This window comes from Ranitomeya imitator, chromosome 7, assembly GCF_032444005.1.
Source record: "Ranitomeya imitator isolate aRanImi1 chromosome 7, aRanImi1.pri, whole genome shotgun sequence".
Classification (NCBI taxonomy): domain Eukaryota; kingdom Metazoa; phylum Chordata; class Amphibia; order Anura; family Dendrobatidae; genus Ranitomeya; species Ranitomeya imitator.
The window spans coordinates 88,075,309-88,219,487 of NC_091288.1; the positions used below are offsets into that span (position 1 = coordinate 88,075,309).

Genomic DNA, 144,179 nt, shown 5'->3' on the forward strand with positions numbered 1-144,179 from the left:
GCATGAATGTTCAGGAATTAGCTTCTCATGTAGACCAGCTTGCTGCTAGGATACAGGGTATTTCTGATTATATTGTTCAAACTCCTGCTTTAGAACCGAAGATTCCTACTCCTGATTTGTTTTTTGGTGACAGGTCCAAATTTTTGAGTTTTAAAAACAACTGTAAACTGTTTTTTGCATTGAAACCTCGATCCTCTGGTGATTGCATTCAACAAATTAAAATCATCATCTCCCTGCTGCGTGGTGATCCACAGGATTGGGCATTTTCCCTGGAATCTGGGGATCCTGCTTTGCTTAATGTAAACTCCTTCTTTCAGGCATTAGGATTTCTGTATGATGAACCTAATTCGGTGGATCAAGCTGAGAAGACCTTGTTGGCCCTATCTCAGGGTCAAGAGGCGGCAGAATTGTATTGTCAGAAATTCAGAAAATGGTCTGTGTTGACTACATGGAATGATGATGCTTTGGCGGCAATTTTCAGAAAGGGTCTTTCTGAATCCGTTAAAGATGTTATGGTGGGGTTTCCCACACCCTCCAATCTGAGTGATTCTATGTCTCTGGCCATTTAGATTGACCGGCGCTTGCGGGAACGCAGAACTGTGCGCGCTATGGCGTTATCCTCAGAGCAAATTCCTGAGCATATGCAGTGTGATAGGATTCTGTCTAAAACAGAACGACAAGGTTTCAGACGTCTCAATAGGTTGTGTTATTATTGTGGCGACGCTTCCCATGTCATTTCTGTCTGCCCTAAGCGGACAAAGAGGATTGCCAGTTCATTCACCATCAGTACTGTACAACCTAAATTTCTGTTATCTGTGTCCTTGATCTGTTCATTGTCATCATTTTCTGTCATGGCGTTTGTGGATTCAGGCGCTGACTTGAACTTAATGGACTTTGACTTTGCTAGGCGTTGTGGTTTTCCCTTGCAGCCTTTGCAGAACCCTATTCCTATAAGGGGCATTGATGCTACACCCTTGGCTAAAAATAAGCCCTAGTTTTGGACACAGGTGACCATGCGCATGGCGCCAGCCCATCAGGAAGATTGTCGATTTCTGGTGTTGCATAATTTGCATGATGCTATCGTGCTGGGTTTTCCCTGGTTACAGGTACATAATCCTGTTTTGGATTGGAAGTCCATGTCTGTGACTAGTTAGGGTTGTCAGGGGGTTCATAATGATGTTCCTCTGATGTCTATCGCCCCTTCTTCCTCTTCTGAAATTCCGGAGTTTTTGTCTGATTTTCAGGATGTATTCGATGAGCCCAAGTCCAGTTTCCTTCCACCGCACAGGGACTGCGATTGTGCTATTGACTTGATTCCAGGCTGTAAGTTTCCTAAGGGCCGACTTTTCAACCTGTCTGTACCTGAACATGCCGCCATGCGGAGCTATATTAAGGAGTCTTTGGAGAAAGCGCATATTCGGCCATCTTCTTCACTGATGGGAGCGGGGTTCTTTTTTGTTGCTAAAAAAGATGGTTCCTTAAGACCCTGTATTGATTATCGACCCTTGAATAAGATCACGGTTAAGTTTCAATATCCTTTACCTTTGCTTTCCGATTTGTTTGCTAGGATTAAGGGAGCTAGTTGGTTTACTAAGATTGACCTTCGGGGGGCATATAATCTTGTTCGTATTAAGCAGGGTGATGAATGGAAAACTGCGTTTAACACGCCCGAAGGCCATTTTGAATACCTTGTGATGCCATTCGGACTCTCTAATGCTCCATCTGTTTTTCAGTCCTTCATGCATGATATCTTCCGGGATTATCTTGATAAATTCTTGATTGTATATTTGGACGATATTTTGATTTATTCCGATGATTGGGAGTCTCATGTGAGGCAGGTCAGGATGGTATTTCAGATCCTTCGTGACAATGCCTTGTTTGTGAAGGGGTCTAAGTGTCTTTTTGGGGTGCAGAAGGTTTCCTTTTTGGGCTTTATTTTTTCTCCCTCGTCTATAGAGATGGATCCGGTTAAGGTTCAGGCCATTCATGATTGGATTCAGCCCACATCCGTGAAGAGCCTTCAGAAATTTTTGGGTTTTGCAAATTTTTATCGCCGTTTCATTGCTAATTTTTCCAGCGTGGTTAAACCCTTGACTGATTTGACGAAGAAGGGCGCTGATGTGGCGAATTGGTCCCCTGCGGCTGTCTCTGCCTTTCAGGAACTTAAACGTTGTTTTACTTCTGCTCCAGTGTTGCGTCAACCGGATGTTTCTCTTCTGTTTCAGGTTGAGGTTGACGCTTCTGAGATTGGGGCAGGGGCTGTTTTGTTTCAGAGGGATCCTGTTGGTTCCTTAATGAAACCGTGTGCCTTCTTTTCCCATAAGTTTTCGCCTGCTGAACGCAATTATGATGTCGGCAATCGGGAGTTGTTGGCTATGAAGTGGGCGTTTGAGGAGTGGCGACATTGGCTTGAGGGAGCTAAGCACCGTATTGTGGTCTTGACCGATCATAAGAATCTGATTTACCTCGAGTCTGCCAAACGGTTGAATCCTAGACAGGCTCGATGGTCCTTGTTTTTTTCTCGTTTTGATTTCGTGGTCTGGTACCTTCCGGGTTCTAAGAATATTAAGGCTGATGCCCTCTCTAGGAGTTTTTTGCCTGATTCTCCTGAAGTCTTAGAGCCGGTCGGTATTCTGAAAGAAGGGGTGGTCCTTTCTGCCATTTCCCCTGATTTACGACGGGTTCTTCAGGAATTTCAGGCTGACAAACCTGACCGCTGTCCTGTGGGGAAACTGTTTGTTCCTGACAGATGGACTAGTAGAGTGATTTCTGAGGTTCACTGTTCCGTGTTGGCTGGTCATCCTGGCATTTTTGGTACCAGAGATTTGGTTGGTAGGTCCTTTTGGTGGCCTTCATTGTCGCGTAATGTGCGTTCTTTTGTGCAGTCCTGTGGGACCTGTGCGCGGGCCAAGCCTTGTTGCTCCCGTGCTAGTGGGTTGCTTTTGCCATTGCCGGTCCCTGAGAGGCCCTGGACGCATATTTCTATGGATTTTATTTCCGATCTTCCTGTTTCCCAGAGGATGTCGGTTATCTGGGTTGTTTGTGACCGATTCTCTAAGATGGTTCATTTGGTGCCTTTGCCTAAATTGCCTTCTTCTTCTGATTTGGTTCCATTGTTTTTTCAGCATGTGGTCCGTTTGCATGATATTTCGGAGAATATTGTGTCCGACAGAGTTTCCCAGTTTGTTTCTAGGTTTTGGCGGGCCTTTTGTGCCAAGCTGGGCATTGATTTGTCTTTTTCTCTGCATTTCATCCTCAGACAAATGGCCAGACCGAGCGAACTAATCAGACTTTGGAGACTTATTTGAGATGCTTTGTGTCTGCTGATCAGGATGATTGGGTGGCCTTCTTGCCATTGGCCGAGTTTGCCCTTAATAATCGGGCTAGTTCGGCTACTTTGGTTTCGCCTTTCTTTTGTAATTTTGGTTTACATCCTCGTTTTTCTTCTGGGCAGGTTGAGCCTTCTGACTGTCCTGGTGTGGATTCTGTGGTTGACAGGTTGCAGCAGATTTGGGCTCATGTGGTGGACAATTTGGCGTTGTCTCAGGAGGAGGCTCAGCGTTTTGCTAACCGTCATCGGTGTGTTGGTTCCCGGCTTCGGGTTGGGGATCTGGTCTGGTTGTCTTCCCGTCATGTTCCTATGAAGGTTTCTTCTTCTAAGTTTAAGCCTCAGTTTATTGGTCCTTATAGGATTTCTGAGATTATTAATCCGGTGTCTTTTCAACTGGCGCTTCCTGCCTCTTTTGCTATCCATAATGTCTTCCATAGATCTTTGTTGCGGAAATATGTGGAGCCCGTTGTTCCCTCTGTTGATCCTCCGGCCCCTGTGTTGGTTGATGGGGAGTTGGAATATGTTGTTGAGAAGATTTTGGATTCCCGTTTTTCGAGGCGGAAGCTTCAGTACCATGTCAAATGGAAGGGTTATGGCCAGGAGGATAATTCTTGGGTTTTTGCCTCTGATGTCCATGCTGCTGATTTGGTCCGTTCCTTTCATCTGGCTCATCCTGATCGTCCTGGAGGTCCTTGTGAGGGTTCGGTGACCCCTCCTCAAGGGGGGGTACTGTTGTGAATTCTGCTCTTGGGTTCCCTCCAGTGGTTGTAGTTGGGAATGCAGTTGTCTCTGAGTCACAGTCCTGGCCAGGTGTATCTGCTAATTGCTGTTCTGACTGGGATATTTAAGTGTGCAGGATTCATTAGCCCTTTCCAGTTGTCAATGTTTCTTTGGAAGTATTGGATCTCTGCCTGGCCTCACCTGCTTGGCTGCCAGTTGAGCAAAGATAAGTGTCTGTTTCTTTTTCTGAAGCACACTCGCTGTGTGCTTATTTTCAGTGCTGATCTTTTGTTTCTATTTGTCCAGCTTAGACTGTGTCAGTTGTTTTTCTCACTCTGGAAGGATTCTCTGGAGTTGCAGTTATACTCTCCACATCTTTAGTTAGGTGGTGGAGTTTTGTATTTTCTGCTGTGGATATTTTTGTAGTATTTTTATGCTGACCGCTTAGTATCCTGTCCTATCCTTTTCTATTTAGCTAGAAGTGGCCTCCTTTGCTAAGCCTGTTTTCTGCCTGCGTGTGTCTTTTCCTCTCCAACTCACAGTCAACATTTGTGGGGGGCTGTCTATCCTTTGGGGGTCTACTCTGAGGCAAGATAGTTTTCCTATTTCCATCTTTAGGGGTATTTAGTCCTCTGGCTGTGTCGAGGTGTCTAGGTTTTGTTAGGCACACCCCACGGCTACTTCTAGTTGCAATGATAGGATCAGGGTTTACGGTCAGTATAAGTTACCACCTACTCCAGTGAAGGTTTTCATGCTGCTCCAAGGCCACCTGATCATAACAGAGATGCAGGGACGCAGCCATCTTGGCCCTGCTCTAGACTGAGACAAAGCAGCAGAAATGTGCTGCGAACACGCACATGCGCAGAAAATGCGAGCCACATGGCGCATGCGTGAAGAAAACAGATCGCACACATGCGCACAGGCGCAATGGGGCCAGAGATAGTACAGCACAGCAAGAACACAGCGCGTGCGTACGCATTAAAAAACCCAATTGGTGGAGAGGGGCGTGCTAAAGATGAAAGTAAGTGCGCTGGTAAAAGAAAGGTGCACGTACACACAATCAAAACACAGGTACCGGTACCTCCCATTCACATCATACAACATACACACCAAATCAGAAAATGCAGCTGCATAGATTGAGAAATAGCGATAGTAAGCAAAGAAGAGACAAAGCTATTGTATTACATTCTTATTCAGTGTTTATTATAATATGAAAAAAGTATAATGTACAAAAAATACAAAAGAAAAAAGCAATATAATACTGTGTTTGAAGAGCAAAGTCCCGGCCTGTCCCCCCTACTGATGCTTGCCTAGCCTTTAGCAAATAACAAATGAACGAGAACGAGCACATTAGACTTGAATGGCCTACATTGAATGGCCTACAGATATCAAAGTGTAACTCTATGCCTTTTTGACTGAGTATTACTATGAAAATGTATTGGGCCAAATAACTCACAAATATATTTTATGAAAAAATGATGCACTGGTTAGTTCATTATCCTTGTTGTATGAAATTCCCCAAATATGCAAATATGGGGGGAATGACAAACACATACAATGGCCCAAATGTGAAATGATCCAGAGCAAGGATCAAATAGAAAACTGTAGTTAGGAACGGCCAGTTGATCAATCACTAAACCCGAGGTAAGAAATGGTAAATAAACCCATACTATGATTGTATAATGAAAAATGGGGGCTGGCTTGCTGGAAAACATCACCGAAATGGTGTGCGATTTAACAAGGCGAATTGTTATAAAGCATTCCAGAAACAGAAAATCCATAGATCCTACAGAGTGAATCCGATACATAGTATCATATGGGAGTTGTCCCCCCAATTTTTTTTTTTCTTCACGGTAATAGTGACCCGGCACCATGTGTCTAAAGAACAGCCAGTTGGTCAGTCAGAAACGGGATAAAGAAGACGTTATACGGCAGTGAGGGACCCATACAGTACTGTGATTGTATATCAAATGAGATTGGGGGATGAATTACTGAAAAAAGACACAAAAACTTTATAAGATTTAACACAGCAAGCTATTATAGGAATCATTCAGAGCCAAAGTCCATAGGTCCTGCAGAGAGGGTCAGAATCATGATGTCACATGAAGATTATCCCAGGAGTTTTTTCACGCTAAGGCCGGGATCACACATGCGAGAAACCCGTCCGTGTCTCGCATGTGAAATCCAAGCTCTGGCGCCGGCACTCCAGAGCGGAGCGTGCAGCCGCATAGCAACACACGGCGCCAGAGCTTGGATTTCACATGCGAGACACGGAAGTGTTTCTCGCATGTGTGATCCCGGCCTTAGAGTGGCCAAGAGATATATGTCCAATCTGGTAAGGAGCTACGTTTTCTGATGCACACCACAGCAGAGCTTGTCTTCAACTCAAGCAAAAACCGCAGATGGTACAAAAATCTATAAAAAGAAAAAGACATGAAGTTCAAAAAAGAGACTTTATCTCTGTGCTGAACAATAACAAATTTAACATTTCTTTAACAGCTTCTCTTTCCACAACCACGGTGGACTTTTTAGATTTGAAGATAAAGTTGGTTGTCGAATTGAGACCAAGATTTATCGAAAAGCAACTGCCACCAACAATTTGCTCCATTACTCAAGCTTTCATCCCTCACACTTGCGAAGAAACCTTCCCAAGAGTCAATTTTTACGGGTAAGGCGCAATTGTAGTAAGGACACTGACTTTCGAGAGGGAGCGCGAGAGCTCACTGCCTGTCTATCTGATAGAGGGTACCCACGTAGAATGATATCAAATGCCTTTCAGTATTCCCAGAAGTGTGATAGGCGGAGCCTCTTACAACAAAAAGTGAGGGAGGACATTTCATCAACAAATTTAATCACAGTTTACAATAACCAATGGCAGGATATCTATGGGATTTTAGAGAGACATTGGGGTATCTTGTTAAATGAGCCAAAGCTTAGACCCCATTTCTGACAAGTCCAAGATTATTGCTAGAAGAGCCAAGAATCTTAAGGATCATCTTACCACTAGTCATTTTAGAAGGTCAACCATGAGACTGGGGACAGGGAGCCGCATAAGGGGATCATTCCCCTGTGGCAATTGTAACGTGTGCCCCTTTATGACTGCAACTGATATCCTGACTCTTCCAGTTTTTCCGGGGAAGATTGAAACAAAAATCTATGCTGTCGATCCAGGAATGTCGTCTATTTACTAATTTGCCCATGTATGAAAATATACGTTGGACAGACAGGTCAAGAAGTTAGAAAGAGGGTCCAGCAACACGTATCGAATATTGGCAAAGCAAGAGGTGACAAAGAAAAGGGTAAGCCCATGTCGTCGGTCGTGTTCCATTTTCTTGAACATCACGATAGCAGACACTGCAATTTGCGTGTTATAATTATGGATCAAGTCGTAGGCAGCATCCGTGGGGGTGATCAAACAAAAGAACTTTTCCGGCGGGAGTCACGCTGGATTTTTCATTTGAATAGTTTGTCACCCAATGGACTTAATGAGGAGCTCCTTTTTTCTGGTTTCAATGGGCAGTCCTAATTGGATGCATTGTAGTTAGTATTCATTTTTTTTTTCATTTTTACTTACGTTGTTTTCTTTGACTTTTTCTCTCTTTTTTTGAACTTCATGTCTTTTTTTTTTATAGATTTTTGTACCATCTGCGGTTTTTGCTTGAGTTGAAGACAAGCTCTGCTGTGGTGTGCATCAGAAAACTTAGCTTCTTACCAAATTGGACATATAGCTCTTGGCCACTCTTAGCGTGAAAAAACTCCTGGGATAATCTTCATGTGACATCATGATTCTGACCCTCTCTGCAGGACCTATGGACTTTGGCTCTGAATGATTCCTATAATAGCTTGCTGTGTTAAATCTTATAAAGTTTTTGTGTCTTTTTTCAGTAATTCGTCCCCCAATCTCGTTTGATATACAATCACAGTACTGTATGGGTCCCTCACTGCCTTATTATGTCTTCTTTATCCCGTTTCTGACTGACCAACTGGCTGTTCTTTACAGTCTTGTATTGGACACATGGTGCCGGGTTACTATTACCGTGAAAAAAAAAAATTGGGGGGACAACTCCCATATGATATTATGTATCGGATTCATTCTGTAGGATCTATTAATTTTCTGTTTCTGGAATGCTTTATAACAATTCGCCTTGTTAAATCGCACACCATTTCGGTGATGTTTTCCAGCAAGCCAGCCCCCATTTTTCATTATACAATCATAGTATGGGTTTATTTACCGTTTCTTACCTCGGGTTTAGTGATTGATCAACTGGCCGTTCCTAACTACAGTTTTCTATTTGATCCTTGCTCTGGATCATTTTACATTTGAGCCGTTGTATGTGTTTGTCATTCCCCCCATATTTGGGGAATTTCATACAAGGATAATGAACTAACCAGTGCATCATTTTTTCAAAAAAATATATTTGTGTGTTATTTGGCTCAATACATTTTCATAGTAATACCCAGTCAAAAAGGCATAGAGTTACACTTTGATATCTGTATTCAATGGCCATTCAAGTCTAATGTGCTCGTTCTCGTTCGTTTGTTATTTGCCAAGCAGCTAAAGGCTAGGCAAGCATCAGTATGGGGGACAGGCCGGGACTTTGCTCTTCAAACACAGTATTATATTGTTTTTTTTTTTTTTGTATTTTTTATACATTCTACTTTTTTCATATTATAATAAACACTGAATAAGAATGTAATACAATAGCTTTGTCTCTCCTTTGCTTACTATCGCTATTCCTCAAGGTTTCTAAATCTAACCACCATGCTCTAACTGCACGATCTATGCAGCTGCATTTTCTGGTTTGGTGTGTATGTTGTATGATGTGAATGGGAGGTACCGGTACCTGTGTTTTGATTGTGTGTACGCGTACCTTTCTTTTACCAGCGCGCTTACTTTCATCTTTAGCACGCCCCTCTACACCAATTGGGTTTTTTAATGCGTACGCTGTGTGCTTGCTGTGCTGTACTATCTCTGGCCCCATTGCGCCTGTGCGCATATGTGCGATCTGTTTTCTTCACGCATGCGCCATGTGGCTCGCACTTTCTGCGCATGCGTGTGTTCGCAGCACATTTCTGCTGCTTTGTCTCAGTCTGGAGCATGGACAAGATGGCTGCAAGCCCTGCATCTCTCTGTGCACCTGATTGTTATCAGCCTTTTGAACAGGTGCTTGCCCTCTAAAAATCACTGTGAGTACGTATATATTCTTGCTGGGAATCCAGCACAGTATGCTATTTCTCCCTGAGGAAGCCGCCTTTTTTGCGGCGATACGCATGGGATCCTATCCCGCACCTGTTCTTTTTCCCCCCTTTGCTCATGCTGGCTCCGTCTCCAATATCTTGACTCTGGGTATCTGGGTTTATTTAGTCTTAGATTTTGGCATGCTTTATTTCTGCCGTCTCCACCTGCTTTCCTATCGTTCATTGTGCATTGCATTTTCCTTACAAGGATGTTATTTAACACTAGATGGTGGCCCGATTCTAACGCATCGGGTATTCTAGAATATATATATGTCCACGTAGTATATTGCCCAGCCACGTAGTATATTGCCCAGCCACATAGTATATTGCCCAGCCACGTAGTATATTGCCCAGTCACGTAGAATATTGCCCAGTCACGTAGTATATTGCCCAGTCACATAGTATATTGCCCAGTCACATAGTATATTGCACAGCCCACGTAGTATATTGCCCAAGTCACGTAGTATATTGCACAGCCCACGTAGTATATTGCCCAGCCCACGTAGTATATTGCCCAAGTCACGTAGTATATTGCCCAGCCCACGTAGTATATTGCCCAAGTCACATAGTATATTGCCCAGCCCACGTAGTATATTGCCCAAGTCACGTAGTATATTGCCCAGCCCACGTAGTACATTGCCCAACCTCGTAGTATATTGCCCAGCCACGTAATATATTGCCCAGCCACGTAGTATTTTGCCCAGCCACGTAGTATATTGCCCAGTCACGTAGTATACTGCCCAGTCACGTAGTATATTCCCCAGCCACGTAGTATATTGCCCAGTCATGTAGTATATTCCCCAGCCACGTAGTATATTCCCCAGCCACGTAGTATATTGCCCAGCGACGTAGTATTCAGCACAGAGCCACATAGTATATTGCCCAGTCACGTAGTATATTGCCCAGTCACGTAGTATATTGCCCAGCGACGTAGTATATTGCCCAGTGACGTAGTATATTGCCCAGCCACGTAGTATGTTGGCTAGTCACGTAGCATATTGCCCGCTAAGTTTTCTGGGTAAGTTCGCGGGCATAGGCTGCATAGGCAGCATCAATAGTAAAAACTTGGTGACACAGGGTTAATAGCAGCGGTTACATAGTGCGTTACCCGCGGCATAACACGGTCCGTTACCGCTGGCATTAACCCCGTGTGAGCGGTGACCGGAGGGGCGTATGGAGTGGGCGCTGACTGCGGGGAGTATGTAGCGGGCACCGGGGACACTGACTGCGGGGAGTATGGAGCGGGCGCCAGGACACTGACTACGGGGAGTATGGAGCAGGCACTGTGACTGCAGGGGAGTAGGAGAGGGACTAACTGGACTGTGGCCGTTGCTGATTGGTCGCGGCAGCCATGACAGGTAGCTGGCGAGACCAATCAGCGACTTGGATTCCATGACAGACAGAGGCCGCAACCAATGAATATCCGTGACAGACAGAAGGACAGAAAGACGGAAGTGACCCTTAGACAATTATATAGTAGATCTTTCTGCACCCATACGGTACTGTGACATCGGTTTAGGCATATAGATTTTCCATCCGCACACTGTGTCTGGATATATGCATATTGAAATCTGTATGGTACATCACTTAGGAGCCAGTCTTTGTATTTTCCACATATTTTGCACGTTTGCATTTTTTGCACATCATTTGCATATTGTTTTCTGTGTGAAAAATAGGGGGGAGAGGGACTCTGGGTGCTAGTCATTATTGCCCCTATACTAGGATATGGTTTCTTGTATAGGTATCTGTTTGTATTTTAGTGTTTTTAACTGTAGTTTGTGCTGTGTATTCCCACCAATAAAGCTTTTTTGACTTTTATATTATCTGAGGTGTTCCCAGTATATGGGCATGATCTTTTTTCTATGTGTTTTCCTGTTGTTTCCAAACCCATGGTGAACTCTCTGGCTGGCTAATTAGTGTGTGGTGGCCTCTGCATTTCTTATCTGTTGTCAAATGTGTCACTACTTCCCTTGTGTCTGTCCCTTCCAGTTTGTCTATCCATTCCCATGATTCCACTGTGTTGTCTGCTCCCAATGTGTCCAGTCCCATCCATAATCCAATCCTTCAACTTGTTGCCCCTTCCCCTGTAACCCCTTCATCAACTACCACCCAATCCTCAGAGCTCCACACCCCCAAGGTCCACCACATCTCACCCTCAGATAGACCCCAATCCTAAAACCTGTTATTTTTTTGTTAAATAAATGTTTATTTTGTTTGCACAATATCTGTGTTTTCTTTGTCTCTTTAAGCGCCGCCGCAAACACACACGTGTGTTTTGTATTGTTGAGGGAACTTGTAATGAGTGTTTTACTACAAGTATTTTATTATTTAATTTGGCAAATATTACAGGTACATTTTAACATTACAGGTACATTTTTACATTACAGTTACATACTTAGCGGCTTAAACCATTCCGTCTTGCCATGCCACGCGTCCATAATCAGAAATAAAGTATGCAGCAAACTTATCCCTCATCTGGGCAACTTCCACTGTAGTCCTCAGAGGGTGATCTTGGTAATCATGCAATGTAACGGATTCAGGTTCTAAGTTGGGTTGCTCTTTTGCCAGGATATAATTATGCATAACAACACATGCTTTCACAACCTCAATTGTCTCAATTTTTAGATTGATTGGTGTTCCAAAATGCACCATTTAGATACCAGCAAGTCAAAGGCACACTCCACAGTTCGTCATGCCCTTGTCAGTCAGTAGTTGAAAATCTGTTTGGTGTGATTCAAGTCCCTACTTGACTAAGGTTTTAGGAGGTTGGCACACATTTGAAAGGCCTCATCCCCAACCACAACAAACGGCATTGGCGGGCCATCACTGTTGGGAAGAGGTTATGGCTGTGGAAAATTGAAATTATTATGATACAAACATTGGCCCATGTCAGAGTTTTGAAAGTCTGAGAGTCATTTCCTCTTCCAAATGAGCCAACGTCCACGGCGACAAATCGACATTCAGCATCTGCAATCGCCATGAGAACAATAGAAAAGTATTTATTGTAATTAAAATACTCAGTTCCACTTCCAGCAGGTTTCATAATCCGAATGTGTTTGCCATCCACAGCTCCCACACAGTTAGGGAAAATTACAGAGTTCAGTTGTGGGTTGGGGGAGGATTTCTTGATGCAGAACATCACATAAAGTCCTGCAGGTGTCTCCAACAATCCCAGAAAGGGTGGACACTCCAATCCGGAACTGGAAATGGAGGGATGATAAGGCCTTTCCGGTAGCCAGGAATCTGTCGATCAGATAATGGAAATAAAAAAATTAATACTAATTCTATTAATTAATACTAATTAATACTAATTCTAACGATAAGGGCTCCTTTTCACTTGCGAGAAATACTTCTGAGTCTCGCAGGTTAAAACCCTGCTCTGGCGCCGGCACTCCAGAGCAGAGCGTGTGGCCGCACAGCAATACATGGAGCCGCACGCTCCGCTCTGGAGTGCCGGCACCAGAGCAGGGTTTTAACCTGCGGGACTCGGATGTATTTCTCGCAAGTGAGAATGAGCCATAATACTATGAACATGTGTTTGTTTTTCACAATTATGTACCTCAGGGTCACCAACAGACGTTCCTCAGCAGGAATTGCTCTATGGAGTGGTGTGTCATGCCTGGTAATGGATCCTTGGACACGTTGCACCAAGTCATCGAAAATCTGTTCAGACATCCTCGTGTAGTCAAAAAAACTTCTGAGGGTTTGCATGAAGCTCGGTGTATAATGAGGGGTAGGCTCCACGGATCTCTCAGAGTTCAAGGATGGGGTGTTGCCAGTAGCGATGCCTATATATATGTGTATATATATATATATATATATATATATATACAGTACAGACCAAAAGTTTGGACACACCTTCTCATTTAAAGATTTTGGTATATCTTCATGACTATGAAAGTTGTAAATTCACACTGAAGGCATCAAAACTATGAATTAACACATGTGGAATTATATACTTAACAAAAAAGTGTGGAACAACTGAAAATATGTCTTATATTCTAGGTTCTTCAAAGTAGCCACCTTTTGCTTTGATGACTGCTCTGCACACTCTTGGCATTCTCTTGATGAGCTTCAAGAAGTAGTCACCGGGAATGGTATTTACTTCACAGGTGTGCCCTGTCAGGTTTAATAAGTGGGATTTTGTGGAATTTCTTGCCTTATAAATGGGGTTGGGACCATCAGTTGTGTTGTGCAGAAGTCTGGTGGATACACAGCTGATAGTCCTGCTGAATAGACTGTTAGAATTTGTATTATGGCAAGAAAAAAGCAGCTAAGCAAAAAAAAACGAGTGGCCATCATTACTTTAAGAAATGAAGGTCAGTCAGTCTGAAAAATTGGGAAAACTTTGAAACTGTCCCCAAGTGCAGTTGCATAAACCATCACGCGCTACAAAGAAAGTGGTTCACATGAGGACTGCCCCAGGAATGGAAGACCAAGAGTCACCTCTGCTTCTGAGGATAAGTTTATCTGAGTCACCAGCCTCAGAAATCGCAGGTTAACAGCAGCTCAGATTAGAGACCAGGTCAATGCCACACAGAGTTCAAGCAGCAGAAACATCTCTGCAACAACTGTTAAGAGGAGACTTTGTGCAGCAGGCCTTCATGGTAAAATAGCTGCTAGGAAACCACTGCTAAGGTCAGGCCACAAGCAGAAGATACTTTTTGGGGCTAAAGAACACAAGGAATGGACATTAGACCAGTGGAAATCTGTGCTTTGGACTGATGGCTCCAAATTTAAGATCTTTGTTTCCAACCACCGTGTCTTTGTGTGACGCTGAAAAGATGAAAGGATGGACTCTACATTCCTGGTTCCCACCGGGATGCATGGAGGAAGAGGTGTCATGGTATGGGGGTGCTTTGCTGGTGACACTGTTGGGGATTTATTCAAAATAGAAGACATACTGAACCAGCATGGCTACCACAGCATCTTGCATCGGCATGCTATTCCATCCGGTTTGCGTTTAGTTGGACCATCATTTATTTTTCAACAGGACAGTTACCCCAAACACACCTCCAGGCTGTGTAAGGGCTATTTGACCAGTAAGGAGAGTGATGAGGTGCTACGCCAGACCTGAACCCAATTGAGATGGTTTGGGTGAGCTTGACCGCAACGTGAAGGCAAAAGGGCCAACAAGTGCTAAGCATCTCTGGGAACTCCTTCAGGATTGTTGGAAGACCATTTCCGGTGACTACCTCTTGAAGCTCATCAAGAGAATGCCAAGAGTGTGCAAAGCAGTCATCAAAGCAAAAGGTGGCTACTTTGGAGAACCTAGAATATAAGACATACTTTCAGTTGTTTCACACTTTTTTGTTAAGTATATAATTCCACGTGTGTTAATTCATAGTTTTGATGCCTTCAGTGTGAATTTACAATTTTCATAGTCATGAAAATAAAGAAAAGTCTTTAAATGAGAAGGTGTGTCCAAACTTTTGGTCTGTACTGTATATATCCCATGAGACACGCCCATTGGGTGTCTGGTGTGAAGGAAAAGCTACTTGAAAACATTACAAATATTGAACGCATGCGTAAAAACAATACAAACGCATGGACGAAAGCATGCGCAAATATGCATTTTTCCATGCGTTTGCGCATGCGTATGATACACTGCGGACTCAAACACAATGTGAGCCTAGCCTAAAAGACGCTTTTTATTGCAAAAAATAGTTTTTGCATCAACACATTTTGAGAGTTAGAATTTTTCCATATTTTGGCCCACAGAGTCATGTGAGGGCTTGTTTTTTGTGGGACGAGCTGACGTTTTTATTGGTATTATTTTCGGGCACATGACATATTTTGATCACTTTCTATTCCGATTTTTGGGAGACTGAATGAGCAAAAACCAGGAATTCATGAATTTCTTTTGGGGAGGCGTTTATACCGTTCTGTGTGTGATAAAATTGATAAGACAGTTTTTTATTCTTCGGGTCAGTACGATTACAGCGATACCTCATTTATATTTTTTTTTAATGTTTTGGCGCTTTTATATAATAAAAACTATATTATAGAAAAAATAATTGTTTTTGCATCGCTTTATTCCGACAGCTATAACTTTATTTTTTCACTGATGACACTGTATGGCGGCTCTTTTTTGCGGGACAAGATGACGTTTTCAGCGGTACCATGTTTATGTATATTTGTCTTATTGATCGTGTGTTATTCCACTTTTTGTTCGGCGGTATGATGATAAAGTATTGTTTTTTGCCTTGGTTTTTTTTTATGGTGTTCACTAAGGGTTTAACTAGTGGGACAGTTTTATAGGTCGGGTCATTACAGACGCAGCAATACCAAATATGTGTGCTTTGATTGTTTAGATTTGTTTTCATTCTAATATTTATTTTGTGATAGAATATTGATTTTATTATTATTATTTAAAAAAATATATTTTTACAATTATTTAAAACATTTTTTTTTACTTTATTCTAACTTTTGCACTTTGTCCCACTATGCGACAATCATTTTTTGCAGGCTGATCGCTTCTATGCCATGCAGATGAAGCAGCATCTGCATGCTATGGAAGCTATCAGCACTGACACTGAGGGTATGTGCACACATCAGGATTTCTTGCAGAAATTTTCCTGACAAAAACCGGACATTTCTGCCAGAAAAACGCATGCGTTTTTTTTCGCGTTTTTTCATGCGTTTTTGATGCTTTTTTTTGTGCGTTTTTTTCCCAAATGCATAGAATAGCGGGAAAAACGCAGAAAATCCGCAAAATTAATGAACATGCTTTTTTTTATCGCAATGTATTTTTTTCGCAGAAAAAAACACGTCATGTGCACAAAACATGCAGAATGCATTCTAAATGATAGGATGCATAATGTATGTGTTTTTAATGAGTTTTTATAGCATGACCAGGAAGTTTCTTAGCTATGGCAACCAGCAATCTTTTGCATGTTGTACTCATGCTATAGCAAACTAATGGCCAGTATCATCCCTACCTCTGTGTCACTGCTGAAGAACCAAAATCAGGAAGGAAACTTACGGTCCCACTGGTAAACACAGTATATATTTTTCGTGCTCCATTTAGTGCTTTTTTTGGGTTCTTTAGAATTACTTCTGCCATCTCAGCAGAATATGGAAAAAGCAGCATCAGACAGATGTGTTTAATGGTACGGCCCAATACAATGAGATTGCTGGTATCTTGGGTTGAACTATGATTAACAGCCTCTGAAGATTTGAGTCCACTCATGGAGTGCCAGATGTCTCTCATCATTATTGTTTGACAAGCTTATGTGCACCTGTATGAGGACTGTACTCCAAGACATGCAAGTTACAATCCCCGTTGCCTTTTATCTTGAGAGGTCCCATCTTAATCCACTTTAAATGGAGAAGCACCCATGCATGTGTTGCTCTCCATTTATATGGGTGTTCCAAAAATAGATGAGCTCACATCTTTGCCTTTTTTTTTGCAGGGACACCTCTCCATTCACAAAGGCACAAGATTGGACCTCGTTTTTGAGAATCTATAATTTATATCTGAAAAGACAATAGGCCTTTGAGGATTCTTAGAATAGACCAATGCACAACTAAATGGGGCTGACCCTAGTACCCCCACAATTAGCACAATAAATGAGGGCTGTGGTTCAGTAGAGCACCATGGCCCCTCACTGCAGCACCCAACACTGCATACTTCAAGTCAGTGAGACTAGATTTGGTTAATACTTTACAGAGCTGCATGAACATGAAAGATGTTGCATTGTTCAGCTAGTATGGTCCCCAGTAATCAACCATTGAGGTCTTATCAATGTTTGAAAGGATATTTGCATGTCTCACTACTTGTCAGAATTAGTAAGCCATATGTTAGGGCTAGCGGAACGCACCGAGTAAATATAGATGTTTTATTGTAATTGATGCAAATATAACAGATTTTTGTGGTCCGTGAAGATTTGAAAGGGGAAATGAGCCCCCTCCAAGAGATGTCTCCACTCCGAGAAAGCCAACTTCATCGCTAGCAAGTCCCTGTCCCCGATGGAATAATTCCTCTCCGCTAGTGTGAAGGTCTTGGAGAAGAAGCACGGATGCTTCCGACCTTGAGCATCCTTTTGGAAGAGGACTGCTCCTGCACCAACGGAAGAGGCATCCACCTCCATTATGAACGGCTTATCAATATCGGGAGGATGTAGGATGGGAGCGCTAGCAAAATGAGACTTAATAGAAGAAAAGGCCCTGGAGACCTCTTCAGACCACAATTTGGGATTTGCTCCCTTCTTGGTGAGGGCTACCAAGGGAGCTACCAAAGTTGAGAAGTGGGGAATGAACTGGTGGTAATAATTAATGAACCCCATAAAGCGCTGCACCGCTTTAAGAGAATGTGGTTCTTGCCAGTCCATCGCAGCCTGTAGTTTGGCAGGATCCATAGCCAATCCCTGGGCTGAGATGATATAGCCCAGGAAAGGTAATGACTCCTGCTCAAACATACGCTTCTCCAACTTTGCATAAAGAGAATTTGCCCATAAGAGGTCAAAGACTCTGCCAACATCTCTCTGGTGGGAGTCAATATCTGGAGAGAAGATGAGAATATCATCCAGATAGACTACGACCGAGGTGGAGAGCATATTCCGGAAGATGTCGTTGACAAAGTCTTGGAAAACGGCTGGGGCATTACAGAGCCCGAAGGGCATCACCAGATACTCATAGTGCCCATTTCTAGTGTTAAAGGCCGTCTTCCATTCGTCCCCCTCACGGATGCAAATCAGGTTATAAGCTGTTGTGAATTCTGTGGCTGAGTTCACTTCTGTGGTCACAAGTGGTATTGCAGTCTCTGGGCTTCCTCCCTCAGGTGTTTTGGTGAGCTCGTTGGCTGCCTTGCTATTTAGCTCCACCTGAGTCTGTCTTCCTTGCTCCTTGTCAATGTTCCAGTGTTGGATCTGAGCTACTGCATCTTTCCTTGGGCCTGCTGCTCTGCTAGATAAGTGCTTCTAGTTTGTTTTCTGTTTTTTTTCTGTCCAGCTTGCTATTGTCTTTTGCTGGAAGCTCTGAGAAGCAGAGGGGTGCACCGCCGTGCTGTTAGTTCGGCACGGTGGGTCTTTTTGCCCCTTTGCGTGGTTTTCGTTTTAGGGTTTTTTGTAGACTGCATAGTTCTCTTTGCTATCCTCGCTCTGTCTAGAATATCGGGCCTCACTTTGCTGAATCTATTTCATTCCTACGTTTGTCTTTTCATCTTGCTAACAGTCATTATATGTGGGGGGCTGCCTATTCCTTTGGGGTATTTCTCTGAGGTAAGTCAGGCTTGTATTTCTATCTTCAGGCTAGTCAGCTCCTCAGGCAGTGCCGAGTTGCATAGGTAGTTGTTAGGCGCAATCCACTGCTGCTTATAGTTGTGTGAGGATAGATCAGGTACTGCAGTCTACAGAGATTCCACGTCTCAGAGCTCGTCCTATTGTTTTTGGTTATTGCCAGATCTCTGTATGTGCGCTGATTACTGCACGCTGTGTTGCCTGATTGCCAGCCATAACAGTACAAGGAGCCACACCAATGATTCCCAATAGAGGGAAAAAAGAAATCCTGACATCATTTTTTTTTCTTAGCTCTGTCTTCAGTCTTTTTTTTCCCCTAGACATTAGAGTGCTTCAGGACACAGCTGTGGACATGGATATTCAGGCTCTGTGCTCCTCAATGGATAATCTCGTTGTAAATGTACAAAAGATTCAAGATACTATTGATCAGAAATCGATGCTAGAACCAAGAATTCCGATTCCTGATTTGTTTTTTGGTGACAGAACTAAGTTCCTGAGCTTCAGAAATAATTGTAAGCTATTTTTGGCCTTGAAACCTCATTCTTCTGGTAATCCTATTCAACAGGTTTTGATTATTATTTCTTTTTTGCGCGGCGACCCACAGGACTGGGCGTTTTCTCTTGCACCAGGAGATTCTGCATTGAGTAATGTTGATGCATTTTTCCTGGCGCTCGGATTGCTTTACGATGAGCCTAATTCAGTGGATCAGGCTGAGCAAAATCTGCTGGCTTTATGCCAGGGTCAGGATGATATAGAAGTATATTGTCAGAAATTTAGGAAATGGTCAGTACTCACTCTGTGGAATGAATCTGCACTAGCGGCTTTGTTCAGAAAGGGTCTCTCTGAAGCTCTTAAGGATGTAATGGTGGGATTTCCTATGCCTGCTGGTTTGAATGAGTCTATGTCCTTGGCCATTCAGATCGGTCGTCGCTTGCGCGAGCGTAAATCTGTGCACCATCTGGCGGTACTGCCTGAGAGTAAACCTGAGCCTATGCAGTGCGACAGGACTATGACTAAAGTAGAACGGCAAGAACACAGACGTCTGAACAGACTGTGTTTCTATTGTGGTGATTCTACTCATGCTATTTCTAATTGTCCTAAACGCACTAGGCGGTTCGATAGCTCTGCCGTTATTGGTACTGTACAGTCCAAATTCCTTTTGTCCATTACCTTAATGTGCTCTTTGTCATCGTATTCTGTCATGGCGTTTGTGGATTCAGGCGCTGCCCTGAATCTGATGGATTTGGATTATGCTAAACGTTGTGGATTTTTCTTGGAGCCTTTGCGGTGTCCTATTCCGTTGAGAGGAATTGATGCTACACCTTTGGCCAAGAATAAGCCTCAGTACTGGGCCCAGCTGACCATGTGCATGGCTCCTGCACATCAGGAAGTTATTCGCTTTCTGGTACTGCATAATTTGCATGATGTGGTCGTGTTGGGGTTGCCATGGCTACAAACCCATAATCCAGTATTGGATTGGAACTCTATGTCGGTAACCAGCTGGGGTTGTCAGGGAGTACATGGTGATGTTCCATTTTTGTCTATTTCGTCATCCATTCCTTCTGACATCCCAGAGTTCTTGTCGGACTTTCAGGATGTATTTGAAGAGTCCAAGTCTGATGCCCTACCTCCGCATAGGAATTGTGATTGTGCTATCGATTTGATTCCTGGTAGTAAATTCCCTAAGGGTCGTTTATTTAATTTGTCCGTACCTGAACACACCGCTATGCGCAGTTATGTGAAGGAGTCCCTGGAGAAGGGACATATTCGCCCATCGTCGTCACCATTGGGAGCAGGGTTCTTTTTTGTAGCCAAGAAGGATGGTTCGCTAAGACCGTGTATTGATTACCGCCTTCTTAATAAGATCACTGTTAAGTTTCAGTATCCCTTGCCATTGATTTCTGACTTGTTTGCTCGGATTAAGGGGGCTAGTTGGTTTACTAAGATTGATCTTCGTGGTGCGTATAATCTGGTGAGAATCAGGCAGGGAGATGAATGGAAAACGGCATTTAATACGCCCGAGGGTCATTTTGAGTATCTGGTGATGCCGTTCGGACTTGCCAATGCTCCATCTGTTTTTCAGTCTTTTATGCATGACATTTTCCGTGAGTATCTGGATAAATTCTTGATTGTTTACTTGGATGACATTTTGATCTTCTCAGATGATTGGGAGTCTCATGTGAAGCAAGTCAGAATGGTTTTCCAGGTACTGCGTGCTAATTCCTTGTTCGTGAAGGGATCAAAGTGTCTCTTCGGTGTGCAGAAAGTTTCATTTTTGGGGTTCATCTTTTCCCCTTCTACTATCGAGATGGATCCGGTTAAGGTTCAGGCCATCCAGGATTGGACTCAGCCGACATCTCTAAAAAGTCTGCAGAAATTCCTGGGCTTTGCTAATTTTTATCGTCGCTTCATCTGTAATTTTTCTAGCATTGCCAGACCATTGACCGATTTGACCAAGAAGGGTGCTGATTTGGTTAATTGGTCTTCTGCTGCCGTGGAAGCTTTTCAGGAGTTGAAGCGTCGTTTTTGCTGTGCCCCTGTGTTGTGTCAACCTGATGTTTCTCTTCCGTTCCAGGTCGAGGTTGATGCTTCTGAGATTGGTGCAGGGGCGGTTTTGTCACAGAGAGGTTCTGGTTGCTCAGTGTTCAAACCATGTGCTTTCTTCTCCAGGAAATTTTCTGCTGCTGAGCGTAATTATGATGTGGGCAACCGAGAGTTGCTGGCCATGAAGTGGGCATTCGAGGAGTGGCGTCATTGGCTTGAGGGTGCTAAGCATCGCGTGGTGGTATTGACTGATCATAAGAACTTGACTTATCTCGAGTCTGCCAAGCGCTTGAATCCTAGACAGGCCCGTTGGTCGTTATTTTTTGCTCGTTTTGATTTTGTGATTTCATACCTTCCGGGCTCTAAAAATGTGAAGGCGGATGCTCTGTCTAGGAGTTTTGTGCCCGACTCTCCGGGGTTATCTGAGCCGGCGAGTATCCTCAAGGAAGGAGTCATTGTGTCTGCCATCTCCCCTGATTTGCGGAGAGTGTTGCAGAAATTTCAGGCTAATAAACCTGATCGTTGTCCGGCCGAGAAACTGTTCGTCCCTGATAGGTGGACTAGTAAAGTTATCTCTGAACTTCATTGTTCGGTGCTGGCCGGTCATCCAGGAATCTTTGGTACCAGGGAGTTGGTTGCTAGATCCTTCTGGTGGCCATCTCTGTCACGGGATGTGCGTGCTTTTGTGCAGTCCTGTGGAATTTGTGCTAGGGCTAAGCCCTGCTGTTCACGTGCCAGTGGGTTGCTTTTGCCCTTGCCGGTCCCGAAGAGGCCTTGGACACATATTTCGATGGATTTCATTTCTGACCTTCCCGTTTCTCAAAAAATGTCGGTCATTTGGGTGGTCTGTGATCGCTTTTCTAAAATGGTCCATCTGGTGCCCTTGGTTAAATTGCCTTCCTCCTCTGATTTGGTGCCTTTGTTCTTCCAGCATGTGGTTCGTTTACATGGCATTCCTGAGAATATTGTTTCTGACAGAGGTTCCCAGTTTGTCTCGAGGTTCTGGCGAGCCTTTTGTGGTAGGATGGGCATTGACCTATCTTTCTCCTCGGCCTTCAATCCTCAGACTAATGGCCAGACCGAACGAACCAATCAGACCTTGGAAACATATCTGAGATGTTTTGTTTCCGCTGACCAGGATGATTGGGTGTCATTTTTGCCGTTGGCTGAGTTCGCCCTTAATAATCGGGCCAGCTCGGCTACCTTGGTCTCTCCATTTTTCTGCAATTCTGGGTTCCATCCTCGTTTCTCTTCAGGACAGGTTGAGTCTTCGGACTGTCCTGGTGTGGATTCTGTGGTGGACAGGTTGCAGCAGATCTGGACTCAGGTAGTGGACAATTTGACCTTGTCCCAGGAGAAGGCTCAGCTTTTCGCTAATCGCAGACGCCGTGTGGGACCCCGACTTCGTGTTGGGGATTTGGTTTGGTTATCTTCTCGTCATATTCCTATGAAGGTTTCCTCTCCTAAATTTAAACCTCGTTTTATTGGTCCGTATAGGATTTCTGAGATTCTCAATCCGGTGTCTTTTCGTCTGACCCTCCCAGACTCCTTTTCCATACATAATGTATTCCATAGGTCGTTGTTGAGGAGATACGTGGCACCTATGGTTCCATCTGTGGAGCCTCCTGCCCCTGTTTTGGTGGAGGGGGAATTGGAGTATATTGTGGAGAAGATTTTGGATTCTCGTGTCTCTAGACGGAAACTCCAGTATCTGGTCAAATGGAAGGGTTATGCTCAGGAAGATAATTCCTGGGTTTTTGCCTCTGATGTCCATGCCCCAGATCTTGTTCGTGCCTTTCATGTGGCTCATCCTGGTCGGCCTGGGGGTTCTGGTGAGGGTTCGGTGACCCCTCCTCAAGGGGGGGTACTGTTGTGAATTCTGTGGCTGAGTTCACTTCTGTGGTCACAAGTGGTATTGCAGTCTCTGGGCTTCCTCCCTCAGGTGTTTTGGTGAGCTCGTTGGCTGCCTTGCTATTTAGCTCCACCTGAGTCTGTCTTCCTTGCTCCTTGTCAATGTTCCAGTGTTGGATCTGAGCTACTGCATCTTTCCTTGGGCCTGCTGCTCTGCTAGATAAGTGCTTCTAGTTTGTTTTCTGTTTTTTTTTCTGTCCAGCTTGCTATTGTCTTTTGCTGGAAGCTCTGAGAAGCAGAGGGGTGCACCGCCGTGCTGTTAGTTCGGCACGGTGGGTCTTTTTGCCCCTTTGCGTGGTTTTCGTTTTAGGGTTTTTTGTAGACTGCATAGTTCTCTTTGCTATCCTCGCTCTGTCTAGAATATCGGGCCTCACTTTGCTGAATCTATTTCATTCCTACGTTTGTCTTTTCATCTTGCTAACAGTCATTATATGTGGGGGGCTGCCTATTCCTTTGGGGTATTTCTCTGAGGTAAGTCAGGCTTGTATTTCTATCTTCAGGCTAGTCAGCTCCTCAGGCAGTGCCGAGTTGCATAGGTAGTTGTTAGGCGCAATCCACTGCTGCTTATAGTTGTGTGAGGATAGATCAGGTACTGCAGTCTACAGAGATTCCACGTCTCAGAGCTCGTCCTATTGTTTTTGGTTATTGCCAGATCTCTGTATGTGCGCTGATTACTGCACGCTGTGTTGCCTGATTGCCAGCCATAACAATAAGCACCCCGCAGATCTAATTTGGTAAATACTCTTGCTCCCCGAAGCCTATCAAAAAGCTCAGAAATCAGGGGCAGCGGGTACTTATTCTTAACAGTGATGGCGTTAAGACCCCTGTAATCTATGCAAGGACGCAATTCTCCGTTCTTCTGCACGAAGAAGAACCCCGCCCCTGCTGGTGACACTGACTTCCTAATGAACCCTCTTGCCAAAGTCTCCTAGATGTATTGGGACATAGCCTCCGTTTCCGGGAGAGAGAGGGGATAAACACGTCCCCGAGGACGTTCTGTACCAGGCAAGAGATCTATAGGACAGTCATAGGGACAGTGAGGCGGAAGGCTCTCCGCAGCCTTTTTGGAGAAGACGTCTGCATAGGACCAATAGCATTTGGGAAGAGAAGAGAGATCTGTGGGTATCTCAGTGGTGGAAACCTGAACGTACTCTTTCACACATCTGCCCTTACAAGAATCACTCCAACCCAATATCCTCCCAGGGGTCCACTCAATATGTGGAGAGTGAAAACGGAGCCAGGGTATTCCCAACAGAATCTCATCCATTCCCTCGGGAAGGATTAGAAGGGAAATAATCTCCTGATTATGAGTGGAAGAGCCTAACAGGATTGTCCCTTTAAAGGACAACTTGGAGGAAAATGCCGCTGTGTCTAGTGAACCCCCTCCTATGGTCACTAGACGCGATCGTTTCCCGACTGCTGTGGACATCGATTAGCGTAATGTCCCAGTTGTTGGCAATTTTTACACACCACAGTGTTGTGAATTCTGTGGCAGAGCTCCCTCCTGTGGTCACAAGTGGTACTTCGGCTGATTCTCTCTATGATCTTCCGTTGGTGGAGGAGAGTGGTACTGTGGCTTCTGAGTTTCCTTCCTCAGGTGATGTGGTGAAGTCGTTAGGTGCTGCTCTATTTAACTCCACCTAGTGCTTTGATCCTGGCCTCCAGTCAATGTTCTAGTATTGGACTTGCTTCCTCCTGGATCGTTCCTGTGGCCTGCTGCTCTGCATTGCTAAGTTGCTCTTGTGTTATTTTTGTTTGCTGTTTTTTCTGTTCAGCTTGTTTATTTGGTTTTTCTTGCTTGTTGGAAGCTCTGGGACGCAGAGGGTGTACCTCCGTGCCGTTAGTCGGTACGGAGGGTCTTTTTGCCCCCTTTGCGTGGTTTTTGTAGGGTTTTGTGTTGACCGCAAAGTTACCTTTCCTATCCTCGCTCTGTTCAGAAAGTCGGGCCTCACTTTGCTAAATCTATTTCATCTCTACGTTTTTCTTTTCATCTTAACTCACAGTCATTATATGTGGGGGGCTGCCTTTTCCTTTGGGGTATTTCTGAGGCAAGGTAGGCTTATTTTCTATCTTCAGGCTAGCTAGTTTCTCAGGCTGTGCCGAGTTGCATAGGGAGCGTTAGGAGCAATCCACAGCTGCCTCTAGTGTGGTTGGAGAGGATTAGGGATTGCGGTCAGCAGAGTTCCCACGTCTCAGAGCTCGTTCTATGTTTTTGGGTTATTGTCAGATCACTGTATGTGCTCTGACTTCTATGTCCATTGTGGTACTGAATTACCAGCCATAACAGTACTGGAGGCCAAAAGTACTAATGATTCCCAATAGAGGGAAAAAAGAAGTTCTGAGACCATTTTTTTTCTCTGCACTGTGTTTTGCCTTATTTTTCCCCTAGACATTTGGGTGGTTCAGGACACAGGTGTAGCGATGGACATTAAAGGTCTGTCTTCATGTGTGGATCAGCTCACGGCAAGAGTACAAAATATTCAAGACTTTGTGGTTCAGAATTCTATGTTAGAACCAAGAATTCCTATTCCTGATTTGTTTTTTGGAGATAGAACTAAATTTCTGAGTTTCAAAAATAATTGTAAACTATTTCTAGCTTTTAAACCTCGCTCCTCTGGTGACCCAGTTCAACAAGTTAGGATCATTATTTCTTTTTTACGTGGCGACCCTCAGGACTGGGCATTTTCTCTTGCGCCAGGAGATCCTGCATTAAGTAATATTGATGCGTTTTTCCTGGTGCTCGGATTGCTGTACGATGAACCTAATTCAGTGGATCAGGCAGAGAAAAATTTGCTGGCTCTGTGTCAGGGTCAGGATGAGATAGAGGTATATTGTCAGAAATTTAGAAAGTGGTCCGTACTCACTCAATGGAATGAAGGTGCGCTCGCAGCTATTTTCAGAAAGGGTCTCTCTGAAGCCCTTAAGGATGTCATGGTGGGATTTTCTATGCCTGCTGGTCTGAATGAGTCTATGTCTTTGGCCATTCAGATCGGTCGACGCTTGCGTGAGCGTAAATCTGTGCACCATTTGGCGGTATTATCTGAGCATAAACCTGAGCCTATGCAGTGCGACAGGACTTTGACCAGAGTTAAACGGCAAGAACACAGACGTCAGAATAGGCTGTGTTTCCACTGTGGTGATTCCACTCATGCTATCTCTGATTGTCCTAGGTGCACTAGGCGGTTCGCTAGGTCTGCCACCATTGGTACGGTACAGTCAAAATTTCTTTTGTCCGTTACCTTGATCTGCTCTTTGTCATCTTATTCTGTCATGGCATTTGTGGATTTAGGCGCTGCCCTGAATTTGATGGACTTGGAGTATGCTAGGCGTTGTGGGTTTTTCTTGGAGCCCTTGCAGTGTCCTATTCCATTGAGAGGAATTGATGCTACGCCTTTGGCCAAGAATAAGCCTCAATACTGGACCCAGCTGACCATGTGCATGGCTCCTGCACATCAGGAGGTTATTCGCTTTCTGGTGTTGCATAATCTGCATGATGTGGTCGTGTTGGGGTTGCCATGGCTACAAGTCCATAATCCAGTATTAGATTGGAAATCCATGTCTGTGTCCAGCTGGGGTTGTCAGGGGGTACATGGTGATGTCCCATTTCTGTCTATTTCGTCATCCACCCCTTCTGAGGTTCCAGAGTTCTTGTCTGATTACCGGGATGTATTTGATGAGCCCAAGTCCGATACCCTACCTCCGCATAGGGATTGTGATTGTGCTATCGATTTGATTCCTGGTAGTAAATTCCCAAAAGGTCGACTGTTTAATTTATCTGTGCCTGAGCCTGCCGCTATGCGGAGTTACGTGAAGGAGTCCTTGGAGAAGGGGCATATTCGCCCGTCATCGTCGCCATTAGGAGCAGGGTTCTTTTTTGTGGCCAAGAAGGATGGTTCACTGAGACCTTGTATAGATTACCGCCTTCTAAATAAGATCACGGTTAAATTTCAGTACCCCTTGCCGCTGTTATCTGATTTGTTTGCTCGGATTAAGGGGGCTAGTTGGTTCACCAAGATAGATCTTCGTGGTGCGTATAATCTTGTGCGTATTAAGCGAGGCGATGAATGGAAAACTGCATTTAATACGCCCGAGGGCCATTTTGAGTATCTAGTAATGCCATTCGGACTTGCCAATGCTCCATCAGTGTTTCAGTCCTTTATGCATGACATCTTCCGAGAGTACCTGGATAAATTCCTGATTGTATACTTGGATGATATTTTGATCTTCTCGGATGACTGGGAGTCTCATGTGAAGCAGGTCAGAACGGTGTTTCAGGTCCTGCGTGCTAATTCTTTGTTTGTGAAGGGATCTAAGTGTCTCTTTGGTGTTCAGAAGGTTTCATTTTTGGGGTTCATTTTTTCCCCTTCAACTATCGAGATGGACCCTGTTAAGGTCCAAGCCATCCATGATTGGACTCAGCCGACATCTCTGAAAAGTCTGCAAAAGTTCATGGGCTTTGCTAATTTTTATCGTCGCTTCATCTGCAATTTTTCTAGTATTGCCAAACCATTGACCGATTTGACCAAGAAGGGTGCTGATGTGGTCAATTGGTCTTCTGCTGCTGTGGAAGCTTTTCAAGAGTTGAAGCGTCGGTTTTCTTCTGCCCCTGTGTTGTCAACCAGATGTTTCGCTTCCATTCCAGGTCGAGGTTGATGCTTCTGAGATTGGAGCAGGGGCTGTTTTGTCGCAGAGAAGTTCTGATTGCTCGGTGATGAAACCATGCGCCTTCTTTTCCAGGAAGTTTTCGCCTGCTGAGCGAAATTATGATGTTGGCAATCGAGAGTTGCTGGCCATGAAGTGGGCATTCGAGGAGTGGCGTCATTGGCTTGAAGGAGCTAAGCATCGTGTGGTGGTCTTGACTGATCATAAGAACTTGACTTATCTCGAGTCTGCCAAGCGGTTGAATCCTAGACAGGCTCGTTGGTCGCTGTTTTTTGCCCGTTTTGACTTTGTGGTTTCGTACCTTCCGGGCTCTAAAAATGTGAAGGCGGATGCCCTGTCTAGGAGTTTTGTGCCCGACTCTCCGGGTTTGTCTGAGCCAGCGGGTATTCTCAAAGAGGGAGTAATTGTGTCTGCCATCTCCCCTGATTTGTGGCGGGTGCTGCAAAAATTTCAGGCTAATAAACCTGATCGTTGCCCAGCGGAGAAACTGTTTGTCCCTGATAGGTGGACGAATAAAGTTATCTCTGAGGTTCATTGTTCGGTGTTGGCTGGTCATCCTGGAATCTTTGGTACCAGAGAGTTGGTGGCTAGATCCTTTTGGTGGCCATCTCTGTCGCGGGATGTGCGTTCTTTTGTGCAGTCCTGTGGGATTTGTGCTCGGGCTAAGCCCTGCTGTTCTCGTGCCAGTGGGTTGCTTTTGCCCTTGCCGGTCCCGAAGAGGCCTTGGACACATATCTCTATGGATTTTATTTCAGATCTTCCCGTCTCTCAAAAAATGTCAGTCATTTGGGTAGTTTGTGATCGCTTCTCTAAGATGGTCCATTTGGTACCCTTGTCCAAATTACCTTCCTCCTCTGATTTGGTGCCATTGTTCTTCCAGCATGTGGTTCGTTTACATGGCATTCCAGAGAATATCGTTTCTGACAGAGGTTCCCAGTTTGTTTCGAGGTTTTGGCGAGCCTTTTGTGCAAGGATGGGCATTGACTTGTCTTTTTCCTCGGCTTTCCATCCTCAGAATAATGGCCAGACCGAACGAACCAATCAGACCTTGGAAACATATCTGAGATGCTTTGTTTCTGCTGATCAGGATGACTGGGTGTCCTTTTTGCCTTTGGCTGAGTTCGCCCTTAATAATCGGGCCAGCTCGGCTACCTTGGTTTCGACGTTTTTCTGCAACTCTGGGTTCCATCCTCGTTTCTCTTCAGGGCAGGTTGAGTCTTCGGACTGTCCTGGTGTGGATACGGTGGTGGACAGGTTTCAGCAGATTTGGACTCATGTAGTGAACAATTTGACCTTGTCCCAGGAGAAGGCTCAGCGTTTCGCTAATCGCAGACGCTGTGTGGGTCCCCGACTTCGTGTTGGGGATTTGGTTTGGTTATCTTCTCGTCATATTCCTATGAAGGTTTCCTCTCCTAAGTTTAAACCTCGTTTCATTGGTCCTTATAGGATTTCTGAGGTTCTTAATCCTGTGTCTTTTCGTTTGACCCTTCCAGATTCTTTTTCCATCCATAACGTATTCCATACGTCATTGTTGCGGAGATACGTGGCACCTATGGTTCCATCTGTTGATCCTCCTGCCCCGGTTTTGGTGGAGGGGGAGTTGGAGTATATTGTGGAGAAGATTTTGGATTCTCGTGTTTCAAGACGGAAACTCCAGTATCTGGTTAAGTGGAAGGGTTATGCTCAGGAAGATAATTCCTGGGTCTTTGCCTCTGATGTCCATGCTCCCGATCTTGTTTGTGCCTTTCATATGGCTCATCCTGGTCATCCTGGGGGCTCTGGTGAGGGTTCGGTGACCCCTCCTCAAGGGGGGGGTACTGTTGTGAATTCTGTGACAGAGCTCCCTCCTGTGGTCACAAGTGGTACTTCGGCTGATTCTCTCTATGATCTTCCGTTGGTGGAGGAGAGTGGTACTGCGGCTTCTGAGTTTCCTTCCTCAGGTGATGTGGTGAAGTCGTTAGGTGCTGCTCTATTTAACTCCACCTAGTGCTTTGATCCTGGCCTCCAGTCAATGTTCTAGTATTGGACTTGCTTCCTCCTGGATCGTTCCTGTGGCCTGCTGCTCTGCATTGCTAAGTTGCTCGTGTTATTTTTGTTTGCTGTTTTTTCTGTCCAGCTTGTTTATTTGGTTTTTCTTGCTTGCTGGAAGCTCTGGGACGCAGAGGGTGTACCTCCGTGCCGTTAGTCGGTACGGAGGGTCTTTTTGCCCCCTTTGCGTGGTTCTTTGTAGGGTTTTGTGTTGACCGCAAAGTTACCTTTCCTATCCTCGCTCTGTTCAGAAAGTCGGGCCTCACTTTGCTAAATCTATTTCATCTCTACGTTTTTCTTTTCATCTTAACTCACAGTCATTATATGTGGGGGGCTGCCTTTTCCTTTGGGGTATTTCTCTGAGGCAAGGTAGGCTTATTTTCTATCTTCAGGCTAGCTAGTTTCTCAGGCTGTGCCGAGTTGCATAGGGAGCGTTAGGCGCAATCCACGGCTGCCTCTAGTGTGGTTGGAGAGGATTAGGGATTGCGGTCAGCAGAGTTCCCACTTCTAGGAGCTCGTTCTATGTTTTTGGGTTATTGTCAGATCACTGTATGTGCTCTGACTTCTATGTCCATTGTGGTACTGAATTACCAGCCATAACACCACAGGTACTCGAGCAGTCTGAGACCTAGGTCCCGCTCGAGAAACCTCCATGGCCTCATGGGAGTCGGACGCCAGAACAGGAGATTCTAGAGGTTTGGCAAAGGTAGGAGCCAGTCGAAACCTCTGCCTACACTGGGTCCGCTCCAACCTCCGCTCGTTAAAACGGAGATTGATGCGGGTAGATATGGAAATGAGCTCCTCCAGTGTGGCGGGAATCTCCCTGGTGGCCAAGGCGTCCTTTACATGATCTGCCAGTCCTTTCCAGAACACCGGAATAAAGACTTTATCTGGCCATTCTCAGCTGACTGGCTGACCATGGACGAACCCTGAGTAATTGCCAACAATTGGAGCGCGGTATCGTGGGTGACACGAGGTCCCAAAAAGACCTGTGTTATGATACGGTGGTCCAAGAGCAACATGGAACGAGCTCTGAAGGAAGTGGTAACTGTACTGACCGCAGTCCCTAAGCTCAACACAACACTAAAAGTAGCCGTGGAATGCTCCTAACTCTCCCTAGGCATCTCGTCACAGCCTAAGAGCTAACTACCCCTAAAGATAGAAGCAGGAAAGCTATCTTGCCTCAGAGAAAATCCCCAAAGGATAGATTAGCCCCCCACAAATAATGACTGTGAGTGGAGAGGGAAAAGACATACACAGAATGAAACCAGGATGAGCACAGGAGGCCAGTCTAACTAAATAGATAGGACAGGATGGAATACTGTGCGGTCAGTATAAAACACTACAAAAATCCACGCAGAGTTTACAAAAAATCTCCACACCTGACTAAAGGTGTGGAGGGTAAATCTGCCTCCCAGAGCTTCCAGCAAGACAGAATTAATTCACACTGATAAGCTGGACAAACATAGAAAGCACAGAATGGATAAGTCCACAATCTATGGACAGAAAAGGGCAAGCAAAAACTTAGCTTACCTGAACTGGTCAGGATAACAGGGAACTCCAAAGAGATATGAATCCAACCAGGAACCATTTACCAGGGGCACTGGCTGAAGCTAGAGCCAGACTTAAATAGCCGAGCAGAAGAGACGATAAGTGGAGGCAGCTGATGACAGCTAACTCCAAGGAGCAGCCATACCACTAGAAACCACAAGAGGGAGCCCAAAAGCAGAACTCACAAAAGTGCCACTTACAATCACCGGAGGAGCCCAAGAGCGGAATTCACAACAGACCTGCCTCAGAGCATCCAGGAAGAGAGGAGCACTCTGTACCACACGATCATCACGCTCCCAAAGCGGCATTGCCCACTCCAACGCCCTGCCCGACCAAAGAGATATAATGAATCTCACTTTCGCCCATTCCGTAGGAAAACGTGCAGCCAGGAGCTCGAGGTGTATGGAACACTGGCTCACGAATCCCCGACATAGCTTACTGTCACCAGCAAACTTGTCTGCAAGAGGGAGACGGGATATAGTCGGAGCAGCGGTGGCAGCGGACAAACTGGCTGCAGCTACACTTGCAGCCTGAACAGCGACAGCAGTGACGTCCACAGCTGAGGTTGTATGCTCTAGAGCCGCCAACCTACCCTCCAGCTGCTGGATGTACCACTGTAGACGCTGATCGTCCGCCATTTACTAACAAACCCTGGCGCTAGTATTCTGTTAGGGCTAGCGGAACGCACCGAGTAAATATAGATGTTTTATTGTAATTGATGCATTCGCAGCCCGGGGTCCACCGTGCAGGAGAACCTGCTGCTAGCAAACGGCGGCACTATATGGCTGTATGAACTAGCTCTGTTATTTCACAGAGTAGCCGTGAAAGCAAAGCACTGCATCCTGTTAGACTTCACGGAAGCACAGGCTAACTACCCAAATGAGAGCAGTCAGTGGTTATGCATGCACACAAAACTCCTCGCCGGAGGTGCCAGCATTCTAGGGGCTTATTTCAGCCAGGTCCCTGAATACATACAAACACAATCTCCTCACCGGTGGTGCCAGCATTCTAGGGGCTTATTTCAGCCGGGTCCCTGAACACAATCTTACATGACCACACAGGCGCAAAGCACATAACTTAGAAAGATACTAGCGCATGGCTTTGCGGCCATGCGAGCTTTAAATAGTTGCAGTACGTACAGGACCTTCCTAGAAGGACCAATGAGAAGCTGCTACAGAGCCAGAACACCTACAGGACCTTCCTGGAGGACCAATGGATTTAGCTGCAGTATCTGAAAATGTGACCCTCGATCTCCACTGAGAGATCTTACTCTGGGCATGCTCAGAATGAGAAAAGCAGGACTTAGTCCTAAAAGCGTCTGCTCGCCGCTGCCCAGCACTAACTTCAATGGCAGAAGCAGGAAAAGCAGCAGTAACTCTTTGTACAGAGTCAGACCTGGCGAGACGCTGGGACCGACATCTCTGCTGAGCAGGCTCCACTGCGGCAGGAGAAGAATGGGAGACCGCAGCGGAGATGGCCCGAGATTCCCCCTGTGCAGAGGCGGGAACTCAACCCCTAACACCATATCCTAGAATTAATGCACTAGTAGTGCTTCAAAATTGCTAATTCAGAAAATCATGTTTGGGCACAGTAATACAGAATACACGCACCTTTATCGTAGAGAAATAATAAAAAGTAAAGTAAAAAAATGATAAAATGGTATTTATATAAAGACTAGATGGTGGCCCAATTCTACGCATCGGGTATTCTAGAATATGTATGAATATAGCTGCCACATAGTATATAGCACAGGCCACATAGTATATAGGAGTACTATGTGGCCTGTGGTATATACCATGTGGCTGCTATATACATACATACATATTGCAGAATACCCGATGCGTTAATATAGGCCACGCAGTAAATAACACAGCCCACGTATGTAACACTGGCCATGTAATATATAGCACAGCCCACATAGTATCTAACAGTGGCCACGTAGTATATAGCACGCAGTATAGAACACAGCCACATAGTATAAAACACTGCTCACGTAGTATATAGCAGCCATGTAGTATTTAACGACGCAGTATAGAACACAGCCCACATAGTATATAACACTGGCCAGTTAGTATATAGCAGCCACGCGGTATCTAACACAGCCCACGTAGTATTTAGCAGTGTGGGCACCATCCCTGTTAAAAAAAAAAAATTAAAATAAAAAATAGTTATATACTCACCCGCCGGCAGGATCCAGCAAACCTCTGGTGATGCGCGCGCGGCTGCCGCCATCTTGCGTTCCCAGGATGCATTGCGAAATTACCCAGATCACTTAGCGGTCTCGTGAGACCGCTAAGTCTTCTGGGTAATTTTGCAATGCATCTCTGGGACCGGATGCTGGTGGCAGGCGCGAGCGCATCGTCGGACTACTGAAGGTGGGAATAGCAGGTTTTTTTAAATTAATTTTAACATTAGATCTTTTTACTATTGATGCTGCATAGGCAGCATCATAAGTAAAAACTTGGTCACACAGGGTTAATAGCGGCGGTAACGGAGTGAGTTACCCGCGGCATAACGCGGTCCATTAACCGCTGGCATTAACCCTGTGTGAGCGGTGACTGGAGGGGAGTATGGAGCGGGTGCTGACTGCGGGGAGTATGGAGTGGACGCCGGGCACTGACTGCAGGGGAGTAGGGAGGGACTAATCAGACTGTGGCCGTCGCTGATTGGTCGCGGCAGCCATGACAGGCAGCTGGCAAGACCAATCAGCGACTTGCATTTCCATGAGGCCGCAACCAATGAATATCCGAGCCAGACTGAAAGACAAACGGAAGTGACCCTTAGACAATTATATAGATTATTATTAAAGAAGCACTCCCGTCAACATTTTTATCCTCTTAATATATTGCAGTCATATTATATCGATATGTACTTACAATTGCTCATTTTGCCTTTCTACCCAGCAAATTATTTTATTTTCCATTAGATTTATGACATCACATGATTAAAAACGGACTAGCTTAATCTTTCTAAGCCCTATGTAGAAACAGGAAGTCAATTTTCTGTATGAGTCATCACTGCAATAGTCCCTGGCAGGGAGGAGGGAGCAGCTGGGTCAGCAGTTGAAGGGATAATAAATGCAGGAACAAGAAACTTCCTGTTTCTACATAGAGCAGAGAAAAGAGAAGAATTACCTGGGTAAAAAGGCAAAATGAGCAAGACCCGAAGAATAAAGCTGCCTTCCATTTTTCCCACATGTGGAAAGACATCTTTCTAAGCTCTATGTAGAAACAGGAAGTCAATTTTCTGTATGAGTCATCACTGCAATAGTCCCTGGCAGGGACCAGGGAGCAGCTAGGTCAGCAGTTGAAGGGATAATAAATGCAGGAACAAGAAACTTCCTGTTTCTACATAGAGCAGAGAAAAGAGAAGAATTACCTGGGTAAAAAGGCAAAATGAGCAAGTCCCGAAGAATAAAGCTGCCTTCCATTTTTCCCACATGTGGAAAGACATAAAAAAAACTATTCCTGAATTGCTGGTGTTTGTTTATTTTGCCTCCCAAAAATTGCAATTGAAAGCGATTAAAAAAATGACTCTTCCAGCAAAAATATAGGAAAATTATAGCTCTGAAAATATGGCAATGCAAAAACTAATTTTTGCAAAAAAGTGTGTGACAGCAGCCAAACATTAAAAAAAAATATAAATCTGGTGTCGCTGTAATTGCACCGACCCGAAGAGTAAAGTTCGCTAATCACTTATACCGCATGAGGAATGGCGTAAAAAATAAATAAAATCAATTCTTCACCTGCTGTTGATTTCTTCTGTCTCCCAAAGATCACAGTATGGCTTGGCTCACATTTATGCTATGCTCTACACTGAGCGCTTACACCTGAGTTTCCATGTAAATCTCTGAAATACGTGATTCAGACGGAACCCCCCATAGAAGATTTCCTATAATGAGGCAGCTGGAGGCACTGTGGACACACAGTGGGACAATTTTGTACACTTCTGAAAAGGACACCACTGAACCAAGGCAAGACTGAGTCCAGAGTAACTCTGCTGCCTCATTAAAGTGAATGGATCCTTCGAGGGTTTCATCTAAACCAAGTCACTTGGAGATTTAGCTGGAAACCCCTATGCAAGTGCTCAGTGTAGGGCGCCGAATAAATGTAATTCCAAACGTTATGTAAAATGTTCCCAATAAAAGCTTCAAATCAATCCACAAAAAAAAGAAAGTCCCCACTCAGGTTCGTCATCTATTAATGGAAATTGTTATGGACCTGGTGGTTAGGAGCACCAGGAACGACCTGATGGTTAAACTCACACAGGACAAGCTCTGGGAAGTGGGAGCTCTGCCGACCGCAACCCCTAATCCTATCACACAACTAGAAATAGCCGTGGAGCGTACCTAACACGACCTAGACGCCTCTTCACAGCCTAAGAGCTAACTAGCCCTAAAGATAGAAAATAAAGCCTACCTTGCCTCAGAGAAATTCCCCAAAGGAAAAGGCAGCCCCCCACATATATTGACTGTGAGTTAAGATGAAAGTCACAAACACAGAAATGAAACAGGTTTCAGCAAAGGGAAGCCAGACTTACTAAACAGACTGAGGATAGGAAAGGAATCTTTGCGGTCAGCACAAAAAACTACAAAAGACCACGCAGAGTGTGCAAAAAGACCTCCGCACCGACTCACGGTGCGGAGGTGCCACTCTGCATCCCAGAGCTTCCAGCTAGCTAGGCAAAATCATGATAGCCAACTGGACAAGGAAACAATGAACAAATAATAACTAGCAGGGACTTAGCTTCTGCTGGAGTAGACAGGTCACCAGAAAGATCCAAGAGCGAACTGAACCAGTACAAGAACATTGACAGCTGGCATGGAGTAACGATCTGAGTGGAGTTAAATAGAACAGCCAGCCAAAGAATAAACTACGTCATCTGTGGAAGGAACCTCAGAAGCAGCAGCTCCACTCACAGCCACCAGAGGGAGTCCATGGACAGAACTCGCCAAAGTACCATTCATGACCACAGGAGGGAGTTCGAAAACAGAATTCACAACAGGAAATATAGGGGGCTTCCACGTTACTGGTAGTACAAAGATTCTGGAAAAGCAAAATGGTTCCTCGCACTCCAAAAGAAATCCAGTCAATTCAGCATTCCTCAATCCAAATACCCATTTCTCTTCTGAAACCCACACCGTACTTAAACCACATTTAGCGTCCACGTTCGGCTTTTCTGTAACGAAGAGAGCTCGCCTAATTTACTGGTGAATGTCTCCAGAAGCATTAGCTGGGCACAATGTACTGGTCACTACAATGTACTGGTCACTACAATGGAAATTTGCCATTTTCACTCAGCACTTCCACTACTGCTTGTTTCTGGAAAACATCCATGGTGTCAAAATAGTTACTACACCTGTAGATACATTTCCAAAGGGGTATAATTTTCAAAATTGGATCCAAGGGGATTCTGTTCTTCTAGCACTTACAGGTTCTGTATATGGAGCTCGCAAACTATTCCACGAAAATATGTGTCCAGGAGGAAGATAGCACTCAGTCCCTCCAGAGTCTCGCCGTGTGACTAAGCAGTACTATACAATTACATATGGGGTATTTCCACATTCAACAGAAGTTATGGGACAAATTTTGGTGCAATTTTTATCCATTTGCTAGTGTGAAAATGTAAAATCTGGGGCTAAAACAAAATTTTGGTGGAAAAAAATGTAATAATTTTTTTCTTCACAGCACAATGGTATAAAATGCTGTGACCCACATGTGGTGTCAATATGATCACTGCACCCTTAGATGAATTGAGAGGTGTAGTTTGTAAAATGGGGTCACTTATGGGGGAGTTCTGCTGTTCTGGCACCTTAGGGGCTCTGCCAATGTGACATGGCACCCTCGAACCAGTCAAGCAAAATCTGAATGCTAATATGGCGCTTCTTCCCCTCTGAGTGGTGTACTGTGCCTCAAAAGTAGTTTTCGACCACATATAGGGTATCAGCATATTCAGGAGCAATTGCACAAGTTTTCGGGTCCATTTGCTATCCTTGTGAAAATGAAAAATATGGGGCTAAAACAACATTTTTTGGGGAAAAAGTTTTCTTCATTTCCACAGATCAACATTGTAAAATGTGAAGCCCCTGTGGGTTCAAGCTGCTAACGACACATCTAGATAGATTCCTTGAGGAACTTTCCAAAATGGGGTCACTTGTGGGTGGTTTCCACTGTTTGGGCACATCAGGTGCTCTCTAAACACGATATGACACTGGCAGATCATTCCATCAAAGTGTGCATTCCAAAATGTCACTCATTTTCTGAGCCCTGTTGTGTGCCTACACAGTAGTTTACCCCCACATATGGGGTACATGCATATTCAGGAGAAACTGCACATCAAATTTTGTGTTCCATTTTCTCCTACTACCTTGTGAAAATATAAAATTTTTGGGACTAAATGAAAATTTTTGTGCGAAAATGTTTGATTTTTTCTTTATTTTCACAGCTCTACATTATAAACGTCTGTAAAGCACCTGGGATTTCAAGGTGCTCAGCACACATTTAGATAAGTTCCCTGAGGGTGTAGTTTCCAAAATGGTGTCACTTTAGGGGGTTTCACTGTTTGGAAAGCCCCTGATGTGCCTAAACTTGACATGGTGTCCGCTAATTCCAGCAAATTTTGCATTCAAAAAGTCAAATGGCGCTCCTTCCCTTCAAAGCCCTGCTGTGCGCCCAAACATTAGTTTTCCTTCACATATTGGGTATCTGCGCATTCAGGAGAAGTTACACAACAAATTGTATAGTGTGGCTAAAAAAACCAAATTGTGGGACAAATTAGATTTTTTATTTTCTCAATGATATAAACTTTTGTGAAGCACATGGGGGGTTCAAGGTGCTCACGACACATCTAGATAAGTTCCCAAAGGGGTTTAGTTTCCAAAATCGAGTAACTTAGGCACATCATGAGCACTCCAAACACGACATGGCGTCCGCTAATTATTCCAGGAAATTTAGCATTCAAAAAGTTAAATGGCGCTCCTTCCCTTCTGAGCTGGGCCATGCGCCCAAACAGTGGTTTCCCCCACATATGGGGTATCGGCATGCTCAGGAAAAATTGTACAAAAGATTGTAGGGTTCATTTTCTCCTGTTACACTTCTGAAAATAAATTTGGGTCTAAAGTAAAATGTTTGTTAAAAAAAAGCTAAATGTTCATTTTTTACTTCTCCATTCCAAAAATTCCTGTAAAGCATCTGAAGTGTTAATAAATTTCGTGAATGTGGTTTTGAGCACCTTGAGGTGTGCAGTTTTTAGAATGGTAATATTTTGGGGTATTTTCTGTTATATAGATCCCTCAAAGTCACTTCAAATGTAATGTGGTCCCTAAAAAAACTATTTGGAATTTTTGTTGAAAAAAAAAAAAGAGAAATCACTGGTCAACTTTAGCCCTTAAACTTCCTAACAAAAAAATTAGGTTTCAAAAATTATGCTGATATAAAGTAGACATGTGGGGAATGTTATTTACGAATTAATTTGTGTGACATAATTCAGAGAGTTAAGGGCATAAAAATTAAAAGTTTGAAAAGTTCTACATTTTCGCCAATTTTTTAAAAAATTTTTATAAATTAAATGCAAGTTATATTGAAGAAATGTTAACACTAACATGAAGTACAATATGTCACCGAAATACAGTCTCAGAATCAGTGTGATCTGTTGAAGCATTCCGGGAGTTATTACCACATAAAGTGACACTGGTCGGAATTGTAAAATTTGGCCTGGTCATGAAGGTGACAACAGGCTTGGGGGCTGACAGGATAAACACTTTGATTAAATAATTGCTTTTTTAATACCGTAATGAGAAACCAAAAAAGTAATATTAATAAATTACAAAATGTATTTAGAAAATAAAAAGCAATTCATTAATTTAATATGATTGATAAATGTATGTTAGACACTTTAATAACTATAAATCTTAATTTCAGGAAATGAACAATAAACAGATATAATTTAATAAAGCTTTTACAAGTAAATTGGAAAACTATTGTTAATCATTTATACATAAAAAGCTTCATCTCATATGTCATGGTGATAAATACAGCTTATTATTACATTTTGACTAGCAATGGTATAAAGATCCCATTATTAATTGTAAAGCATTATACATATCAAACTTGCTCGGCAGTAAGTACAAAGTGAGGCTGGTTGTAATATCAGTAAGCGGTTTCCATTATTATTAACGGTAAGAACTTCCCATATAAAAATACCAAAACTCTGAAGAACCCTGCTACAGATAGTACATGTTGTTAGGGTTCACAGCTGTCAGTCTGAACAAGGATCACAGTCATGTTCCATTGCAAAATGTAATGTAGTTACTAATCTAAACATTTTTGGAACTATATCAAAATCAACAAATAATAAGATAAAACATTCTTTTTAGAAATATAATGAAACATTATAGGCACGATCTAATATACGTGAATAACAATAGAAAAGCTGGAATAAATATACGCCCTTAGGGTAAGTTCACACAGGGCATTTTTGCTGCATTTTTTTATGCTAATTTTAAGCACTTTTTACAATACCAGCAAAGCCTATGAGATTTCAGAAATCTCCTGCACACACATTGGTTTTTTGTGTGATCAGTATTTTGTGCTTTGCTGCGTTTTTTGGACATAGAGCATGTCACTTTCAGTGTTTTTGCTGCGTTTTTTTCACCCATTGACTTGAATGGGTGTTGAAAAAAACACTGCAAAAACGCAGGTATCATTATTAGCTGCGTTTTTGCTGCTGAAAATCCAAGGACATTAGCATGGACAAAGAGAAAAAAAACGCACCAAAAACACACCTAAACCTGCGTTTTAGACGCAGTTTCTTTCCTGACAAGATCAGGTTTTGCTGTAGAAAAAAAAAAGCAGCAAAAACGCCCTGTGTGAACTTACCCTAAGTATAGTGTATGGTGGATGCCATATGATTGATTATTATTTATTTATGTAGCACCATTAATTCCATAACGCGTTATATATATCATTTACAGTAAACGAATTTACAATAACAGACTGGTACAGAGGGGAGAGGACCCTGTCCTTGCAGACTTACATTCTACGGGTTATAGTAAAATTAGTTACAAAATGCAAAATTGGTGGAGAACTTGATGGACCGGGGTCTTTTTTCAACCTCTGTAAATATATATGCACAAAAGTTTTTGTACAATATTCTAAATGCTCTAATGTGCTTTCGTTTGTATACAAACACCAGGGATTACAATGAATAAAATACAAGGATTACAACTCTATATGTCATTCTGCTCAGTTTATTTACACAATCTCACCACAAATTGGACTGTGTGTGTACAGACTTTTCATGTTGTATACCCATACATGTTTCCTGAAAACACTTATTAACCCCTTAGCGATCACATGTATATTTTTCAGTGGCATTATTTTAGAGCAACATGTTTGTATGGCACTCTAGAATAATGGTGTCAAGAGAGAATGTGCAGCAATTGCTCAAGTGCCTGGCCATATGAGTGGCTGTATCAGACTGCCCTGGCATTTACAAGAAAAGCCAGAAACAATATTTTATCATTTATGTCAACCTGATTGAACTACATTAAGTGCTCCTCTGAGCCCTGCTTATACAATACCAATAGCAATCGCTGGACGACTGGTCACATGACCATGATGCTGGGCCAACTAGACCCAAAACAGCCTGGCAGTAACTGCAATCATTTGTCAGGCCTGATTTATGTCTTGAACTGGGGTGCTATACCACATTTGCAAAAGGTATTTTTGATGTTTTAGGGAACAGATAGTTTCATAGATTTTAAGGTTGAAGGTAGACAGGAGGCCATCAAGTACAACACATAACCTAACATGGTGATACAGAGGAAGGCAAAAAACAAAACTATTAATAAAAAACAAAACCTAGTCCAGACTAAGTGACACTCTCCTGCTGATAAAACACTGAAGCTGCTGAGCAAACGACTTCCCGGGAATTATGCTCTCCCCCTGCCTTATGCTGCTCTCAGATTAAATAGCAAAAACCTGCTGACAGATTCCCTTTAGAAAACAAAAAAAACAGTAAACAAAAAAAATGATACTGTTATTAAAACAAGGAATGCATAGAGGAGAAAATGCGACAACCATTGCCAATACACATACTTTTCTCTATAAGGACTGGCTTATAGCATTAGAGGTCTATCCCTGCCAGCTTTTTCCCCCATCACTCAGGTAGATACAGTTTTTTTCCCCAGAGTGTGTGAGGGAGAGACTTGTCAGTCAAGCTGAATTTTGGGGGAGATGCCTGCAGAGACAGACCTCTGTGACTAGTCATCCTCCAGCCATATTTTCAACTATTTTTCTGTAGCAAACAACATAGATGTTTTTACATAACCTCAGTAACGCACTCGTGGTTCAGAGCTGCATGAATCACGTGGCAGGTTCCCTTTAACCTACTTTATACACTCACAACATCACATGCTTTTTCCATCCAGAAGTCAGCACATGCTCATTGTCTTCTGCTTTTCTATTTACACCTTTCTCGTTATGCCTTACGCATCATTTTGAGATCATTATTCTTTTTCTTTGAACTTAAAATGAACCTCTGTATTTAGTTAATTTTAATATATGTCATAGTAAACTAATATGTTAGAATGTGTGTAGCTAGGTTAGGTGATCATGTGCTGCCAAAAATAAAAGTTTCCCCATGATATCAATCTGCTCATCATACTGAACCAAGGCCAGGTCTAGCAGCTGGCCACACTCATACACTGCCTGATGGACGAGCACTCATATGTCTGCCAGCTAGCTCTCCCGACTCTCCCACACACATGAATGTTTGGCTCACTGAGTGTTCAGGTGTTTTCAAAGTGAACAGAAAAAGTCACTGCCAAAAATTTCTGGAAGAGGCTTATCTCCTGAGAACTAAAGGGAAGGTGCTGAACTGCTTCAACCCTCATCCCCCTAAAGATGGGAGGCCCCCATACACACTAGACTGTTGGTCATTCCCACAGATATCCGCGGATTCAACTGACTTTTGTCTAAGGTGTATGAGGGCCCTAAGTCAAACGTGTTCGAACAGCTAGAAGGATTACTACTAACCATCTAACCAGATGAAACCTGGCCTGGGCCCAATAAAGAACAGAGGGAACCTTTTTTAAATTCTGTACTACATGCCTGTCCTTCACAAATCCATACTTATATATCTTCCAGAATTTCGATACTTGCCACACTTGTAGACAAACATCTGGGGTAAGTCTTTAAGGGAATGTCAAGAACTTGGAGAATCTCTTCTTAACACTAGGACTACTGGACTCGTGAACCCTAACTAGAACTACTGCAAGTAAGTAGTCAAAATTACTATACCAGTAGTCCTAGTGTTAATGGATTCCTCAGTTTAAACTGGCGCAGTTCTAGTGAAGGCAGCACAGGATTTCCTATCTCATATTGCCGCTAATCAGCGACTGCTAAAAATGGGTCACCAAAAAACTACAGTCATAAAATAACAAAGCCAGATAGTACTCACACTCCCTATGCCCAGTTCGAACTCTCTGGCGCTGCTCCAATCTTTGTGCTTTGGCTGTAATGGTGCAGTCTACATCGGCAGAGCTGCTGCGCTCAGTGATTGGCTGCAGTTGTAATGCGTGCTGTAGTTGGGACCATCGCAGCTAAAACACAGAGACTGGAGCAGCGGCACACAGTACTATCTGGCTTTATTATTTTGCATGACTGCAATCGTTTGGGAACTACTTTGGTGAAAGTGGAAAACCCCTTTAATGTGAATTTTGATCAATAATAATTGCCTTTTTAAGAAAGATTGTAAGGGGTTTTTTTTGTCTCATTCTTTTATATATACACAGCAGTTGTATTTTTACAAGATCAACCCACACTCATTGACAAAACAAAAAAAACAATAAAACAATATAAGTAGTAATATAAAAACTACAAAATATAATTATGCATTGATGCATCTATATGATGATGCGAAGACAAATAAATATGATCATAGCTGCCTTAAATGTGTAACATGAACATCAGCATTTATAAAACTTTTTCATTGAAGTGAAAAATAAATCTAGTGTTGTATCATGATAAGGAAATCCTGTGATAAAACATTGCACCACAGTCTACCTGCATCCAGCTGAAAAAGAGCATTGGGAGGGGAGGCCCGTCAATCAGTTGCCCTTTGCTGTGGCCTTTTTTTTTATTATTTTTATGCTTTTATTTTTTCCTTCCCTTCATCCAAGAGTCATAACTTTTTTTATTTTGCCATCAAGATGGTCATATGAGGGCTCATACTGGTACACAGGAAAAAAAATACAAGTGCAATGAAATAGTGTAAAAAAAAATATGTACATGTTCAAAAATAAAAACAAAATTAAAAAAGTGCTTTGTGTCACCATTTTCAGAGACAAATAACTTATTTTTCGGTCAATGCAGCTGCATGTTTTCTTGCGCAGCGCACTAATTATTTTGTACCATTTTGGGTGCATGTAATATTTTAATCACTTTTATATTTGTGGTGGAGGTGCAGCAACTGGAATACAGCAATTTTTTGGCATTCTGATTATTTTGATTATTTTTACTTTACCTTACAGGCTAAATCATTTTATATTTTCTGTTCTGACTTTTATGAACATGGCAGTGCCAAATGTTTTATTTTATTTTATATTTTTAATTCAGGAAAAGGGGGTAGGGATTTTTTTTTTCTTTTACTTTTTTTTGTACTCATTACTGGGCACTTGAAGCTTTTTTATATACTTCAATACTTGTATATAGCAGTACAGTAGCGAAATTAAAGATGGCAGCAGCGTGGAACTCCAGTTTGACCCCGGATACCATAATAACCCATTGGCATCCTAAGATCATATTGAATAGGGCTCATGAGAGACGATGCACTTGCAATCAAGCCATTGAAATGATGTTGTCAGTGATTGACATAAGTATTTACAATAATTAAACAGCAGTGATTGGAGCTAGCTCTGGTAGCTTCAGCTACAAGCAGATCCCCGTCCTTTAAATCATCAAGCTGCTGTACAGGAAGCTCCAAACCCCGAGACCCGACATGCACGATGCATGGTTACAGGATGTAAGGAAGAGTTTAATGAGAAAATATCCATCAAAATTAAATATAGTTTGCATATGAAGCCCTGCAGCTAATCTTGGGACATTGCATAAATGCCTGTCTTTTTTTTTAGTACTATCTACTATCTAAAGTAAAAGTATGCAGCAGTGGTGGTGGTAAAATTGAAAGATTGATTAACAGAGAAACACAAATATAAAACAGTGGTTTTATATCAAAACCAATATATGTCGCCATGAATATCATTATTACTATGCATACACTTGTAGTTTTATCGGGGCATAGTTTCTAGAAAAAAAAACTCCAAACTCTGGGATACTTGTGTGATCTCCATTTGACGGACGCAGAGGGATGCATGAGAAATCTCTAGCGCGTGAAACAATAGTGATACTGAGCACAGGAAGTGGCAACTTGTAATAGGTTTCTGGTTTTCGACGGCACCCTCAGTATTTACAATTGCACGTTTAGATGCTTAATATTTTTGCAAACTTTGCTTTTCCTCAGGCTATGTTGCGGTTTTTACAGCGGAACCGCAGCGATTTTGATGCTGCGGGTCCGCAGCAGTTTCCATTGCGTGTACAGTACAGTAAACATGTAAACCTATGGAAACCGCAATATGCTGCGGGAAAAACCGCGCAGAAACGCAGCGGTTTACAACCCGCAGCATGTCACTTCTTTTGTGCAGAATCGCAGCGATTCTGCACACATAGAAATGCATTGATCCGCTTACTTCCCGCATGGGGCTATGCCCACTATGCGGGAAATAAGCGGATAATGTGCGGCTGCTACCCGGGGTGGAGGAGAGGCACTGGGAACCATATTTGTGTAAAAAAAAAAGAATTAAAATAAAAAATAATGATATACTCACCTCTCAGTGCTACACGCGGCCGTCCGGTCTCAGGTTGCTATGCGAGCAGGACCTGCGATGACGTCACGGTCACATGACCGTGACGTCACGAAGGTCATTCTCGCACAGCATCTTTGGAACCGGACCGCCGCCTGCAGCCCCCAGGAGATCGGGACGTCAGAAGGTGAGTATAACCATTATTTTAATTATTTTTAACATTACTATTGATGCTGCATTTGCAGCATCAATAGTAAAACAAGTGCAGGAGTAACCCGCAGCGGAAACCGCAAGACAAACCGTGATAAATCTGCAGGGATAACCACAGCGGTTTTGCCCTGCAGATTTATCAAATCCACTGCGGGAGAACCCGCGGGAGAACCCGCAGAGGACCCTGCCTACATGTGCACATAGCCTTACTGTGACAATTTTGTTGTCACATCACATCTCAAAATACCACTGTGCTGCAAATAGTTTATGCATCTGACTTTCTTATTACTAATTCGTTACTAAACTATACATACCGGTGAGTATACAGACAATTATATCACGATACTTCATTACATAAATAGACAAATAAATAAGATTAAAAAATATAACTTTTCTGATGGTAAAAGATGGATAAATTGCATGCTTATTTTCAGTCTTCATGTAGATACAGTTTTTTTGTGAGCGTATGCCTCAGCTGCAGAAAGTATCCGGATTTCTTTGCGTAGATGATGCGATTGAGCTCTGTGTGAATGTCCAGTATATCTTTGCTGTAAGAAGACACAATATTTATTAGCAATAATAGTAGTGATTATGACACAACAACCCCAATTACACTATCTGATAACTGTAAGTTTTACAGTTTTATGTAAATAAAGTCGGTAGGCGTATTTTAAGAATAACACAATCTCTGAATCAGGTCCTCATACCTATTAAAAAACCCTTTGCTCTAAATGTTATTGTGGCACCCCTAGGGGTATTTGCCACAAAAATAGTTACTGACAGTAAATGCAAATACTAAAATAGCCAGACTGCACTACCACCTCCGGCCAGAAGGGGGAGCTCCAGAGACTCCCCTTGATCCATTCTGGTCTGAGAGAAGAACTGGCAGTTGGGCTAAGGAGCTGAAAGTGAGAGGTCATACAGTTGAATCTCTAACAGCCCTGTAACTGTTACCAGGCCTAAATCACCGGCCTGAGGAGAAGAGGGATAGAGAAAAAGGACATTGTGAGAACCGGGTAGCATTAATCACTACCCAGAACAGGCGCAAAGACGGATACCGGATCCGTGGCTGTATTCATTACATATAATACAGCAACCGGAAAAACGTGAGGTGATATCAGCTTCACTAGGGTCGGACGCAGCAACAGACACAGAGTTCAGCGGTACTCCTGGAGGGGGTAAGCCGATAAAAGGACTCGGGTTGCCCGTCGAACCAGGACCCGGAGGGGACAGATTGGGCAGGCAGCCAGTTCACATACAGCAGCAAGGCCACACGGATATTGCGTACAATAAGAGGCGAAGACCCCGGCAGGGTCAAAGTAACTCAGAGTTCCCATACAGACTCCGGTGACAGGACTGGTTGTAAATCCTTTTTTGTTAAAGTAAACTGGTTAAACGTTTCAGTGCCTCAGTCTTTCATTTGGACAATAGCCATCTATCCAGGATTGGGATCATCGCCGCTGGGAGAACCTGCTGCTGATCAAGTAAGTGCCTGTTCCCTCACGATACCCTTTACACTGTGCATTGCCTGAGGCCACAGCACCGGGTCAAGCCACCCGTGACACCCCCCTCAAGAGACAGACCCCATTGGTCCGGTGCTGGGTACCCCGGTCTCTTGGGCGTCACATTATGAATACAATGAAACCTAATGAAAAGGAAGCCTTATACACATAAATACCAGTTTACGTGTAAACTCCTACCTTAGGTCCTCCTTAGTATCCTATGGGGGATCTTTCACCAGCTCAAAGGTGGCCAGTTTTTGCTCTTAAATTATGACAGCTGCCACCCTGTGTATCTTTTTTTTAATTGTTATAAAGTTGCAGAGATCTGGGCCTTTTTAATTAGTGCTGATTTTTATGCTCTAAGCGGTGTGGCTAACAGGGTAATAATTCAAAGGACACGCCCCCAAGAAACGCAAGACACGCCATATCAGTAAGGATACAAATTTGCACCAATTAAAAAGACCCATATCTCTGGATCTATATGTCAAATTAAAAAAACAAAACAAAAACGAATACTTGGGAGCAGTGGGACAAAAAAATAAGACCCAAAACTAGCCTCTTCATTATTATAGAGGAAGGGGACAGGACGGCAGACATTACTACAAGTAGGTGCAATGATGGGGGACATTATCACAGAAAGAGACAGGGGAACATTATTACAGGAAGGTGTAATCATGACGACACTATTACACACATGTCTTTATAGGATCTAGAATGCTACAAAGGCCCTTACATCTGACCAGCATGGAGGTGGGGGGGCACAGTTCCAAATTTTGCATCGGCGCTCATGAGATTCTAGTTTAGCCAGTGGCTGTAAGGTACCATCCAGTAAACCATGTTGGCTGCAGTTCAGGTGCAGAAAGAATCAGTGTGGAGACTGCAGTGCTGGATCAGTGCTACATCATCTTTATTCTAAGAATACTAGAAATATACCATCGCTTTATGAGACGGAAATACCTTTTTAACCGGATACAACTATTATAGTAGCTACATCAAAGTATCTGTGTAAGGCCGGATACACACTATAGCGAGATACGGCCGAGTCTCGCAGGTTAAAAACAACATCTGGCACCGCCACTCCGGAGCGGAGCGTGCAGCCGCATAGCAATACATGGAGCTGCACGCTCCGCTCCGGAGTGCTTGTGCCAGAGCTTGTTTTTAACCTACGAGACTCGGCCGTATCTCGCTGTAGTGTGACTCCGGCCTAACTGGAACAGTTTTACTGAATCTCATGCTAGAAATAAAACAGTCAGTGCACTGCATCTCTAGTAAATTACTTCCAAAACTTATCACCCAGCTACCGACCTTTGAAGGGGTCGTCTGATTTTGTTAAATGGGTAAAATTGCAAAAATTGAATGTGTAAAATCTGATGAAAGTACATCTTAAAAATCTTCTCTGTTGCCAGGAACAGAGGAATTATTAATTCTATAGTTCACAGCTCATTGCAGAGGTGGCAGGTAGAGTTTACAAAAATGTTTTGCAGGACACAAGTCCAGCAACCACATCGGCAGTCCATGGCTGTTGGCCTGTGAACATCCTCCTGCTGACATCTCCAGCTCCACATTTGATTAATTGGCTCACTATGAGATGATTCGTGGCACTCAAAACAAGGCCGACACAGCACCTAACCTACTAATCAGATGATGAGTCGAGGATGCCAGCAGGTAGGAGCAGGTCTGCCGGGCTCTGGTCGAGTGGGCAAAGACAACTAACGAAGCAGCTGCTCACTCTAGTGACTGATTTCCTAGGAAAGGAGCATGGGCTTACAAGCTCTTTTAGAGGTTGCAATCGCTGCTTGAAAGCTGACTGTGTCGCGTCAGTGTGCCTATGCTTCTCCGATGCTCACAGGCAGAGTTGCTTCTGTTTGCAGTGTGAGAGTGCACAGTGCAGGAAAGCGAACACCCATGCCGCTGGTCTGAAATGTCAATCATCTGGATCACACAGCTTCTTTGTTAATAAACAAGGTATGTCTGTAATGTTTTGAGTATTACCTGGATTTCTTTTCAGCTAACAAATCCCTCAGTGACCTCAGGTATACAGAAGGAAAGCCTGAAGATCTCTGCAGTTCCAACTCTTTCACTCTACAATGACTCCAAAAGATATCGGCTTCATTGGGTATTCTCGAATGGTTCTGAATCTGTGGGCGACGTGCAGCACATTCTTGAGGACCATCCACTTCTACACAACCTTCCTCCTCAGTATCACTGACCAAATAGTTTTGAATAAAGAAGAGTTTGGGCTTTCCTCTGAGGTTTGGACATGATTGTCCTGTGAAAAAACTCTTAATTCTATCTAAAGAGAGACCGGGCAAGTCTCCATCTAAACAGAAAAGAGAGTCTGCGTTTCCCCGACTAATAATAATGCAGACAAAAACGTCATGCTGTCTGTGCTGCTCCATGTGTGCTACATCTTGAAGAATTGCTTCTACTTCATCAACCTTTTTATACATATGACACTCAACAGTAAAGTATTGAGAACGAAAGGCGGCATCAAGCATCTCTGTAAAAGTAAAGAAACCAAAGTGATCAGCATTAGCATTGACAGTGCACATAGAATATAATTATCTCCTTCAGCCCAAACCACAACAATTAACTAATGGTAAGGTTCCTTTACAAGAAGCCTGGCAATTTACATGCTATTACAAGGATCACACAGTCCTGTACTGTGACAAAGAAATGGAATCATCAGTTTCTGATAAGAAATAAAACCCATAGACACAAAGATACTTCATCATTTCGGGTAGGTAGTTGGAAACCTTGTGAGGTCAGTAATGATTTCACACGTATTTTCTGTGCAGGGAGGGTTCAAAAGCAAGTACCAAAGTGCGGACCTGCTTCTTCTTTGAATGTCTGTATATATAGATCACTGGTAAATGTGATTATTAGGTCACCATGTGTATGGGGACAACGGGGAACCTATAGACAATATGTTCCCGGCTTACCAGTGTCCTTACATTACAAACAAATAATAAATCAGTACATAGTGTGCAAAAGAAAAATATTTAACAAATTATAAAATTTATATATATATATATATATATATATATATATATATATATATATATACATATACATATATACATACATACATATGATGACTGCTTTGCACACTCTTAGCATTCGCTTGATGAGCTTCAAGAGGTAGTCACCGGGAATGGTTTTCACTTCACTGGTGTGCCCTGTCAGGCTAAATAAGTGGGATTTCTTGCCTTATAAATGGGGTTGGGACCATCAGTTGTGTTGTGCAGAAGTCTGGTGGATACACAACTAATAGTCCTATTGAATAGCCTGTTAGAATTTGTATTATGGCAAGAAAAAAGCAGCTAAGTAAAGAAAAACGAGTGGCCATCATTACTTTAAGAAATGAAGGTCAGTCAGTCCGAAAAATTGGGAAAACTTTGAAAGTGTCCCCAAGTGCAGTGGCAAAAACCATCAAGCGCTACAAAGAAACTGGCTCACATGAGGACCGCCCCAGGAAAGAAAGACCAAGAGTCACCTCTGCTTCTGAGGATAAGTTTATCTGAGTCACCAGCCTCAGAAATCGCAGGTTAACAGCAGCTCAGATTAGAGACCAGGTCAATGCCACACAGAGTTCTAGCAGCAGACACATCTCTACAACAACTGTTAAGAGGAGACTTTGTGCAGCAGGCCTTCATGGTAAAATAGCTGCTAGGAAACCACTGCTAAGGACAGGCAACAAGCTGAAGAGACTTGTTTGGGCTAAAAAAACACAAGGAATGGACATTAGACCAGTGGAAATCTGTACTTTGGTCTGATGAGTCCAAATTTGAGATCTTTGGTTCCAACCACCGTGTCTTTGTGCGGCACAGAAAAGGTGGAACGGTTGGACTCTACATGCCTGGTTCCCACCATGAAGCATGGAGGAGGAGGTGTGATGGTGTGGGGGTGCTTTGCTGGTGACACTGTTGGGGATTTATTCAAAATTGAAGGCATACTGAACCAGCATGGCTACCACAGCATCTTGCAGCGGCATGCTATTCCATCCGGTTTGCGTTTAGTTGGACCATCATTTATTTTTCAACGGGACAATGACCCCAAACACACCTCCAGGCTGTGTAAGGGCTATTTGACCAAGAAGGAGAGTGATGGGGTGCTACCCCAGATGACCTGGACTCCACAGCCACCAGACCTGAACCCAATCGAGATGGTTTGGGGTGAGCTGGACCGCAGAGTGAAGGCAAAAGGGCAACAAGTGCTAAGCATCTCTGGGAACTCCTTCAAGATTGTTGGAAGACCATTCCCGGTGACTACATCTTGAAGCTCATCAAGAAAATGCCAAGAGTGTGCAAAGCAGTCATCAAAGCAAAAGGTGGCTACTTTGAAGAACCCAGAATATAAGACATAATTTAGTTGTTTCACACTTTTTTGTTAAGTATATAATTTAAATGAGGTGCGTCCAAACCTTTGGTCTGCACTGTATATAATGTATATATATACATATATATATATATATATATATATATATATATATATATATATATATATATATATATATAATAATGTAAACAAGTGAAAAAAATAAAGCCCTTTTCCAAAAAAGTGTACAGCTCTAGAATCTCAAAACGCACCAATTTACCATGGTTGCCGCTAAAGCTACTAAAGAAAGGAGACACACAGCAAATATCAGAATGGGTGCTTAATCACCATACACAACAGGAGTATAATAAGAAAAAAAGGACCATTGCACAGCAATAAGCACTCCTGTATATACATTTTATTGGGACTAAAAACATGCACAAGTAGAAACAATTAAAACCAAGATACCCCAGAACACTGACATTCACAATAAGTTTGGGAATCACTAAAATGTAAAGCAGGGGATCGTAAAGTATATACAGTGGTTTACAAAAGTATTCAAACCCCCCCACCATTTTTTTTTACCTATTTTGTTACATTTCAACCTGTGTTTAAATATTAATCCGATTTGTATGTGATGCACCAGCACTAAATAGTCTAAGTTGGTGAAGTGAAAAAAATATAGGCATAAATTAAATTCATGGGATCAAATAACTAAAAATTGGCATGCGCATATGTATTCACCCCTTTTGCCATGAAGCCCCTAAAGATTTCTGGTGCAAGCAATTACCTTCAGAAGTCACATGCGTAGTGAAAGGATGTCTACCTGTGCAATCTAAGGGTCTCTGGGTACCTGGTCTGTCAGTATATACACTTCACCTTTTCTGAAAGGTCACAGAGGCTGCAACACCACTAGTCTAACACCATGAAGACCAAAGAGATCTCCAAACAAGTCAGGGACAAAGTTGTTGAAAAGTACAAGTCAGGGTTGGGTTCTAAAAAATATCCCAATCTCTGATGATCTCCCGGAGCACCATCAAATCCAATATCATCAAATGGAAAGTACATGGTACCACAACAAACCTGACAGGAGAGGGCTGCCCACCATAACTCTCACCCCGGGCAAGGAGGGCATAAATCAGAGAGGCAGCACAGAGACCAAAGATAACCCTGAAGGAGCTGCAGGGTTCCCAAGCAGAGACGGGAGAATCTGTCCATAAGAGCACAATAAGCAGTACACTCCAGAAAGGTGGCCTCTATGGAAGAGTGGGCAGAAAAAAAATCTTTAATTACACACAAAAATTGTAAGGCTCATTTTGAGTTTACTAAAAGACATATGGGAGACTTCCCAAATGTATGGAGAAAGGTGCTGTGGGTTAGATGAAACAAAAATTTAACGTTTTGGCCACCAAGGTAAACACTATGTCATGAGCCAAATCAACACAGCTCATCATCCCAAGAAGACCATACCCACACTGAAACATGGTGGTGGCAGTATCATGCTGTGGGGATGTTTTTAGCAGCACGAACAGGAAGTCGAGGAGAAGATGGATCGTGCAAAATACAGAGATATTCTTCCGCAAAACCTGTTTCAGACTGTCAGTGATTTGAGACTGGGATGGAGTTGACCTTTCAACAATGTAACACTCAAGTAGTTTAAGGGGAAACATGTAAATGTTTTGCAAGCCACTGTATATATCTTCTAGTAGATATATATTATTGGTTCATACTGCTTTCATAGTTACTACATTATTATTATTTAATTATTGTGCTACCTTTTATATTTGTGTCATTGTCTGTATCTGTCTTTTTTCCAGATTTTATTGTGGATATCTTCACATTTACCTGGCTTGACTGTGGGTCTTTTATATATACGGACCCCTGCTTTACATTTTTGTGGTTCCTACGTTATTTATTGTGCGTGCACGTCAGTATTGTGAGGGTATCTTGGTCTCAATTGTTTTAACTTGTGCAGGTTTTTTTGTCCCAATAAAATTGATATACCTTTATACAGATGTGCTTAACGTTGTGTATGCTAAAGCTACAGCAGCCTCATGCTTCACTGATCAAACGCGGCAACAGTAGTGTTTCATTAGCTATCATGCAAAAAAAATTGGAGCAAAGTACATGAACCATGAAAAACCATCTGCAAAATCTGAAGAATGATTTTCAACACATAAAGAACAAGATGCCGGAGTTCATGGGAACCATTCTATATGTGTCAGATTTGTTTCTTGATGTTTTGATCCGATTTTCTGCCATTACTTTACTATGATGTCTTTAGAAATATTCCAGCAGCTCAGTCCGACTGATTAACACCAGGTTCAGTCTTGGCAGAAATGTTTCAGGTTTTTCTTAATGAACAACCATAATTTCCGATAAAGTACAGTATAATACATATGAATAGGGTTTTGTAAAAGCCTATTCCCGATTAGTGGCTATGTGTATACAAAGTTTTTCTTAAGAGATTTTGGAGGAAAAACTGAACGGAAACTCTTCAAATCTTCCTCAAAAATGCAAAACTCTGCAAAAAGTGATGGTTTTGTTCAGTTTTCTTTAAAAACAAACTCGGCAAAAAGACTCCGTGTGCACATAGCCGATTAATAAAAATCTGGCATGCTGTTAATTTTTGATTCCACACCAACATTTCAAAAATGCTAAACTTTCTGTAGATTCAGAAAAATGAGATAATGAAGAAGAAACTTACCAGCATCATTCCCAACACAGTCGATTATAACACAGAAGCCTCGGTGGTGTTTTCTTACTGGATAGCTCTCTTCATGGTCTGCGCTCTAGAAACAATAGGTATATGGAATTACAACTTTTGTTTGATTTATTGGGTCACTTAATTTGTTTTTATTTTAAATGTTGTCAAAAGGTCTCTTTACAAAATATGGCTGCTTTTCGTTAAACGGTTCCTGCAACTGAATCGAAAGATGCCCATTTCTCTGTAAGTAAAAAAAAAATGTAATTGGCAGCTCCTGTTCCAGGTTCTAAAACTAAATATTTTACTCTGACATAATATCTAAGTCAACTTTAAATTCTGTTAGCCCCTTTACATATGTCAAGGCTGAAGAGTTACATTTAATCATGCCTTCATGTTTTAACCCCTTCACCACCTTGGGATTTTCTGTTTTTGCGTTTCCATTGGCCATGTGAGGGCTTGTTTTTTTGCGGGACGAGTTGTACTTTTGAACGACACCATTGGTTTTACCACATAGCGTCCTGGAAAGCAGGAAAAAAATTCCAAGTGCGGTGAAATTGCAAAAAAAGTGCAATCCCACAATTGTATTTTGTGGTTTTTTGTTTACTATGTTCACTAAATGCTAAAACTAACCTGCCATTATGGTTCGTTCTCCAGGTCATTACAAGTTTGCAGATATCAAACATGTATAGGTTCTTTATTATTTAAGTGGTGAAAAAAATCTAAAGCTTGTAAAAAGCTGTCGTTTTTAGCAATACATTTTTGGGGTAGATATGATGTTTTAATTGCCTGTTATTGGATTTTATTGCAACTTAGCTGCAACCAAAAAAACCTTAATACTAGCGTTTTAATTTGTTATCTTGTTACACCATTTACCAGTCATCCGAACGCTTCTGCTTGACACAGCAGGGCTTCAGGCCTGGTATGTGTAGCAGAAATGATCATCTGCGATAAACGCTGGCCACGAGGCGGCGATCATAGCAGATTGGTATTGACAAGCACTGGGGTTTTCTGCAGACCACCGGATGTCATGCCAACCCATCAGCGCCCTGCAATCATGTGATGGGGCGCCAATGGGCGGAGTTAGTGACGAGCTTCTGACACATGCCTGTTAAATGCTGCTGTCAGACATTGATAGCGGCATTTAATATGTTAGCAACCGTGGGTGGATCGCAAATCCACCTGCGGTGGTTTGGTGGACATAACGGGTGATCAAATTAGCTGTCATATACCTGAAAAGATGCAGGCTTAGCCCCAGAGCCTGCATCAAAGGGGGGGAGGGGACCTATGTCGTATAGATACGTAATAGGTTGTAAAGGGGTTAAGCTTTATTTATTATAAATTTTCTGGAAATCAAAAGAAATTTATCATCAGGTTTTTGCTATCCTATCAGAGAGCAGCATGTAGCGATTTGTTACTTACTGGGCTGCTTGCTGCAATTTTGATAAAATCACTTTTATCTGCTGCAGATCTAGCAGTTCTCTGAATGCTAAGCTCTGTATAACCAAGCCCACGCCGCTGACTGGCATCTATCTGCATACATTGTGCATAGGCAGAAGGCTGTCAATTAGAGGTGATACCAGGGTTGTACAGAGATTATCAGCATGGAGACTTACCTGGCAGCAGGTTTTTCAGTCCTCTAGTGATAATCTCCTGCTTATAAAACAGTGATTTTATCTAAACTACAGCAATCAGCCCAGTAAGTGACACGTCACTGGAATCAGGGTCTCTCTCACTACATTATGCTGCTCTCAGATTAGGTGGCAAAAACATAGTGACAGACTTCCTTTAAGACCAATTTTATATATGTGCATTACTGGTAAAGGTGCTGACTAAACTATGTGTTCAATGACTTAAACAGAATATTGGGGATCTGTGATGCTTTCAGTTCAGCTTGTTAGGATCTTGCACCTACAATACAGACGCAGTAATCCCTTATTACACTTGATTGATACTGGCCTAACTTCTATTCATTAAACCTTGCTGTGCTGTCCATATAGTTAAAGAGGTGATCTAAAAGTAACAGACTTGTAAGATTAAAATCAATCTATTAAATGTAATAATATAACAGCTTTTCTAGATAAAATTAATAAGTCCTTGCCGTTTCCTCTCTAATCTATCTGCTTTATTTTATTTTTTTACCTACTTCTGGATTGATGACATCTCATGTGAGAATTCCCAGTGCATGCTGGGATACCCAATAGGACGACATCAGGAGCTTGGGGTTACCTCGGCAGCGTCTGGACCCACCTTCAAACAAAGTGTAATCAGTGCTGTCCATTTCAGGGGTCGGGCTAGTCCCTGCTGTATTGCGCATGCATTGGTTGTCAAGTCTGACATATGCTCAGTACAAACTCCCTAAATTGTGCATTATTCCTTTTCAATGCGCAATGACAATGAGCTCCCTCGCCGGCTGTAATGAGAAGTGATGAGCGCACTGTCAGTACGCATTGTAAAGACAGAATGTGGGGAGCAGGGAAAGCAGAGACCAACCAAGCTCCCAAATTAATTTCAGACAACCCCTTTTAGAAGTGTGTGTTTCCAATAAGGCTGCCACAGAAAAGTATTATAAATAAAAAAGCTTCATATTGTATCATCTGATATAAGATTCATGTTGCCTGGACCATGGGCAGCATGAATCAGACACTGGCTGCCTTATTGCAGCAGATTATCTCTTATACTGAAATGCTGCAGTGTTTCAGAGAAGGCATACCTTGAAAAGCTGTTCAGGAACTATGCACCTGGGATGACTAGTCCATGGCAGGTCCCCGGAGGCTTCTCCCCGCCCTGCTCCCCTAGACTGACAGGTCTCTGCCTAAAAATACACAGATAGAGAGCATGAATCGCACTTCAGCTTTCCTAAACCTGTCAAAAACTGAACTCCTCGTGTTCTCTCCCTCTACTAACCTACCTTTGCCTGACATTGCCATCTCCGTGTGCGGTTCCACCATTACTCCAAAGCAACATGCCCGCTGCCTTGGGGTCATCCTTGATTCTGACCTTTCATTCACCCCCTACATCCGATCACTGGCTCGCTCTTCTTACCTGCATCTCAAAAACATTTCTAGAATTCGCCCTTTTCTTAATTTCGACTCTGCAAAAACTCTGACTGTTTCACTTATTCATTCTCGTCTGGACTATTGTAACTCTCTACTAATCGGTCTCCCTCTTGCAAAACTCTCCCCGCTCCAATCTGTCCTGAATGCTGCAGCCAGGATCATATTCCTCACCAACCGTTACACCGATGCCTCTACCCTGTGCTAGTCATTACACTGGCTACCCATCCACTCCAGAATCCAGTACAAAACTACTACCCTCATCCACAAAGCACTCCATGGCTCAGCACCACCCTACATCTCCTCCCTGGTATCAGTCTACCACCCTACCCGTGCCCTCCGCTCCGCTAATGACCTCAGGTTAGCATCCTCAATAATCAGAACCTCCCACTCCCGTCTCCAAGACTTTACACGTGCTGCGCCGATTCTTTGGAATGCACTACCTAGGTTAATACGATTAATCCCCAATCCCCACAGTTTTAAGCGTGCCCTAAAAACTCATTTGTTCAGACTGGCCTACCGCCTCAATGCATTAACCTAACGATCCCTGTGTGGCCTATTTATAATAAAAAAAAAAAAAAAAAAAAAAGGTTCCTCGCATCATGTTCTCATACACTTTATGCAGTATTAGCCCTCTGTGTCTGTACTGCTACATACTTAGGCAGATAACTGGTTCATGCAGCTTTACATGAACACCTGAGCCTTACACTATAGCTGGTCCGAATAACTATAGCAATTGTTACCATCCACCTCTCGTGTCTCCCCTTTTCCCCATAGTTTGTAAGCTTGCGAGCAGGGCCCTCACTCCTCCTGGTATCTGTTTTGAACTGTATTTCTGTTATGCTGTAATGTCTATTGTCTGTACAAGTCCCCTCTATAATTTGTAAAGCGCTGCGGAATATGTTGGCGCTATATAAATAAAATTATTATTATTATTATTATTTCCTTTAATTAGACTGCATACGTCTCTAAGTGTCTGACTGTAGGGATTTCTTTTTATTCTATGCCATAAACCTCTGGCTCTAGTTCCCACCTTTATCCTTTGCCTTTAATAAAACCATGCATACAGCTTAATCACATGCACTTTTCTCTCATTTATTTTTTAAATACAAAGTTACATGTTGTAAACTTATTACAATTTTAGTTTTTAACCTGAGAGTCGAGTGTAATGTGAATAATCAGTGTGGGGGCATTACGGTATTTTTCGGATAATAAGATGCACTTTTGTTCCCCCAAATTTTGGGGGACAGTGGGGGGTGCGTCTTATAATCCGAATCTATGTGCTGTGCTGTACAGGAGGGGGGCGGCTCTGGAGTGGTGTCAGTGGGATGGAGTGGGCTGGCTGCAGGCTGCAGAGACAGCAGGAGGTCCTGTGCTCCCGCTCATTAGCCTCATGTAAGATTCACTGCACCCACTGTCCATCACCTTGGTGCTGAAGCTGCGCCCAGTTGATTCACAGGGGAGCAGCGAATATTACATGTGCCTGCATTTCCCCCCCCTCCCATCATGGATATGGCCCCCCGGTCACTCTTATATGCCCCCACCTATACTGCGGGCAGGCACATGCCCCCCCTGTGCTACTAGCAGGCAGATGATAGAATAACAAATACTTAACTCACCTTCTGATGATGGCTCCCTGCTCCCAGCTCCTTTGTTGTGCTTCCTGTGTCTGTGCTGACATCTGATCATGTGATCGGCACAGCACAGTGATGACATCACTGTGTGCACAGGTCACATGATCCGATGCCTGGGAAACAGGAAGCACAACCGAGGAGCTGTGAGCATGGAGCCATCATCACAAGGTGAGTTAAGTGTTTGTTATTTTATCATGTGTCTGCCAGCAGCACAGGGGGGAAGCATGTGTCTGCCAGCAGCAAAGGAGGGGGCATGTGTCTGCCAGCAGCACAGGGGGGGGGAAGCATGTGTCTGCCAGCAGCACAAGGGGGAAAGCATGTGTCTGCCAGCAGCACAGGGGGGTGGCATCTGTGTGCCAGCAGCACAGGGGGGGAAGCATGTGTCTGCCAGCAGCACAGGGGGGTGGCATGTGTCTGCCAGCAGCACGGGGGGGAAGCATGTGTCTGCCAGCAGCACGGGGGGGAAAGCATGTGTCTGCCAGAGCAACACAGGAGGGGAAGAATGTGTCTGCCAGCAGCACAAGGAGGGGGCATGTGTCTGCCAGCAGCAGGGGGGGAAGCATGTGTCTGCCAGCAGCACAGGGGGGGGAAGCATGTGCCTGCCAGCAGCACAGGGGGGCATGTGTCTGCCAGCAGTACAGGGGGGGCATGTGTCTGCCAGCAGCACAGGGGGGGGGGGGGCATGTGCCTGCCAGCAGCAGAGGGAAGGTGGCATGTGTCTGCCAGCAGCATGGGGGGGGGCTTGTGTCTCCCAGCAGCACAGAGGGGGGGCATGTGTCTGCCAGCAGCACAGGGGGGGGGGAATGTGCCTGCCAGCAGCAGAGGGAAGGTGGCATGTGTCTGCCAGCAGCACTGGGGAGCAGATAGTGACCCAGGGGCATGTGTCTGCCAGCAGCACAGGGGGAATATAGTGACCCAGGGGTGGCATTTGCCTGCCAACAGCACAGGGGGGCATGTCCCTGCCAGCAGCACAAGAGGACATATTGTAACCAGGGGGGCATGTGCCTGCCAGCACAGGGGGGCATATAGTGACCCAGGGGGGCATGTGCCTGCCAGCAGCCTAGGGGGGCATATAGTGACCCGGGGGGGGGGATTTGTCTGCCAGCAGCACAGGTGGGCATATAGTGACCAGGGGGGCATGTGTCTGCCAGCAGGACAGAGGGGCATATAGTGACCAGGGGGGTATGTGCCAGCAGAATCACCGTGCGTACAAAAGCTGGCAGCGCTTAGGACGGAGCTGCATCCAAAGCACTGCCAATACTGACCGTGGAAACATACCATTATAGTCTTCAGTGAAACTCTAGACTTGCCTGACTGCGAGCTTAAGAGGACCTGTCACCAAGCAGAACATTGCCAGATTTTGTTCTTATTTTATTTCTGCTGCTCCCCTGAGTATTCTTTTTGTTTATCCGTCATATGTTGGCCTTTACAAGGGGCCCTCGCTTACATGATTCTCTGGCTGCGTTTGGGCTCCTCTGTGATAACCAACCCTTGGTAACGACCATAAGATTCAGCACTAAATTAAAAGGCCCATATCTCTAGAACCATATGGCATATTAAAAAAAAAATACCCTGAATAATCAGGAGGTCAGAGAGGAAAATATTAGAGCAAAAACTGGCCACTTTTGATCTGGTGACAGGTCCTCTGTAATCACTAAGCTGAGCACTCATCAAGTGCTTTGCTGGAGTAAGAAAAAGGTCCGTCACAGGTCAACCTGGAAATCCGTCCTTAGGGCTCTTTCCGACGTCCGTGCATTCGGGTGCGATGTCTGATCGCAATGCACGGACTGACAGTGGCTCTCCCAACCCGAGCGTCACAGCTTGATATATTTCAGTGAAGCTGTCACACTCGGTTCAGGAGCCGCACGGTCAGTCCATGCATTGCGATCCAAGATCGAAACCATGATTACGGACATCTGAAAGAGCCCTTATGGGTTAAGACCGCTATATCAGGAACTAGGGCTGGAAAAATTCTTGGTGTACATGCTAGTGTGAATATATTCTGTAATAATGGCCCCACATGTGCAAATTGATTTTCATTTAGTTGGAGGCTTGGCTATAGTCAATGGAAGATGGTCTACATAATCACATGCGGCTCTGTCTGCTCAGGATAGATGCTACACAGGGAGAATATTACTTCAAGTCAGGAACACATGGTAATTATTCTCTATACTAGTCAGTTCCTCCCAAAAGTCAGAAACGAAACTTGGAATTCCCCTTTGCACACAGCATAGTTTTCTTATCTCATCCACCCACACAGGCACACATCCATTTTCTTCCGCCTTGGAACTTTAACTATTTCATAGCTTCCAAGTACGGTAGTTAAGGACAGATGAAACTATCCAAAAAGCGGGACATTGCAGTGGTAAGGCAACTTATCAACTGTAACAACCCCACAGTTTTCTGCCTCTATGTAGGACTGTTCGCAGTCTGACACACATCCCTAAGGCTATGTTCACACGTTGCGTCTTTGCAGTGTCTTTTTATGCACATTTTATGCTGCGTTTTACAGTACCAGCAAAAGCTAGGAGATTTCAGAAATCTCATGCACACACACATTAGTTTTTTTCCCTGACTGAATTAGGGTAAGTTCACACTAGGCGTTTTTTCAGTGGTTTTTGTTTTCTGCAGCAAAACCTGATCTCTTGGCAGGAAAGAATCTGCAGAAGAAAGCAGGTTTTCCATGTTTTTTGTGCGTTTTTTGCGGCGGTTTTGGCATGCAAGATTTGTCTCTTGTGCATGCTGATAAAGTTTAGTGCTGAAAAAAGTCTTATTCCATAGAATCAGGTTTTGGCACAAAAAAAGCAGCAAAATATGATACCTGTGCTTTTGGTGCGTTTTTTCACCATCTATTCAAGTCAATGGGTGAAAAACGCTGAATGAAGTGACATGCTCTAGGAATTCCAAAAAACCATGTAACGCACACAATACTGATGAGAAAAAAAAACAAGCTGTGTGCATGATTTTCTGATATATCATAGACATAGCTAGGACTGTAAAATGCAGCTAAAAAAAGCAGCAAACACACCTAGTGTGAACTTAGCCTTAGAAAACTGCTGTGTTTTTGCAAACTGCAGCATGTCACTTCTTTCAGCGTTTTTTCACCTATAGAAAGCAAACGGTAAGTACAAAATCACAGCAAAAATGCAGGTATCAGTTTTTGGTGCAAAAACCTTAAGGAAGTTGCATCATGATTTTTTGGGGGCACTAAACTTTATCAACATGCTCTAGAGACAATAAAAACGGAGCAAAAAAAAAAACCAGTAAAAATGCAGCAAAACCTACTTTTTGTAAGCAGCTTCTTTACTGGCAAGAGAAAAGGTTTTGCCTGTGGTAAAAAGCAGCAAAAACACAACGTGTGAACACAGCCTAATTCTATGTTCCCACAATGAACTTTTTGATGTTGCAGAATTTCTGCACCTATTATGTAAATTAGGTTACTTGCGTATTTTTCATTGCGTTTTTTAGTCTGTTTTTTTACCGTTAGACGTTTCCTGGTATTTGGCTTTGACAAAACTTTGTTGAAGTGAATGTTTGGCACCTACTGCAATTCTATGGGCAAATAAGGGCACATAAAGAGTACCCGCAAGAGAAACTGACATGTTGCGGATCTGAAACACGCACCGCAGGTCAGTTTACACAAAATTAAACTTTGCTGGGACTGGAAGACGCTGCGGTTTTGAAGCAGTGAAAATACACAACATCAAAAACTCACCGTGGCCACAGCCTAAAGGCTCCAAAAGTGATATCTGTAATTTGTATGTAAACCCTTCTCATGCACAGCACCATGGAATCAATGATGCAACATAAATAAATAAATAAATAATAATAATAATAATAAATAATAATAAAAAAAGTCCAATTTTGAAATTAGGGGAACAGCTACAAACTTTTACAATTATTAGAGATTGTTCCCACACACAATCTACACTCCTCAGCACTGAAATTGCAACACCAACGAAAGGTCAGGGAATGATTGAAATCACAGGATGGATTAGACATGTTAATGATAATGATATGCAAATAATGAAAAATGAAGACAAAATAAAAATAAACAAATCTTGATTAATTCAGTTTCGAGTATGAGTGATTGCCAAGCACAGAAATCCTCGCACTTATACACCTTGGCAGTTATTAATGAGGTTATTCATAGTTGTCTCAGGAATGTTCTGCAACGCTGAATCCGTTTGGGCACACAAATCATTGCTCTCGTTACAATTGCTGACTGTTAAATATTAATTATTAATTGAATTATTCTCAATTCTGTACTGAGCACATTGCTTCTTGCTGACATTACAAAAGCTATTTCTATATATATATAGCTCAGAGTATAAGTCAACACCATATATAAAGGGAACACGTGGTCTGTGGGACACATAAATAACGTCTCTTAGGAGGGTGGGGGTTTTTTTTCACGTGGGATCTGTCACCTCCTGCCTTCACCATCATTCTCCATGGACATCAGACAAGTCACACAAGGAAGGAACAGCCATGATGACTTCAGACTTCACACAGACAGACGGGTTTTACCATTCAGAACTTTGGGAAAGATGAGTAACAAGCGCTGATATATACAAATAGACAATCTGTTCGTAACTATTTCATCTACTTTTATGTTTTGCTGCAATGTGGTTTTTCTGTGGACAATTCAAAAAACCACCACTTTTTTATGAGAATATCATGACATTTTTCTTTAAGAGTAAGCACCTGGTGAATAGTCCTGATTAAATAAATGTGCAAAATAAGCATATTTAACAATGACTAATGATTTACCAAATGTGTGCGATGAGAGACAAGTCCAGAGATGCTGCAGGTCAGGATAGCACGATTAGGCCACGCAGGATGCTCACAGTATCACGAACAGCATATGGCCTGGCTTTGTAGTGCTGGAAAACGGCTCCTGGGAGAGTTTGGAGAGATGGCCGTACCACTGGTTCCATGACCAAATCAATGTAACTTTGAGATGTTCGTGTACCTGGAATGAAGACAAGCGCAGTCCAGCCAACATACATTATGCCATCCCACACCATACTTCTGGGAGTAGGGCCAGGGTGAGATTCCTTCGTAAAACCTTCTAGACTGACCTCACACCACTGCTCTCAAAGGCTTTCATGGTACAAAGCCAGATAAGAATGGAAGCTGGAATGACGGTCTATTCTCTTCAGCAACAAGTCCTATTTTTTTCTTGGAAGCAATATTATAGCTGGAGATTTGCCCCTTTGTTGTGAAACAAAGGGGCAATACCAAATAGAGGCATTCATGAGAGAGTCACACTAGTCCTACTCCTGGAATTATGGTGTGGCCTAATGTAGCTGGATCCCTCTAGTCTTCATTCCAGGGACACTAAAAGCTCAGGATTACATTGATTTGATTGTGGAACGATTGGAAAGGCCATTTGTCCAAAATGTCTTAGGAAGTGTTTTTCAACTTGGCAACACCAGGTCAAATGTTGCTTCAGCTACTGTGGGCAGACTGCATGACCTAAACGTGATATCATGGCCTGCAGCATCACCGGGCTTGTCTCCCATCGAGCACATCTTGGATGTCATTGGTTGGCAATTGCAAAGGGTGCTGCCAGCAGGGGCTCTTGATGATTTGCCTAAGTGCATTCTGCATAGAAAAACTATCCTCAGACAACCATTAATAACCTCATAGATAGCAGCCAAGGCATATGCTAAATATAGCTTATAAGTGGCTACCCTCGTTAATAATACAGTAATCCTAGGACAATTACCACACTTATGACTATGACAGTTCTCCCACCCCTCCACAATTTCAAACTCTATAAAAATGGATGTTGACTAAACAATTACCTGTAACATGGTTTCTTGTACAGGAGTTGCATCTACATTGAGTATGAATAAGAAAGACAATCAGCATTTTAATCATGCAAGTACAATTCTGCGTTATAGTTAACAATTAGGATGTCTGCACATGTAGCGCTTTATGTCACACAGCCAAGAGTTACAAGTTTACTGCAAATTACTGCAGTTTGTGGGCGTATAACTTGGACAGCTGAAGTGCATAGCTGTAATGTGCTTCAGTAGTCCAAGCCACATATCCGAAAATCAAACTACAAAAGCCATAGCAATTAGAGGCAAAACAAGTGGGATTTTTGTTGAATAATTCTCCGGTGTACAGCAGAAACTGCTATGTTTACCGGTATCAGTGAACATTCTCACTACTCACGGCTGTATGCCTCACTTGGTAAAAAAGGTTGTGCCATAATTAGTACCTTTCTGTATTAGATGAGGCAAAACAGTAATAAAAAATGTGTAGTATTCCCAAATGATAACTCTGGGTTACAATATGATAGTACTACACATTTAAGCCTGTTGTACACATTTGTATGTTCATACATTAAGCATGCCAAAATACTTGTAGACTTCTAAAATAACAAACATGAGTGGCTAAACTCCGTGATTGGCTGCAGCAGTGATGTGTGCTGAAGTTGGAACATCACCTCTGCAGGCAGAAAACAAACACCAGGTCAGTGATAGAGAGACCCTGGGAGTGTGAGCACTATTTGTTTGTTATTTTAGATTGATACAAGAATTTGGGCACATACGTTTTATAGTGGAAAACCCATTTAATAGTGGTGGTTCCACTAGTCAAACCCCAATCATACTAAATTAACATTTAGTAAAAAAAAAAAACTCAAACAAAAATGGTTTATGTTTATCAAAAGCTTATGACTTCAGGTGCCTTATGACTGCCCCCCTCTCCTTTACAAATACAGGTTCAGATCAGGCAAGTGTGTAACTGATTTCAATAAGAGTGGAGTAAGATGCTGTCAATCCACTAAATTAGCTGGTCGCTAAATTCTCTTGAGAACAAGGAATCAAGAAAACTCAACATGCCCATTACAGGCCCCCAGACACATAAGATTGACAGCCAATTCTGCAGCAATCAGTGGGTTTGACAGATTCGTTCTAATGTAAATGTGTGTCTTAACGTCTCAAGGGGAATCTCCAAGCATTTAAAAAATGGCACCAGTCATGTTATTCAAACGAAGCCCATCATAGTCACGTGTCAGGATGGGCTGCAATCTGAAAAAACAGATTCTGAGACCTATGCCTCAACTAACAGAGGAGTTGTATCATAAGCACACACACCTCTGTGGGCCAAACAGAAGGGCTCTAACAATCCAAGAAATAAATCTTCTCCTTGGCTGACTGAGCACAAAGGATTATTTCTCCAGCCTCAGCTCTCCATGTGCAGTCATTCAGTCAAGAAGAAGACATATTTCTCTTGTCACATGCATTTCCTCGGTTCAGAGGTAAGTTTTGCCTACCATACAGGTCCTCTGTCAGTTGAGACTCATGTCTCAGCAGCTGTGTTTCTTCAGACTGCAGCCTGTCCTAAAGTGTAACTATGTTGGGTTGCCGTTATAGCTCTGGTTGCCACTGTTAAAGGAAGATTCTGTTAGAGGCAGATGTGTACTACAGCCATCATTTGCATGGTATTTCGACAATGAAGAGTCATTTCCTTTGCACCTTGTCAATAATTCCCAGGTAAATTCAATATTGTTAATTAAACATTAGAGATTCCACATTTTAATACCAATATATGAAGGAAATCTCACCTTTTATGCTGCTGGCTGCTAATTGTGGATTCTAAAGTGAAAAAAGAATGGGAATGAAACATGTTTGATAATGACATAAAATAAAAAGATATATCAAAGGAATATGTGCTGCATTCATTATGAATAAGGATGAGTGGACCAGTGGAAGTTTGGGTTCTTGCTCCTTACCCAAACTTTTTAGAAAGTTCAGTTTGGGTACCAGAACAGTATCCGAACATCCCCCAGAACCAGAACCACATTGAAAATAATGGATACCTGAACTGCTAAGAAAAGAAAAAAAATCAAATTCTCTCTCTCTCTCTGGAGAGAGCGAGTAAAGGACAGTATGTTTGCTTGTTTAACCCCTTACCGACCTCCGCCGTACTATTACAGTGGAGGTCGGATCCCCTGCTTTGATGTCCCCTGTTTTGAACAGCTGACATGTGCCCGCAATAGCGGCGGGTGAAATCGCGATTCACCTGCCGCTATTAACTAGTTAAATGCCGCTGACAACGGCATTTAACAGGCGCTTCCGGCCGCGCGGCCGGAAATGAGCGCATCGCCGACCCCCGTCACATGATGGGGGTCAGCGATGTGTCAGGATAGTAACCATAGAGGTCCTTGAGACCACTATGGTTACCGATGCCGGCCTGCTGTGAGCGCCACCCTGTGGTCGGCGCTCATAGCAAACCTGCAATTCAGCTACATAGCAGGGATCTGATTATCGCTGCTATGTAGCAGAGCCGATCAGGCTATGCCAGCTTCTAGCCTCCCATGCCTCCTTTTGAAGCATGGCAAAAGTAAAAAAAAAATGTTTTAAAAAATATGAAAAATAAAATAAAAAAATAAAAGTTTAAATCACCCCCTTTCGCCCCATTCAAAATAAAACAATAAAAAAAAAAAATCAAACCTACACATATTTGGTATCGCCGCGTTCAGAATCGCCCGATCTGTCAATAAAAAAAAGGATTAACCTGATCGCTAAACAGCCTAGCGAGAAAAACATTAGAAACGCCAGAATTACGTTTATTTGGTCGATGCGACATTGCATTAAAATGTTATAACGGGCGATCAAAATGGTATCATTAAAAACATCAGCTCGGCACGCAAAAAATAAGCCCTCACCTGACCCCAGAACACGAAAAATGAAGACGCTACGGGTATTGGAAAATTGCACAATTTTTTTAAAAAATTTTTTAGCAAAGTATATAATTTTTTTTTTACCACTTAGATAAAAACGTAACCTAAACATGTTTGGTGTCTGTGAGCTCATAATGACCTGGAGAATCAAAATGGCAGGTCAGTTTTAGCATTTAGTGAACCTAGCAAAAAAGCCAAACAAAAAACAAGTGTGGGATTGCACTTTTCTTTGCAATTTCAAAGCGCTTGGAATTTTTTTTCCCGTTTTCTAGTACACGACATGCTAAAACCAATTATGTTGTTGAAAAGTGCAACTTGTCCTGCAAAAAATAAGCCCTCACATGGCCATATTGACGAAAAAATAAAAAAGTTATGGCTCTGGGATGGAGGGGAGGAAAAAACGAGAACGCAAAAACGGAAAAGGTCAAGGTCGTGAAGGGGTTAAACAAATTGCAGCCAAGAAACAGTGGGTTTTATGAAACCAGGGTCATAGCAGGCAAGGTCTAAACATGCTGGTAACTTGCACTGTCCAATATCACTTAGTAGCTTACTGACTACTGTCTTAAAGGGAACCTGTCACCCCGTTTTTTGAGATTGAGCTATAAATACTGTTAAATAGGGCCTGCGCTGTGTGTTCCTATAGTGTATGTAGTGTACCCCGATTCCCCATGTATGCTGAGAAATAACTTACCAAAGTCGCCGTTTTCGCCTGTCAATCAGGCTGGTCAGGTCGGGAGGGCGTGGTGACATCGCTGGTTCTTCCTCAGCTTTACGTTGGTGGCGTAGTGGCGTAGTGGTGAAGACACAGCGCGCGATCTGCGCTGTCATCCCTTTCGTCGGTGGGGGCGGCCATCTTCCTGGGGCCGCGCGTGCGCAGATCGAGTGCTCTGCTGCACAGGGCTTCAGGAAAATGGCCGCGGCATGCCGCGCGTGCGCATTAGAGATCGCGGCGTCCATTTTCCCAAAGCCGAGATGCAAACTCGGCTTTGGGAAAATGGCCGCCGCGATCTCTAATGCGCACGCGCGGCATGCCGCGGCCATTTTCCTGAAGCCCCGTGCAGCAGAGCACTCGATCTGCGCACGCGCGGCCCCAGGAAGATGGCCGCCCCCACCGACGAAAGGGATGACAGCGCAGATCGCGCGCTGCTTGTTCACCACTACGCCACTACGCCACCAACGTAAAGCTGAGGAAGAACCAGCGATGTCACCACGCCCTCCCGACCTGACCAGCCTGATTGACAGGCGAAAACGGCGACTTTGGTAAGTTATTTCTCAGCATACATGGGGAATCGGGGTACACTACATACACTATAGGAACACACAGCGCAGGCCCTATTTAACAGTATTTATAGCTCAATCTCAAAAAACGGGGTGACAGGTTCCCTTTAATAAAACATACCAATCTTCATAAATTCTTATTTTCAGATTGCTTTACTAGCACTAACACTTTTGCAGTATGCTACTTGAGATATTAACATTTTTCTTTTGTTTTGTGTTTCAGCTTGCTGTTTTGTAGAACGGCACATTTTTTGCTATTTCAGCTTCTAAGCACTATTTGGAAATCCTACAAGCAAAAACTGTTCTTTTATTTGCAAAAATCAATGCGCTGAAACTTTTTCAATGCAGATAATCATCAGAAGTTTTTTTTACCATGTGAATAGTAATCAAAATGTTAGATAAATTAAAGGAAACAGGGAAAAGAATTTATAATAAAAATAATAAGTTATTCAATTTCTTCCAAAAGCACTGGAAAGACTTATAAACAAGGGAAGATTCCCAAACGAATAAATAGAAAATATTAATATTAATTAGCAATATAGCGCAAATATGTAAGCAATCAAAAACTGTTGGAAGAACAGGGTAAAAAAAATGAAGAAAAATAAAAAATATCGTGGCCTTGACTAACCAAGAAATGTTTCTTGAGCAATGCTGGAAGACTTACCGCAGGACTGTTTTTTCTAAGAAAAGAGGCAGATACTGGAAGGGCATTGACATAAGGACCACCAACACAGACAGCATTATCTAGAACATAGCAATGAATCAATAAATAAAACTGCAATTAATAAAGATTTTAACTTCATTTACATCATCACTAGCAAGTCAAAGATTTAAAGGAAATTTGTTAATGGGATCAACCCTCCTAATCAGTCTATATGGGCATGCAGGTCACATGAGCGCGGAATAAAATAATACTTTGATATCTGCAATCTGATGTCTTATTCCAAAGAAATCTACATTTTTCTTAATATGTAAATGAGCCACTAAGACATATGGGCCGGACACTTATCTCATTGAGAATCTGCCTCCAGAGCTTATTGTAAATGAACTGGGGTGTTCCAAGTGTGAGCAGACTGTCAGTCATTATACATGTCTCACACTGGTAACGTTTTCTTTCATTTACAATAATCTCTGGAGGAAGATTCTCATGCAGATCAGTGTCCAGTCCATAGACCTTAACAGCTCATTTACATATTAAGAAAAATGTGGATTTTTGTGGAATAAGACCTCGGATTGCAGATATCAGGGAATAATTTCTGTGACCTACATGTCCGTATACACTGCTTAGGAGAGTGGATCCTAGTGACAGATTCCCTTTAATACATATTTGAAAATCTCCACTGATGTCCTCCACCCTTCAAACCTACATCCAAAAGTTACGTAAAATTGAAATCCCTTGACACATACTGAACATGTCAGAGAGACAATACCTTCACATTCCTTCCATCCCTGCCTACAGGCCCTCGCATTACAAGGTTACTTAAAAATTTAGAAAATACAGTCAAACTGATTCATGTTACTATAGCTCCATGGGCAACACACTAGAACACACTCCTGGTCATTTTTCTTTCCATGGATAAGCCTTCTCCTTGCCCTACTAAAGTTGCTATATTACAACATTGAGCCTACAGTTACCGAACAAGGAAAAAAATTGAAACATGTTCAATCACGACCATCCGTTTACCTTTCTGTTGGAATTTACGAATTCTATTTTTCAAGTCAACTCTGTGAATGGTCTGGAACATAGTTTCTAACCTATCCAAGTAACTTGGCATTACTAGTTGATTCTTTTCAAGCTCCACAATGAGAGACAAGAACGTCTGTGGAAAAATGGAAATAATTTACATACATTGCGATAAGCTCAAAACGCACTAGATCCAGCTGTAAAATGAAGAGCAAGGAGGCACAATGTATCACACGTACAGTGCATTATATACACACATAAAATTGAAATCATAAGTTTACAAATATTTAGTTTATTTAGTTACTTCATTTTTTCGCCTGCATAGCAAGAACTGCAGGACAAGGTGACATTCTGCAGGACAACATTCAATTTACCATATAACATACTGAGAAATTAGAAAAAAATCCAACTGGTGTAAAAATAAAAAAATACAAAGTTTCTTTAGGTTCACTTTGTTTTTATTTAAAGTTCCCAACATCCATTACATTTTTTTAAACTTCACTCTTATTATGCTTCATTGAATCTGATAAATGAAACACACTATGTAAAGTGATTAAAAGATAATTCCCTCAATAAATAATTGTAGACATTGTTGAATATCAGATTGATGATAACCCACACTCCAATCATTATCGAGAAGCAGGTGTCATTGAGAAGTCATGAATTATTTTTTTTCTTTAAATAATTATATCCTTTACATCAATTGTATATATAAATATTTATTTGGTTTCATTAGTATCATTTTGGGATTCACACAAGTTTCTGAATGCTTTTTATTTTTGTGGTCACTTTTTACTTTATTTTTTAGAAAGTAAGTTGACCAACAAATACCAATTCTACCATTTTGATTTTTTTACATTTTGGTGTCTATGGTTCCTACTTCCAGTTTTGTGGCAAAATGGCATAAGAAAAAAAATGAAGTAAAGGTAGTAGAAGTTTATGGAAGGCCATTTGAAATGTCTGTCTCAATTTAGGCAATTTTAAGGCATTATTGCAAAATAATAACTGGTTGTACGTAAACGTAACCACTGGGAATGTGATGAAAGAAATACAAGTGAAATAATGATCATTATCTCTAGTGTGATTCTGACTTTTCACATTCTTGAACTAGAGTAGTGATCGTAAGTAATCTGAGAGTAAATGTGTACCAGTGTCAGGAAAGGTGAAAAATGAGTGTTGCTATGGTGTATGTAAACTTATGACTTTATCTGTATATTCAGTAGTTATAAGTCTACACATCCCTGTTAAAATGCCAGGTCTTTGCCATGTAAACTAACCATACCAAGAAGAATTATTTCAGAATTTTTTCCACCTTTAAAATCACCCATAAACTTTACAATTCAATTGAAACCGACATAACAAAAACCTGTCATTTTAACAGGGGTGTATACTTTTTGTATTCACTGTATACGCTTTTCAAGACAGAAGGGAAAATACATACCTTGTTTTTTAGTTTTCCTCCATTTCTTAAATAATGTTTTTGCAAAAATATTAGGGCGTCCAACTCATGTTCTTCAACCTCCTCGTTGAGTTCTATCATTAAATACCTATAAAAACAGAATGCTTTGGTTAGATAGACTTTAAAAAATACAATATTTTGATTCTGATTTCACAAAATAATGCAATAAAAAGCATTCAAAACATTGCATCCACCCTCACACCGCTCCAGTGATGGGAAAATGAAAACATTAGAGGTCTCAAAGTATTGTGACACAAGAGAAAGTTTTAATTTTTGCTATCAACTTCCGATTTTTTTTTTCATTGCTTAAAAAAAAGAAAAGAAACTAAAAAAGTTTGGTATCACTAAAATTGTATTGACTTGGAGAATCTTACTGCTGGTCATTTTTACATAATGCTGTAAAAAAACAAACCTAAAATAACTATAGCAGAACTGCATTTTTTGTGTTTGCAATTTTACTGCACTTGGGATCTTTTCCCTCATTTGCCACTACATTGAAGATTAACATGAATAGTGTAATTGAAAACTACAACTCATCCTGCCAGAAACAGTCTTTATATCGTGAAAACAATAAAAAAAAATGGCTTAGGCTCTTGGAAGAAGGGGAGGAAAAAAGATCAAACGGAAAAAAATGGAATACTGTCCAGTACGGAAGGATTCAATTACCGTATATACTCGAGTATAAGCCGACCCGAGTATAAGCCGACCCCCCTAATTTTGCCACAAAAAACTGGGAAAACTTATTGACTCGAGTATAAGCCTAGGGTGGAAATGCAGCATTTACCGGTGAATTTCAAAAATAAAAATAGATCATTATTTCCCCATAGCTGTGCCATATAGTGCTCTACACCATTCATATTTCCCCATAGCTGTGCCCCATATAGTGCCCTGCACCGTTCACTGTGCCCCATAGCTGTGCCATATACAGTGCTCTGCACCGTTCACTGTGCCCCATAGCTGTGCCATATACGGTGCTCTGCACCGTTCATTGTGCCCCATAGATGTGCCATATACGGTGCTCTGCACCGTTCATTGTGCCCCCTAGCTGTGCCATATACGGTGCTCTGCACCGTTCACTGTGCCCCCTAGCTGTGCCTTATACGGTGCTCTGCACCGTTCATTGTGCCCCCTAGCTGTGCCATATACGGTGCTCTGCACCGTTCACTGTGCCCCATAGATGTGCCATATACGGTGCTCTGCACCGTTCATTGTGCCCCCTAGCTGTGCCTTATACGGTGCTCTGCACCGTTCATTGTGCCCCCTAGCTGTGCCTTATACGGTGCTCTGCACCGTTCATTGTGCCCCCTAGCTGTGCCATATATGGTGCTCTGCACCGTTCACTGTGCCCCATAGATGTGCTCTGCACCGTTCATTGTGCCCCCTAGCTGTGCCATATACGGTGCTCTGCACCGTTCATTGTGCCCCCTAGCTGTGCCATATACGGTGCTCTGCACCGTTCATTGTGCCCCATAGATGTGCCATATACGGTGCTCTGCACCGTTCATTGTGCCCCCTAGCTGTGCCATATACGGTGCTCTGCACCGTTCATTGTGCCCCCTAGCTGTGCCTTATACGGTGCTCTGCACCGTTCATTGTGCCCCCTAGCTGTGCCTTATACGGTGCTCTGCACCGTTCATTGTGCCCCCTAGCTGTGCCTTATACGGTGCTCTGCACCGTTCATTGTGCCCCCTAGCTGTGCCTTATACGGTGCTCTGCACCGTTCATTGTGCCCCCTAGCTGTGCCTTATACGGTGCTCTGCACCGTTCATTGTGCCCCATAGATGTGCCATATACGGTGCTCTGCACCGTTCATTGTGCCCCCTAGCTGTGCCATATACGGTGCTCTGCACCGTTCATTGTGCCCCCTAGCTGTGCCTTATACGGTGCTCTGCACCGTTCACTGTGCCCCATAGATGTGCCATATACGGTGCTCTGCACCGTTCATTGTGCCCCCTAGCTGTGCCATATACGGTGCTCTGCACCGTTCACTGTGCCCCCTAGCTGTGCCTTATACGGTGCTCTGCACCGTTCATTGTGCCCCCTAGCTGTGCCATATACGGTGCTCTGCACCGTTCATTGTGCCCCCTAGCTGTGCCATATACGGTGCTCTGCACCGTTCATTGTGCCCCCTAGCTGTGCCATATACGGTGCTCTGCACCGTTCATTGTGCCCCCTAGCTGTGCCATATACGGTGCTCTGCACCGTTCATTGTGCCCCCTAGCTGTGCCATATACGGTGCTCTGCACCGTTCACTGTGCCCCCTAGCTGTGCCTTATACGGTGCTCTGCACCGTTCATTGTGCCCCCTAGCTGTGCCATATACGGTGCTCTGCACCGTTCATTGTGCCCCCTAGCTGTGCCTTATACGGTGCTCTGCACCGTTCATTGTGCCCCCTAGCTGTGCCATATACGGTGCTCTGCACCGTTCATTGTGCCCCCTAGCTGTGCCATATACGGTGCTCTGCACCGTTCATTGTGCCCCCTAGCTGTGCCTTATACGGTGCTCTGCACCGTTCATTGTGCCCCCTAGCTGTGCCATATACGGTGCTCTGCACCGTTCATTGTGCCCCCTAGCTGTGCCATATACGGTGCTCTGCACCGTTCACTGTGCCCCCTAGCTGTGCCTTATACGGTGCTCTGCACCGTTCATTGTGCCCCCTAGCTGTGCCTTATACGGTGCTCTGCACCGTTCATTGTGCCCCCTAGCTGTGCCTTATACGGTGCTCTGCACCGTTCATTGTGCCCCCTAGCTGTGCCTTATACGGTGCTCTGCACCGTTCATTGTGCCCCATAGCTGTGCCATATACGGTGCTCTGCACCGTTCACTGTACCCCATAGCTGTGCTGTGCCATATACGGTGCTCTGCACCGTTCACTGTGCCCCCTAGCTGTGCCTTATACGGTGCTCTGCACCGTTCATTGTGCCCCCTAGCTGTGCCTTATACGGTGCTCTGCACCGTTCATTGTGCCCCCTAGCTGTGCCATATACGGTGCTCTGCACCGTTCATTGTGCCCCCTAGCTGTGCCTTATACGGTGCTCTGCACCGTTCATTGTGCCCCCTAGCTGTGCCATATACGGTGCTCTGCACCGTTCACTGTGCCCCATAGATGTGCCATATACGGTGCTCTGCACCGTTCATTGTGCCCCCTAGCTGTGCCTTATACGGTGCTCTGCACCGTTCATTGTGCCCCCTAGCTGTGCCTTATACGGTGCTCTGCACCGTTCATTGTGCCCCCTAGCTGTGCCATATATGGTGCTCTGCACCGTTCACTGTGCCCCATAGATGTGCCATATACGGTGCTCTGCACCGTTCATTGTGCCCCCTAGCTGTGCCATATACGGTGCTCTGCACCGTTCATTGTGCCCCCTAGCTGTGCCTTATACGGTGCTCTGCACCGTTCATTGTGCCCCCTAGCTGTGCCTTATACGGTGCTCTGCACCGTTCATTGTGCCCCCTAGCTGTGCCTTATACGGTGCTCTGCACCGTTCATTGTGCCCCCTAGCTGTGCCTTATACGGTGCTCTGCACCGTTCATTGTGCCCCATAGATGTGCCATATACGGTGCTCTGCACCGTTCATTGTGCCCCCTAGCTGTGCCATATACGGTGCTCTGCACCGTTCATTGTGCCCCCTAGCTGTGCCTTATACGGTGCTCTGCACCGTTCACTGTGCCCCATAGATGTGCCATATACGGTGCTCTGCACCGTTCATTGTGCCCCCTAGCTGTGCCATATACGGTGCTCTGCACCGTTCACTGTGCCCCCTAGCTGTGCCTTATACGGTGCTCTGCACCGTTCATTGTGCCCCCTAGCTGTGCCTTATACGGTGCTCTGCACCGTTCATTGTGCCCCCTAGCTGTGCCATATACGGTGCTCTGCACCGTTCATTGTGCCCCCTAGCTGTGCCATATACGGTGCTCTGCACCGTTCATTGTGCCCCCTAGCTGTGCCATATACGGTGCTCTGCACCGTTCATTGTGCCCCCTAGCTGTGCCATATACGGTGCTCTGCACCGTTCACTGTGCCCCCTAGCTGTGCCTTATACGGTGCTCTGCACCGTTCATTGTGCCCCCTAGCTGTGCCATATACGGTGCTCTGCACCGTTCATTGTGCCCCCTAGCTGTGCCATATACGGTGCTCTGCACCGTTCACTGTGCCCCCTAGCTGTGCCTTATACGGTGCTCTGCACCGTTCATTGTGCCCCCTAGCTGTGCCATATACGGTGCTCTGCACCGTTCATTGTGCCCCCTAGCTGTGCCTTATACGGTGCTCTGCACCGTTCATTGTGCCCCCTAGCTGTGCCATATACGGTGCTCTGCACCGTTCATTGTGCCCCCTAGCTGTGCCATATACGGTGCTCTGCACCGTTCATTGTGCCCCCTAGCTGTGCCTTATACGGTGCTCTGCACCATTCATTGTGCCCCCTAGCTGTGCCATATACGGTGCTCTGCACCGTTCATTGTGCCCCCTAGCTGTGCCATATACGGTGCTCTGCACCGTTCACTGTGCCCCCTAGCTGTGCCTTATACGGTGCTCTGCACCGTTCATTGTGCCCCCTAGCTGTGCCTTATACGGTGCTCTGCACCGTTCATTGTGCCCCCTAGCTGTGCCTTATACGGTGCTCTGCACCGTTCACTGTGCCCCCTAGCTGTGCCTTATACGGTGCTCTGCACCGTTCATTGTGCCCCCTAGCTGTGCCTTATACGGTGCTCTGCACCGTTCATTGTGCCCCCTAGCTGTGCCATATACGGTGCTCTGCACCGTTCATTGTGCCCCCTAGCTGTGCCATATACGGTGCTCTGCACCGTTCACTGTGCCCCCTAGCTGTGCCTTATACGGTGCTCTGCACCGTTCATTGTGCCCCCTAGCTGTGCCTTATACGGTGCTCTGCACCGTTCATTGTGCCCCCTAGCTGTGCCTTATACGGTGCTCTGCACCGTTCACTGTGCCCCCTAGCTGTGCCTTATACGGTGCTCTGCACCGTTCATTGTGCCCCCTAGCTGTGCCTTATACGGTGCTCTGCACCGTTCATTGTGCCCCCTAGCTGTGCCTTATACGGTGCTCTGCACCGTTCATTGTGCCCCCTAGCTGTGCCTTATACGGTGCTCTGCACCGTTCATTGTGCCCCATAGCTGTGCCATATACGGTGCTCTGCACCGTTCACTGTACCCCATAGCTGTGCTGTGCCATATACAGTGCTCTGCACCGTTCACTGTACCCCATAGCTGTGCTGTGCCATATACAGTGCTCTGCACCGTTCACTGTGCCCCATAGATGTTCCACATAAATTTGTGCCGCCGCTGCCGCAATAAAGAAAAAAAAACACATACTCACCTCCCTTGATTGCAGCTCCCGGCGTCTCGTTCCGGCGCCTCCATCTTCCCGGCGTCTCTGCTCTGACTGATCAGGCAGAGGGCGCCGCGCACACTATATGCGTCATCGCGCCCTCTGCCTGATCAGTCAGAGAGCGCAGACGCCGGGAAGATGGAGGCGCCGGCCGGGAAGATGGAACGACGCCCGGCGGCTGGAACGAGGACAGGTGAATATAACATACTCACCTAGTCCTGGCGATCCTCGCGCTGTCCCTCTGCCTGGTCTTCGGCGCTGCAGCTTCTTTCTCTATCAGCGGTCACCGGCACCGCTGATTAGAGAAATGAATAAGCGGCTCCACCCCTATGGGAGGTGGAGCCGCTTATTCATTTCTGTAATGAGCGGTCCCACGTGACCGCTGAAGAGAGGAAGAAGCTGCAGCGCCGAAGCCCGTGGGACGGCAGGGACAGCGCGAGGATCGCTGGGACTAGGTAAGTATACCCCAGCGCCCTCACCCCCTCACCTGCCGACCCCACCGCTACCGTGACTCGAGTATAAGCCGAGGGGGGCACTTTCAGCCCTAAAATTTGGGCTGAAAATCTCGGCTTATACTCGAGTATATACGGTATAATGCAGGGGTCACAGGGATTTTTTTGTAATATACTTAATTTTCCTATTTTGCTTCCTTTTCTCCTAAACAATATGCTGCAGAGTTGTTTCAAAGTCCAATTTGTAGTCCTTTAGAAGCTCCTTTCAGCTGCTGCTCTGCAAGATGTGTACATTACATTTAAACAAAACATGGGTGGGGGACAGAGAGACTCAGCCAGGCAAAGTGAAGTATACAGGTAAGCGAAACGTCTCAAAGGAGCATGAACCACTGAAACCATGAAATTTGTGGTTTGAAGAGAGGTAATATTTAACAACATGTTTCGGAGTTGATTTAACTCCTTCATCAGGTACCATCATCAGTACCTAATGAACGAGTTAGATCAGCTCCGAAACATGTTGTTAAAAAAGTCCCTCTTCAAACCCGTTTCTGGACACCTCATATCCACTGGCAGCGCCCACACTATTCCGCAAGCTTTTATGCTCACTTCGTGGTCTCCCTTCAGTTTAGGCCCTTACGAGTTTAATTACTCAATAGCAGATATGAATATTAAAACAATTATAGTCATTGCAAAACATTTACCTGTAATCTGAAATAATCCTGGATTGTCTGATCAGCAGCATGTTCACTTCGACTTTGGTCATGTTGTAATATTTTTTTATAAGGTCGAACCTTTTCAGCACATACAACAGTTCCAATATTACTGGATGTGAATTTCCATCATTTAGTTCACTTAGCAGTTCCCGTATATTAGTGTTAGATGTGAGGTCTTGACAAGCAAACTTGATCACTTCTTCTTCCTCAGATTCTAATTCTTCTACAATCTGTACAAGTGTCCTACTTGTTACACTGTTTCTGCTCATTACAATTTTCCTTTCTGCTGTTGCAGCACAGTTTAATAAACAATTTGTTTGAGAAAATACTTCATTTCTGGTCACCTACAGTTGAAGAAAACAATATTAACCCTTATCAAATACATATTGCCCTTAATAACCTCAAAATAAAAAAACAAGCATTCAAAAAAATAACACATGGTTTTGGAAATGCAAAATTAAGCTGGAAAAAAAATCAAAATCACTGTATCCTTAAAGTGGCTGTCCTACAAACAAAATACATTTTAATCAATAGATCTTGGAATAATAATCTGTTCCACAATTGAATACATTTCTAAAAAAAATGTTCCTGTGACGAGATAATCTAATGGAGCAGGAATATGATCTGATCATACCACAGATCCTGGGCAGGGGAGGAAGCAAAAGAGAGGATACAGACCGGACAGCAGGGGATCACAGCCAGTAGCTGCGGTGTGATCAGACCATGTCCCCGCACACAGTCACACACAGCCAGTACACTGTAAATGGCAGGGGCACATTTATATGATTATCTCAGCACAGGAACATTTTTTTTAACACATCCAATTGTGCAACTTATTATTTTTCCAAGATCTAATGGATTAAAATGTACTGTGTGACAACTTCTTTAAAAGGAATCTGTCAGCAGGTTATTGCTATGTAATTAGAGGGCAGTATGAGGTAGGGGCAGAGACACACATTTTCAGGGACGTGTTTTATGACTAGGAGATTATAACTGCCTGAACTACAGTGCACATGAGCCCTGGTCTGACCACGCCCCCTGCTCTGATAAGCAGCTCACTGTCAATATACAATGTACACAGAAAGCGGTGTTGGGGGGAGGCGGGATTAGCTTTCTGAGCTCTGCTACATGCTGCATCTAAAAACTCTGTGTGACAGCTGCTGCACTCAGTAACCTAAGTGACACATCACTGGAATGAGGGACTCTTTTCCTACTTTATGCTGTTTTCAAATGAGGTAGCAAAGACCTGGTAACATATTCCTTTTAAGCCCTAAATAGCTGCTTATTGAAGGCATTAAAAAGTATAAGCAATAGCAAATGTATGGGTCAATTTATCTACAAGTTTCTATATTCAGTAGCTCATACTAAAAAAAGCCTAGACATTCCAACTGTTCGCACCAGCAGTTACACCAGTCTCTTACTAACATCTGGGTCAACATGAATAGCAGATTTCTTCTATCCCAGAATACGTTAAGAGGCTGATTAATCTTTTCGGACTGTGACTCATTAAAAAAATGATCCATGTACACGGTCTAAAGTTTGATACTTACGGTGATACAGGATGCGTTTATGAAGCTGTTGAGTTTGTGAAGTCTTTTCTTCAAAGTAAAAGTGAAAGGAACTACCGTACTTAATAAGATGATGATCGAAGTTTGAAAACTACCGTACATTTCATTTCAGAATTTCCACTCGTGTTGGAAAGTTAGAATTCTAACCACTAAAAGTTTTATTCATGTTCGTATACAGTAAATATTTTGCATTAATATCTGCAAGCAAGCCAAAACTCAGAATGGAAACCACAGAAATCTACAATTGAAAAATCCATATCCACTCCAGGTTACAAATGCTGATATTAGAGTGAACGTACACACAGAAAAATGTTAGCGACTGAATTTATACATAATATCAAGACAAACAGTCAAAACTGAAGTGCTATGAACTTCTTACTATCTGACTGCTAATTATTGGCATATAGATATATTCATATTAAATATCAAATTATTGCAAGCAACTTTGGGAATGGTCTGGTAGTTAACTAATAGTGCGCTTTCTTCTTTTATTATTCACTGACCTATCTTTAGTAGATTTAGCGCGGTGACCTCTTATCAATTTTGCTATTTATTTTTATGACAGTCTGAGCGCAGCAGCTGTCTGGTCACCAGCAGCTTTAATCTACACTTATTTAAAACCTTTTTTTTTTTTGGGGGGGGGGGGAGAGGGGGGGAAGAGAGCCAGTGTATTTAATATTTTTAAAATGTTAAATAACCACAACTTTATATATACTAAAATTGGTTAAGTATATTTACAAAAAAAAAAAACCACTCCCGGACAGACCACCATCAATTTGCAACAGTTATATCCCCCACTTGTTTACTAGGTTGCCTGGTTGCTAGGAAATCACATGTACTTATGCTGGCCAACAGATGTAAATCATTCAGCTGCGGCAAGAAAAACTAACTCTCCGAGCATTAAAGAATACTCGGAGGACACCCGAGCGTGCTCGGGAAATCTCGAGTAACGAGTATATTCGCTCGTCACTAGCTCATACCCATCACCGTGATAAAAAAAGGTCCGATTTCGGTCCAGAAAAGCGGTACGCGTGTCATGCAAGTACAATCCGATTTTTAACACCGATCATCCAATTTACATGCGATCCGATTGCAATGCGATTTTAACATGAGCTTTTACATAGAGCAATTCTCTATCGAATTTACATAAAGCTTTCCAAGTACGGTAAATATTCTTCAAGAGATATTTTATATATATCTAAAGATCCCGACATTTTTTTAACCAGCAAAGGGAAAGGGGACAGCTAGGGGCAAATGTTTAGAGCCTGGGAGGGTGGGGTAATATCCATTGAGCTTCCCAAGCTATTAATATCAGCTCACAGCTGTATACTTAGCCTTTAATGACTATTAAAATGGGGATCCCCCCCCAAAACATGACATAGGGTCCTCCTATAATTAATAACCAGCAAAGGCTAGGCAGACAGCTGTGGGCTGATATTAATAGGCTAAGAATGGGGCATGGATATTGCCCCCCCCACCCCCCTACTAAAAACATCAGCTCTTAGCTGCTCCAAAAATGGCGCATCCATAAGATGCACCAATTCAGGCACTTAGGATCACTTTTCCCACTTGCCCTGGTGCGGTGGCAAGTGGCGTGATAGTATTGTGGTGATGTCACCTTTGTATTGTCAGATGACATCAAGCCCAGGGGTTAGTAATGGCGAGGCGTCTAGAAGATGCACCCATTACTAACCCCGTAGTGATATTATAAAAATGACACACACCCTTAACAAAGTCCTTTGACATAATGATACAGACTCCTTTAATGAACATGTTTACCAAAAACACTGATACTCACCGCAACGTCCAATCCACTGAAGCCAGTGTCTCCTGTAGCAGAATTAAAATAATAAACAACCATATTCCTCACCTGTCTACCGAGAAGATAATAATCCATTTATCCCATGACGTGTCTAGCTCTGCTGCATCTAGATGGCAGGCTGCATTGTTGCATAACGCGACTATACAGCCTGCCATCCAGCAGACACTGAGCTGCATATGCTTGCTCAGCTCAGTGCCTCGCAGTGATCTCCTTTCACCTCACTGATGTCAGAAAGGCCCTTGGGAGTTTACAGGCAATGAACTCCACTCAACTTACTGACATCAGCTCTTGCGCCATTAGAACTCTTGCCACAGCCCTCACGCTGACGTCAGTGAGTAGAACCAAGTTCATTGGCTGTGAACCCCCAGGACCTTTCTGATGGCACAGCGAGCGTGAGAACTTTCTCACGCTCGCGGTGACGTCAGTGAGGTGAAAGGAGTTCATTTGATATGAACTCTGCTCAACTTTACCATGTCTGCAATTTTCAAGTCGTATCAAAGATTTTCAGTGGGATTTAGGTTTGGACTGTGACTGGGCCTTTCACACACACATGGATATGCTTTGATCTAAACCATTCCATTTAACTATGTTTTAAGATATCAAGCTATTGATAACTTATCTTTAGGCTAGGGCCACTCTCCAGTATATATAAAATAATTGGTCTAGTATTAATTCTGAAGAGAGGAACGACTTTTTTCTCAATTGTCATCCATGTGCAATCCATATTTTACAGCAGCTATTAATCCTTTACAAGGCCATTTACAGTTGCCAATGTTACAGAATTGCAATATGTCCATAAAACTTGGATGCTATATTACGTCTCTGTGAGGCATCCGACTTTTTTTTCTCACATCCACAGACTTGAATGGGTGAGTCTTAACCGATTTTCAGAGGAAAATCGTGCATGCTGTGATTTTTCACATGCAGATTCAGTAAGAGAAAAAAATCATACATCTGCACTGCCTCATTGAATAACATTTGTCCGTGTACAATCTGTTTTTTTAACAGATATTACTCAGACCGAAAATACGATCGTATGCACTGCACGCTGTGAGAACTGTCCGGTCTCAGCGCCTCGAACGGCAGTTACGTGACCGCAAGTATGCGATATCTATAATCCGGTCAGAATCAGACTCAAATGTTTTCCAGACTCATACAATAGATTTGCATTTAGCGCATGGCAAACAGTCTAGTCAGAATGTGGCCAGGAGTAGGCATATTGAATACTTTCGGTCATTTGACCGCCATTCCCAATGCTGACCCCGAAGAATCCACATAGCGCACAGTAAGGATTCACAAGTCTGCACTCACAGAGAGTGACTGCAGACTTGTCGTTTTAGACCGGACAACCCCTTTAACTTCAATTCAAGTTGTGCGGGATTTTCTCAGACTTGTTTGCCCCTCTAATCCCTCCCTGTTGTCTCCCTCTATTCTTTAGGGTGTGTGGCTTGGTACTGACTTAACCCTTTTAGTGATGAGTGAATATACTCATTATTCGAGATTTCCCGAGCACGCTCGGGTGTCCTCTGAGATTTTGTTTTCATCACCTCAGCTGAATGATTTACATCTGTAAGGCAGCCATCCCTTTTCTATAGCTAGTCTATACTAAAAATAAATACTGACCATATGTACGGTACATAATCTACGTTATATTATATGATCAAGCAGTCATTAAAGAATTACTTCTGCCTTACATGGGTGTGTTTTGGTTTTGGGTAAGATGTTAGACCCATGGTATGCTAAGGACTAGGCTATCTTTGCCAGATAGCATTAATGAGCAATAAGAAATACTGTTTGTTCTTTTGTTCTATGATGTAACCTTGTTATGTTGTATAGTCTTCAATAAAACAAGATTTAAAAAAAAGGAATATGTCTAGGCATTAATCTTTCCATTTGTATGGAGACCGATGGGGTCTGCACGGCAGGCTCTGACGAGTCCCAACGACCTCCAATACAAGCATTTTGAAGCATGTACAATAAAAGTTTAGAAAGACCAAATTTTCAGTGGTCAGAAACAAAAATGTTACAGTAGTAATGTGAACATACCTTTGGAGGTCTTGTTACTGGCTATAAAAAAATTACATAAATGGCTATATACATTACAATAGTTGTATCATATATAGATATGAGAGATAAATGTTTAGATTATACACCAGGATATCGACGCTAACCATGAAACAAACCCTCCTCACCTGCAATATTACATAAGCGATGGAGGCAGCAAACAAGACATTTCTTCAAAACTCTAAAACTATTGTAAATTTTCCAGTAGGAGAATACGGATCCTGTTGTATCGTGTATCAAGCAACCATCCTTTATGAAGGTTGTCGGCAACACCGCCCAGTTGAAAGTTCTTGAATCAAATCTGAATTCATCAATTCCTGCCGATGACCTTAAAAGCTTCACAATGGTTTGTCTTAAACTTCGGCAAGTGAAAAGAAGGAGAAATGGATCATGCCTAGAACAGTCACCCACATTATCTTGAAATTGGAAAGTCCGCTTGTAAAAATAAATACGTGAAAAATGGTCAGGGTTACAGGCCACCCACTACCAACAGCCAGAAACATACGAACTGTGAATTGATCGTCACGGTCACTAGAAATTAAGATACTTCTTCAGAGGACTTTAAGGGATTTTCCAACAGTACACAGAGAGGTAGATCACGGTCACAGGTTTCCCGCGACAGAGAGGAGCCAGAAGACCGCCACTTCTGATTTCTCCTACTCCTGCGCTGTTCAGAAGCACTTCACCTTTGTATTAAACAGTGTAAATTTATTTTAGCAGTGCAGGGGTGATCTGCTCAGTTGAGAGCTCTTTGGAGTATTTAGGTTCTCAACTGTGCACTGTCAGCCATTCCCATCTCCTATATAATCTGGATACTGGGTAGCACTCATTGTCAGGACTAGCTTATGCTGTATGGCTGGAGGTTGTTGGTGGATATTAGAGAAGGCGGTTGGTGGATTTATCTGTGACTGTTGCTAGGTTTTGAGTGTGTCATAATTCCCTTTCTTTTCCTACTTTGGTTTTACCACCATCCTTCACTCCCTGGTATATTCCTCTGCTGTTTATGTGTGTATATTTGTATGTTTGGTATTTCCTTGTTAGTCTGGTAAATTACAGTACACTACTACGCCCCTCTTCCCTTGGTGGGGGAAGGGTGCAGTCTGAGGGCAGGTTCGGGAGCTAAAGCAAGGTACGAGCCCCCAGCATCTTCACACTCCGCGGAACATGGAGAGCTAGGGCGCCAATAGCGTTAGGGACAGGGGAGAAGCCTCTGGTCCCGAAACACCTGATGACAGAGTCATCACAGTCACATTTTAGAATCTTTATCAGATATGATAAATGTTAGAACCAACTGAAATACTTTCTATTAAGCTTGAACACAACTGTGTGCTCAGTCATGCATCCTCACTCATACACATTAATGCCCCGTGCACGGGCAGCACGGTGGCGCAGTGGTTAGCATTACTGGGCTAGGATTCTGGGTGCAAATCCATCAAAAGGACAACTGTTATGGACCTGGTGGTTAGGAGCACCCGGAACGACCTGATGGTTAAACTAACACAGGACAAGCTCTGGGAAGTGGGAGCTCTGCTGACCGCAACCCCTAATCCTATCACACACACTAGAAATAGCCGTGGAGCGTACCTAACTCTGCCTAGACGCCGCTTCACAGCCTAAGAGCTAACTAGCCCTAGAGATAGAAAATAAAGCCTACCTTGCCTCAGAGAAATTCCCCAAAGAAAAAGGCAGCCCCCCACATATATTGACTGTGAGTTAAGATGAAAGTCACAAACACAGAAATGAAACAGGTTTCATCAAAGGAGGCCAGACTTACTAAACAGACTGAGGATAGGAAAGGTATCTTTGCGGTCAGCACAAAAGCTACAAAAAGACCACGCAGAGTGTGCAAAAAGACCTCCGCACCGACTCACGGTGCGGAGGTGCCACTCTGCATCCCAGAGCTTCCAGCTAGCAAGGCAAAATCATGATAGCAAGCTGGACAAGAAAACAATGAACAAATAATTAACTAGCAGGGACTTAGCCTCTGCTGGAGTAGACAGGTCACCAGAAAGATCCAAGAGCGAACTGAACCAGTACAAGAACATTGACAGCTGGCATGGAGTAACAATCTGAGTGGAGTTAAATAGAGCAGCCAGCCAAAGAATAAACTAAGTCACCTGTGGAAGGAACCTCAGAAGCATCAGCAGCACTCACAGCCACCAGAGGGAGTCCATGGACAGAACTCGCCGAAGTACCATTCATGACCACAGGAGGGAGTTCGATAACAGAATTCACAACAGACAACATCTACAAGGCCTTTGTACATTGTTGCACAAACATGTTGCAACTATTGAGGGTTTTATACCAGTTCTGCCACTTTTCAAAAGTGGGTGGAATTTAGTGAAGGGGTGTGGCCTGCCACTGCCCAAATTTATGGCAGAAAGTGGGGTAAATTGTATCAGTAATACAATGTATAATACGTGTAGTGGTGGGATATGGGGTAATGAAGGGTTAATGTCACCTTGCTATTGTAAGGTGACATTAAGCCAGATTAATAATGGAGAGGCGTCAATTATGACACCTATCCATTATTAATCCAATAGTATGAAATGGCTAAAAAACACACACACACATTATTACAAAGTCTTTTAATTAAATAAAAACACAGGTTGTTGGAATAGTTTATTGGACTGGTAATCCACCTGAAGACCCTCGCTCTGTAAAAAAGGTAAAATAAAAAAACAACAATATCCCATACCTTCCGATGATCAGTCTCGTCCCACGCTGTAAATCCATCTAAAGGGGTTAACTAATTTTACAAGCAGGAGCTCTGCTAATGCAGCTGTGCTCATGCCAGTAAAACCCCAGCGAATGAAGGGAAAGTAGGTGAATGACCTGTAGTTACCTTCAGTTGCGGTGAGGCGCCCTCTAATGGATGTCCTCATATGAACTCGAGCGTGGGAAAATATTCTGAAAAGTTGTCGGGTTTGGGAAGGAGATAGCAAAAGCCGGCAATTGAATTACCGGCTTTTAAGCTATCTAGCGCTGTATGATATATTAATATATATAGATCTATATATATATATATGTGTCTCACTGACATATATATATATATATATATATATATATATATATATATATACCCCTATACTATGTGTAGACATTTATTTTAGCTATTCTTTTCTAACCTGTCAGTGTGATATTACTGTACACCGCACTGAATTGCCGGCTTTTCTACAGAACTCCGCTGCGTATTTCTCGCAAGTCACACTGCTGGTCCGTGTGTAATCCGTATTTTTCTGGCCCCCATAGACTTTCATTGGCGTATTTTTTGCGCAATACGGTGACAAACGCAACATGCTGCGATTTTCTACGGCCGTAGAACACCGTATAATACGGATCAGTAAAATATGGCTGATAGGAGCTGGGGCATAGAGAAGCATTGTACCGTATGCAATCCATATTTTCAGCACCTCTCTTACGTCCGTAAAACACAGTAGTGTGACGCCGGCCTAAGGCTAAGTGCACACGTCGCAGAATTGCCGCAGAAATTTCCGCGGCAATTCTGCAACTCCTGCCGCGGGTATATCGCATGCAGAATTGGCATGAAAATTCCTGCTAAAAACTAGCGTTTTGCAAGCATAATTATCTTGCAGAATGCTAGCGTTTTCCAAGTGATCTGTAGCATCGCTTGGAAAACTGATTGACAGGTTGGTCACACTTGTCAAACATAGTGTTTGACAAGTGTGACCAACTTTTTACTATTGATGCTGCCTATGCGGCATCAATAGTAAATAGATATGTTAAAAATAATTTTAAAAAAATGTAAAAAAAAATGGTTATTCTCACTTTCCGAAGGCAGCCGATCTCCTCAGCGGTGCACGCGGCGGCTTCCGTTCCTATAGATGGTGTGTGTGCAGGACCTGCGATGACGTCACGGTCACGTGACCGCGACTTCATCGCAGGTCCTTCACGCAAAGCATCCATGGGAACGGAAGCGGCCGCGTGCACCGCTGAGAGGCAGGAGGACTCCGGGGGCCATCAGAGGGTGAGTATATCACTAATTTTTATTTTAATTCTTTTTTTTTTAACAGTTATATGGTGCCCAGTCCGTGGAGGAGAGTCTTCTCTCCTCCATCCTGGGTACCAACCGCACATGATCTGCTTACTTCCCGCATGGTGGGCATAGCCCCATGCGGGAAGGAAGCAGATCAATGCATTCCTATGTGTGCGGAATCCCCGCGATTCCGCAAATTTAATGAACATGCTGTGTTTTTTTCTGGAATGCGATTCCGCTCAGGAAAACAATGCAGCATGTGCACAAAAAATGCGGATTGCATTCTATTAAATGGGATGTTTAATGTGAGCGTTATTTTCGCGGTTTTATAGCGAAAAAAATGAGAAAAATCTGCTACGTGCGCACACAGCCTAAATCTATGAGATGACCAGGATTAAGGGCGCAGTGAGACAGCTGTATAAATCAGAGTATGATCGGAGCGCAGTGCACAGACTGGAGGCCGGCTCTCCTGACCTGAGCTCCCAGCTTCATGCATTTTTATGCAGCTGATCCGCTCGGTTGGTACCGGCCAGTCCGTGCACTGTGTTCTGTGGATCCCACTCCGATTTACATGGCTGTCTGACTGCGCTCTATGATCACATAAGTGGTGTCCTTTTATGTATGAGAACTGATTTTAAGGGTATGTGTCCACGTGCAGTAAACGCTGCGTGTTTGACGCTGCATAGGGACGCAGCGTCAGACACGCAGCGTCCAGATGTTACAGCATAGTGGAGGGGATTTAATGAAATCCCGTCTCCACTATGCATGGTAACATGCACGCGGCGGCCCTGCGACTCCGGACATGCTGCGCGTCTTTTCAGATTGCAGCATGTCCGTATATCTTGCGGCGACGCTGCGTCGCCGCAAGATATAGCACAGGGCCCTATGGTGGGGAGCGATGATGCCGGATGTGTGCTGTGAACACATCCGGCATCATCGCGTCCCAGAAGGGGGCGGGGCTTACCGCAGAGCGGATAAGCGGCTCCGGCGATACCGCCGGCCATCCTGAAAGTGGACACATACCCTAACATGGGTCAACACAGCTGGAAATCACTTTTATTCCAAATTCCAGCCAATCATTTTGTCTCGATATGTAATGAACTCTATCACATGCGGATCAAGAGCACAAGGGTAAAGTGCAGCAGGCGTGGCGGGCCGGATTGTCTCCTCGCTTACACAGGACATACAGCTAGTGGATTTATTTCAGGAAGTTAATAACCAGTAACAATGTGCTCAGACTGGTAAGACAGGATGGAACATGGCATCACCATCATACCGGGAATGAAGGACATCACATAATTGCCGCCTCATTCCAAACTCTGTGCCAATTGTCACTACACCTGTCAGTGAGAGGGCGGACGCCAGTCAGGGAAGAGGGGGGACGCCTGTCAGGGAAGAGGGGGGCAGCCTGTCAGGGAAGAGGGGGGACGCCTGTCAGGGAAGAGGGGGGCAGCCTGTCAGGGAAGAGGGGGGACGCCTGTCAGGGAAGAGGGGGGACGCCTGTCAGGGAAGAGGGGGGCAGCCTGTCAGGGAAGAGGGGGGACGCCTGTCAGGGAAGAGGGGGGACGCCTGTCAGGGAAGAGGGGGGACGCCTGTCAGGGAAGAGGGGGGACGCCTGTCAGGGAAGAGGGGGGACGCCTGTCAGGGAAGAGGGGGGCAGCCTGTCAGGGAAGAGGGGGGACGCCTGTCAGGGAAGAGGGGGGACGCCTGTCAGGGAAGAGGGGGGACGCCTGTCAGGGAAGAGGGGGGACGCCTGTCAGGGAAGAGGGGGGACGCCTGTCAGGGAAGAGGGGGGACGCCTGTCAGGGAAGAGGGGGGACGCCTGTCAGGGAAGAGGGGGGACGCCTGTCAGGGGAGAGGGAGCAGCCTGTCAGGGGAGAGGGGGGCAGCCTGTCAGGGAAGAGGGGGCAGCCTTCAGTGAGAGTGGGCAGCCTGTCAGGCGAGAGGGGGGACGCCTGTCAGGTAGAGGGGGCCAGCCTTCAGTGAGAGGGGACAGCCTGTCAGGGGAGAGGGGGCAGCCTGTCAGGGGAGAGGGAGGGGGGCCGCCTGTCAGTGAGAGGGAGCAGCCTGTCCGGTGAGGGGGGCAGCCTGTCAGGAAGAGGGGGGCAGCCTGTCTTGGCTCAGGCAGCACAGCTGCCATCACCCAGCTGGCCTGTGTCAGATCAGCTGCTACTTTTAGTTTAATCTCCACCGCCATGACGAGCCCCGCAGCACTTCTGTTTCTGTTCCTCACAGGGGAAGTGCCGGTGCAGCAATGGCCCCTGCTCGGAATTAACTCTAAAACTCCCAGAGACACGTAAATGTCGTGTCTGTTCCTGTAAACTCCCAGAGCAGCACAGAACATGCCCGCGGTGCACGGAAACCCCGACACTTCCCTCCCCGCGCGAAAACACATGCGGATTATTCCGACAGCCCGGAAAGACATGCAAAGGGAAAATGAAACTTAGGTGCAAGCTGTGCGCCTTTATTTGCGCCAATCCTGCCGCCCAGACTATGATTATGTTATCTATTGATAGCGCAATAAAGGGCGGGCCGTGCAATTAAGGGGACGCCTATAGCTGCAAACACCGTATAAAGGGGCATTATGCAACATGTCGGGGGCGTGGAGCTCACCATTATACGGGTTTACCGGACTTCAGTGTCTCCACACAGCAGCGCACTGATATCTGGGGACTTCTCTTCCTGAAGCGGAGGGAGCGGGGCCGGACTACCTCCTCGTATAAAATGCAACTGCGACATCATTCAGTGTGGGAGAAGGGGCGGCGCGGCGAGCGGGACGGACGGCGACAGGAGCCGCTCACACGGGCTCAGAGGGGCTAGAAGCCCACCGCTCCGCACAAATACAGCCTATAATATGTGTGGAATATGTAGTACGTGTGTGCGTTTAAAATATATATATATTATGTATATAAATAACAAGAATCAGTACACTATGTTATGAATATATCTTGTAAGAAAATATAAAAAAAACACATGCTTCATATATTACACATAGACGTAATATGAGTGTGACTTGTATACAAAACATTTTTATAATATATCATTTTTTTTATTTTATACGTAACAATGTTATTTTCTGCAATTCCCATTTCTTCTATGTTACACACAGAGTCTATGGCTTCCATGCACCTCTGCTATGTGTGGGGAAGGGGCGAAGGTGCCAAGAAGAAAGTTTCACCAAAGAAATGAACTTCTTCTGTACTGGATTCAAGAAGTTGTTCATTAGTGGAGGTTAGGACCCCATGAAGCAGCCCACAGCCCCCAAACGCCATGACAGGGAGCGCGTTTCATACAGTTTGTTGGAAATTGATTATGTTTTTCTTTCTGATGATTGGTGATGGCTGTGTGGATGTACAGAACCATGTACTTTGTTTTGTTTTCTGGTTCAGCTATTTTTAAGCTAAAAAGTGGCTTCTACGTGAGATCCTGTAGAATGTAAGCCCGCAAGGGCAGGGTCCTCGACTCCTCGCCCCTCTGTACCAGTCTGTCATTGTTAGTTTGTTTACTGTAAGTGATATCTGTAACTTGGATGTAACCCCTTCTCATGTACAGCACCATGGAATCAATGGTGATATGTAAATAAATAAAAATAATAATCATGCCCCTAAAACAATAGGATTAATTAAGATCTGGAAAAGGGTCTCTTACTTATAAACAGGCACCAAACTGAGTATCTGTAAGAGTCTCCCAGTGAGAGGGTTAATTAAAATGACTCATGATGAATGAGCAGAACGTTCCTCCTCATACCGGCATGTCCGCTCTGTCACAATGCAGATATGTGACATTTGCCTGATATTTAAAGGGCAACTTTTTCTTTAGAACTCGTAATTTTAAGTTTACATCTTCACAAACGGTGGAATTCGATCAGTAAACAGAGTTGGGATACGGTACTAGGCCCCAAATAACCCAAAGTAAGTGGTGACGAAATCTGGTTTATGGGGTATGACGGAAATCTATTCCATCTTTGCTAAGCTCCTCTGTAGGGCAGAGAAGAATGTCACCGAAACGGCTTTAATCTTTCCATTAATATATACACATAATTTTTATCTGTCAGTCTGTATAATGTATGAGCTCCCAACACTGAGATACAGCATAATCCCAGATAGTGGCCCCCACAGTTATGGCCTTTGTTCTGTTCACTGTTAGGGTAAGTTCACACAGGGCGTTTTTGCTGCTTTTTTTTCTGCAGCAAAACCTGATCTTGGCAGGAAAGAAACTGCGTCAAAAACGCAGGTTTAGGTGCGTTTTTTGATGCTTATTTGGTGCGTTTTTTTTCTCTTTGTCCATGCTTGGATCTTCAGCAGCAAATAATGACACCTGCGGTTTTGCTGTGTTTTTTTTCAACACCCATTCAAGTCAATGGGTGACAAATGCTGAAAAAATGCAGCAAAAACACTGAAAGAAGTGACATGCTCTATGTCCAAAAAACGCAGCAAAGCGTAAAAAATACAATGAAGTTGATAGAATGATAAACAACAAGCCTCATATTAGCTGCCTCCTAATATATATATATCTATATATATATATATACACACAAACACATACATATATATATACAAATACATACATATATATATACTGTAATTATATTTAGCAAGGCGTGAGAGACACAAGGGAGGCTGGAATAACCAAAGTAAGCTGAGTGATGGAGCCATTCAGCCAGTACCCTGATAATGAAACAGTTAAATAGGAGAGTCTGTGGCTGTGATAACAAGTATGATTCCGCTCAAACATTTTGCATGTGGCTAATATTGGATATTGTTTCATACAGAACATTTCTATGATTTTTAATAAAGGACATACCTTTGCTGGGCACAGCAGGCAAGACATGTTGCTGATTTCTGAAGAGTGAGAACAAGCAGGAAGTGACTCTAGATATTGAGAATCATATGACCTGGTGATGAAACAGCATTGTTTTACAATCGAAATCTAACAATTTTTTTCAGATATACACTGTCGAGATTCATTGACAGACCCATTTGAATTATCACTATTTAAAACTCCCTTCCCATTCAACTTTTTCTATTTTTGTTGTGTTTGTTTTTTTCCCTTATTCCAAGAGCAATAACTTTTTTTTTATGCATATACTTTTAGATCTCCATTATCATATTATAGCTTTTATTTTTTTGGTGGGCCAAGCTGTACCTTTGAATCGAATGACCCCATTTATTTTACTACTCAATGTACTGGAAAAAAAAGTGGAAAAATATCATAGTGCGGTAAAATGCCCCCACCCTACAAAAAAAAATCAATTTTGCAGTTGTAGTTTGGAATTTGTTTTAAGGCTATGTGCCCACATTGCAGAATTGAAGCCAAATTTCCTGTTTCAAATCTACACATCCTTGGCAGGAAAAACGCATGTGGAATTAGACGAGTTTTTGACCCGTAATTGACACATTTTTTGTGCGATTTTCAAGTGTTTTTCTAATGCATGTCTATGGGTGCGGAATTGCCGCGATTCCACAAAAATAATGAACATGCTGCGTTTTTTACCGTGATGCGTTTCCGCCACTGAAAAAAAAAAAAAACGCAGCATTGGCACATCAATTGCGGAATGCATTAGAAATTAATGGGATGCTGTTTGTAAGCGTTTTTTAAGCGTTTCCGCAGCGGAAAATCACAGCAAAAATGCTTAAAAAACACAACGTGGGCACATAGCCTTACAGCGTTCATTGTGAAGTAAAAATGATCTGGCTATATGATTTTTGCAGGTTCAAACACTTTGAATTTAAATGGTGAAAAAAAATTCTGAATTTTGTAAACGTACCGATGCCCATGATCTATGATGTCTATATGCACTATTTGCTGTGATAATGACCTCCTTTACCAAAAATCAATGTTATAGTTTTTTTTAATGAACATATCAAGGAAATTTAACCCCTTTCTGACCTTGGACGGGATAGTACGTCCGAGCTCAGATCCCCTGCTTTGATGTGGGCTCCGGCGATGAGCCCACATCAAAGCCGCAACATGTCAGCTGTTTTGAACAGCTGACATGTGCGCGCAATAGCTGCGAGTGGAATCGTGATCCACCCGCCGCTATTAACTAGTTAAATGCCGCTGTCAAACGCTGACAGCGGCATTTAACTACCACTTCTGGCAATGTGGCCGGAAATGCTCTCATCGCCGACCCCCGTCACATGATCGGGGTCAGTGATGCGTCGGCATAGTAACCAGAGGTCTCCTTGAGACCTCTATGTTTGTTGATGCCAGCTTGCTGTGAGCGCCACCCTGTGGTCGGCGCTCATAGCAAGCCTGTAATTCAGCTACATAGGAGCGATCTGATGATCGCTGCTATGTAGCAGAGCAGATCAGGCTATGCCAGCTTCTAGCCTCCCATGGAGGCTACTGAAGCATGACAAAAGTAAAAAAATGAAATAAATAAAAAAAATATATAAGCTTAAATCGCCCCCGTTTCGCCCCATTCAAAATAAAACAATAAAAATAAAATCAAATATACACATATTTGGTATTGCCGGGTTCAGAATCGCCAGATCTATCAATAAAAAAGGATTAACCTGATGGCTAAACGGCGTAGCAAGAAAAAAATTAGAAACTCCAAACATACGGGTTTTTTTGGTCACCGCGACATTTCACTAAAATGCAATAAGGGGCGATCAAAATAACGTATCTGCACCAAAATGGTATCACTAAAAACATCAGCTCGGCATGCAAAAAATAAGCCCTCACCCAACCCCAGATGGCGAAAAATGAAGACGCTACAGGTATCGCAATTTTTTTTTTTTAGCAAAGTTGGAATTTTTTTCACCACTTAGATAAAAAATAACCTAGACATGTTAGGTGTCTATGAACTTCTAATGACCTGGAGAATCATAATGACAGATCAGTTTTAGCATTTAGTGAACCTAGCAAAAAAGCCAAACAAAAAACACGAATGGGATTGCACTTTTTTTTGCAATTTCACCCGACACTTGGAATTTTATTCCCATTTTCTAGTACACGTAATGGTAAAACCAATGATGTCGTTCAAAAGTACAACTCTTCCCGCAAAAAATAAGCCCTCACATGGCCAAATTGACGGAAAAATAAAAAAGTTATGGCTCTGGGAAGGAGGGGAGTGAAAAACAAACATGGAAAAACGGAAAATCCCAAGGTCATTAAAGGGTTAAAATTAATTATATACATTCTAAGTAAAAAAGGTTATATTCTCGGCCATCTCATTGAGGGATACAAATGCCCATGGGTATAAGCAATGGTGCAACTAGTGTCCAATGGGCCCGATGCAAAATTTGGACCTGGGCCCTCACCTGCATGTTCATCCGATGTATGGGCCCTTTTAGCATTACAGATCCTGTGAAGACACAAGTGTTCATTCAACCTGCCATATAACAGTGTCCCCCATCCTATAATAATGTCCCTAATCCTGGGCTTCATAGAATAATGTCCTCCATCCTTGCTCTTTTTCTGGTATAATGTCTCCCATCCTGGGATTCTTCCAGTACTAATATTCCCCATCCTGGTATAATTTCATCCATCCTGTCCCTTCCTGGTATAATGTCCTCCATCCTGCGCCCCTTCCAGTAATATATGTCCCCAGTCCTGGTATAATGTGCCCCGTCCTGGGCTTCTCCCTGTAATGACTTGTTCTGTGGCTCTTCATCAACAAATGTAAAAAAATAAAAATAATGATTCTACTCAGCTTAACCCACTCCCATGACATGCGGCATCCTTTTCTAAAGCCGGCAGTTATCTTGACGTCGCTGCCTTGCACCGCCAGTGATTTGCAAGCTGACTTCCAGCTGTCAGCCTCTGATTGGCCAGCAGCGTGTTTTGCAGTGCAGGGACCTGGCGGATCTCTGTGCCACAATACATTTCAGTTGAATGTTTGTCCTCGGACACACATCCAGCTGAAATAGCTGCTGGAGCTGGCAGGCCCATCTGGCGCAATTTGCCCAGTCATGGCCGCACTCTCTGTGACTGCGATCATTACACCCCTGGGTATAAGCTTCTGACACAAGCAGGCAGATACTTGGGCCCCAATTCATCAAAGTTTTTACGGAACATAGGGATGAGTGCTATCCGTCAAAATGCCTGATAGCACTTGTCCAATTTTTACGGTTGTGGGTACAAGCCCTAACTACGTGGATGTTGTACTTTTTCTGAGTAGCTTCATCATTGCTATATCTTCATAAGGCCTCATTTAAGCGTCTGTGATTGTCCTCGTATGTAAAAAAAACACACATCTTTGTTCATCAATGTTTCTGATCCAGTTTTCATCAGTGTTTGGTCAGCGTCAGTTTTTACCATCAGTATTTCATCAGTGATTTTCTCATTTGAAAAAAAAAAAAAACTGCAAGCTCCTATACATTCCAACAAGGCTGGGACAATGTAGTTTGCTGCCCTAGGCAGATGAAGCCAATGGCGCCCCCCACTCCAAAGCAAAAGCATGGGTCAGAGATTAAGGGTACCGTCACACTATAACATTTTGATCGCTACGACGGTACGATTCGTGACGTTCCAGCGATATCGTTACGATATCGCTGTGTCTGACACGCAGCAGTGATCAGGGATCCTGCTGAGAATCGTACGTCGTAGCAGATCGTATGGAACTTTCTTTCATCGCTGGATCTCCCGCTGTCATCGCTAGATCGGTGTGTGTGACACCGATCTAGCGATGCGATCCAGCGATGCGTTCGCTTGTAACCAGGGTAAACATCGGGTAACTAAGCGCAGGACCGCGCTTAGTTACCCGATGTTTACCCTGGTTACAAGCGTTAAACTAAAAAAAAAAAACAGCACATACTTACATTCTGGTGTCCGTCAGGTCCCTTGCCGTCTCTGCTTCCCGCACTGTGACTGCCGGCCGTAAAGTGAAAGTGAAAGCACAGCGGCTGTGCTTTCACTTTCACTTTACGGCCGGCAGTCACTGAGTGCGGGAAGCAGACTGCAAGGGACCTGACGGACACCAGATGTAAGTATGTGCTGTTTTTTTTTTTTTAGTTTAACGCTTGTAACCAGGGTAAACATCGGGTAACTAAGCGCGGTCCTGCGCTTAGTTACCCGATGTTTACCCTGGTTACCCAGGGACCTCGGCATAGTTGGTCGCTGGAGAGCTGTCTGTGTGACAGCTCCCCAGCGACCACACTACGATTTACCTACGATCACGGCCAGGTCATATCGCTGGTCGTGATCGTAGGTAAATCGTATAGTGTGACGGTACCCTAAGGTAACAGGAACCCTAAAGCACCTCCCCCTCCGCCACAAATGGGTTAGGTAATGAGCTATGACAACCACTTCCAGTAGAATTGTTACCTTTTTCACCCAAAAATGCCAGCAAAAGTTTTTAAAAAAATGGTGTATTTTAGGGATATGACTTAACAGGGAGAGCAATTTAAAAACTAGATGTAAAATTAATAATTTTTTGCAGACCATTTTCACAATACAGGAGGGGGGAATAGTGATATTCATCCCTGATGTCTTACTGTGGTGTGAAAAAGTGTTTGCCCCCTTCCTGATCTTCTATAGCATATTTGTCACATTCAAATGTTTCAACAAACAAATTTAAATATAGACAAAGATGACACAATAAAACACAAAATGCAGTTTATAAATGAAGGTCTTTATTATTAATGGAAAACAAATCCAAACTTACAGGGTCCTGTGTGAAAAAGTGATTGCCCCCCTAAACCTAATAACTAGTTGGGCCACCCTTAGCAACAACAACTGCAATCAAACGATTGTGATAACTGGGAATAATTCTTTTACAATGCTCTGGAGGAATTTTGGTCCACTCAACTTTGAGTTTCTGAGCATGAACCGACTTTTTAAGGTCATGCCACAGCATCTCAATTGGATTAAGGACAGGACTTTGACTCCAAAGTCTTAATTTTGTTTTTCTTAAGCCATTCAGAAGTGGACTTGCTGGTGTGTTTTGGATCATTGTGTAACCCAAGTGCGCTTCAGCTTGAGGTCACGAGCTGATGGCCGGACATTCTCCTTCAGGATTTTTTGGTAGACAGCAGAATTCATGGTTCCATTTACCACAGCAAATTTTCCAGGTCCAGAAGCATCATAACAACTCCTGGCGATGAATATGCAGGGAGCAAGTAGCGAGAGCCCCTTAACGATACACACACAGGAGGTCACTGGAGCAGAAATTGCAGTGACTCACCGACACCTGCGCCGAAGATCCTTGAAAATACACTGCCCATAGAAGAGAGGAAAAGGTATGTATTGAGGAGTGCAGGGCGCAGGCTCGGTATTTCAGCTTGGTATATCGGATCTTGCACGCCCTGGTCTCCCTTCACATACAAAGACCTTCCTTTAGTTAGTTGTGTACTTACCTCTCTGTTCTCTGCACCTTCAGAATCTCCTCTGAGGTGCTGTAGGCCTTCTCCATACATTTGCGCACAAACAGAGACAGAGTCCAGTTGTAACTTAAACGTAGAACTTTACTTTTTCCTCTTCGCAGCATATACTTATTAGATACAACATCAGCATAGGGTTCCAAACAGTCCTTAGTCTCCACTTTCCCTGCACTTCTTCCTATGGTCTTCAGTACATGCCCGGGTCCTACCATCTCTTGCGGTTCCTCAGCGCTCTCCCTGTTCAGACTTACTACGCTCAGGAATTCCTTCGTCTGTGTCGCACCGGATCTGAGGGCATCTGCCCATGCAGTAAGCTGACGCATTATAGAGCCACCTGCGTCCCCGTACTTTTGTGACCTCCGCTTCACCACTGCTGTCACACTGCTGCTAAGGCTGTACTTCTGGCCCACTGGGAACTGGATGGCTGGGTTCCTAGCTTAGAACATTATGGAGCTACTGGGTAGCTCAGGCTCTAAAGCCCACCCGAGCTGTCCGGGCTCTCTAGCCCCTCTGGCCCTAACCAGGAAACTGTTCCTGCCTTACCCCGGTTAACTCCTCCTATAATTAACTATTTATTATACTAAGGTGTCATGTACTCATCTAGTGGCCCAACTAAGGTACTACATTGTCCCTAGACAACTATGGAAAAAACTATACACAGTAGTATAAAACATTCTTATAGCAACAAATGGTTGGAAAACACTACAGTATATACATAGCAGATTGAAATCACATTTACATAGTGCGTTCACTCTCTCACTACATCAAGAACCGGGACGTTCTTAAAGGGGTAGGGGCGTGTACCAGTTGTTTAACACCACAACTGCATGTCACAGGGACTGTGATGTGCATGGGAGGGGGGTAACATTATGATGAAGTCAGGAGGCAGGGATTTCTTGCAGGCACCAAATACGTTTTCTCAACCACAAGACCACATATATGAGGCATACGTAAGACTAGTTTAACATTTCCATCACTTGTGTGCCCATATTAACCCCTTAACACCCAATGACGCGCAGTGTTAGTCATTGCGTGCCTACCCCTGTTCAGTGCAGGCTCCGGTGATGAGCCCGCACCTTTTTGTCACGTGACAGCTGATCTAATCAGCTGTCATGTGCCCCTAACAACGGTGGGAGAGTCGCAATCCACCCGCAGCTGTTAACACGTTAAATGCCGCTGTCAATCTCTGACACTGATATTAAACATGCACGCATCGGAAGCGCCTCGCAAACCACGCCCTTTAGATCTCACGTCACATGACCGTGGGTCACTGATGGGTTGGCATGACAACTCGGGGTCTGCAGCAGTACCCTGTGGTTGTCATAGCCCAGCAGTCGGCGCTCATCGCAAGTGAACATTTCTGCTATACAGAGCAGGACTGCGGCCTCACTGTGCGTAGCACAAACAAGTCAATAAAAATGTCAGCTCTGCACGCAAAAAATAAACCCTCCACCGGTTCCAGATCCTGAAAAGTGGAGATGCTATAAGTCTCGTAAATTGGCAACTTTTTTTTTACCACTTAAATGAAAAAAAAAGAACCTAACATGTTTGGTATCTACGAGCTCGTAATGACCCGGAGAATCATAATGGCAGGTTCGTTTTAACATTTAGTGAACATGGTAAAAAAAACAACAAAAAAAACAAAACAATTGTAGAATTGCACTTTGTTTTCAATTTCATCGCACTTTGAAGTTTTTTCCTGTTTTCTTGTACACTATTTGCTAAAACCAATCATGTCATTCAAAAGTACAACTCATCCCGCAAAAAAAACAAGCAGTCATATGGCCATGTTGACAGAAAAATAAAAAGTTATGGCTTTGGGAAGAAGGGGAGCAAAAAACGGTGACGCAAAAACAGAAATACCCCTGGTCCTTAAGAGGTTAATAGGTTATATACGTCCCATTGGGGTGACAGATTCCCTTTTATGGGGAAATTTTATTTGAAGTAAGAGGAAATTGAGTTAAGAGCTCAGTCACAGAATGAATTAAACTCGTAAGTCAAGATATCACAATGATCAATTGTAATATCATATCAGCCTATAAACAATTGTATTGTCTGATCCTACAATCCGAAAACTCCCAGTATGTCCTTATCAATGGTAAGGAGATACTGGGATTTGTTATTAACAGCCATCATCAGACTTATAGATGACATCTTCACTGGATTTGTCTCTATCTTTTCATCTACCAGGTACACATAAAATTGGCCATTTTTATGCGCTAAACGCTCTCATTTTTCATATATCTAGTGCAGTGATGCAGTTCAAATTTCGTATTTCAAGTTTGCATGTTCTAGCGCTGCAGTGTGCTGCCTTATTTACTTGACTGTATACGAGTTGGCGACTCTAGGTTCAGCACCTGTTCACACTGTGTCTATGTTTGGATGTGCAGTTCAGGTTTTTGAAATGTATTCTCTAGCCTTCTGATCGTGCACTCCGCTTCCTAGCCACTGGTGTTTTAATTACAGCAGGTCCAATACCCCTCCATAGAGAGAGAGAATTTTAGTCTAGGAAGAGGTTTCACATGTACCCATTCAGATGGAGACGTTTATTCTCAGCGAGGTAAGGCAAGTTTAGGACCTGGTATAAGAGAGATGCCGTAAAGGGGCTACCAGGTACACATAAAATTGGCCATTTTTATGCGCTAAAAGCTCTCATTTTTCATATTTCTAGTGCAGTAATGCAGTTCAAATTTCGTATTTCAAGTTTGCATGTTCTAGCGCTGCAGTGTGCTGCCTTATTTACTTAACTATATACGAGTTGGCGACTCTAGGTTCAGCACCTGTTCACAATTAGTCTATGTTTGGATGTGCCGGTCAGGTTTTTGAAATGTATTCTTTAGCCTTCTGATCGTGCACTCCGCCTCCTAGCCACAGGTGTTTTAATTACAGCAGGTCCAATACCCCTCCATAGAGAGAGAGAGAATTTTAGTCTAGGAAGAGGTTTCACATGTACCCATTCAGATGGAGACGTTTATTCTCAGCGAGGTAAGGCAAGTTTAGGACCTGGTATAAGAGAGATGCCGTAACGGGGCTACCAGGTACACATAAAATTGGCCATTTTTATGCGCTAAAAGCTCTCATTTTTCATATTTCTAGTGCAGTAATGCAGTTCAAATTTCGTATTTCAAGTTTGCATGTTCTAGCGCTGCAGTGTGCTGCCTTATTTACTTAACTATATACGAGTTGGCGACTCTAGGTTCAGCACCTGTTCACACTTAGTCTATGTTTGGATGTGCCGGTCAGGTTTTCGAAATGTATTCTTTAGCCTTCTGATCGTGCACTCCGCCTCCTAGCCTCAGGTGTTTTAATTACAGCAGGTCCAATACCCCCTCCATAGAGAGAGAATTTTAGTCTAGGAAGAGGTTTCACATGTACCCATTCAGATGGAGACGTTTATTCTCAGCGAGGTAAGGCAAGTTTAGGACCTGATATAAGAGAGATTCCGTAAAGGGGCTACCAGGTGCACAAAAAATTGGCCATTTTTATGCGCTAAAAGCTCTCATTTTTCATATTTCTAGTGCAGTAATGCAGTTCAAATTTCATATTTCAAGTTTGCATGTTCTAGCGCTGCAGTGTGCTGCCTTATTTACTTAACTATATACGAGTTGGCGACTCTAGGTTCAGCACCTGTTCACACTTAGTCTATGTTTGGATGTGCCGGTCAGGTTTTTGAAATGTATTCTTTAGCCTTCTGATCGTGCACTCCGCCTCCTAGCCACTGGTGTTTTAATTACAGCAGGTCCAATACCCCTCCATAGAGAGAGAGAATTTTAGTCTAGGAAGAGGTTTCACATGTACCCATTCAGATGGAGACGTTTATTCTCAGCGAGGTAAGGCAAGTTTAGGACCTGGTATAAGAGAGATGCCGTAAAGGGGCTACCAGGTACACATAAAATTGGCCATTTTTATGCGCTAAAAGCTCTAATTTTTCATATTTCTAGTGCAGTAATGCAGTTCAAATTTCGTATTTCAAGTTTGCATGTTCTAGCGCTGCAGTGTGCTGCCTTATTTACTTAACTATATACGAGTTGGCGACTCTAGGTTCAGCACCTGTTCACACTTTGTCTATGTTTGGATGTGCCGGTCAGGTTTTCGAAATGTATTCTTTAGCCTTCTGATCGTGCACTCCGCCTCCTAGCCTCAGATGTTTTAATTACAGCAGGTCCAATACCCCCTCCATAGAGAGAGAATTTTAGTCTAGGAAGAGGTTTCACATGTACCCATTCAGATGGAGACGTTTATTCTCAGCGAGGTAAGGCAAGTTTAGGACCTGATATAAGAGAGATGCCGTAAAGGGGCTACCAGGTACACAAAAAATTGGCCATTTTTATGCGCTAAAAGCTCTCATTGTTCATATTTCTAGTGCAGTAATGCAGTTCAAATTTCGTATTTCAAGTTTGCATGTTCTAGCGCTGCAGTGTGCTGCCTTATTTACTTAACTATATACGAGTTGGCGACTCTAGGTTCAGCACCTGTTCACACTTAGTCTATGCTTGGATGTGCCGGTCAGGTTTTTGAAATATATCTTTTCATCTCCATCCTGTCAAGACGCCATGATGACTTTTCACATCCACAGTTGATCTCTGCAGACCAACCCGACACAGTGCCCTTAAAAAAGCAAGTGTTATTAAAATTCCCCTGCATAAAAATATCTTTCCATACTGTACCATAAATAAGCCTCCTATAGTGTATGGTCTTCACACAGTCCACCTTAATGAGCTATAACCATCACACTGTCTGCCATTATCAGCTATAACTATCCCATTGTCAGCCCTTATGAACCACAGCCTATACCATGGCTGTTCCCTGTCTAATTTTCCATTACACTTTCTATATCTCTATACTGTCTCCCCACCATGCTATCCTCTCTCCATACGATGCCCCCATTTCATGCTGTCCCCTCTCCATATCCATTCTGTGCCCCCTCTTCACACTATGCCCTCATACTGCCCATCACTTTACCCTCTTGAAACTGTAACCACTCCTCACACTGTCCCCCAAAACAGCATGGTGATCACCAAAGCAACCCAAACAGTATGATATCCACAACAACCCCCCTAGTATATGGTATGGTCACCACAGCCCAAACCCCCCCCCCCCCCACATAGAGTATAATGTCCAAAAAAGCCCTATGTATAGTATGACGGCTTCCACGGCACCCCATACAGTATTATGGCCCCACCGCCCCCACACAGTATGATATTCAGGACATCCCCCTTTCTAGTATGGTCACTACAGCCCCCAGTATAATGTCCTCCACTGCCCCATATATAGTATGGTCACTGCAGCTCCTCATATATTTTGCTGTCCCCGCACACAGACTCTCATCTCATAGCCCCCCTGCATAGCACCTCATCTCATAGCCCCTTTGCACAGCCCACATCTTATTGCACCCCCGCACAGCCCCACATCTTATGACCCCCCCCAGCACAGCCCCTCATCAGATAGCCCAACCACACAGACCCTTATCACATGGCCCCACCTGCACAGCCCCTCATCTCATGCCCCCCGTACTGCCTCTCATCTCATGCCCTCTCCTGCACTGCCACTCATCTCATGGCCCCCCACATCCCCTGCAGAGCATGTACAAATATAAGAAATGGGAGTAAAGAAATTTATACTCACCTAATCCAGGTTCCCTGTCCACTGTCTTCTTTGTGCAGCAGTGGGCGGTGGATAGATTGATGATGTCATTGCATTGTGCCATCTGACATGCTTGCATGCGCTTTCTCCAACAAGGTGCAGGCCGAGAAGCCGGAGGCATTCAGCAAGTAAACAAAGTGGGCCCCCCTCGGGAATGCAGGAGGTAGTGCCCTATGCGGGTACTTACCCTGCTGCGCCTCATCCCAGCCTTGCATTCCAATTTTAAAGCGAAACTGTCAGCAGGCTTGTACACAGTATCCTACAGTGTCAGGTCAGCGCCAGTATACTGATTACAATTAGATCAATACAACAAAACCCAGACTCATATTTAGATAGTGCGCCAAAAGTGACATAATTTATTACATATTACTCCAATAAGTACTCCCTCTAGAGGAGTCCACAGACAGCGAAACGTGCGTCGGGGTTTGGCTGCTGGCATTTCAGTACCGGGTATGATGATTTTCTGACTGTGCATCATACAAATGAACTTGGGGAAACTTTGATGATTGTAATTTCAGATTGGTTTTGGACCTTGGGCTCTTGGCCACAAACCATGCAGCCCTGGGCATTAGTATAGACATAGAAATAGTATAATGACTGATGCACTTTTTTCTCAACTCTAACTACAATGATATCTTGGTTGATGAAATCTGTCTTGTGTGTTGTTTAATCTTTATTTTCAGTTTTGTGTTGATGGTATGCTTGTGCTCCAGGGTGGGACTGTTGGGTGGTCTTCATCTGGTGCTCTAATTAGGTATTCATCTGTATGGCATCTGACAAGGTCACTGATCCCTCAGTGATCTGCCTCCTAGTTTACATAATGAATATTATATTTATCTTGGGAAAAAAAACCTTTTCTGCAGGCAGGTGCCAGCAGTGGTGCCTGCGCTGCAGACTGATCGCATATGTACTATGTGTATAATTAATTTGTTTGCTGTTCTCCAGATAGTCATAAAAAGAAAATCTGTTTGAAAATGGCGCTGCCGCGCCTGCGCAGTAGCAGCTATCAGTGATCTTATAGCTGCTACTGCGCAGGCGCCGACAGCACCATCTTGCTAGGAAAAAAATTCCTCCTCCAAGATGGCATCGAAGGTACATGCGCAGTAGCAGCTATCGGCGATTGCTTTTTTGGAGGAGGAATTTTTTTCTCTAGCAAGATGGATCTGCTGACGCCTGTGCAGTAGCAGCTATAATATCATCGATAGCTGCTACTGCACATGAGAACAGCAAACAAATTAATTATCCACACATTACACATGCCATCAGGCTGCAGCGCAGGCGCCACCGCCTGTGCCTGCCTACAGAAGGGTTTTTTTCCCCAGATAAATATATGTAAACTAGGGGACCGGTCAGAGAGGGATCAGTGACCTGTCAGAAGCCATACTGGTGAATACCTAATCAGAGCACCACATGAACCCCCCAACCCCCACCCCCCCAATGACCGCCAGGCCATATCATTAACTCAAGACTCAAAATAAAGATTATACAACCACCACAAGACGGATTTCATCACCAGGTATCATTGTAATCAGTATAACGGCACCGACCTGACACTGTCTGTAGGGTACTGTGCACAATCCTGCTGACAGGTTCCCTTTAATCATGAACAGCACACAGATTGTTCACTGATACCATCCATGTGCTGTCTGATTTTCACAGACCCCTAAACTTGTTTGGGTAATTCTGCTCTATGACGCCGATGAATAAAGGACATGTATAATCGATTGATTTTTTTTTTGCAGATTCACAGAAAACATCGACATGTAAACTGAACCATACATTATAATGGGTACATGTTCTATGTATGAAAATTATGAATAGAAGATGCATGTGAAAAATGGACGTATGAATGAGGCCTTCAAATGCTACCGCAAGGCAAGACTCTTAACCCCTACGATGGTAATCAAAGGGCATGTTCGCCATTTTAAAAATATTCTATAGTTTGCAATTATATTCTCTTTGATATGGGTTGTCCCATAAATAAATACTTCAGTTGGAATAACTAACAAAAAATTCTTCTGTGTCTAAATGCATTTGATGTTATGGCATTACTGTTGGTAAATTAACATATTCCGCACTGGTGGTCACATAAGGTGAGTAGCTTAGTCGGATGCATTCATGCTCAAGAACACATTGCTTCTGCTAGTTTACAGGCCAATCAATAAGATCTGGCACACAAGATGTGGCTTCTCACCAATACTAAGCACATTAGGTATATGTTCCCAAGGAAAATAAAACAAAACGCCAGAGTACACCATAAGAAGTATGTGGTTACAATATCTAGACAAATGAAAAAATGTCATTCATTGGAATGCTTTGCGTGACTTAACAGAGAAATATAATAATTGTTGGGCAACCCCTCTAGGGGAACATGACACTTGACAAATTAATTTGCCTGGAGTATGGATCTGCATCATAATTGTTGCTCTGAAGTGACCCTTCAGACTGCCGCTCCTAAGACTCATTATCCTCAGCATACTCTGTGTGCACAGTTATTAGGTAAGCGAGTATTTTTACTATATTATCATTTTTATGCGTACTTTCCATCTCCAAGCTGTATTAACATGAATTCTTATTGGATGAAGCACATCAGGTGAAGTGTATTTGTGTAATGAGGGACGATGTGGCCCAAAGATATCAACATCCTTTATCAAGGTGTGCAGAATTATTAGGCAGCTTATTTTCCTCAGGCAAAATGGGCCAAAAAGAGAAATTGTTGAAGGTCTTGCAGCACTCTTGAAACTGCTAGGATATTTGGACATGAGATTTGTGAAGAATCAAACGTTCAGCGACCAGGAAGCCATCGTCCTACAGTGCTATCATATTTCAGAACTGCAACTTCCCTGGAGTTCCCAGAAGTACAAGATGTTCAGTGCTCAGTGACATGGCAGAGTTAAGGAAGGCTGAAATCCGACCACCACTGACCCAGACATAGAAGTTTAAATGTCAAGACTTGGCCAAGAAGTATCTGAAGATAGATTTTTCAAAGGTTTTATGAACTAGTGAAATGAGAGTGACTCTTCGCGGACCAAATGGATGGGCCTCTGGCTGGAGCATCAACTGGCACAGACCTCCACTTTGACTCAAATGCCAGCATGGTGTAGGTGGGCTTCTGCTATTATTAAAGATTAGATAGTTGGATTTTTGTTGGTTGAAGATTAAATCAATATCAACTCGAAAACCTACTGCTAATTTTTAGAAGACACTTTCTTCAGCAGTGATACAGGAAAAAGTCTGCATCTTTCCAGAAAACCCTCATTTTTATGTAGGACAATGTTCCATCACAGCATCAAAGTCTCCACTGCTCAGCTGCCAGTGAAGGTCTTAAAGCTGAAAGAATAATGACATGGCCTCTTCCTCACCTGACCTAAACCCTTTTGAGAACTTCTTACATAGGAGATTTACAGTGAAGGAAAAATAATATACCTCTCTGAATAGTGTCTGGGAGGCTGTGATTAGTGCTGCCCAAAAAGTTGATCGTCAATAGATTATGAAACTGACAGCCTCCATGGGTGGATGGCTTATACCTGTTATTGAAAAGAAGGGTGGCTGTAGTGGTCACTGATATTCTTTTTTTTTTTTTCATTTATTTTTGCGCATTTTGAGTTGTTTGGTTATTCTTACTTTATTTTTTTTATTTCTTAGTATGTAAAAACTCTCAGTTTCCATTATCTCATGACAAAATCGCGTGGGTTATAGTTTCATTTCTCTGTCGATACTACTGAAATCTTATGACTCTGTATTAACGAGAAGTGAAAATGAGTATATAAAGATACACTATTGCAGATGATTTCATATTGGCCTGATTTTTTTCAGGGAGTAGAGTTTCCCAGGTCTCTATAACTAGAAGTTGTAAAGTCCAGGACTTCCCATCCTAGTCTGGACTTTTATTTTCTGTACATAATGGCTTCAATTTCCGTAAACTATATGCGATTTGAATGTACACTATTAGCACAAAAATTTCCACATTAGCATGAATAAAATTTGAGTCCTTAGGCCATTGGGTACATTGTGCAAAGATATTATTCTTTTTGCCAGTGACACATTTGTATAATCATCTTGTTACCTTAACCCTGTACTGGAACAAAAGGTCAGGGGTGCAATAGAGGTTGGAGATGTATGTTCTAGAAACTAGAGGGGACATCAATAAACCAGGGTGATGAACATATAATGTTTGTCCCCATAATTACTAATTTTACAGAAATTCCTGGACAGTCTGTAAAAATAGGGTACTTTTTTCTTGTGTTGAAAAAAAAAAGGTGATGCATCCTTGATTTGTTTTGAAGCTGGGGAAATTTGAACAGATTTGACCACAAATATCGACATTTTACAGTGCACAATGAATGTAGCTAATTTCTTCATATCATAATTATGGACTGTAGATATTTATCATTTAGAATCGTAATGATTGTTAAGGTTTTCCAATTTGACCGCAAAAAATATTGTCTGTAAATGTTTGATAATCTGTTGAGAAAAAAAAATCAAGTTATGAACCTAGCTTTGTCCTGAGTGAAAGAATAGCTAATGTTTCTAATGTTATTTCTTCACTACAGTTTTTTTTTCCAGTTTTGAAACAAACATTTTTTCAAACTATCCATTAGTCCCCAATCCATCTGAAAAAAAATTATTATTTTCTATCAGTAAAATTGTAGGGACTGCTTTTTTTTTTTGTTTTACATGCTTCATATGACAAGTCCATGCATGGAGTAACCCATCATCCACTTGCATGCTATATGTAACAATGGTAATGTTACCTGTACTTACATTAGACATAATACATAAATGAAACAACACCACCTAGGTATGTTGTTCCCTGTAAGTACATCTTAAAGGGAATCTGTCATCCTTTTGAGGTTCTGGCGTTAATAATAATATATATACAGGTGAAATTAGTCATACCTGTATGCCTTCTGGATATGGTCTTGTTAAGAAAAAATAATCTTTTATACCTTTTGCTCTTCCAGGCTATGGGGCGTGCTGTGCCTGGAAGATAAGACTGCCTGCAGTCTTCATTATACAGGTTTTCTCCTCTCCTTCTCTTCAGACGTCCATTTCATTTCATGTGCGTTGAAAGAAAAATTCCGCACCTGCACATTCTGCCTGCCGACACTCCTCTGCACTGTGGATAATTCACCTTCGCTTTGCGCCGGAGATCACTGGGACCGGTGGTCACTGGGACTCTCTGGCACCTGCGCAGATCAAAATTGAAGACTGTGCCAACAGATGGGCGGAATGGAGCAGAGGAGCAATGGCAGGCAGAATGCGCAGGCGTGGGATTTACAGCCGTGCAGATGACAAGAAACAGACGAGTGATGGGGAGGAGAAAACCTGTATAATGACGACCAGAGGCAATCTTATCCTTCGGGCACAGCATGACCCATAGCCTGGAACAGCAAAGGTATGAAAAACGATTTTTACTGTTATGGTAAATAGTTATACTTTGCTTTGATTATTATTTTGGACAATTAAATCTACCTATATATCTTTGATAGTTTTGTATTTTAGTATTAGTTTTATAAGTGTTAGTCATAAAAGCAATAACACAGAGAATTGTCTCTGATATAGAGATGTGTGTGCGTGTTAAGCAATCCTTTCTTTCTCTGAAAGTATAGTAATCTGGCTAGAACTGGTTTGAAAATAATTTGACAGAATCCATAATTTGATTTTGTTTTTCCTGACTTAAATATCTTCTCTCTTAGGTAGTGTAAGAAGTTATTCCCACTTTCTTTACCTCTGTGATTGTAATAAAGACTTGTGACTGGGCATCTGAGAACCAAACAAGAATTGTACACGGACAGACAATGGCTGTGTGTATTTTCTTGGCTCCGATTCATCGTATTTATTTTATTTCATTTTAATTTGAACCAATGGCAGAGTGGAAATAGTTTATATGTCAGCTGAAATTAGCTCTCCTTGGAAGCGGCTACCTCAACATTACTTAACAAAGCCACATCAAGGAGGCATACAGGTACGACTAACTTCATCTGTATACAACCTGTCACGATCCATGTTGGGATCTGTGGCAGATCTGGTTTCCCTCTGATTTAGACCTATTTTCCTTTCTGGTCATTGGGGGTTAATGCAGATATTGTTACGATGCTGGAGCGTCACGGATCGTGCCGTCGTAGCGATCAAAATGCCACTGTGTGACGGTACCCTAACTCCAAAACTTCAATAGGGTGACAGATTCCCTTGAAATTTAGATTGCATTTATTCAAATATGCTATAAAGTCTGGTGTGACAGCCCCATAACATGATCAGGTCAATGATATTGTGATTAGTGATGAGCGAGTATACTCGTTGCTCGGGTTTTTCCGAGCACGCTCGGGTGACCTCCGAGTATTTGTAAGTGCTTGGAGATTTAGTTTTCATTGTCTCAGCTGCATGATTTACAGCTGATAGACAGCTTAAATACATGTGAGGATTCCCTAGCAACCAGGCAACCCCCACATGTACTCAGGCTGGCTAGCAGCTGTAAATCATGCAGCTGCCTCAACAAAAACGAAATCTCCGAGCAGTTACAAATACTTGAAGACCACCCGAGCGTGCTCGGGAAAACCCGAGTAACGAGTACACTCGCTTATCACTAGTTGTGACCATACCAGACTAGTAGGGCCAGAAGGGCCTGTCGGGTCGTGGGCTGCCTTGTCTGCTACATTGTTATCAGAATCTGCATTCTCAAGATGCCCATTCTGTGAACACTTGTGACAGAGCACAAAGTCACTGGCTCCGTCACTTACCCCAGCAGGCCGCTGGTGTCTCTTCTGTCTATGACCTGCTGAAGGCCAACACCAAGCATGGGACGTCAGCAGTGCAATAACATAATTGAACCACGCCACCAGCATGCACTGTGAGAATTGATAGACGAGGAGACAGACACTGCAGAGGATGAGGTGTCTGGATTAAATGAGTATAGGGATTTTTTTCATTTTTGGGGGGCTGTGGCAAACCATCACACTGTATCGAGCACTGTGAATTGGACCATCATACTATATAAGGGACAGTGGGGTGGACCACCATACTATATAGTGTACTGTTGAGGGGACCATCATTCTACATAGAGGGCTGTTTGGATGACCCTTATACTATATGGGGAAATGTGATGTGGTCCGTCATACTATATAGAGGACTAAGAGGTGAACCATCATACTACATGGGGGGCTGTTGGAGGTACCATCATATTACATAGGAGCTGTGAGGTGTATCATTGTGATACATAGAGAGCTGTGGGGAATACCATCATACTATATGGGGGGCGTGTTGGGGAACCATCATACTATATGGGGGCTGTGGGGTAGACATAATACTATATAGGGGTCTGTGTTGTAGATTTTCATACTATATAGGGGGTTATGAAGTGAAGCATCATACTATATGGAGGGTTGTTGGGGGTACATCAAACTATATAGGGGCTGTGAAGTGTTCCATCACACTATATGGGGGGTGTTGGGGTACTATCATACTATCTAGGGGGCTGTTGGAGTGACCATCATACTATATGGGAGGCTGTGAGGTGGACCATCATACAGAATTGGAGCTATGGGAGATCTTCATAGTGTATGAGGGATCCATCGTATAAGGATTTTTGGGGGGCTGTGGGGGACCATCACACTTTATAGGGCACTGTAAATTGGACCATCAAACTATATAGTGTACTTTGGGGGGAACCATTCTACTACATAGGGGGCTGCTGGGAGGACTATCATACTATATGGGGACCTGTTAGGTGGGCCGTCGTATTATATAGGAGACTATGAGGTGAACCATCATACTATATAGGGGTCTGTTGGGGGTACCATCATACTACCTAAGAGCTGTATCAACATTATATATAAAGAGCTGTGGGGTGTACCATCATACTATATGGGGGTTGTTGGGGGCACCATCATACTATGTAGGGGCTTTTGGAGGGACCATCATACTATATGGGGGATGTGAGGTGAACCATCATATTGTATAGGGGACTGTGTTTTGGACCTTCATACTATAAAGGGGTTATGAGGTGAAACATGATACTATATGGGAGGTGTATCATATACTATATGGGGGGTGTTGGGGGGCCATCATACTATATAGGGGGCTGTTGGAGGGACCATCATACTATATGGGAGGCTGTGATGTGGACCATCATACTATATAGGGGCTTTGGGGGGACAGTCATACAGTTTTGGGGCTACGGGGGATCTATCATACTGTGTGGGGTGGCTGTGGTGGACATTATACTGTTTGGAGGTCTGTGGGGGTGTTAAACCTGGTCCTGTACCTTCGCGAGGTCCCCATCAGGACTCCCACTCTGTGCTGGCCCCATACCATCCTGCTGTAGCCTCTGCTTCTCCTCTTCCCCCTGCTTCCTGGCGCATGGCCAGCAGCTTCTTAGGTAGAGTGCTTAGGTCGCGCGCGCTCCCGGTCTCTTATCCTGGATGACAACAGTTCTGTCTATGCCAGTTCCGTCACGTCCCATCATTCAGCCATCTGTACCTCTTGACAATGCCAGTACCACCTGTGCCAGCTCCACGACATCTGTTAACCCTGCTTGTCCGTCTGTCCCACTGGGACAGCTGCCACGTGTCTGGGGTCTAACTGGAGGTAGCACCCGTGTCCCCCAGGCATTCCATTCTGACCCTGTTTGAGGGGACTTACCACGGGTGCCTGGGCCTCACGCAGTCATGCCCCCTTTGGAGCCCCCTGGACCAAGGTCCCACAAAAATATCCATAAAAATTAATGTGCACTTCACCACCTGTGCCTCCGCTTCCATTCGTTACAGATTGCTCCGGCCATGGAACCCGCTGGATCCCAGGCACCTCCAGCTGTGGAGCTATGTCAAGAGGTTACCCGTCTGAGGGATCAACAGGACAAGATCACGACCTATCTGCGCAACTTGTCTACTCACATGGACTCCCTGTTTTCTTCGACTGGACCCATCTCTGCTACCGGCATCCAGGTATCTAGTTGCACAGCAAGTAAAGACACATGCCTGGCGGCCCCTACCCGCTTCCATCATGACCCCGTTCAGTGTCGGGGGTTCATTAACCAGTGCATGCTGCACTTTGAACTCCTGGGGCATATGTTTGCTTCTGATCGGGCCAAGGTGAGCTTCATTATGTCTCACCTTGCTGGAGAGGTCCTCGCCTAGCTAAATCCGCTGTGGGAGAGAGGGGATCCTCTGTTTACTAATCTTCAGTCTTTTCTAGAAGCATTCTGCAGGACCTTTGATGAACCCAGTCGTGTCACCTCGACAGCTTCGGCTCTTCTTTGGCTATGCCAGTGGATCAGTATGCTGTTCGGTTCCGTACGCTTTTGTCTGAGTTATCCTGGAACAATGAGGCCTTGGAGGCCATCTTCTGGGAAGGTGTTTCAGGAAGAGTTAAGGATGAGCTGGCGGGACTGGACATGCCTACAACTCTGGATGATCTGATTTCCCTGGCAGTCCGGATGGACCTACGGTTTCAGGAACATTCCAAGGAGATCAAACGTGATAAGAGGCCCTACCGCCTGCTTTCTAGTTCACCAAAACCTGTGGCCTCCCTGACTTCGTCCTCCTCTCCTGAGGCTATGGAAGTGGATCAACTAAGCTTGGCCAACCACCGCCAAGAGGCGCCTCACCTGGAGGAGAGCTGTTTCTACTTTGGCAGTTCTAAGCATTTGATCCACTCCAGCCCAAAGAACTCGGGAAACTCCAGTGCCTAGGGTGTGTAGGAGAGGCAACCCTAGGTAAGGAACATCTCTCTCCATCTCTGCAAATAATGGTCTCCGTGTCCTTCAGCACAGTAAAATTTTCAGAACTCTGTCATCTGGACTCTGGAGCTGCCGGGAATCTCATTCAGCAGGCGGTCGTGGACCGATGCCAGATACCAGTCCAGCAACTTCCAGATCCATTGCAGGTGACATCCCTGGATGGTAAACCCCTGACCGAGCCCATTCGGTTCCAGACTGTGCCAGTGGAACTGCGGATAGGTCTAAGGCATTTGGAAAGAATCAGCTTTTATGTGTTGTCTGGTTTGTCTTACCCCATGCTTTTAGGTCTACCCTGGCTCCAGATGCATAAACCAGTCTTAAATTGAAAGACGGGAGAGATTCTGCGCTGGGGGAATTCCTGCTCAGACCGGTGTATCATCCCTGTTCAACCTGTTCCAGCTCCAGTCCAGCCAACTGCCCTGCCGGGTCTACCTTCCTCTTATTGGGCTGTCGCTGATGTCTTTGGGAAAAAGGAAGCAGAGAGACTACCTCCGCACAGGTCGTATGTCTGTCCGATTGATCTGCTCCCTGGAACATCTCCTCCTTGAGGGCGAATCTATCCTCTTTCTCAAGCAGAAACCATGTCTGATTACATCCAGGAGAATCTGGCCAGAGGATTTATCCGGAAGTCATATTTGCTGGCAGGGGCTGGATTCTTCTTCGTGAAGAAAAGAGACGTATCTCTACGGCCCTGTATCGACTACAGGGGCCTGAGCCAGATTACCGTAAAGAACAGGTACCCATTACCTGTTATTTCAGAGCTGTTTGATCGTCTCAGAGGGGCCAAGATCTTCACTAAACTGGATCTCAAAGGAGCCTACAACCTGATTCATATACATAAAGCAGACAAGTGGAAAACAGCTTTTAACACCTGGGATGAACACTACAAATACCTGGTAATGACTTTCGGCCTAAGTAATGCACCCGCAGTTTTCCAGGAATTCGTAAATGACATTTTCAGAGATAATCTCTATTCTTGTGTTGTTGTTTACCTGGATGATATCCTGATCTTCTCTGCAGACTTAGCCTCACACTGGAGGCAAATACGTCAGGTCTTAGAAAGACTCAGAGAACAGACTTTATGCCAAATTTGAAAAGTGCCTCTTTGAACAATCCTCTCTGCCTTCCCTCGGTTATATAGTCTTGTCCACGAGGTAAGGATGAATCCGGAGAAAGTGTCCGCCGTCCTTAAGTAGCCTCGCCCATCCAGGCTGAAAGCCATACAATGGTTCCTGGGGTTCGCCAACTACTACCATCTATTCATTCCACACTTTTTCACCCGAGTGGCACCCATCTCTGCTTTGACCCAGAAAGGCGCAAGCGCCAATGATTGGACTCCCGAGGCAGAGGAAGCTTTTGTTTATTTACAACAGGCCTTCCCTTCCGCACCTGTTCTCCATCGACCGGACTCAGATAAGCAATTCTTGCTTGAGGTTGACGCTTCCTCCATAGGTGCTGGAGCTGTTCTCACCCAGAAGTCGTCTACTGGTCGTATGGTCACCTGTGTTTCTTTCTCGAAGGTTTTTTCCACTTCTGAAAGGAATTATTCCGTGGTAGATCGAGAATTTTTGGCAATCAAATTGGCTCTGCAAGAGTGGCAACATCTCGAGGGAGCAGTCATCTTCACTGATCATAAAAACATCGCTTATCTCCAATCCGCTCAGAGGCTGAATCCCCGTCAAGCCCGGTGGGCCTTGTTTTTTGCCCGATTTAATTTTGTCCTTCATTTTCTTCCAGCTGACAAGAACGTTAAAGCCAATGCACTCTCTAGAGCGTTCCTGCCTCCTGATTTTGAGGAAGAACCGCAACACATCATCGAGCCATCCAGGTTGGTGCCCGTAGCTTCAGTTAATCTTGCTCGGCTTCCCCAGGAAAGACTCTTGTGCCCACTTCGGACCGGAGTCGTGTCCTCCGGTGGGGTCACTTCTCCAAGTTGGCCTGCCAAGCCGGTCAGAAAAAGACTCTGCAACTCATCTCCCGTTACTACTGGTGGCCCACCATGGGCAAAGTTATCCAGGAATATGTCGCAGCCTATCATTCGTGTGCCCGCAACAAGACTGGGCAGCAATTACCTCTTTCTGTTCCTTCAGTTCCTGGCAGGACTTCCTTTCAGATCTTTCCATCTCTTCCTGCTGTTCCGTTACCTGGGTAGTGGTGGATCGCTTCTCGAAGATGGCCCACTTCAACCCGTTACCCGATCTTCCGTCTGCTCCTGAGCTCGCTGACCATTTCATACAGCACATCTTCCATCTTCATGGGTTTCCTGTTATGATGCGGTGGTCTAGGAGCAACATGGAATGAGCTCTGAAGGAAGTGGTAACTGTACTGACCGCAGTCCCTAAGCTCAACACAACACTAGAAGCAGCCGTGGAATGCTCCTAACTCTCCCTATGCATCTCGTCACAGCCTAAGAGCTAACTACCCCTAAAGACAGAAGCAGGAAAACTATCTTGCCTCAGAGAAAATCCCCAAAGGATAGATTAGCCCCCCACAAATAATGACTGTGAGTGGAGAGGGAAAAAGACATACACAGAATGAAACCAGGATGAGCACAGGAGACCAGTCTAGCTTGATAGATAGGACAGGATGGAATACTGTGCGGTCAGTATAAAACACTACAAAAATCCACGCAGAGTTTACTAAAAATCTCCACACCTGACTAAAGGTGTGGAGGGTAAATCTGCTTCCCAGAGCTTCCAGCAAGACAGAATTAATTCATACTGATAAGCTGGACAAACATAGAAAGCACTGAACGGATAAGTCCACAATCTGTGAACAGAACAGAGCAAGTAAGAACTTAGCTTTGCTGAACTGGTCAGGAAAACAGTGAAATCCAAAGAGATGTGAATCCAACCAGAAACAATTTACAAGTGGCACTAGCTGAAGGAACAGCCAGACCTATATAGCCGAGCAGAAGAGAAGATAAGTGGAGGCAGCTGATGACAGCTAACTCCAAGGAGCAGCCATACCACTTGAAACCACAAGAGGGAGCCCAAGAGCAGAACTCACAAAAGTGCCACTTACAACCACCGGAGGGAGCCCAAGAGCGGAATTCACAACAGTTTCCTCTCCGCATTGTGTCTGACAGGGGCATCCAGTTCACCTCCAAGCTCTGGAGAACGGTTTATTATTTACTGAAAGTGGAACTGGACTTTTCATCTGCATACCACCCTCAATCCAATGGGCAAGTAGAGAGGACCAATCAAATCTTGACCGGATTCCTGCATCACTTCGTCAATGCGCATCATGATGACTGGGTCAAATTGTTGCCTTGGGTGGAATTCTTGTATAACAATCAAGTAAGTGATTCCTCAGGAAGGTGCTCTCCTACAAACTGGGTCCCTGCTTCATTGGTCCTTTTGAAGTCTTGAAACAGATCAAGCAGTCTCGTACAAATTGAAATTGCCTTCTTCTCTACGTGTGCCTAACTCTTTCCATGTTTCCCTCCTCAAACCAGTAGTTTTGAGCTCCTTCTTTAAAGGGACACTGTCACCTGAATTTGGAGGGAACAATCTTCAGCCATGGAGGCGGGGTTTTTGGGTGTTTGATTCACCCTTTCCTTACCCGCTGGCTGCATGCTGGCTGCAATATTGGATTGAAGTTCATTCTCTGTCCTCCGTAGTACATGGCTGCACAGGGCAATCTTCCCTTGCGCAGGCGTGTACTGTGGAGGACAGAGAATTAACTTCAATCCAATATTGCAGCCAGCATGCAGCCAGCGGGTAAGGAAAGGGTGAAACACCCCAAAACCCCGCCTCCATGGCTGAAGATTGTTCCCTCCAAATTCAGGTGACAGTGTCCCTTTAAAGATCCAGGTTCCACTCCTGATCCCGTCAGTGAGGAGGATGTATTTGAGGGAGAAAATATCTTGGCCACTAAAAGAGTAAGGGGTAAGACCTATTATTTGGTGGATTGGAGGGGCTTTGGTCCCGAGGAGAGGTCATGGGAGCCTAAAGAGAATATTCAGGCCCCTCTCCTACTGAAAAAATTCTACGCAGGCTTGAAAAAGAGTACACCCAGTCTCGGTCCTGTACCTTCACGGGGTCCCCGTTGGGACTTTCACTCTGTGCCGGCCCCACACCGTCCTGCTCCAGCCTCTGCTTTCCCTCTTTCCCCTGCTTCCTGGCGCACGGCCAGCAGGTTCTTGGGTAGAGTGCTTAGGTCACGTGCTCCCGGTCTCTTAAAGAGACAGCGCACATTTTTCAAAAAAGTACTTCTGACCAATGGCCTTTAAGTAATTACTATTTCTTGCCCCTCCGCCATAGGGAGGGTGCTGGAGCAGCAAGTATCCTCTGTTGCTAGCTTCGGTTTTGGCTAGTGTGTGTGCTTTAGTTTCTGAAGTGTTCTGCCAGTGCTCCGCTTACACTGTTTGTTTCTGCAGACTATCAGCTGCCTGCTACCTGGCTATCCTGGACGACGACCATTCTGTCTACGACAGTTCCATCACGTCCCGCCATTCAGCCATCCATACCTCTGAACAATGCCAGTACCACCTGTGCCAGCTCCATGACATCTGTTAACCCTGCTTGTCCGTCTGTCCCGCTGGGACAGCTGCCACGTGTCTGGGGTCTAACTGGAGGTAGCACCCGTGTGCCCCAGGCATTCCATTTTGACCCTGTTCGAGGGGACTTATCACGGGTGCCTGGGGCTCACGCAGTCATGCCCCCTTCGGAGCCCCCTGGACCATGGTACAAAGGTTCCACAAAAATATCAATAAAAAATGAATGTGAACTTCACCACCTGTGTTAGGGGCTGTGGTGACCATCATACTGTATGCTGGCTGAGGGGTCCTCATACTGTTCTGGGGGCATTGGTGGACATTAAACTTTATACAGGGGCTGGTAGACATCATACTGTGGGGGTCTGTGGTGACTTTCATACTGTATATTGGGGGCTATGGTGAATACCATACTGTATGGGAGGCTGTGGTGACAATCTTACTGTGTGGGTTATCATACTTTGTGTAAAGGTACCGTCACATTTAGCGACGCTGCAGCGATCTAGACAACGATGCCGATCGCTGCAGCGTCACTGTGTGGTCGCTGGAGAGCTGTCACACAGACAGCTCTCCAGCGACCAACGATGCTGAAGTCCCCGGGTAACCAGGGTAAACATCGGGTTACTAAGCGCAGGGCCGCGCTTAGTAACCCGATGTTTACCCTGGTTACCAGTGCTAATGTAAAAAAAAAAAACACTACATACTTACATTCCGGTGTCTGTCCCCCGGCGCTGTGCTTTCCTGACTGTGAGCGCCGGCTGGCCGTAAAGCACAGCGGTGACGTCACCGCTGTGCTTTACGGCTGGCCGGCGCTGACAGTGCAGGGAAGCAGAACGCCGAGGGACGCGACAGACACCGGAATGTAAGTATGAAGTGTTTGTTTTTTTTACATTTACACTGGTAACCAGGGTAAACATCGGGTTCCTAAGCGCGGCCCTGTGCTTAATAACCCGATGTTTACCCTGGTTACCAGTGAAGACATCGCTGAATTGGCATCACACACGCCGATTCAGCGATGTCTGCGGGAGATCCAGCGACGAAATAAAGTTATGGCCTTTCTGCTCCGACCAACGATGTCACAGCAGGATCCAGATCGCTGCTGTGTGTCAAACACAATGATATCGCTATCCAGGACGCTGCAACGTCACAGATCGCTAGCGATATCGTTGTGAAGTTGGTCAGTGTGAAGGTACCTTAAGGTTTGAGGGGCAATCATACCGTGTGGGGTCAAAATACTCTATTGGGGCCATAAAAGGGGTATCATTGTATGTGAGACCACTTAGGGGCTTCAGTAGGGGCACAATAACTGTCTAAGTACTGGAATATATTTCCTTCTCTGCTTCTTAAAATGTTGGGAGATATGCTCTTCCTTGACTGTATGAAAAGCTGAGGATAAAAAAAATTGGGTCTTATCTGGTGATAATTATCAAAGCTGGGGTCGATATATGGTGACCTGATCCAAGATTGTATGGCTGCTGCCAGGTGATTTACTTAAGAAACAGGAAAAAAATGGAAAATTTGTGGACTGTATCCGCGCTGACAGCTAATGAAATAATGTCAAATGCAAGAGATAATGCAAAAATAAATGTTTTTTTTTCTTTGCATTTCAAAGTGTAACCCACTTTTTCAGAAAACAAAAAAACATACCAAACCAGAGAATGTCACTGGTGAGAACCTGCACAACCCCAACAAGACCCCATATAATATGATGTTTAACTTCACAGCTGCCCATATAGTTTGATGGTCCCTCCAACAGCCCCATATGCAGTATTATGGTCTTTCCAACATCCCCCATATACACATATATGATCTGAAGAGCACTTGTGTAAAACTTATTACCATTATATGGTCACTGTATGGTGGTGATATCAGTCCTAATACAGGGGTTTGGTTAAAGTAGTTGTCCAAACAAAGTTAAAGTCTGCAGTGACTCTATAAGAGCTCGGGCACTGTGAGGATTCTCTGCTGTCGGTGCTGGGAGTTGGTGATGATGTATAGTGGCGTAACTTAAACAGCATGTGCCCCAAAGCAAGAGCTCTAATGTGGCCCCCAATTATAAGTCTTTAATAGCATTGGCCTTTTCATTTAGGCCAAAGGGACATTTGGGCCCCTAAACTCCAGGGCCCGGGTGCGATTGCAACTCTCACACTTACTGTAGTTACGCCCCAATCATGTGATAAGTATAAGATTTGCAAACATGTTGTCACTTGCTAACTAGACATGCACAGCCTCGCTCAATACAAGTGAAATTAGCAAAGCCAAGTACAATTAGTCGGAATGTGGCTGGAGGTGTGAGAATCACATAGTTGCAGTCATATGACGGCCACTCCCACTGCCGACACCGGATAATTCTCACAGTGTGCGCTATGAGGATTTAGAAGTCTGAAGTTACATAGACTAAATCAATATGGTGGTATCAATACTGTAAATGCTGGTAATACTTGGTTATGGTTTGTTGGTATTTGTCTGTAATATTACATATTTTTTGGATATTTATAATTATTTAATCTTATATAGTAATATATTTAGAAATATTGGTCTTCTAGTACATTTATATTTCCTCCAGGCAGGGTAATATTAGTAATATATTCCCATCTGGTGCTCGGGGGTGGGGACACTATGGGCCAGCGTGATTTCAAATGCCATGGCTGAATTTCAGTCCCAGTCCGTCTCTGCAGATTATGAAATCTGTACATGTAGTGGGTAGAAAGGAGTTTCTGTCCTCCACATATTGTAAATAATGGTGAGAGATGAGGGAAATTGTGACACCCCCCATACTTGCTCCCAAGGTCTGTAAATAATACTTCCACTTGTACCCAGGGTACAGATGGAAGTGGGAATTGTGATCTATGTCACTACTCCACATAGCATACAGTCTAATAAAATTTAAGTGAACCTGTCGGCAGGATTTTGCTCAGTAAACTACAATGTCAGGTTGGCGCCGTTATACTGATTACAATGATACTTTGGGTGATGAAATTTGTGTTGTGGTTGTTGTTTAATCTGTATTTGTATTTTTTAGTTAATGAGATTCTGTTTCTCCGGGGTGGGCTGTGGGTGGGCTTTATATGCTGCTCTAATTACATATTCATCTGTATGGCTTATGACAGGTCACTGATCCTTCTCTGACCTGCCCCCTATTTTACATACTGCATATAATATTCAGTGGAAAAAAAATTAACATTCATCAAAATTGTGCCGACGGCATTGCCTGCGCTGTAGCATTATACAATGGCTAATATGCATATATTAATTTATGATATAGTCATATAGTATTGTTTGGAGAAAAAATTATCTTCATCAAAATGGCGGCACCTGCGTAGTAGCATCTCATGCGTTCCGGCGAACGTTCTATTGGCAATACATGCTACTGCGCAGGCACCGCCAGTCCCTTTTTGATGAATCCAAATTTTCTTCTCCAGCCACTTTGATGAAGAGAATTTTTTTTCTTCCTACATTACTATGTGACTAAATCATAAATGAATATATGCATATTAGCCAATGTATCATGCTACAGCGCAGGCGCCATTTTGATAAATGTTATTTTTTTCTTTTCCCACACAATATTCTATGCAGTATGTAAAATAGGAGGCAGGTCAGTGAGGGATCAGTGACCCATCATAAGCCATACAGATGAATGTAATCAGAGCACCACATGAAGCCCCCCCCGATGGCCGCCCCAGAGCACGAGAATCTCATTAACTGAAAACTGCAAATAACAATTAAACAACAACCACAAGATGGATTTCATCACCAGGTATCATTGTAATCAGCATAACGGCGCCGACCTGGCACTGTATGTAGGTTACTGAGCAAAATCCTGCTGACAAGTTTTCTTTAAGTGCATTTTTCTGAAATCACAGCCAATTCTATGACAAGATGTACTTTTTAGAGATTTAATCCAACATGAGGTGAGGGTTATTCCAAGACATACTGTAGGGCAGAGGGCATCTTTCAGTTTATGTACTAGTGATAACAAGACTTGTCTGTTACATATGCAGACATGACATACATAAGTTATGTAATGTATATTGTGGTCAACAAAAGTTTTAGGTTGACAAGGAATGGCAACAGTTATATAAACATCGGTTAAGTATAATTCTACCCAGGGTCGGACTGGCCCACCGGAGGATTCTCCGGTGGGCCCAGGCACTGACACCTGCTGACATATTGGCCAGCAGCTGCCTAGGGCCCCCACTGCTCCAGGGGCCCCTCAGCCAGTGGCATGTCGCTAATAACGTTACATCCAGCTGCTATGGGGGCCCCTGAGTCAAGGGGGCCCTCCCGGTGCCAGAGAGTAGCAGCTGGAGACAGGAGCCTGTCCCCGCTGCTAAAGAGAAATTAATATTCATGCTTCCCATGCCTCCATGGACATGGAGAGGAGTGAATACTATTTCACTTTAATAGCAGGCAGCGTTAGCCGCATGCTGAGGCTAACACTGCCCGCTGATGCTGCTGAATCGGGGCCCCGGATCTTGGGACCGGAGAGGAGTTGCAGTGATCCAACGTTGTCCTCCTTCCTGTAGGTATGTGCTGCGGCTGCGGGGAACGTGCAGAGAGGTGAGTAGATGCTGTGTGTGTCTGCCTGCCTGCGTGTGTACGTGGCTGTGTGCATATGTGATACGGTGCTTTGTGTGTGTGTGTGAGTGAGAGACAGTGATGCAGTGCTGTCTGTGTGTGGTGCTGTATGTTTGATAGTGGTGTGTGTGTGTGTGTATTGGAGATTGGCAATGATGGGGTGGTGGAGGCAATGGTGATGGTGGAGGCAATGATGATTGTGGTGGGGGAGTGTTGTGAATTCTGTGGCTGAGTTCACTTCTGTGGTCACAAGTGGTATTGCAGTCTCTGGGCTTCCTCCCTCAGGTGTTTTGGTGAGCTCGTTGGCTGCCTTGCTATTTAGCTCCACCTGAGTCTGTCTTCCTTGCTCCTTGTCAATGTTCCAGTGTTGGATCTGAGCTACTGCATCTTTCCTTGGGCCTGCTGCTCTGCTAGATAAGTGCTTCTAGTTTGTTTTCTGTTTTTTCTGTCCAGCTTGCTATTAACTTTTGCTGGAAGCTCTGAGAAGCAAAGGGGTGCACCGCCGTGCTGTTAGTTCGGCACGGTGGGTCTTTTTGCCCCTTTGCGTGGTTTTCGTTTTAGGGTTTTTTGTAGACTGCATAGTTCTCTTTGCTATCCTCGCTCTGTCTAGAATATCGGGCCTCACTTTGCTGAATCTATTTCATTCCTACGTTTGTCTTTTCATCTTGCTAACAGTCATTATATGTGGGGGGCTGCCTATTCCTTTGGGGTATTTCTCTGAGGTAAGTCAGGCTTGTATTTCTATCTTCAGGCTAGTCAGCTCCTCAGGCAGTGCCGAGTTGCATAGGTAGTGATAGGCGCAATCCACTGCTGCTTATAGTTGTGTGAGGATAGATCAGGTACTGCAGTCTACAGAGATTCCACGTCTCAGAGCTCGTCCTATTGTTTTTGGTTATTGCCAGATCTTTGTATGTGCGCTGATTACTGCACGCTGTGTTGCCTGATTGCCAGCCATAACAGTACAAGGAGCCAACCAATGATTCCCAATAGAGGGAAAAAAGAAATCCTGACATCATTTTTTTTTCTTAGCTCTGTCTTCAGTCTTTTTTTTCCCCTAGACATTAGAGTGCTTCTGGACACAGCTGTGGACATGGATATTCAGGCTCTGTGCTCCTCAATGGATAATCTCGTAAATGTACAAAAGATTCAAGATACTATTGATCAGAAATCGATGCTAGAACCAAGAATTCCGATTCCTGATTTGTTTTTTGGTGACAGAACTAAGTTCCTGAGCTTCAGAAATAATTGTAAGCTATTTTTGGCCTTGAAACCTCATTCTTCTGGTAATCCTATTCAACAGGTTTTGATTATTATTTCTTTTTTGCGCGGCGACCCACAGGACTGGGCGTTTTCTCTTGCACCAGGAGATTCTGCATTGAGTAATGTTGATGCATTTTTCCAGGCGCTGGGATTGCTTTACGATGAGCCTAATTCAGTGGATCAGGCTGAGAAAAATCTGCTGGCTTTATGCCAGGGTCAGGATGATGTAGAAGTATATTGTCAGAAATTTAGGAAGTGGTCAGTACTCACTCTGTGGAATGAATCTGCACTAGCGGCTTTGTTCAGAAAGGGTCTCTCTGAAGCTCTTAAGGATGTAATGGTGGGATTTCCTATGCCTGCTGGTTTGAATGAGTCTATGTCCTTGGCCATTCAGATCGGTCGTCGCTTGCGCGAACGTAAATCTGTGCACCATCTGGCGGTATTGTCTGAGAGTAAACCTGAGCCTATGCAGTGCGACAGGACTATGACTAAAGTAGAACGGCAAGAACACAGACGTCTGAACAGACTGTGTTTCTATTGTGGTGATTCTACTCATGCTATTTCTAATTGTCCTAAACGCACTAGGCGGTTCGATAGCTCTGCCGTTATTGGTACTGTACAGTCCAAATTCCTTTTGTCCATTACCTTAATGTGCTCTTTGTCATCGTATTCTGTCATGGCGTTTGTGGATTCAGGCGCTGCCCTGAATCTGATGGATTTGGATTATGCTAAACGTTGTGGATTTTTCTTGGAGCCTTTGCGGTGTCCTATTCCGTTGAGAGGAATTGATGCTACACCTTTGGCCAAGAATAAGCCTCAGTACTGGGCCCAGCTGACCATGTGCATGGCTCCTGCACATCAGGAAGTTATTCGCTTTCTGGTACTGCATAATTTGCATGATGTGGTCGTGTTGGGGTTGCCATGGCTACAAACCCATAATCCAGTATTGGATTGGAACTCTATGTCGGTAACCAGCTGGGGTTGTCAGGGAGTACATGGTGATGTTCCATTTTTGTCTATTTCGTCATCCATTCCTTCTGACATCCCAGAGTTCTTGTCGGACTTTCAGGATGTATTTGAAGAGTCCAAGTCTGATGCCCTACCTCCGCATAGGAATTGTGATCGATTTGATTCCTGGTAGTAAATTCCCTAAGGGTCGTTTATTTAATTTGTCCGTACCTGAACACACCGCTATGCGCAGTTATGTGAAGGAGTCCCTGGAGAAGGGACATATTCGCCCATCGTCGTCACCATTGGGAGCAAGGTTCTTTTTTGTAGCCAAGAAGGATGGTTCGCTAAGACCGTGTATTGATTACCGCCTTCTTAATAAGATCACTGTTAAGTTTCAGTATCCCTTGCCATTGATTTCTGACTTGTTTGCTCGGATTAAGGGGGCTAGTTGGTTTACTAAGATTGATCTTCGTGGTGCGTATAATCTGGTGAGAATCAGGCAGGGAGATGAATGGAAAACGGCATTTAATACGCCCGAGGGTCATTTTGAGTATCTGGTGATGCCGTTCGGACTTGCCAATGCTCCATCTGTTTTTCAGTCTTTTATGCATGACATTTTCCGTGAGTATCTGGATAAATTCTTGATTGTTTACTTGGATGACATTTTGATCTTCTCAGATGATTGGGAGTCTCATGTGAAGCAAGTCAGAATGGTTTTCCAGGTACTGCGTGCTAATTCCTTGTTCGTGAAGGGATCAAAGTGTCTCTTCGGTGTGCAGAAAGTTTCATTTTTGGGGTTCATCTTTTCCCCTTCTACTATCGAGATGGATCCGGTTAAGGTTCAGGCCATCCAGGATTGGACTCAGCCGACATCTCTAAAAAGTCTGCAGAAATTCCTGGGCTTTGCTAATTTTTATCGTCGCTTCATCTGTAATTTTTCTAGCATTGCCAGACCATTGACCGATTTGACCAAGAAGGGTGCTGATTTGGTTAATTGGTCTTCTGCTGCCGTGGAAGCTTTTCAGGAGTTGAAGCGTCGTTTTTGCTGTGCCCCTGTGTTGTGTCAACCTGATGTTTCTCTTCCGTTCCAGGTCGAGGTTGATGCTTCTGAGATTGGTGCGGGGGCGGTTTTGTCGCAGAGAGGTTCTGGTTGCTCAGTGTTCAAACCATGTGCTTTCTTTTCCAGGAAATTTTCTGCTGCTGAGCGTAATTATGATGTGGGCAACCGAGAGTTGCTGGCCATGAAGTGGGCATTCGAGGAGTGGCGTCATTGGCTTGAGGGTGCTAAGCATCGCGTGGTGGTTTTGACTGATCATAAGAACCTTACTTATCTTGAGTCTGCCAAGCGCTTGAATCCTAGACAGGCCCGTTGGTCGTTATTTTTTGCTCGTTTTGATTTTGTGATTTCATACCTTCCGGGCTCTAAAAATGTGAAGGCGGATGCTCTGTCTAGGAGTTTTGTGCCCGACTCTCCGGGGTTATCTGAGCCGGCGAGTATCCTCAAGGAAGGAGTCATTGTGTCTGCCATCTCCCCTGATTTGCGGAGAGTGTTGCAGAAATTTCAGGCTAATAAACCTGATCGTTGTCCGGCCGAGAAACTGTTTGTCCCTGATAGGTGGACTAGTAAAGTTATCTCTGAACTTCATTGTTCGGTGCTGGCCGGTCATCCAGGAATCTTTGGTACCAGGGAGTTGGTTGCTAGATCCTTCTGGTGGCCATCTCTGTCACGGGATGTGCGTGCTTTTGTGCAGTCCTGTGGAATTTGTGCTAGGGCTAAGCCCTGCTGTTCACGTGCCAGTGGGTTGCTTTTGCCCTTGCCAGTCCCGAAGAGGCCTTGGACACATATTTCGATGGATTTCATTTCTGACCTTCCCGTTTCTCAAAAATTGTCGGTCATTTGGGTGGTCTGTGATCGCTTTTCTAAAATGGTCCATCTGGTGCCCTTGGTTAAATTGCCTTCCTCCTCTGATTTGGTGCCTTTGTTCTTCCAGCATGTGGTTCGTTTACATGGCATTCCTGAGAATATTGTTTCTGACAGAGGTTCCCAGTTTGTCTCGAGGTTCTGGCGAGCCTTTTGTGGTAGGATGGGCATTGACCTATCTTTCTCCTCGGCCTTCCATCCTCAGACTAATGGCCAGACCGAACGAACCAATCAGACCTTGGAAACATATCTGAGATGTTTTGTTTCCGCTGACCAGGATGATTGGGTGTCATTTTTGCCGTTGGCTGAGTTCGCCCTTAATAATCGGGCCAGCTCGGCTACCTTGGTCTCTCCATTTTTCTGCAATTCTGGGTTCCATCCTCGTTTCTCTTCAGGACAGGTTGAGTCTTCGGACTGTCCTGGTGTGGATTCTGTGGTGGACAGGTTGCAGCAGATCTGGACTCAGGTAGTGGACAATTTGACCTTGTCCCAGGAGAAGGCTCAGCTTTTCGCTAATCGCAGACGCCGTGTGGGACCCCGACTTCGTGTTGGGGATCTGGTTTGGTTATCTTCTCGTCATATTCCTATGAAGGTTTCCTCTCCTAAATTTAAACCTCGTTTTATTGGTCCGTATAGGATTTCTGAGATTCTCAATCCGGTGTCTTATCGTCTGACCCTCCCAGTCTCCTTTTCCATACATAATGTATTCCATAGGTCGTTGTTGAGGAGATACGTGGCACCTATGGTTCCATCTGTGGAGCCTCCTGCCCCTGTTTTGGTGGAGGGGGAATTGGAGTATATTGTGGAGAAGATTTTGGATTCTCGTGTCTCTAGACGGAAACTCCAGTATCTGGTCAAATGGAAGGGTTATGCTCAGGAAGATAATTCCTGGGTTTTTGCCTCTGATGTCCATGCCCCAGATCTTGTTCGTGCCTTTCATGTGGCTCATCCTGGTCGGCCTGGGGGTTCTGGTGAGGGTTCGGTGACCCCTCCTCAAGGGGGGGGTACTGTTGTGAATTCTGTGGCTGAGTTCACTTCTGTGGTCACAAGTGGTATTGCAGTCTCTGGGCTTCCTCCCTCAGGTGTTTTGGTGAGCTCGTTGGCTGCCTTGCTATTTAGCTCCACCTGAGTCTGTCTTCCTTGCTCCTTGTCAATGTTCCAGTGTTGGATCTGAGCTACTGCATCTTTCCTTGGGCCTGCTGCTCTGCTAGATAAGTGCTTCTAGTTTGTTTTCTGTTTTTTCTGTCCAGCTTGCTATTAACTTTTGCTGGAAGCTCTGAGAAGCAAAGGGGTGCACCGCCGTGCTGTTAGTTCGGCACGGTGGGTCTTTTTGCCCCTTTGCGTGGTTTTCGTTTTAGGGTTTTTTGTAGACTGCATAGTTCTCTTTGCTATCCTCGCTCTGTCTAGAATATCGGGCCTCACTTTGCTGAATCTATTTCATTCCTACGTTTGTCTTTTCATCTTGCTAACAGTCATTATATGTGGGGGGCTGCCTATTCCTTTGGGGTATTTCTCTGAGGTAAGTCAGGCTTGTATTTCTATCTTCAGGCTAGTCAGCTCCTCAGGCAGTGCCGAGTTGCATAGGTAGTGATAGGCGCAATCCACTGCTGCTTATAGTTGTGTGAGGATAGATCAGGTACTGCAGTCTACAGAGATTCCACGTCTCAGAGCTCGTCCTATTGTTTTTGGTTATTGCCAGATCTTTGTATGTGCAACACGCTGTGTTGCCTGATTGCCAGCCATAACAGGGGAGGCAAGGATGGTAGTGGTGGAGGCAATGATGATGGTGGTTGGGGAGGCAATGGTGGTGGAATGGGCAATGATGGGATGGTGGGGAGAAGGCAATAATGGCTGTGGTGGAAAGGACAATGATGGTGGTGAGGGAAGCAATGATGGAGGTGGTGGTTGAAAAGGCAATGATGGAGGTGGTGATGAGGACAATGATGGGGTGGAGGATGTCATGATATGGTATGGAATATCACATAAGTAGTAGTTTCTCTGCCTGTTAGCACCATAGCTGAGGGATTTTTGGCACTTCTGACCATGGTTCCAAAAACACATGGCAGACCCTGGGCTCAAAACCCCCCTTCCCATTACTTCAGAGTTTAGCTTTCCTTCTCAGAGAGTGTGGGGGTTTTAGGAGAGCCAAGGTATTTACGACCGGCATTTCCTGCCGTGTAAGCTCTTGTCCAGCTATAAGTGAACTAGAAACTTCTAGGATCCATGAAAGTTCTTTGTTCGGTTTTTGTAAGATATTATGCACACTGTTTACGTTAAGATCACGAAAATATATATTCTTATTCTCCCTCGGTGGACCTACCCATCCCTCGAAACACGGGCTTCTAACTCCGTCTGGTAAAGAAGTAGGGATTTCTCTGTAAATATGTATCCCAGATAGGACATATTTGATCTCATTAGAATGCTCAAGTTAATCCGAGATGAATGCTGGGTTTGTTATGACTATGACATGTTTTGTAGCGGAGTTATCGAAAGTAGATATAGATTAGGATAAAATGAGTTAACTGAAGAGGTAGGAGGGACGAGGTGATCCAACCCCTTTCTGGGATGTTACAGGCTTAGCTATAACTGTCTGCTCACATCCCCAGCTCAGTCTTCTTGTCTTTTTTTCCTGGAAGAGCTGAGCACGTCCCATGAACTGGGACGTATGGAAAACTGCACTAGCCTGGGTGCCTGCCATGCTTTGAACATGTGAGTGTTAGCTTTTCTCCTTTATTCCCTTTATGTTATAATTACCGTGTACATATTTGCGATTGTCTCATTTGTAACATCTTTATAAAATATTTTTGATAAAGTACTGCCTAATTTTTATGGGATATAATATTTAATATTAGTTCATTCTCCATGCTCTAAACGTACCCTAAGTCTTCTGAAGGGAAATACGCTACTGTGTTAGGTTAGCTTCGGACCCGTTTAATCGAAGCTGGTGGCAGTGATACCGTGTGCAGACTTTTGGGGTGATGTTGCAGCGACTGCGGGGTTGATAATTATTGTTCCTGCCTCAGTGGGAGTAGTTTATCGCGTCGCTGCAGCGTGCCCAATAGCCAGTACATAGCAGGCAGCCTGTCTGGCGACTAATTACCCAGGGTGCAGTACCTAATCTGACCTGAGAGTAAGGGGGGCGCCAGAGAGCTGCATGTGTTAAGTGGAACTGTAAGCGGGATATACATAAATCCCTGCAGTTCGTGGTATATTGAAAAGCAGTGGGATACCTACAATAAGCCCCTGCTGTAAACTAAGAGGTCAATAGCCTTGTGTGTGTTTTCTCATCACATTGTGGAGTGGAGGGATAACTAAGATAAGCCCCCCTGCACATGTGATAGCCGTCTGTTGGCCCAAAGTCACCCCGACCCGTGACGTAGGGGTGACGGTCACGGTGGGAATCCTGACAAATTGGTGGCAGCGGTCAGGGGATTCCTGACAAATTGGTGGCAAGGCGGTGGGATATCTTAGAGCATTAGTGATTTGGTTTGAGTAATCATTCCTCTCACTAAAAACTTGCAGAAAGTTCTTGCGAGGACTCTGCGCAAATAAGTTTGGAGAACGAACTCAGTGTTTTATTAGTCTTGAGACAATTGCGAACTGGAAATTGTCCCCTCCCTTCCTCTTCGTTTTTCTATCCTATCTTTTATTTGGCAACCATGGCTGCGAAAGGGGAAGCCTGGTACAACCAGCAGAAGAAGGACTTTCTTGCTGGGATATGCACGTGCCATGGCCTGAACCCCCAGGGTAAGACCAAGACTCAAATGGTCGCTGAACTGGTGCAATTTGAAGCAGATCAAGCCAGGCCACAGAGCCCAGAGGCCGCAGAAGCCAGCACAAGCAAACATGGTGCTGCAGCAGAGGTCCAACCACTGAATACGGGCCCTACTGGCAACCAGGGGGGAGCAGACCTCCTCCTGCAGCTGGCTCTGCAGCAAGGCTCTGCAGATGACCTAGAGAGACGTCTGCAGCTGATCCAGAAATACCAGGAGCGAGCCGAGCGAGAGTTCCGAGCCGAGCGGGAGGCTCAGAGAGCCGAGCACCAAGCCCAGCAGCGCTCAGATACCTAAGCCCCGGCCCGATCACTTCCCTGTTATGGAGAAAGACGGAGACTTGGACACTTTTCTGCGGGCCTTTGAGAAAGCCTGCAGACAGTACTGGCTGCCTACAGATGAATGGGCCCGATACCTGACACCAGGGCTGAGAGGCAAAGCTCTGGAGGCGTTTGCTGCCCTCCCTCAAGAACAAGATGGTGACTATGAGGCCATCAAGCAGGCTCTGATAGCCAAGTACCAGCTTACACCCGAGGTGTACCGTAGAAAGTTCTGGACCCTCCAACGTGGCCCACACGACAGTTATAGTGATGTGGTGCATGGACTGGGGACCCACTTTGACCAGTGGACCCAAGGACTGTCAGTGACCACCTTTGCACAGCTGCGAGACCTGATGATCAAAGACCAGTTTTTTCATCTTTGCCCAGCTGAGGTGCGACAGTTCGTGATGGACAGAGAACCCAAAGACGTGACGAAAGCAGCGCAGATTGCCGATGCCTATGAGGCCAACCGTAGATCGGAAGTGCGGAAGCCAGTCACCACCAGCGGGAGAGGGGGTAAGCCTGCAACCAACGCCAATACCCCTGCCAGCCAGCACCCCGGAGGTCCTGTCCCCATAGCCAACAGCACCAGACCTACCACCGAACCTCGCAAGTGTTACTCCTGCAATCAGACTGGTCATCTCAGTTCCTCCTGCCCTACCAAGCAGAACACCCCAGCCAAGGCCCCAGGGCCTAATGCAGCAGTTCTTTTGGTGGGTGGTGTGGTTGGGAGGGTGTGTGACAACGTACAGCACGTCACTGTGGGAGGCCATGTTGCTACAGGCCTCAAGGACACCGGGGCTGAACGAACCCTCATCCGACCCGAACTGGCGGCCCCTGAAGAAATCATTCCGGGGAAAACCCTAACTGTCACTGGGATTGGGGGCATCAGCTGTTCCTTGCCGATGGCCCGGGTTTTTATTGATTGGGGTGCCGGGAGCGGGGTGAAGGAAGTGGGGCTGTCTGATAGTTTGCCCACTGATGTTTTGTTGGGGACTGATTTGGGGAGGTTGGTTGCACACTACGTCCCTGACATCCCTCACCAGTCTACTAATAAGGGTAATGTTAACGATGATGATGATGGGAAATCGCATGTGTTACCTGACCATGCTTTATCTTGTAATGATGCATCTAATAACCATTTTTTTCCTAGGATCGATGGTGAAAATGTTGTACCTGTGCCAGCTGAACCTGATAATGATTTTTCTGTGAAGGTTAATGTGTCCATAGGTACAGGCGTGCCCAGCCACGTTGCTCTGCGGAGTGAGACGGCTGAGGAACCCCTAACAGGGGCAAGTATCGGTGCTACAGGAAATGGGGAGATGCATGGGAACCGTGAGGAAGGTGACGCCATGAAAGTGACCAGTGCCACCGAGGAAGGTAACTGGCCCATAAGTAGCACTGCCCCTGGAGTGTTGGGGGTGGATGGGGAGGTTGAGCCCATAGCAGCGCCGGCTGATGGGTCTGTAGAAACCCCCGGGGAGACAGCCTACGTAGCTGCTGTCACCCGCAGTCAGAGTGCCCGGAACGCAGATAACTGTCTGCCTTCCGGACCCTCCTCAGTCATCACTGTGACTGAACGTGAGGTGGACCCATAGCAGGTCCAAGAGGGTTCCCGTGGGGAAGGGACCCTGACGTCGCTTCTGGCTTCCCCTAGCCAGGAGTTTCAGGCCGCTCTGCACACAGATGCGAGCCTAGAGAGTTTGAGACAACTTGCCGGGACGCTCTTCTCCGAGACTGATAAGGAGAAGGTGTTCTGGGAACGAGGAAGGTTGTACCGGGAGACAGTACCTGGAGAATCACAAAAGGAGTGGTTGAGGGAAAGACAGCTGGTCGTCCCGCAGCAATTCCGGGGTGAGTTGTTGCGGATTGCCCATGAGATCCCGCTAGCTGGACACTTGGGGATCAGCAAAACTAAGGCCCGGCTGTCTCAACACTTCTATTGGCCTAAGATGGGGACAGATGTGTCAAACTACTGCCGCTCCTGTGTCACCTGTCAAAGAGTGGGGAAGGCGGGGCCTGCTATTAAAGCTCCCCTGATCCCTTTGCCAGTGATAGAGGAGCCTTTCCAGAGGATCGCGGTGGACATTGTAGGCCCGCTGGCCGTCCCCAGCAGCTCTGGAAAGCTATATATTCTTACTGTGGTAGACTACGCTACCCGGTACCCAGAGGCAGTAGCTCTGTCGTCAACTAGGGCAGATAAGGTGGCGGATGCCCTGTTGGCTATCTTTTCACGTGTAGGATTTCCCAGGGAAATGCTTACTGATCAAGGGACCCAATTTATGTCTCGCCTAATGGAGGCTCTCTGTAAGAGAATGCAGGTGAAGCACCTGGTATCGAGTGCGTATCACCCACAGACCAATGGCTTGTGTGAACGCTTCAATGGTACCCTCAAACAGATGCTATGCATGCTGGTTGAGACTCAAGGGCGTGACTGGGAGCGGTACCTCCCACACCTGCTGTTCGCTTACCGAGAGGTTCCGCAGGCCTCGACGGGGTTCTCCCCCTTCGAGCTCCTGTACGGCAGGCGAGTCCGGGGACCCCTTGGGTTGGTAAGAGAATCCTGGGAAGAGGAGCCGAACCCTTCTGAAGTGTCCATAGTGGAGTATGTCATGCGCTTCCGTGACAAGATGCAGACCTTGATGCAGTTGGTGCATGACAACATGACGCAGGCTCAGGCTGACCAGAAGCACTGGTACGACCAGAACGCCTGGGAGCAGACCTACCACGTGGGTCAAAAGGTGTGGGTGCTGGTCCCCGTACCAACGGATAAGCTTCAGGCAGCCTGGGAGGGCCCATACATCGTCCACCAACAGCTCAACCCGGTCACTTACGTGGTCACGCTTGACCACGCTCGGGGTAGGCGAAAGGCCTTTCACGTCAACATGATGAAGGCTCATCACGAACGTGAACCTTTCGTCCTACCGGTCTGCAGCTTGCCCGAAGACGGTGAGGAAGACACCCTCCTGGACATGCTGGCCCAAACCAAGGCCAATGGGTCCATCGAGGACGTGGAGGTAAGGGCCTCGTTAACTGAACCCCAGCGGTTGCAGTTGCAAACCACACTGGAACCCTTCCGGGTCGTGTTCTCCAACCGACCTGGGAGGACTGAGTTAGCAGTCCACGAGGTGGACACCGGGAATCACGCCCCACTACGGCGAACACCCTATCGAATCTCTGACCAGGTGCAGCAGATTATGCGCCAAGAGATTGATGAGATGTTACAGCTGGGGGTGATTCGACGGTCAAAGAGCGCGTGGGCATCACCTGTAGTCCTCGTGCCAAAGAAGGACCGGACCACCCGGTTCTGCGTGGACTACAGGGGGCTCAACGCCATTACAGCCTCTGACGCGCACCTCATGCCGTGCATCGAGGAGCTGCTTGAGAAGTTAGCTGGCGCAAATTACCTAACAATAATGGATCTGAGTCGAGGATACTGGCAGATTCCCCTGAGCCCTGAGGCACAGGAGAAGTCCGCCTTTATCACACCCTTTGGACTGTACGAGTCCACGGTCATGCCCTTCGGCATGAAGAATGCCCCTGCCACTTTCCAGCGGATGGTCAACCTCCTGCTTCAGGGACTGGAGAAGTACGCCGTGGCGTACTTGGATGACATTGCCATCTTCAGTTCCTCCTGGAAGGAACACCTGCAGCATCTCGAGGAGGTGCTCAGGCGAATTCACCAAGCAGGACTGACTATCAAGCCGGGAAAGTGCCAGATGGGCATGAGGGAGGTTCACTACCTGGGACACCGGGTAGGCGGGAACACCCTGAAGCCAGAGCTGGAGAAAGTGGGCGCGATCGTGAACTGGCCCACTCCCGTGACCAAAAAACAGGTGATGTCCTTCCTGGGCACTGCAGGGTACTATAGGCACTTCGTATAGCACTATAGTAGCCTGGCAAAACCTTTGACGGACCTCACCAGGAAGAAGCAACCCCACATTGTCAACTGGACAGATGGCTGTGAGGGGGCCTTCCAGGCATTGAAAACCGCACTGTGCAACACCCCTGTGTTGAAAGCAGTTCTTGGTGCAAACCGACGCCAGCGAGTTTGGCCTTGGTGCTGTACTCAGCCAGGTTGACTCGGAGGACCAAGAGCACCCCGTGTTATACCTGAGCCGGAAACTTTTGCCGAGGGAAGTGGCCTACTCCACCATCGAGAAGGAGTGTCTGGCCATAGTCTGGGCCCTGCAGCGCTTGCAGCCTTACTTGTACGGTCGCACCTTCACTGTGGTGACCGACCACGACCCTCTGCGCTGGCTAAACACCATGTGTGGAACCAATGGCAGGTTGCTACGCTGGAGCCTTGCCCTTCAGCAGTTTGACTTCACCATTGAACACAAAACGGTCAGGGAGCATGGGAATGCAGATGGACTGTCCCGCCAGGGTGAACCTACTGAGGTGCTCATGGAGGCATACCGTGGGGTTCTACGCACACCAAAAGGGGGAGGTGTCATGATATGGTATGGAATATCACATAAGTAGTAGTTTCTCTGCCTGTTAGCACCATAGCTGAGGGATTTTTGGCACTTCTGACCATGGTTCCAAAAACACATGGCAGACCCTGGGCTCAAAACCCCCCCTTCCAACGTTGTCCTCCTTCCTGCCCGCTGCCAGGCACTTCCTGTCTGACTCAGCGCCACTGGATGACGTCATCATTCAGCGTGGCTGTTTCAGAGAGGAAGCTCAAGCTGTAGGTATGTGCTGCGGCTGCGGGGAACGTGCAGAGAGGTGAGTAGATGCTGTGTGTGTCTGCCTGCCTGCGTGTGTACGTGGCTGTGTGCATATGTGATACGGTGCTTTGTGTGTGTGTGTGAGTGAGAGACAGTGGTGCGGTGCTGTCTGTGTGTGGTGCTGTATGTTTGATAGTGGTGTGTGTGTGTGTATTGGACATTGGCAATGATGGGGTGGTGGAGGCAATGGTGATGGTGGAGGCAATGATGATTGTGGTGGGGGAGGCAAGGATGGTAGTGGTGGAGGCAATGATGATGGTGGTTGGGGAGACAATGGTGGTGGTGGAATGGGCAATGATGGGATGGTGGGGGAGAAGGCAATAATGGCTGTGGTGGAAAGGACAATGATGGTGGTGAGGGAGGCAATGATGGAGGTGGTGGTTGAAAAGGCAATGATGGAGGTGGTGATGAGGACAATGATGGGGTGGAGGGTGTCATGATATGGTATGGAATATCACATAAGTAGTAGTTTCTCTGCCTGTTAGCACCATAGCTGAGGGGTTTTTGGCACTTCTGACCATGGTTCCAAATACACATGGCAGACCCTGGGCTCAAAACCCCCCTTCCCATTACTTCAGAGTTTAGCTTTCCTTCTCAGAGAGTGTGGGGGTTTTAGGAGAGCCAAAGTATTTACGACCGGCATTTCCTGCCGTGTAAGCTCTTGTCCAGCTATAAGTGAACTAGAAACTTCTAGGATCCATGAAAGTTCTTTGTTTGGTTTTTGTAAGATATTATGCACACTGTTTACGTTAAGATCACAAAAATATATATTCTTATTCTCCCTCGGTGGACCTACCCATCCCTCGAAACACGGGCTTCTAACTCCGTCTGGTAAAGAAGTAGGGATTTCTCTGTAAATATGTATCCCAGATAGGACATATTTGATCTCATTAGAATGCTCACGTTAAACTGAGATGAATGCTGGGTTTGTTATGACTATGACATGTTTTGTATGTAAAGAAGCTGCGGAGACACCATCACGTGTTTCTCGACGCAAGCAGTGAATAGCCAGGCCTTTCCCCGGGAAGGAACAACCACGGGAAGGGCAGCATCCTATGAAGGAAAGCCACCTATGCCAAGCATGGTATCCATCCACAGACAGCTGTTTCGGGGTTTTGCCCCTCATCAGTGTGGAGTAGGAATCTGGCTATTAGGAGCAGTGCCTAGTAAAAAGGCTATAAAGGCACAGATGATTGGCCTCGGGGAGACCAAAACATCCAACACTGCGGAGACACCATCACGTGTTTCTCAACGCAGTGGTTCCAGAACACTGCCCCCATCCCTTATGGGAAATATGCAGATGCATGTAAAGAAGCTGCGGAGACACCATCACGTGTTTCTCAACGCAAGCAGTGAATAGCCAGGCCTTTCCCGGGGAAGGAACAACCACGGGAAGGGCAGCATCCTATGAAGGAAAGCCACCTATGCTAAGCATGGTATCCATCCACAGACAGCTGTTTCGGGGTTTTGCCCCTCATCAGTGTGGAGTAGGAATCTGGCTATTAGGAGCAGTGCCTAGTAAAAAGGCTATAAAGGCACAGATGATTGGCCAATCATCTTTTTACTAGGCACTGCTCCTAATAGCCAGAAGGGAGTCAAATGTGAACCACTGTTTGGTCTTCAGGAAAGGCAGGTGACTATCACTGTCTATAACCCCTTTACTGAACCTGCATTGTTGGAGAGCTTCCTCTCACAGTATTGTGACTTTGTTTCAAAGGGAGAGAAGCAAGTGAACTGTTTAGGAATCTTCAATTGTCGATACAAATATCGTGTAAGGTTCAGAAGAGATCCTGGCAGTGTGGGTGGGTTCAGACACCCTCCGGCGAACTTCTCTGTGGCAGGGCATAGGGGTTTCCTCACGTACCCTGGGCAGCCTCTGTTTTGCAGGAGATGTTTCTCTTTTGGACATGTCCAGGCAGACTGCCAGAAGGGGCAGTGTTGCCGAAACTGCAAGAAGGAGGGGCATATGGCTGGTGATTGCCCGATGGCTAAGACCTGTGACGTGTGTGGTAGTAGTGACCACATGTATAAGGATTGTCCGTGGAGGGCGCCTAGACGCTCAGAGAGTGAATGGAGAGAGGAGGAGGAGAGAAGGAGGAGGTTGGCGACTATCAGGAAGGAAACTGAAAGAATGGAGAGAGAGGAAAGGAGGGAGAGGGAGAGGAAAAGACGCTCTGTGACTCCAGATGACATTGTGCTAGCACCCCGTGGTGCTATGAGTGATGCACAGAAGGACGATAAGGAGTTTTGGTTGGCGGCAAAAAAAGTAGAGAAGGGGTTTAATAAGGAAGATCAGGAAGAAGATGAGGAAGAAGATGATGACTCTACTGTGCCTGAAATGTTTTCTCTTGAGGAAGCAATGGATGCAACGGAGGAAGACGTGCGTATTTCTGAAGCTGAGAGCCCTGTGCACCCCTCAGATCCTCAGAATATTAGAGGGCTTTCTTCAGATCAGGACAGGGGTGCGAATAAGTGTCAGAGGGAGGAGGATGGGGAAAGTGATGAGGCATGCAGTAGTATGCCTAAGAGGAAAATTGGGCCAGCTAAAAAAAAATGGAGTGAGCACGAAGGGGCTAGTGGTTCAGAGACTTGCTGTTCAGTCCGAATGGCAGAGGAGGACAATGGTGATGCTGGGTAAAATGAAAGCTCAGTGGATCTGTTGTTGTTTTTTTTTTTCGCTCCTTTCTGTGAGTCTTGACCTTTGTCAAGGGCTTTTTGTGTAATGTGTGTAGTTTTGTGGTAATTTTTGCATTGTTTTTTGTTTTTATAGTATGGGTTTTTCTATAGTTTCTCAAAATGTGAGAGTTTTTAAGAAAGCGAGGAGGAGAGCAGCAATTTTGGATTTTTTAGCTATGCAGAGTGCATCTATTTTTTGTTTGCAAGAATGTGGGATTGTGGATGGTGTGAAAGGGGATGAGTGGTCTTATGGTGCGTCTGTGTGGTCTGGTAGTGCAAATAATAGAAATGATGGTGTGGGTATTTTAGTTAAGGGGCAGGAGGTTGTTTTGAATAATTATTTGGTGGTGGAGGTGGGGAGGTGTATCTTAGCAAATTTTGAATATAACAATGCTAAGTTTTGTGTTATCAATATTTATGCGCCAGTAGAAAAAAATGAGCGTAAGTTATTATTTGAAAAAGTGAAGCTTTTTGTTCCAGGAAGAGTGCCTGTGGTGATTGTGGGTGATATGAATTGTGATGTGGGGGGAGTGAATGTGGATGTGTCTGGAAAAGTTTTGCTGGAGTTAGTTACTGACTTTGATTTGAGTGATATGCAGCGTGTGTGTAAGGTTAACCCTTTGTTAGATACCTTTTTTACTGATAGTGGAAGAGCACAGTCCAGGTTGGATTATTGTTTTATTTCTAAAAATATTATTCCTGTTGGATATAAGCAGGATAGGGTCGTTTTTTCGGACCATGTTTGTGTGTTGTGCGAGTTAGATATTAATGTTAGTGGTGTGTTTGGAAAGGGTTTGTGGAAATTAAATGTGAAATTGTTGGAAAATGAAGCTGTGAGGAAGGAGTATGTGAGAAAGTATGAACAGTGGTGTAAAAGTAAGGAAAGTTTTGGGAATGTTTGTGAGTGGTGGGATTGGGTTAAGAGGCAGACAAAAAAGTTTTTTAAAAGTGTGGGGTATGAATTTGCGGCAATTAAGAGGGAAAAGTTTGTTAAGTTGAATGCCCGTTTATGTTTATTGTATAAATTGAGGGAAGGAGGAATGGAGGTGGAGGAGGGGATAAAAAAGGTTAAAAAAGAAATTAAAGAGTTTTTGGAAGAGAAAGGGAAGAGTATTATTTTTAGGGCAAAAATTGATAGAATGGAGCAAGATGAAAGGTGTTCGAGGTTTTTCTTTAAAAAGGTTTTTGGGAAAAAGCAGAGTATGGGTGTTTTGAATGCAGAGGATGGAAGAGAGGTAAGTGGGGAGGATATGTGTGAACATGTGGCTAAGTTTTATGAGGAGCTGTATGCAGTGAAGTGGAGGGATGAGGCTTTGGAGGAGGATGTACTAAGTGTATTAGAAAATAAATTGAGTGAGATGGAGAGAGAGAGAGTGATGGGTGAGGTGACAGGTGATGAGGTATGGAAGGTAATGAATAGCATGGCGTTAAATAAGACTCCAGGAGAGGATGGACTTCCTATAGAGTTTTATAGGGTGATGTGGCATGTGATTGGTAAGGATTTTGTGGATATGTGTAAGTATATGTGGTCTAGTATGGAGGTGGCTGAGAGTATGCGTGCAGGGATGGTTGTGTTAATACCTAAAAAAGGAGATTTGAAGAGTTTAAAAAATTGGAGACCGATAACGTTGTTGAATTGCGATTATAAGATCTATGCGAAAGTAATGGCGAATAGGATGCGTGATGTGATAGAGAGTGTGATTGGGGATGAACAGTGTTGTGCGGTGCCTGGGAGACGTATACATGAGTGTGTGTGTATGTTGAGAGATTGTTTGTGGGACTGTATGAGTCGGAAGAAGAGTGTATTTGTTTTGAGTTTGGACTTTGAAAAGGCGTATGATCGGTTATCACATAGTTTTTTGTTCCGGGTATTATTGAGAATGGGGTTTCCGCCTGATTTTGTTTGGAGGGTGAGGAGCTTATATAAAGACATTTATAGTTGTGTTTTGATGAATGGTTCTGTGGGTAGAAGAGTGAATGTTTTTTCAGGTGTGCGACAAGGTTGTCCTTTGTCTCCTGTGGTTTTTATTTGTGCGATTGAACCGTTGCTTTGTATGTTGAGGAAAGATAAAGTGATTGGAGGAGTACAAGTGCCAGGAGGTGGAGGGAGGGAATGGAAGGTTAGTGCTTATATGGATGACGTGTGTGTGTTGTGTGATTCAGAGTATTCTGTGAGGCGGGTGAAGTTATTAGCGTCTATTTTTTGTGGTGCGTCAGCATTTAAGGTGAATTGGGAGAAGAGTGAGTGTAAGGTTTTTGGGGGAGGGGTTTTAAGTAAGGATGTAGGAGTGAATGAGGTGACTGGGTCTATTAAGGTTTTGGGTGTGAAATTTTCAGAGAGTTTGGATGGGAAAGAAAGTTGGGATGATGCAAAAGGAAAGGTTGAGCGGAAGTTATGTTTTTGGAAGATGAGAAGTCTTTCGTTTTTTGGAAAAATCTTAGTTATTAAAAGTGTGATTTTGCCTATTTTCTTATATATTGCAGTGGTCTTTCCGCCGGGGTATATGTGTATGAGAGGGTTAAATAGGATTCTGTTTGTGTTTTTGTGGAATTCTAGAATGGAGAGGGCTAGGAGGGAGGTTTTGGTGAAACGTTTAGAAAAAGGTGGGTTGGGTTTTCCAAACCTTGAGGTGTTTTTTGGTGTAAATATTGTGGTTTTTGTGTTGAGGGTGATTAGGATGGATGGCAAGTTTTCTTGTCTGTGTAGGTTTTTGTTTGGGGCGTATTTATTTCGTTTGAAGTGGCGAGAGAGGGATCTGAGGTATCCGGTTGCTTTTGACGTGCCTAGATGGTATGTGTGGGTTTATAAATTTTTGGTGAAGTATGAGTTATGTGATGTGGATGTTAGGTTGTTGAGTAATAAGAAGGCTGTATATAGGATGATTGAATGTAGAGAGACAGAGTGTGGAATAAACATGGTAAGAGGGAATGATATAGAAAAAGTATGGAAGAAAGTGCGGTTAGACGGTATGAGGAATAGGCAGAGTGAGATTGTGTGGCAGTCTTTGCATGGAGTGTTACCAGTTAGAGAATTTCAGAAGAATCGTGGGTTGGGGAGAAATGATATGTGTCCGAGAGGTGGGTGTGGTGGAAGGGAAAGTGTAATACATGTGTTTTGGAATTGTCATTATGCTAGGGAGGTGATTGGAAGAATGGGACCGTTGTGTAAAGAATTGTGTGGTGTGAGCTTGTTATCATTCGAGTTGTTCATGTTTGGCTTGGGAATGTGTGATGGAGTGAAGGAGAGAGTGTTGTGGTTAATAGTTGCATGTATAAAAGAAGTATTATGGGATGTGAGGAATGTGTATGTTTTTAAGAGAAAGGAAATTGTAGTAAAGAATAGTCTAAAAGTGATTTTGGGGAAGATGTATGTGTGTTTTCTATGGGATAAAAGAAGAAGGGGGGAGGTGGATGCCGAAGGGATTTGGAAGGTGAAGAAGTGGAGATACCTTGTAAATATGTCTTGACTTGCTTTTTCTGATGTTGTATTAAACTGAAATTTTCCGATGATGATGGGAACAGCTTTTGTGTTTTGGATTTGACGCAGCTGTTTGGGATTTTGCTTTGGTCTTGGATTTCTGGACCGTGGATTTTCCCATCTGAGGGGAAAAAAAAAAAAAAAAAGGTAGGAGGGACGAGGTGATCCAACCCCTTTCTGGGATGTTACAGGCTTAGCTATAACTGTCTGCCCACATCCCCAGCTCAGTCTTCTTGTCTTTTTTTCCTGGAAGAGCTGAGCACGTCCCATGAACTGGGACGTATGGAAAACTGCACTAGCCTGGGTGCCTGCCATGCTTTGAACATGTGAGTGTTAGCTTTTCTCCTTTATTCCCTTTATGTTATAATTACCGTGTACATATTTGCGATTGTCTCATTTGTAACATCTTTATAAAATATTTTTGATAAAGCACTGCCTAATTTTTATGGGATATAATATTTAATATTAGTTCATTCTCCATGCTCTAAACGTACCCTAAGTCTTCTGAAGGGAAATACGCTACGCGGTGGGAATCCTGACAAATTGGTGGCAGCGGTCAGGGGATTCCTGACAGAGGGAGAGAACAGGGATGGTGGTAGAGGGGAACTGCATTATACCCTATGAGGGGCCTACATTATAATTCTGTTGGGGCTGCATTCTCTCAGGGGGCTACATCATGCTATATGAGGTAAGCTGCATTATGCCCCATGAGGGGGTCTACAGTATATTCTATGGGGTCTGCCTTATGAGGGGGTTGCATTATACTCTGAGGGGGCTACATTATATTCTGTGGAGGTGCTGCATTATACTATATGAGGGGGGCTGCATTATGCCATATGAGGGTTCTACATTATATTCTATGGGGGTTGCATTATACCTTATGAGGGGGTTGCATTATATTTTGTGGGGTGCTGTATTATACCCTATGAGGGGGGCTGCATTATATTCCATGAGGGAGGCTACATTATATTCTGTGAGGGGGGCTACTTTATATTCTATGAGGGGGCTACCCCATCCCCTGCTACATAATTAAGATGTGTACGACCTTATATTACACCCAGATATTAGCATGTTTTACCACACAATTAATGGTCTTGAATTTATTTCTATGTAGCTACTGTGATGTAGCGATGTCCTTGCTGTGCAGTGAATAGGCAGTGACCCATATAAAGTTCAAACAAAGTTTTGTTTATTTCACAGCATACTCACAAACCGGAAAAGAAAACAAACAAGTCCTTCGGTATGCAGCCGGGAAAAATAACAACAGTCCACAGTCCGCTGCCGTGAGCGTATTACACCCCCGTGTACGCTGGGGTGTCTGGCTTTTCAGGCTCTGCCTGGCCCGTGTTTCTCCACACGGAAGGAGCTCTGCACAAGCCTCCTACTAGGTCTGAATCCCAGACCAGACTGACACACCCAAACTCTCTTGCTGGGGTTTTTTTTTTCTATCCTCCAGATTCTATGGCCATGGGCCACTATAAGATTTGGGCTGGAGGAAACGGACCGGCCCCACTACCATCCTGCAGTCCGTTTCAAAATAAAAGCCCATACCAGGTTTTCCTGAATAAATTCTGGGACAAATAACTTGACCCAGTTCACACTTACTTTTATTCTTCCCTGTGTCTCACAGGCAACCTGCTGTGAGCACAGGGCACTTCAGCGGATCTAATATGCTTCTAAGCACATCCTGGGGGACACATAGCGACCCTCGCATATGACCCCGGTCACTGCCTCACACTACATAGTGGGCCCCAAGAATGATTTTCTCTGGTGGGCCCAAGGTGCTCCAGTCCAACGCTGATTCTACCTTTATTGTATACTAGATGGTTGCCCGATGCAAATGCATCGGGTATTCTAGAGTATGCATGTCCACGTAGTATATTGGCCCAGCCACGTAGTATATTGGCCAGCCAGGTAGTAGACAGCACAGAGCCACGTAGTATACAGCAGAGCCACATAGTATAGTGCACAGCGACGTAATATACAGCATATGCCCAGCCACGTAGTATATTGGCCAGCCACGTAGTATACAGCAGAGCCACGTAGTATAGTGCACAGCGACGTAATATACAGCACATGCCCAGCTACATAGTATATTGCACAGAGCCACGTAGTATATTGCACAGCTTTGTAGTATACAGCACAGAGCCACGTAGGATATTGGCCAGTGACGTACTATATTACCGAGCCATGTATGTCACAGTTTAAAAAAATAAAAAATAAACATACTCACCTAACGATCCGAGGGCCCCTTGTAGTGTAACATACTCACCAGTCTTGTCGCTGCTCCTCTGCGTCCCGTCTGTCCTCTTCCTGGGAACCTGTGCAGATGGGCGCAGGGCTTCCCGGGGCTTCAGGAAAATGGCTGCTGGATGCCGCGCGTGCGCAGATGGAGATCGCGGCGGCCATTTTCCTGAAGCCGAGTCCCAGGGCTGGTGTGAGCAGGACCTATGATGACGTCGCGGTCACCTGACCGTGACGTCACGGTAGGTCTTTGCCGCACACCAGCCCTGGGACAGGACCTCACCGCAAGCTGCCGCTTGCTATTGAGCGGTCTGGGGAGCGTGGCGAGGAGCGAGAAAGGAGGCGGAGGGTGAGTATAGCAGGTTTTTTGTTTTTTTTTATTATTTTTAACATGCATAGTTGGGGGACACACAGGGTTAATAGCAGCGGTAACGGAGTCCGTTACAC

General features: G+C 44.4%; 1 protein-coding gene across 5 annotated transcripts; it reads right to left on the minus strand.

The window, feature by feature from the left end:
- Positions 1-43,388: 43,388 nt before the first annotated feature.
- On the minus strand, positions 43,389-90,337 carry CFLAR (CASP8 and FADD like apoptosis regulator). 5 transcript variants are annotated; one of them, XM_069733599.1, is made up of 12 exons: positions 90,207-90,277; positions 78,131-78,486; positions 71,616-71,721; positions 70,175-70,310; positions 69,155-69,234; positions 66,094-66,124; positions 64,322-64,353; positions 56,532-56,633; positions 54,003-54,062; positions 53,822-53,906; positions 48,790-49,297; positions 45,593-45,843 (listed from the first exon to the last, which is right to left on the minus strand). In XM_069733599.1, the coding sequence occupies exons 1-12, from the start codon at positions 90,207-90,209 to the stop codon at positions 45,726-45,728; spliced, it is 1,617 nt and encodes a 538-aa protein (XP_069589700.1). In that variant the 5' UTR covers positions 90,210-90,277; the 3' UTR covers positions 45,593-45,725. The 5 variants fall into 5 exon arrangements, 3 of the variants coding, with proteins under 3 accessions (XP_069589702.1, XP_069589703.1, XP_069589700.1); XM_069733601.1 differs by lacking the exon at positions 54,003-54,062 and having other exon boundaries at positions 43,389-45,843; positions 90,207-90,337; XR_011314658.1 differs by lacking the exons at positions 45,593-45,843; positions 54,003-54,062 and adding an exon at positions 47,682-47,841 and having other exon boundaries at positions 48,007-49,297; positions 90,207-90,282.
- Between the last annotated feature and the right edge of the window lie 53,842 nt (positions 90,338-144,179).

Excerpts from the sequence above, each read along its gene's own strand:
- CFLAR (XM_069733599.1), bottom strand. Across the intron at positions 64,354-66,093 it reads AGCAGCCAGCAGCATAAAAG|ATGCAACTCCTGTACAAGAA; the intron begins GTGAGATTTCCT and ends TACTCAATGTAG. Across the intron at positions 53,907-54,002 it reads ACGAAAAGCAGCCATATTTT|AGCGCAGACCATGAAGAGAG; the intron begins GTAAAGAGACCT and ends TATTGTTTCTAG.